The sequence below is a fragment of the Calonectris borealis genome, chromosome 1, assembly GCF_964195595.1.
Source record: "Calonectris borealis chromosome 1, bCalBor7.hap1.2, whole genome shotgun sequence".
NCBI lineage: Eukaryota > Metazoa > Chordata > Aves > Procellariiformes > Procellariidae > Calonectris > Calonectris borealis.
The window spans coordinates 115,882,411-116,026,589 of NC_134312.1; the positions used below are offsets into that span (position 1 = coordinate 115,882,411).

Genomic DNA, 144,179 nt, shown 5'->3' on the forward strand with positions numbered 1-144,179 from the left:
AGTGCCCCATTGGCTATTTTAGGGTCCTTCTTGGATAATTTGTTGAATTGTGAAATCAAATTCTGTCTCACCTCTCTATATGAGTGCAAAAAAGGTCTTCGAAACATCCACTTTTGCTTCTGCACGATAGCATTGCAGACTTGTTTGATTTCCTCAGTTGCCCTGTAGTTAAGATCTCAAAGATCAGTTTGGTACGTGGAGTTAGAGATGGGACGGGCAGGATTTGAGTAAAGATGAAGAATTCTTGGCTTGTAACAGTTCAAAAACTGTCTGGCCTTGAAGATGCAATATGTTTTGCAATCAAAATTAAGGCTGAAAAGCTTTCTTTGGGAAAGTGGAGATAGTTGCCCCCATATACTACTTTTCATAAGTAGACTGAGGTTAACGTTATCTTCCTCTGTTCCCTTGGACTTTCCTTAGTTTATGGGATTAGATTTCTGACCAGGCACCCTCTTTCTTCTCCTTCATCTGCTATTGATCTAATCAACAGCAACAAAAAAGTCACAATTTCTTTCTTGTTTTTGTATCCTAGGGAAAACCCTTAGGAAATCACATATGTTCCTACTTCTCCCCCAGAAGGGGATCACCCTGAGACATTTAGGATTCTCTTTGATTGGAGGAATTAAAGATCAACATTTGTCAGGAATACATGAATATCTGCATCTCTGCTTTGGTGCAGGGGAACAAAGTGACCTCTCAAGACTTCTTCCAGTTCAATTTTCTGGCCTGCCCATATAGCATTGCAATATGTCTAGAAAGAGCAGAAAAGATCCTGCATATATATATATATCCCATTTTTGTGCTCTTTTTTCAATAACACTGGAAAGGTCAGATTTGAAGGCAAAATCCCCATGCAACCTTTAACTACCATGTTGGTGTTGATACATTAATCTGCTATATTTTTTTGAACACACGAAGCAAAAAGCAAAAAGCAGCAGAATAAAAGCTGGTGTACGGCAGTTGCATGAGGAAACTCGGACAGATGTTTCACCAAGAACAGAAATTTGAGCTCTTACACAGCAGAGAGACAAACAGAGTCTTACCATGCAGAAATGCTTCATAGACAGGAAATGTGTATTTCTGTTTGGGATCAGCTGGAGGTACATGGAACCACTGAAGTAGGGATAACAGGCTTGGATCAATAAGCATAAAGCCAAACATGTAGCAAAACAAATGCATACAGATTCTTGTATGCATACGAAGCAAAAGTTTCTCTCCTTTCCACCAGCGCTATACGTTATAATATTTCTTCAGATGGTATAGCTGGGTGTCACTGTGGCAGGCGCTTCAGAATAGATTGTCCCCATCTGCTTTTTCATCTCAGGGACTAAAGCTAACCTCAGAATCCTCACATCTCTTTTTCTAGTTTCAAATGAAAAATAATATTTGACATTAACTATCAAAGTAAGTTGCTACCTACAGAGGCGATGGATTTCTTAAATAAATATAGAAGTCCAGTAATTCATTAAAAAAACCCAAAACACTTTGCTAAGTTGAATACACATTGATCATCTATTAATATTAAGAACAACACATCTAGCTGCTGCTTTGGCTCTGGATCAGCATCATTGTTTATTAACATTTTGAAATAGTACTGTGGAATGGATGATGCTCAAATCTGTATCTGAAAAATCTACCAAAATCTTCCTGCAGAGAACTTCAGAGGTGTGGAAAGCAGAAACAGAAAGGATGCATAGCTACCAGACAAGACTTATGCAGTAAGTTCAACACCTCATTTTACATTTATATGCATTTTGTATAAATCAAAGGTCACATTTTAAGTCTATGTTAAATCATCAAATAGCTCTTTTCAAAATGTCAGCAATTCATTGCACAAATAGTCTGCCAAATAATAGTTAATCAATTGTAAATGGCATGCAGATTCTCATGTAAACTTTGGGGAAATTGTTAACCTCAGCTAAATGTAGATAATATTTTTCACGGAAAGTCACTTCATACACTTGCCTTGGTTGATTTAGACTGGGCAAAGCTCTAATATAAATCGTTTCAGAACTGTGGATTATACTGAAAAGTCATATTTGATTTTATTAGCATAACAGTACTCTTCGTAGCTCTAGCCAATAGTTCCTTGCTGTGTAAAATCAGCCTCTTTACAGATCCATGTCACTGGTTTAGAGAATAAATTGGGTCAAACCTTGTAAAATAAAATATTTGTGTAATTACCATGACCCTGGATTTTTCCCCGTTTTTTTGTAGGATGGAGAATGGCATGTAAGGAGTTGTGTGGGTTCCCTGGTTCTATCAAAATATAGCCCTTGAGCCCGTAGCAAGGCCAGCTCTCCTCTCATTTGCACTGAGATTAGGAGTTTTGTGAACTGTCCCCCTTCTTCCCTTTCTTGTTCTGGCATGTCAGTTCCCTTCTCCTTCGTTTGCCCACGGCCTTGTCTAGGCTGCTTCCTTTTCACTCAACTTTCTTCATACCCCTTTCCCCTCCCATGCAGGCGTAGGATTTTCAATTCCCACTCAGCCCCTTCCCTCCTTTATTTTCTCCTCTATTACTTCTCCTGTGGAAGTTGCGTCTCACTCACCCTCCTTTTAAATGTCTTTGCCTTTTCCTGCAGATCCTCGTTCAGGACTGCAGCTTCTTTGTCGGTAATTTCCCTCTTTCCCTGCGTCTTTTAGGCAGCCTAGGTCACCGCTCCAGGGCTCTTCCACCAGCGTGGCATTTTTGCCTGGCTCCGGGACCAGCCCCACTGGTGGGGGCTTCATGGGGGGCTCTGGAGCTCCTGCCCCCAGCCACACCATCCTGCAGACGCTCTCCCAGGGTGGCCAAAGCAGCAACCCACCCCAGGAAGCAGAAAGAGAGTGGTTTCAGCCTCGGGCTGGGGAGATATGTAAAGGGAAACCGGGCTGCCGGCGGCCACAGGGAAGCGGGACGAAGCTTGGGTGGGAAATACAGTGTTAACCCATCTTTATCCAAGGACCTCATCTCATTTATTTTCCCATTATTCCCTGGATTTTTCTGAGGGACAAAACAGACTTCGGAGTATGCTTGTAGCTCACTTCTAACGGGGAAGACACGTTACTTCCTGGTGCGATGGCAGCGCAGCGTGGCATCCCCTTGCCACGCTCGTTCCCTCTTGCCTGATATTTTCTGCTCAGCCCTGCCGACTCTCCTCACGTCTTCCTTCCCTTTGCAGCTCTGCCCAGTGCTCTGCCTCTCCACTTCTCAATGGCAAGCTTATTTCTGATCACGTTGAGGAAAACTCGCTTGCCCTCCGGTGGGTGTTGGAGTCATAATACCTTTCCAGTCCATTTTTCCTGCCACCCTTGTGCCCTATCGCTGCACTCTGAACCTCTGCTGTGCTTTAGAATTGTCACTTCTTACCTCTAATTTATGGTTATCAGTTAGTCATCAGCAGGAACCACTTATTTCAGCCCATTACTCTGTGATATAAGTAGTCAGGATCAAAGTATTTGCTGATGTACGTTATCCACGCTTTCTAGCACTTGAGATACTGATCATCTCTTCCTGTTGGTTATGGGAGTTTGCAGCCTGCTACAAGCATGCGGTGGGGCCGGGGCTGGCGGTCCCGAGGCAAGCCCTTCCCTTGGGGCCTCTGGGTGCTGGGAGGCACGGTGCCCAGCTGGGGATGTTCAGGTGGCTGTGTTTGAGGTACACGCCTTGCAGAGGGGATCGCTTCACTTCTGCAACGGCAATTTGAGTGGCAGGCATTAGCTAAAGTAGAAGCCCGGGAGGTCGCTGGGTGCAGCGATGCTCCAGCGGGGCTGCATGCCATCTGTTCCAGGCCACCATCGGACAGACAGAAAGTTTGTCTTAGTCGTATGCCAGGCAGTGCTGCCAACTCAGAAAACCTTTAGTATGAGAATGGCGTGTTTAGAGACCATTTGTCTTCCCCAAGGCAGACACACATTGACCAGGGCAACCCTAAGAGAGGTCTGGCCTGTTCAGCTTCAGGCCTTTTACATCCTCTCCAGGCAACCTGCTCCAGTGCCTCTCTGTCATTAATGTCCTTCTTCCTGCTACAGTCTGAATCTGTTCCTTCTTGTCCCTGTGCTGCAGGCAGGGAATAGTATTTCCTCTGGAGGAACCTTTTGTATATTTGAAAATCATCATTTTTCCCCTCAGCCGTTGCCGGAATAAACAACCTCAGTTCTTTCATCTGCCCACAGAGGTGATGCTTTTGGACCTCTGACTGCTGTCACTGCTCTCCTCTAACTTCTACCCCCTTTAATCTCAAAGTAAAGTACAGCACCCAGACCTGGGCACAGTACTCCATCTGGACTCTTGCCGAAGCAGAGCACACTAGTTAGGTGTCAGTGTGTTGCTTGCACATGCACTGCCATATATCCAGCCTTGCATGTTTGTAATTTATAATCCCTTGGTCCTCTTCGGAAGGACTGCTGCACACTCATTTGCTCTCTATCTCGCACGTAGGCAGCTGGTTATTCATACACTAGAGTGGTGCTTTACATTCCTCCCCCCTGAATTGCATCCTACATGTGTCAGAGGAGCTTTCCATTCTGGCAAGATCGCTTTGCCGTATCATCCTGCCCTCCAGACTGTTTGTGGATACTGTAAAGTTGGGATACTCTGCAAACAAGTGTATTGTCTCCCACCATGCAAAGTATTTATGGAAATGGTGAATTGATACTAAAGTACTGAATGTCTGTTTTGACTTTTTGTTCAGTGTGGTACATTTCCAATGAACCAGTTCCTTGGGATTGTAAAGGTGATGCAAACAGTATTGTATTAGACGTATAAACCTTTAGGTGTATGACTGAGTTGGTTCTTCAACAACTAAAAATAATTTGTCCATCAGCTTTTTGCCTGCTGTGCCACTGTGGCATAAAAAAGTGGTTCAGTAATGCCTGTCATCTCGCTAGGATAGTGCTGAAGAATTAAAAATTAATTTCTTGATGTAAGCTTACCATCTTTCTTACAGTCACTGCTTGTCATTGTACAAAATTTTGGATCTGTAATCAGCTATTTCATCTTCAAACTTTTTCATACAACTGCCGAATATGTCCTATCCAGAGAGTCTGCACAATGTAGAAACAATTTATATTTCACTTATCAGACTTAACCGTCCACCTGCCTGAAATCTACTACATTTAAATCCTATGGATGAATTTCAAGTAATTAAAGTTGCTTAACTCTTGATAGAAATTGGTATTGGGTGTGTGTCTGTCCTGCAAAACAGAGTCAAATGCAGAAACAAACAAGTTAAGCTGGTGCCTCTGCATAATGCAGCACAGCGTAGATACATTAGATCAGGAATTGCCTCCAGTTGTGGTGCTAGTGTGTTCTCCAGTGGCACGGGCATCCTTGTCCAGCATCCCCGCTGAACACACTAAGCTTGCCTTAGTGGGTCCATACCTCCACGGGAAAGCCCAAGAGCAAAAGCCCCTCCAGCCTCACTACCTTCTACTCTGTGGTAGGGAAGTCTCCTAAACTGCTGTTATGAATATTTGCTTTCACTATGGCATTTGCTACAGAGGTAGACCACTGTGGGCATGTTTTTCCAGATTCTAATTTTTTTTAAAAATTGTGCATGTGAGGTAGATATATTGGTGATACGCTGGTAACTACCTGCAGAGTTAAAGATGAAAGCAATATAAATAATTAATACATTCCTCCTGTTGAATGTCTCTTACTTAGCATTGGGTCTCATTAAAATCGATAGAAGGAACACAGAACAAAAGGACATATATTTACTGTATTTAGCCCTTAGATAATTAAGTGCCAAATAGGTCATGCTAGTTCAGAGTTGATTTAAAACAATTTTATTCTGATAATGCCAGCTGTCACTAAGTGCTGCTCTCAGGGAGTATCTTCCAGTTTGCTTTTCTTTATAGGTGAGCAAGTCTCGACCCTTAAAATACCAGTGTGCTAGCCCTGGGGTGTACAGCCAAGCTCTGTGCAGGTTCGTGGAGATGTGGGTACTTTGCACATTAAGAACAGAAACTGGAAAAGATAATTTAGCCATCAATAGTTGGACAAGTTTGCTGTCTTTAATTAAACAGTCAGATAAAGCTTTATATCTGACTTTCTATCACTGCACTATCTGAGGGCCTTCTAAAAGGATTGCAGTTATTGAGCTCCAGATACACACTGAAATGAGTAGATGATAACTTAGACATCTAGCGGATAGCAAAGATCACCTTGCAGGGTTCAGTCTCTGACTGGGATAACATTTTTGTATGAAGAAAGGTAGGTAATAATTTGGGAAACATAGAGACAGTGACAGCATGCTGGAAAAGCTTTCCTCAAGCCTCAGAGCATCCCCTAGAGATACTTAGACTAATTTAATCATCACAGAAAGATTATTTAATCATGAACCTGGGTTTTAATTTTTTAAAGATAAGTAATTTTCTATTTATTTTGAAAGGGAAGCAGAAAACAAGTGTGCCTGTAAAGAAAGCTGTCATTTCTGGGGACTTTATGTGGTGACATCTCTTTGGCAAGAGAAGCATCTGTCAAATGCATGTGAAACTTGACCCGTGTGCTTTCTCCGTCCTCTCAAAAGAAGTAGAACCACTTAATTTTGTTGTTTCGGTGGAGATGCAGATTCATGGGTGTGCACAATGTTTGTTAAAAATAAATGGCAGGGTCCTCAACACCTCCGAGTGTGGAATCCTCTGGAAGGATTTGCGGGATGCAGATGTTCTCCCCATCCCTCCGCCCTGGCCCGCCGGGGACTGATACCCAGCTTCCGCCTTCTGAGCAGGCCATTAATCCGACAGGCAATCTGATTGAATGAAAGGGGGTAAATCCCTGTTGGATAACAAAATGCTAGATTAGCAGTTAGGAAACCTTGTGATTAGAGAGATTAACTGCTAAAGACATCATTCTTTCAGATGTAAAGCCTCCATTTTCATTTAGAGCCGGTAGTCCAACTACTGCACTAGCAATTAGGAAACTGTAAACTGCTGACCTGCAGAAGGGTGATTGAAGCTTAAGATAACTTTGGTAGCAGTATTTCTTGCTGTTTGCTTGTTAGGCAACCCATTTTTCTTTCTCTGGACACTTAAGGCCTTGTCTTTTCAAGAGATGCTGTTTTCTTTGAAGAAAAGGGAATTTGGTGCTGGCTACAACATGGAGCAAAAGTCCCTCTCTTCGGCTTTATCATTTCATTAGGTATGGGACAGGAGCTTTTAAGGAAGGATGTGGCTGTAAAGATCAAAAGGTTCCCCACAATTTTCTGAGCTGCCTGCTGGAAATCTACCACTGGATATTAAAGGTTACAATAGTCTCCTCTAGTGGCACTTGCAAAAGCTATAATTTAAAAAAATAGTTGTTGAAATATGATACATGCTTTAATAGGCACCGTTAAATTAGTTGGCTAGTTTAATTCAGTATAGATGTGATATTTGGTTTTTGCTTTGAGATGGCAAGCAGGAGCTTTAGCAAACATACTATAAATATTTTTGCAAACATTTCTGCATCTTCATCCAAGTGCCAGGTAAGAGTTCAGCACTCTACTACTCTAAGCACAGGTGCATAAAACCTGAAAATGTGGTGACTACTAAATGAAAGGGAAATATTAATATTTTGTAGAAACCTGAACTGAAAGCTTTTGGGGATACCTGTGTTTATACCAAGTTCATTTTTTCTACAGAATAAAGACGATTAAAAAAATGAGAACAGGGAATGCAGAACAGGAAAAAAAACTTCATAGAGGATGTATTAAGGATACGTTTAACAGACAGCATTAAATGTGATTTCTCACATTTCTCTCTTTCCAGATACATGATAGGTAAGTAATTAGAATTAAGTTAAATCACACTCAGAGGTGTCATTTTGGGGTAACAAAAAAACCCAAACACAACAACCTTGATTTGAGAAACTGCTTTTGAATATTCTGCTAGGACATAACAGTATCTTTGGGCTTCTAAATTCTTTAAACAGCAGAAACTTTTGCTAGGTAGCCTTCCATGGCTCACTCCCGCTGAAACCAAGACATCTTTTCTCCTACACAGACAGGAAGAGTTAAGGGTTCATCTGGTGTGACTAAAGTACTCCGGACATCACTCAGAGCAGTTTCTCTAGTCAGTATTTTCAGCAGCATGGTGCTGTGTGCATGAGTAAAAGCCTCTGGGGAGAAGTTTCAACTCCATCTGTGGATAATTCATTAAAAATTTTCCACTGTTGCTGCTTGGGAACCAAGGAGCTCATGACCAGCTTGCCAGAGCAAAGCTTTACAAGTCTTTATCATCTCCATTGCCATCCTGCAACAAACAGGAACAAGTCTCCCCATACATGGCTTTTCTCCCTCTAGCTGTGCTAGTTTGCCACATCCCTTCACACGGTTAAAACATCATCCACAGTGCTCTCATCTGGTCCTGCCTCACTGGTTTTTGAGATCAGAATAATTCCGTAGTGTTGTCGTTTCCAGAAAGAGATGGTAGGCAGCTCTAGGATGGAAATCTATATTTTTTCTTAGGATAACCTTAGAAACCACTTGAAAACATCTTAACACTTTTGCAGCAGGGTTGGGTTTTCTCACAGTTTTCAGAAACCATAGAATACTTTTGCTGCAGGAATGTGCTTTTCAGCAGAAAACTAAGCACCAAAACCACAAAAAAACCCAGACGTGGCAGCTTTGCATGCTATTGCTTTGTACAAAACCCAATGCTGGGGGAGGGGAAAAAAAAATCTAGGCCTCTCACAATGTCTCCTTTTCTATAGATTTTATAACTATCAGAGTCTGATGTCAGTTGTGGGCAGAACCCAAAGAAGATAAAATGGGTCAGCTGAGGAGTAATTGGGTTATTTGAACCAATTACTACTCTGAATGATGACTCACCAGGCTGGACCTCATTTGGAAATTGGGGATAGTGCAGACCCAGTAACCTTGTAAGTGTTCCTTACCCTATCCCTCTGCAAAGCTCAGTAGCATCCCAGCTTTTAGCACTTTACCCATCCCTGTAATTCTCCTTGCAGTTTTCAAGGTGAAGAGTCCTCCCTGCTGTAAGCGTTCTGGGGCTATTAATAACAAAATCCCCATTTCTGTAACAGATGCTCAAGTGCACTTGTGGGTGGAGGTGCTACAGAAGCAGGGCTGTCACAGCAGCCTCCCCCACTACATTTGGCTGCCCAGGTGTTGCGTGCCTGCAGCTTCCAGCACCACATTGCTCTAAAATATGGGAAACTGCCACAATCAGACCTACTCTTGTCCCTCTCTGTTGAATTTTGCCCCCCATCCATCAGTCCAGGTTGTGCCCCGAGGATACACAAGCCTGGAGAGAGGCACAGCTGCCCTGGTCTGGCAGAGAAGCAAAGCAAGGAGTAAGACCTCCATGGTGATTCCCAGCAGTGCTTCCCCCATGCCCACAGGCTCAGCCCTTCTCTGGAGTCCCTGGGAGCACCCCTGGGACAGCCGGCACTCAGACGTTTCCCAGGGGGGAACAATATGCACCTCTAGCAACACAAAACCCTGTAGGGTCTGCCTTGTGGTGGGAGTCACGCTGTGCACTGAAGCAGGACGGTTGTAGACTGGGGGAGTCCTTGTGGGCAAGGCCAGCCCTGCCCTCGCTCCTAGGAAGGAAGGTGTTGGGGGATTGCCTGGGGAAGGAAAAGTGGATTGCAGACATATGGCTTCCCCCAAATCCCAAAGGCACAGCAAACTAAGGTGGAAGCGGGGAGCCTGGCAGCTGGCCATGCTTGCCTGGGGGTGAATGTGTTCCCCCTCAGGATGGGGGAACCAGAAAGGACACCAGCAGTCACTTACTTGCCAGCTGCAGTCTGTATAAAGCTGGTTTGCTGATTGCATTTCCCCAAAGTGGGTAAGGTTTCTGGGTGCCATCTCCTTAGAGGGCCTCTATCCTGAGCTGCGCTAAGGGAGGGAGAGCTCCAGGCTTCGTGGGAATCCAGCTCCTGGAAAACGTATCCAAGCTCCCCTTTGCTTTTGAAAACCTTGGCTAAAGATGTGTACTGCATTATGCAAGACAGGTCTGTCCGAAACAAAAAATCTAGCAGCTTCCAAACAGCACCTTACCTGAAGCCACTGGGGAGTTCAGAAGTGTTATGGGCTGCTGCATGCTTTTCTGCATTTCAGAGGGGATGAGCACAGCGTTATCTGGTTCAGGTGTTTCTGTAATTGTAATTCATTCGGATAACCACAGTGTTGGGTGTCTAGCACCTGTGTGCTCCTGCTGGGCTGGCGTCAGTGCTCTCAGCTGTGATAGGAAACATATGGCTGTACTGGCTGGTTCCAGATTTTTTTCTCCTTTTGTAGTCTCTTTGCGATGTATTTGTTGGCCTCTGCAGCATTGAAGGTGCTGTTGCAAGCAGCCTTTAAATGACCCAGGGGCATGATCAGTGTGACATGTTTTATCCATCCTCCCTGAGCAGGATTGCCCACGTGCTCCCGGCGGTGCACGGCTGCCGCAGGCTGTGCTGACAGAGCCTCTCCTACCCAGAGAACCATTTCTCCTCCACCGAGAGGCAAGGGGAGGACCAAGGATATTTAGTCCTTACTGAGGGTATCTGCGGTTTTCATATTATTCAGAGTCAGGCTGGAAATCCAACCTCTCCCCAGACCTCGGCTTGTGGAAGACTGCTCCGTGCCACCGGCTCTGAGCCCACACATGGGCCATACATACACTCCATAAATGAGTTGCTCGAGTGTGGGTCTCATCTCCTGGGCTGTGTGACTGCTATCAAAAGCTAGAAATGCAAGGGAGAGCTTCACGTCTTAACACTGATAGCTGTATAGTTTGCACTAACGATAATGGAGTTTGGATTTGGGGCAGGTGACAAGAGGCGAACAGGAGTGTGGCTCGAGTCAGAATTCATCAGCAAGCAAAAACATATGCATCTTTATAAATCGATGGGGCTAAAATAAAATTGCGGTCGTTTGACAGCTGTAAGTGATGTATCTCTAAATAGTGGCAGTTCTGATCACTGAGAAATCCTGACTCCTGCAAGCTTGACAGAGAGTAATTAAGGGAACAGCTCAGCAGTCAATAAACGCCCCACGGGATTACAGGTTCACAGCAGACCCACGAGCTGCAGTCCTCTGACAAAGGCCCCAAACGGTGGTAAGCTGATCCTCATTTGTTCTGCAGTAGCTTATCAATCATGCTATCAGGCTGGGCCGTGAGCACACAGCTTAAACAGTCGCATATATATTTCCAATATTCCTTCTTTTCCACTGAGCCTGTCTTCCCACTTTCTCAGGAAAGTTAAGGGATGTTAAATAATCCTTACTAAGCCCACAGGCTGGTGGTGGGTAGCTGTATGGGAAAGATCACCTGGCCTAAAACAAGGCCATTTCTGGAATGAAACACATTAAAGCCATTCAACAGCATCCTTCAATATTATATTTCTCTTTTATAAACAATGAGGATGTATGCCTGCTGCTGCCAAGATAGAGATCTAATGAGGATATTGGCTTTCCTAATGGGTAATCTCTAAGCAGGCTTCTCTGCTACTGCATGCTGCCACGCAGGAAAAAAGGCAGAAAAATAATATTTGTTGGGATACAGTGAAAAGGTCACAGTAATCATATCTGCTACTACGTCAATATGTAAGATTGCCCTGTGCTTGTCCCTCCTCCCTCAAGACAAAGTAGCTTTCTTAGTCATGGAGTGAATTTACAAGTAGCATCTGAAGCTAAGGAAAACATTTTTAGTGACACAGCTTGGTTTGCAGGAAGGAAAGTGCTTTAGAAAAGGATTTGGTTTGGCTTTAAACATGTCTAACATACAGAAAATATGAAGGGTATCATGGCTGAGAATATAGCAGACACAGTGGGCCGTACTGCATGGATGTGCGGAGCTGGGACCTGTCCGAGCGGCGTACGAGCAGCCTAGCTGGCAACCTAACCACCTTTGGAGAAGGGTAGAAAAGGTAACAGCTCTGAATCAGGACAGCACCTGGATGAATCCTTAAATACCAGTGGGATTTAAATGCATCCCTCAGCATTTTTCTTACCTACAATTTTAGCTAGCTGAAATATAAAATACTTCGTTGAATCAAGGTGGGAGACACGGTGGTCTTAAGCTCCCAGCAGGTCTGTAGGTGCTCTGAGCTGTGCCCATGGCCAACCCCAGGGGGGGCATGGGGACACCCCGGGAGCCTGGGAAATGGTCCCTGCAGGGCAGCGAGTCACTGCTGGCCTGAGGCGGGAGCAAGCACTGGGAACCAGTGTCCTTTGAACTCCTTCATAGGCTCATTTTAATCCTTTCCATAGTTTCTTAAAAGGAAGCCAATTAGTGTGAGAGCCACAGGCCACCAAAGCCATTGCTGTACTGCTGATTTTTTACATACATACATATATATATATATATATAGTGGCTGACAAAGAAAATCTTGCCTGCGGGGGACAGGTCAGACTGATAGGGTAAACTGTCTCTGGATCATTAAAAATGTCAAGGGAGGAAGCAGAGCAATGGGTTAGGCTAGTGGTCTGTGGCTGCTTGGAGGTTTTAGGGAACCCGCGTTTCATGGGGTAGTTCACATCTCAAATCCACCCAGTCTTTGGGGAAAATTTATATTGGGGGTGCATACTGGGGGGATTTTATAACCAGTTACCAAGTTGCATTCTTGGAGCTGGCAGGGAAGGGCAAAGCCACACATCATGATGTACTGCTTCATGAAATCATAGCGGGTTAGTTACCTCCTTTGCAGCAAGTATAGTTTGTTAAGCTGCCATCTGAGTTTAACACGGAAAATTCCTGATTTGCTGTGACTCTTTCAAGCTACTAAAAAGGAAAAATGGAAATCAAAGAAGAACCAAATGTGCTTTATTTATTGTTTTCCCACTGTCACATATTTCTTCCCAGACAGGAAAGAGAGTTTCATTTTTTTCCCAGCACCTTTTTATAAGTGGTAGACCACTAATACTGATGGGAAAGTTGAAATGTAAAAAGTAACCAAACAAAGTACGGTCTCTTAGTTTCAGGAAAACATTAGTAGATTTTTAAAATATTGAAGTTGGAATTCTTTAACCTCAAGGTCTAAGCCACAGAAGAATGTTCCTTTAAAAAAAAAAAAAAGGTTTGATCATAAATCTTTTATCACTTTGAACTTACTCATTTAAAAATATCTTAGCTGAAGGCTGTGGATGGCAGAGCAATAGAGTTACACAGACTGAAAAATAATAACCTGCTTTTCAATCATGCTATTAGAATGGTGCTGCTGGTCTGAATGGCCTGTTTGTAACCTGATGAAGACAAAATAAATGAAACTACCTTTGGAAGTACGAAAACACCTTTTTATAAGATCCTCTATGAGCTCTCACGGCCAGGGCTGGTTTTCTTAGTTATTGCTTATCAGCCCAACATGTCATTGCAGTATGTAGTAGACTAAACTTCCCAAAAGCAAGTGCTTATTTCAGAGCTTCCTACTGTAGTTGCTTTAAAAGAGACCCTTCTCCTTCCTTTCCCAGAGGCTTACTGTTCTGAACCTCCTGAGAGGAACTCCTGGAGGATAGACATAGTCCACAAGAAATGCTGGAAAACAACAACAATAATTCCTATCTTCAAAGGAAGGAAGGAAAAGAAGAATCCAGGGAGTTTTGGGCTGGCCAGCTTAAATTCAGTTGCCTGGCAAACACTTGCGTGAAATAACTCTTTTGTAAGTAATTGGTAGGAAATGAGCAAGAGTTAATATGACTCTGTCAAAACCAGGTGTTGTTAATCTGATGAATTTCCTTCTTTAACAGCTTAACGGGCCCTGTGGGTGAGGGAAGGGGTCCTTAATAAGCCTTTGATCCTGTCCTACATGACATTTTCATAAACAAGTAGGGCAATAGGCCAAATGATATATACTGTATGTACGGTAGCTGAAAGTGCTATTAACTGTCCTATTAATTCTCAGATCTTCACTGTCAAAACTGGGGGGATCTACAGGGGTTTGTCCACCGTCTGGGTCTCCTTTATGGATAGTTTTTAGTGAGTACATTTGCTAAATTTGCAGGTACCACCAAGCTGGTTTAGGCAACCAGCATGGCTGGGGACAAACTGATCTTGATTAACTGGAGAAACAGTTCAGTGAAAAAAAAACCACCACAAAAATGTGCAATTCCATGTGGCCACGGCCCTAAACTCAGGCCGAAATTATCATTGTCTATCACAGAGGGGTCACCCACCTTACCCAATTCAGGCAAGGAGATCTCCTCACCAGGTGAGTGAGCAGCAGTATGGCCTTCGAGACACAAGAAGACATTTTTTTCTGCCCAACTCACCATGGGTGGAAAAGCAGACCTAGTTTTGGGCATCGTGTTTCGGGAAGGATATGGAGTAATTACAGAGAGCCTTGGGGAAAGCAGTGGTAATGGCGAGAGGTTTAGAAAACTTGACCCCTGTGGAAAGGTTAAATGAATGGAGATGTCTTCTAGTCTATAATAATATCAAAATGTATGAAGCAGGGCTTTTGTAAGCAATATCATTCATTGCAGGTTGACCTTGCCATGCAGCACAGCGTAAAAGCTCACAGGGGGCTGCAGGGAGCGGTGGTGTGAGGTGAAGGTGGAGGAGAGATTTCTCCACTCAAAGGGTTTCACATTTCTTTCTCCTTTTGCAGAGCAAATGGCCATGGATACAAGGCAAAGGTAATCAATGGTAAGCAGTAAGTTCCCTGGGGGAACATAAGAAGGACAATAAAACTCAACACTTCACTGGAGCACCCGGGTAATGAACATCATGACAAGCTGAAGCAAATACTGTTGGTATGACTCGGGCTGGCCCGGCTCCATGTGCTGCGCAGAAAAGCAATCGGTGGCTCCAGTCCTCTGGTTCCATTTTTCCAGCCTTGCCTTAGGATTAGAGGTGGTCATAGTAGTGGCATTGCCCTGGACAGACCAGGTCTATATATATATATATATATATAACCCAGCATGTAGGAAGGCAGGGGTACAGCTGCCAGCCGCTGGGCGCAAGGGGCACCCATCTCCTACACCCACCTTCGTCCCTTGAAGTGTGGATGTGTCTGCATCTCACCTGTTCCTTTTGCAGGCAAACTCAGAGCTAACCAGCTGGCACCAATAAAAGCCCCAGGAACAACAGAATTAATCACAGAGACAACGTATCAATAAATATAAATGTGCTTCACCTCATTGCAATATAAAGGAACAGTTTTTGGGGGGAGGATCTGCTGCTATAATGCATTCTGTTCTTCAGACAGAGGTTTCTTCGCAAAAAAAGACTTAATTCCTCCTTCACTGTTAAAACACACTGCTGGTGCCCCCAGCAGTTGCAAGAAAAGGTTTCAATTCCAGACCATTGGCTGTATTCCTGTCAGATGTTGTTATCTTTGTGGTCAAGATTTGTAATAAATTGAATATTCTTGGCTCTAATTTCTAAGGGATTTTCATTTTGAAGTCAAGAATTGTTTTATTGGTATCAGGAGCTGGAGGATACGGCAGTGTGATGATGTCAGTGTTGCCTTCCCCTGTTCATTGATCATTACTTTTGTGATTTTGGTTTTTCTTTTTGAACATCTACCACCTGGAGCCATGGCATTACCTAATAATCGTGTTTTAAAAGAAATGAAAAAGAGAAAAGATACGGGAAAAAAAGTTTCTTACAGAAAAGAACCTGAAGAGTGTTCCTTACAATATCAGAGGAAGTAAAAATAACCCATTGTTGGATACCTTTGTATTTAAGATATTTTTGTATTGTTTATGAGTTAATTGTCATTGTTTATGAGTTAATTACATGAATTTTTACTTTGGTTGGCTGGGTCCTGGTTTCTAAACAGCTGTGCTCAGCAGAACTGCAATCTTTTCTTCAAAAGGAAAAAAAAGTTCCACTCCGGGATTATTGGAAAAAAGAACCCTGTTTCTTGTTTATTTATTTATTTAGAAAGCACATACAGCGATGCATGGGGAGGGGAAGAGAGATGCAAAACGGGTGAGCATACAAATCCATCTCAAAAGAAATAGTGAGACACTTCCCAGATAATTAGTAGTACATCAGTCTATGTGAGCATTTAAACTGTTGTACCTCTAGATTAAAAAAGAAACCACGGAGAATTTCTGAAGAACAAGGTAAATGTCTATATTTCAGAAATCCCACCACAATCAACTTGTAGGCAGCAATGTTTTTGTTTTGTTTTTTGTTCCTGATATTTCCTGAAAGTGTCTCTCTTGCTCACGCTATGGTTTCTTTCCTCAGTGTCCGCCTCTGGTGACAAGTAAGGATACTTGTGAATGAAGATTTCCCCTTCGTTCTCGACCTTTTCTTTAATTTCTTCTGATGCTTGAGCGAAATTCCAAGCTCCTCCATTATCGCATTGAAAGAAAGACACTGGTGGAAGACGGAAATGGGATTAAACACTTCTCATCGAAGGCAGAGTTCGACCATACCCTTTGCACAAACGGTGGCTTTTACAAGCAAGGACCTGAGCTCTTACTGGCGGGCTCAGAAAGCTTCTCTGCTGAGTTCTGCCAGCTTTAAATAAGCCCCTAAGGTATAATAGGTGAGTCTGTATAAGTCATGTTTTTTGCTTAACTTGGCTTCCACTGAATTTAATTTAACTTCGGCTTAACTAAAGCTGATTATGAATGTTTCTGAAATTCTACACAGATGCATTTGCGATGTTTTGGTGGTTTCATTTCATAAAACTTACCCTTTTTTCAGGAGGTAAATTTCCTTCTGACCTTAAAAGAAAAAAGATCATCTTTTTTAAGTCACATGTACCCTAGCCATGAAAAAATGGGTATACTAGAGAAAACAAAGAACACCATTTTTGAAGATTTCTTTGTGGTTTAGTTATTTTCCCCTCACAAAATGAGCAGACATTTCTAAAATATAGCACAGTTCTCAATGCTCTTCTTTCTTTAGAAAGAATCTTTTTCAAATATTGTGTGTTGAAGAAAGGAGAAAATTACCACAAGAATAATGTAGCTGAATAGTTTAGAAAGAAAGCAGAAATCTTTTTTCTTCTCACCATCACAACATTAACAAAGACATTTTGGGTAAGTGGAAACATCCTTTAAAATCTACAGCTGGAATAATTACATGTAACACAAAAAAAAACTGCAAAGAGGCTTTAAGTGGAAGTATCTAGCAATACAAAAAAAATTGTTCCATGCAAATATATATAAAAAGGTTATTTCTATATAAAATGAAGTGATGGTAGTAGCAGTGTGAAACAAAGCTTTAACCACCTTACCTTCATCAAGTTGAATAAATCCTTCCTACCAAACGCTTTCTAGAACTGCAGAACTGACCAGCTTTAAAACAACTGGTTAAAACTACAGTTCTTGTAAAATGACAGCAACAGCACACAGACACGGTTCTCTGTATCAAATATAAATTCCCTTCTAGAGTGATACCAATGCAAGGTAAGCAGCGTTCAGTTCTTAACCAGTAATAATGCAAAAGTGACCTCAGTTATACAAGGCTAAAAAAAGTAAAACCAGATATATTATCGGAAGAGGGGAAAACCCAAGTTTTCCTAGTAGCCACCTATTCCAGACGAATGTTTCCAAATGCAAAAGAAAGTATGAGGGTAACCTGGATCAAGATTAAATCATTTGTTTAAGATAGCAAAGGAATCCCAGAGAAGTGAATTCCACACACCATGCCTCTTCCTCTCCAGTATAAACCCGCTGTATAACATGTGTAACCCTGATTCCGCAAATAAGCCCAAGACATCAGTGCATCAGCGTGTGTGTGTATTTTAAATGTGTATGATCTTGCGTATGCCATCATGTCCTGCCATCATGTCCTTTCATGGGATGGGCTGCACACAGATTAAGATCCCATATGTTAAACCTATAGTTTAATATGCTCTTTCTTTGAGATGCTTAGTTTTTGCTCATCTAAAATTCTGAAGTATACATAAATGAAACTACTATGAATTCATTCCAGACCCAAAATGTAATAGACGTAGGCCAGGGCAGTGTACTGCTTTTTTTTCAAATTACTGTCTGGTAATAGCCAGGAATTTGCTGGTGCAATTATAATTTAAATATCTCCTTTGACACTGTAATATAGGAATTCCCACGTTACTGGAATTAGTCAAAAGTGTCTGCTGCAGCCCGATGGCCTCTGGAAGCAGCAGGTGAAGTAGGTATCATCCTAATACAGACACTATTTCTATATTGCTTCAGGCTTTTTTAGAGAGCACTACTTATTTCCAAACTAATAATAATGTATGCTTTAATTATCCATGACTTAGCATGGATAATTTCTCTCTATTATCTTAGTTTTAATTGAGCTTTCAAAATCTAGATTACAAAGTGATTCCAGAACTCCATGGCAAATAAGGAAAGGATCATATTAACCATTTGTAGGATTGATCAGGTTTATTTTTATTTTCTTTCCCCTTTGTTCTTACTAACTTATATGTTGCGCGTGTATTTAATAATAGCCATCAGTCTCTGCAATGTGCATACAGAGATGATTTCTGCAGATGAAATAGTACATTTTACTGCCTTGTTAATAGGCTTGTATTTTAATCTTCCAAACTGATTCATATTATTCAGACTATGCAATTATCATAATGTCCTTCAATTTCATGTCAACAAAATAGTCCCATGAAGATCATTTTACATCTGCAGATAGATATTTAAAACATATTGCTGACATCAAGTATGTGAGGTTTTTAATATCTGACTACATGATTTGTGAAGTGCCCAACTGGTTCCACTTCCAACTCTGTTTTGAATTTTAAAATAAATATTATCAGAAAGACTTCAAAATATTCTCAGGAATGGCTTTGATGTTTAGGTGTTCTCTCTAGGAATTACACTTTTGCCTAATTGTTCATGAATAGCAGTTACATCTAAAACCGAATATAAAAGCATTACTGTTCTTGTCGATAATCTTTTCGGTAAACTGATGATGTTTATCCTCCCAGCGAAGTATGGAAGTAGGCCATTCCAAATCTGAAAGGGCTCTGCTTTATCGAGACTCTCTCCTATCCTACCCTGGCAGCGCAAGGCCCCAGTGGGTGGATTACCCACCAGGGAGGTTGAAACACACACGCTCAACACACATGGGAATGGGCTCGGCCATCCTGCAGGGACAGTGGGTTGGGAGAGGGACAGGAGGAGGCTTTACAGCGCTCGCTTCCTGGGTCTTACACCTTGCAGCTCCTGCTCCTGGCTTTATAAAAGCACAAAACCAGTTTTACTTTACGCTTAGTTTCGAGGGGCTTAAACCACCATTGGCACGAGTTTGTCAACCTGAAGCAATGAATTAAATGTAGATTTAAGACCCTGGACTGATCCTTCAAAGATATTCCAATGGTTATGGACATAACTATGACTCTGATCAATTTTGTGCATATTCCTGTCTGAGATCCTACCACCTTTGAGAAAGCCAGTTGGAGGTAGCAGAGCGTTACAAACGTGGGAGACACAGGGCTTTCTCTGCCCCTCTGCCTTCACACAGAGCTTCATTCAGTCTAAAAGAGCAACCTGAGATGATACGTTGAACTTTCAGGGGTTTGGTTACCCATTCAGAAGGACAGTTACACGTGAACTTTCTTTGAGCCCCAGGAAGCATAGCTCAAAACCCTATTTATCTCCAAGCTTCTGCATGCAATCAGGAAACTGAACAGATATCTGAAGACTGGAATTGTCCTGAACTTTTCAAGCAGTAGAAAACTGTGGTACAGAGTGAGTACAAACTCAGCCAGAATGCTGTAGGATTTACAGGAAAATCACGGACAAGAAACACATTCACTGGGGACTCCCAAGATGGCTCTCTGAACAGCACCATGTCTGCAGCATAATTACAGTAGCCTTTAAAAAGGGGATGGTGACATTAAAATTCCATTTAAAAGGGTAATATACTGTTCTTTTAGTCTCATATTCGGATAGCCAGACTGAAAGGGCTTCTTTAAAAAGCTATTTTTTTACACGCTGTTAAGTCCATTTTTGAGGTCTTGCCGAGAATGAGAGCAGAGTAGGCATAGAGCAATACATTTAACAACAGAGTAATAAGTTTAACATTTTGCTTTTAGTCAGCTTGACTTTCTCATTCCAGCAGTGTCAAAATGCTGCAGGACATGGCATGCGAGGCTAAAAGGAAATGTCATCCTTTAAAAACAGAATAGATTTTGCTCTCCTTGTGATGTGAGACTCTTTCTCTTTGCCCTTTGGTCGTTTCAGCAGGCTATAAAAGCTTGGTCATGAAGCTCCCAAATCCTTCCTTACACTCCCATACAGAAAACTGTGCTAAGCTTTAGGATAATTATAGATTCAGAATTTAAAAAATAACATAAAATAAAGTAGAAACAAGACTGAAAAAAAAGAATCTGTAGTCAGACTTCATTGATCTGCTCCTTATGCTGCTGGGCGACCACTGGGGACAAGACTTTTCAATTGCATTTTATTAACACCTTGCAAAAACAAACAAATAACAACAACAACAACAAAAAATCCTGTACGCTGTGTTGGAGAACTGAGAACTATGAAAATGGAAGGATGTGGGCCAGATTTTATTCTGGAAGAACACCTGACCAGCTCGGGCACAGAGTAGAAAGTGCAGAAGTCAGGGTTTTTCTTCTGCAGTGCCCTCATCACTGTGAAGGACCCATAGCTGGGACACTGATATATGTCTTCTGCTGAAAGAAAAGTGATTTGTTTGTGCCTAGTGCACCGAAGGAAAAATATCCAAAATAGTTTCTCCTAGTGAGCAAACTGCTGTTGAGGCACATTAAGAATCTGTTTGAGTATTCTGTCACTGATGGTTAATTGCATGAGGAGATCACTAAATTAAGTCTTTTAAACTGTCAGAGTCTATTGAACAGTTCAAAACAGTATGACAATAATCCATGAATAATTTTAACTCTTCCATACTTATATAAACCATTCCTCAGTTTCCTGTTTACAAGAAAGAAATCAGTAAAACTACTTGCTGGTCTCACAAACCATCTAAATACGAATGGGACTAGTCAGTGAAGGCATAGATGGCCACAGTTGTGTTTGGAGGTGGGGTTATGGCCTGAAAATGGCCAGCTCAAGCTGATCGATGTTCGTTGAAGAGGGGGCAACTCCACAAAAAAGTCTATTTTACAAGAACCTCACTGAGACAGGGGATTTCTTCCTTCTCCCCTTCTCCTTCTCCTTTGTTTCTGAAGAGCTAACGATGTGAAGCTTCAAGACTTTGATCCGAGAGAGATGGCACAATCACACGATACCATGGCAGTACTTGGAGGAAATATCAATTTAGTTGGGGAAAACATTATTGCTGTGCTTGGTCTAGATCCGCGGTGCAGGAGTGTTGTTAATCCACCCTCAGCCTGGTTCTTTGAAATGGTGATCATATTGCCTTCATTCCCTTCATTCTTCTCTTGTCTGGTCCTTTCTCCCTCCTTCCTCCTGCACCTTTGCCTAGTTGGATTGCAGACTCTTTGATGGGGGCAGGAACTGCCACTAAATAAAGGTAGGCACATTGACCCTAGCCAAATCAAACTGGCAATGGCTTGGGACTAGCTCATTCATGGATTCTTTGCTTTCAATGGTAGGTAGCTTCTGTGTGTTAAAGCATATGGCATTTTTTGCAAACACTTATTAATTTGAATATTTTGGGAGTTCCGAGTCAAAACTTCTAGGAAAAACTTCTTTATTGAAAGAGTGGTCAGGCCTTGGAACAGGCTGCCCAGGGAAGTGGTTGAGTCACCATCCCTGGAGGTATTTAAAAGATGTGTAGATGAGGGGCTTAGGGACATGGTGTAGTGGGCAGGTGGTGGTGTGTTGACGGTTGGACTCGATGATCTTAGAGGTCTTTTCCAACCTTAATGATTCTATGATTTTAAATGCAGCAACAGCAAAACAAAAATTAATATAAAATGACATAGGAGTATGCTTATAGCCTTTTAATGCCAAAATAGCTCTGGCTATGCTTCACTGGTACCGTGGTGCCAGAACTGATGAAGCATGTTGTGGCTCACCCATCGCAGGCAGAGTCGTTGACTCTGTGCTGATTGCACAGCAAGGTCCCTGCGCTGACACACACCTGAGAAAGGATCTGGTTTGATTATTGGGCCCTGGATGCAATTGCAAGGCTGCAGCTTAGGAAGGTGCAACGGTGACCATCTGTATTTGTGAACAGAGTATTTTTTTGTGGCCAAATTTCAAAGTATAGCAGTCATAGAAGCTTAGAGCGCTGATAAGCGGAAAAACTTTGAATGTTTTGACACTTCTTCTTGAAGTTTGTTATATCTATGCAGGAGTCCTACCAGGTGCCGTGCATTTCATGGGAGATGCTATGGGCTGTGTCTTCCTCAAGCCTTGCTGTTAACCTGAAGGCACCTGCATTTTCCTGGGTCCACAGAAAACCTTGGAAAAACTGCTTTTACAGGCATCAATTTGTTAGCACTTGGGTGGCATGCCAGCTCTTCACTGCCTCAGCTGCTGGCCTAGCTGTTAAGGAGCAAGTAACGCTTTTTAATAACTCTTTTTGTAGCTAGGTATGAAGGTCCGTTAGGGAAAAGAGGAGCTGCTTTGTAATTCCCACAGGCAAGCCGAAGTCCGTGAGGTTGTCTGTGGGGACAGCTAGACACAGGGAAATGATGACTGTTACTAACAATGTGACTGTTTCCTTGACAGGTATGAAAATGTTTACCCAAAAAGTGACAGAAAATTTCTATATTCTGCATTCATATAAAAAGTGATTAGAAAACTGGTTGAAGTTGCAACCCAGAGGATTTCTTGCGTAGAGCAATGATGGAGATAAACACATTAAGAATTTTCCTTCTCCTCTGAGAATTGAAAGAAACTGAATTTAATTAGTTTTAAGTCTCTTCTACTGGGAAACTGCAAACAAAAGTGCTTTCTTAAATCAGAGATACAGAAGATCTAATTCAGGTCTTTGCTGGTAAGAAGGCTTATTTTATGAAGAACCAAAGCATTCAAGGCCCTATTCAAACAAGTTAAAATGCCGTTTTGAGCAAGACAATTTCTTGCAGCGTCTGGAGCGGAGCATAAACACGTGCATGGATGAGCACTGGCAGAGAAGAATTGGTATAGCCTAGCTACGAGCAGTACATCTTCGTCACAAAAAATACTTAAGCCTACTGCCAGCATAAATAATGCTGACCAAAAATTGTAACGTGAATAGAAGGAAAACACAGGTCACTGTATGCTCTGGCTTTTCTCAGGAGCCAGGTATGAGAGAAACAATTCAAGAGGAGACCAGAGCTTCGCCTCAGCACTTCGGCGATTGAGTGTGAAGGCATCCACTCGAACAAGTTTTCTAATTGCAGTAGAGTCCAGAAATGGCCCCTCAATAAAACAGATCATTAACTTGTTTGATGAGGAGGAACTGCAGTGGGCAAGAAAACATCAAGTAGGTGTGAGGGGTGGGAAATGAATTGGTGAAACTGGTGGTAAGCTGGGGTATAATGAAATACAGATAAAAGGTAATCAGGTTTTGAAAACATGGTGGTTTGCCACGGTTCATGACATCCTATGAGCTGGCATTTCTATACGTTTTGTGTATCTCAAAACATTGTCATATGTTTTTTTGGTGGCAACAACAGATCCAGTCCGTTGTCTCCTGCCCTGTCAATCCCCAGAGTGGCTGAGGACTAGTGGAAATCAAACTATTATCCTTCCAGGGTGTAAAAAGCATCCAGTACCAACCTCCTACACAAAAGTTCCTTGTGCATTTCAATATACAAAGCAATGCCAAGGCTTTACTGTTTGATATAAATTGATGTTCTGATTTTGCCATAAAAGAGTTTTCTACGTTACAGAGCCTTACAATAGTGAACATCATGAATTGCTCAAGCCAAGTCAACGGAGTTATTCTGTGAAAGGTAGGTACTGGGGGTGCCTGAGGGTGCTTTTGTTGAATATGTTCTTAAACGTTAATGGTTACATGGCATAAAATTTAACTGATAGATATGATTTTGTGCTATGATAGTTACTTGGAGGCTTTGGCTAATGAATTTTAAATGGATGAATTAAAATTCATTAAATAGTGACACTGGGAATAAGATATGCCAGCTAAAAATCTCTGACTGCTTATAACAGGGGTTCAGAAAGTTAATGCAGCCCTGCAGGTTATTTTCTGAGGTTTATAAAGAACGGCCTGGCCCACTTGCTGAATGCTTCATCAGAGACCAAGGAAAATAATTCTCCATGCTTTTAGTAATGAGACTGCCATTGGTTTACTCAGGTTTGGTAGGAGATGAAAAGGAGGTAAATAATTTTTCTTACCTGAAAAAGGTGAATTACCCCATGAAATGACAAGTTGACAATTGTACATATAGACTGTGATAATTCTTAAAATCCGCTACAGTCTATTGCACTCACTCTTCACAGTATGTGTAATTATTTTCTGTGATATGCATTTAAACTGCCCAAATTTCCAGGACTTTGACAATTTGCGTTAGATAAGCTTATCTCCTGCTGAAGCAAGAGGCACTTTGAAGTCGTTAACTATGTGTTGGTGAGTACAACCTCTGCTGTTATGTGCACTGTTTAAGTTTAATGCTTTCCATCAGACACACCTTTTTTCTTTCCTGACTATACAGTGTGAATTGAGGGCTGTGTTCGAATCCCTCGCTCCTCTCGGATTAACTTGCCACAGTCTAACTCCGTAGATAGGGTGGTGCCAGAGGTGGAGTTGGACGGATGGGTTTGCTTACACTGTAGTCCGTAAAAGAAACAAAAGGCCTTGCATGCAAGAAAAAAAAAATGGAGAAAATAAATAAATGAAAGAAGTAAAATTAAAAACAAACATGAGAATGAGATTCAAAAGCTATTTAAATCAAAAGAGATTCTATTTATGGAAATCATAGATTGTATTCAACTCATGCTTTGTATTAGCTTAGTGATAATATACACTGTATAGCATTTTCCATCTAAGCTTCTTACTTCACCAGAATAAAAATAAAACAAAGTGGGAGAAATCAGAAAGTAACACTGGAATTGCTGGTATTCTACTTTCTGTAAAATTACTTTTGGAAAACAAGCATGATGTTGCCATATTAACTCACTTAAAGATTTTAATTAAGAGACTACCTATAATAAGCAACACATTGCTGTGAAACAGTAGTACAGTTTCAGAAATGGTATATGTATATATGTATCCCTGAATACTATGTTATTCACCCAACATATTGCTAAGTAAATTAACACTCCTTTGTGACAAAAGCTTTAGGTCTACTTTAATTATGACTTCAGGAATGCATTGCCTTTCCCAGACTCCTGACGAGTTTCCAGGCTATTTTGCACCATATTAGTATTTATACTAAAGATTTTAATTAGCTGCAACTGGTCTCCAAAACATATTTGAATGAAAGATCTCATGAGACATGAATGAAACAAAGATATCGACATATTCTTTATGCATTTTGTGCTAAAACTGTTCTATGGGGTTAAAGTACTAATCAGAAAGCTGCAATATGTGCAAAATACATTCACTCTTTATCTCTGACATTCCAAAACAGGGACACTTTGATTAATATGGCCTGCAAAATTGCTCCACATGAGCTGTGTCTGTTGTTCATAGACAGTGCTATTGCCTTTAATGAGGGCTTGCTCAGGCACACGTGGAGACGTCTGCATGGTCAGGAGCTGCCCTCTCCTGCAGGATGCTGTGAGGACCAAGTCCACCGACATTGGCGTTAGGTGTCATGGACCCAAAATAACACCAAGTGCCACTTGGAAAATGTAGATGCATGGTAGGATTCAGGTCACTTCCTTTCAGCTGTCTGAACAGCAGGCGTGTAGCCTTGGCTTATGGTGATCCCTTACCAGCAGCAAGGAGATACAGGTGATTTATGCTATCCAAAATCAGATGTTGTCCTCTTGAGGGCTTCAACCCTGGCTGTTTGTTTTCACTCAGGCGTCAATTCCTCTCACATCTCAGCACCACTACTGTATGGAGTGTAAACTGCACCTCTGAGACCAAGCTCAAAATGTTCTCCTTCTCCTCCCACTCATCCCTGCTGCCTTCGTTAAGGTTATTTTCTTGACAGTCATTTCTGGCATTTATGTCATCAGCCTTGCAGAATTACACCTCGGATGAAGAGGATGAATTACCCATGGAAAAGCTCCTGCCTTTCCCACCTAAAAGTGCAAAGTGAGCTTAAACAACTCACTTCGAAGTAGGTGCTTTATATCTAGAAACTTGAAGTTAGGTCATATGAAGCCACCTCTTGGTGACTGTGTCAGGGGCCACTGGTCCTGCAGTGCAACGTAGCTCTTGTCCCTACGCTAAGTCCTGTTGAAGTGAAGAGGATCAGGGCAGCTATAGCAGTTGAGCCAAACAGGGCCACATCAGGGTCTAGGACATGGCCAGAACCAAACCAGCACCAGGGAAGGCAGGCAGAGTAAGAGGGTTGACAGACAACTTCAAGAACAGACTGTGAGTTGCTGCTCATGCCTTGTTTCTTTTACAGCGGCTGGTGGTTCGGTAAATGGGTGTTTACGCTCTATTTTAATGATTGATTCTATCTCACAAACTGCTGTAATACTCAAGGCATGATTTATACACAGCATTTCCTTTGTTTTCTCTCTGCCCTTTTAAATGGCTCATTATGCTTCAGTGGAGCTATAACCAGAATTTCTTTGGCTCTATAATCTTACTTTACTGTGGCATCCGTCACCTTTCAGTAGGTCTCCCTGCTTTGAAGTGCATGCTTCAGCACAGTGTGTAAACCCCTGGCTGTGATAAAAATGCTTTCTAGAGCAAGAGAAAAATTACGCTTGGGGATTTGGAAGTACATTCCTGTTGTTACTCAAAGGGCTGATGCTAATGCCACATAAAAAAAAAATCCAGTTGTGTTTTATTCATTTCTAACGTAATTTATACTTGAAGTCTTAAAGATGAAGCAGAAACTGTTTGAGAAACTAATTGCTCTTGTTCTGCACTGCCATACTAAGCAGCACTAATTGGACTGTGGGTGAGGTACTTCCCTGTTCTTATTAATAAATTATTTGTCTTCAGTGCCAGAAACATGTGGTGAGAGTTCAGCAATACAAAATCTGCACTCCAGCAAAGAGACTTATAACCTCCACAGCCACAAACCTCAGCCTCCCAGAAACATAAGCAAGCTGCAAATGGATGACTCACCTGCTCAATATCGCTGTTTTTCCTTGATTTATATATAAATTCACCAATGGCTACAAACACTGAAAGAACAAGCCCTGCAGCGAGCACTATGAAGATGCCCCCAATATTCTCCACCCCAAGAGCGCTGGCTTCTTTGCTGTCCTCCTCGGGGCAGCCGTTGCCTCGCCACCACTTTTCCTTCATCATGTGCAGCTTTCCCTCCTCCTGGAGCTGGAGAATGGCGATGGTGATCTTGTCTCTGTAAGGAGACCCTGCAACGTGAGAACAAGACCCATCAGTGCTGGTTGCAGCAAAGTGAAGGCAGGGAGGGAGCAAGCTGCTGCTATCTGAAGCAAAAGTGCTCCCTTATCACAAGATTGATTATTCCAGCCAGAAAGTCTTGGTTTCTCTTCAGCTGGAAGGGGGAAGAGGACTATCTGTTGGCGTCTGCCCTGGGGACTGGAAAGCAGAAGGCTCCTTTGGTGTGGTGATTTGTCTGAGAATTCATTATAATTTCTAGGGTCTCCTACTGAGGTTTATTTAAGCCTTGGCAGTGGGTTTTCTTGCTAAGTAATTCCTCCATATCATGTTTGAATATTGCTTTGAGCATCCTTTGAGACTTTCCACTTTGCATCTCTTCTATTTACTTCAACATCTGTTTATTTTTCCTACTGCATGTAAAATGAGTAGCTGTCTAAGAAAAACCCACAGTCAGTCAGATACATTCTCTTCTCATTTATACCTGCATAAGCCCACAACTCCACTTCAGCTACCTTACAGCTTATAAGGACACAAGGCGGCCGAGTCTTTTTTCCCGTGACTTGCAACAATATTGGCACTGCAAGCTGAAAATAGCAACAATTCCATACTTTTTATTTGCAGGCCAACAGCTTGCTAAATGATGTGTCTTCAGGCTCAGCAGCATTAATGGGCCTGTACAGTATCTGGCAAATAACAGGGTCACGTTGGGCAGTTCAATCTGTTTAGGTTTGCCTCTCACGCACTCTGCTCTGGCTCTCCATCTTCCAAAATCTCTGCCGCCTGTTAAGTCCCTTCAGCCAACTTGTGCTCTTGCAGAAGCACGAGCCTGAAGCCCTGCTTCTGGAGCAGCGCCTAGTTAAAGGAAATTGCTACCAATTATCTTCTCCCATGTTGCCAGAAGCTGAAGTTATCAACAATAATAGCAGCAATCCTGTTATTAATTATAATAGACAAGTGGAAGTTGGTTTTGTCATTGTGAGAGAGACTTTTCTTTCTGGGGCAAGGATTTTATGATAGCAAACAGGAGAGGGTTACAAGAAAGGCTGTTTGGCTCTAAAGGCATATATATGCCCCCAAATCCTGCCATATTGGACTTCCTACAGTTGGAAGCGTTTAGTGTCTGGGCTGAAATACAGTGTCACCAGTCCTTTGCCCATGTAACTAACTACCATCCAAACTTTCCTCTCCTTTAACACATTAATAAGACTATTTTCTTAAGCTGTAATTTCACCAAAAGTCACATTTTGCTGCAAATTAAAGCAGTTGCAATTCTCAGTCCGATCAAGATAAACAAATTTTTAAGGCAGAATGTGTGCCAAAATTTCAGTGATAGTGTGGTACACATAGACACGGACACTTAAGAAAAATCTCACTAGGCACCACTTTTGTGTCTTAATGCATCTAAATAGCCTTGGAAATTTGGCCTCACAGCTTCAGTTTGCTTTCTTACATTGCCATGCAGGACATTATTAAAACTAATTGTACCATGAATACAACTCCTCCTCTCTGCTTTCCATTTCCTTTAGCCCGCAGCATTGTCTGAGGAGAATCAGTGTGAAAAACATTGCAGTTCTTCATTTGTTGCGCCAACACTCAGCTATTTTTCAGTGTATCTTACTGCCAGCACTAGGACATGCTGTGACCACAGATGCCAAGAGACATGTGTCAGATTATACAAAGCCCATCTGGGAAGCCAGCAATCAGCAGCCACTGCTTGGGGTAGCCAGCTTTGAAAGGAAAATACGCCTGCTGTAAGAATAGATGATTTCTCTGCATGCTATTAAAGAACCAAAAATAAGCACAACAGAAAACAAAACAGAAACACCTTCAAAACTGTCTTTACACAGAGAAGTGAATTATTACCACTGAAAACAGCAGCGCCTCTCAGAAGAAAGAGCAGAATTGTTTCTACCTTAGGAGAGGTTTGTTGCCCTGGTAGCTGGAGTCTGTTAGATTGTAGGGTTCATCTATTTTCCCTTGTCTGAAAGGACATTGCTGTTAGGTAAAGTGAAGCAGCCTGAGTCACAACGCAGGATTTGTGGGGATGTTCATTCTTTCTTGTGATGTTTATGTTGCCAGCAAGATTATCACAATTCATCTTGAGGGTAACAGCTACATCTATATTTCTACACGTGCTTTTAAAGTTTGTCAAGTGCGCCTGGAGTGTTGGATTGGTGATGTTTTATTGGTGAGCACTAAAACCGCACATAAATCCATCTCAACTCCTCTTTGAATATTCAGCATATCATTTATGGCCTCTGAGCTATTAACAACCTACCTTTCAGTCCAAGAAATGCATCTATCTACTTTCTTAGCAGTCTCTCAAGTAATAGCTTTAGTGTTAGAATTACTAGCATCAACACTGGCAGTGATACTGGAATTAATGCCTGTCCTGACATTTGTAATAATGTTGCTTTCTTCAACCGGATTCCCTCCAGGGTGACATTTTGCATAGGTTTTGTTGTAGCCTTTGCTACAGCAGTACTTCCAGAGTGCATTAAGTTCACCACCAACCATTGCTGCAGATTTTTCATTAGTAATGGTCTTTGCCAAAAATCTGATGAAAGCCCTCCTCTCTGTGACCCATCGGCTCTGTAATAAACATAAATGGAGATGTTTGTTGGTATGCCTAAATCCCCTTTATCCTAACTCAGCACAGAGAAGTAGGAAGACAGTCTATATCTGCAGTTTTTTACTTGCAGAAGGTGCTCTGATCAAGTAGTACATTTCCTGGATTCATTGACCTTTCAAAAATTTTCCTTCCTGTTTCTTTGGGAGCCAAATAGTGATGATATTCAGCTCGTTCACTGGAAATTTTGGAGTGCGAGGCATACTTTTGCTGCTGCAATCCCTAGCCATGTGGTTGTGCATTCTCCTGGAGGAACGAATGCAGACCAGTTAAGACTTGCTGAAACTTTGGTGTTAAGGGTCACAGAGAAGTTTTCTTTTTTTTTTCCATGCAGCTTCTGCAATCAATAGCCTTGAATGCTATGAGAAAAATAACAGAGCCTTTGGGGTCCATCTGAATAGTGGAAGGATCTCCACGGCTTATCTTCTCTATGAAATCAATCATTTAAGAATTTAAGATGTCTGATGGCACTGAAGTATTCCACAGTGCTTGGAGATATCTATTCCCCTGAATTTTGCTGGTTTTCCTTAAGAAAAAAATGAAGGCACATTTATCATACAAGAAGAATCCTATAAATATATTTCACAGCTGTATTTCCAATGGATGCACTCTCTCTGAGGGTTACCATCTGTTCCAATTATTCCTTCATTGTTCTTGGTTTAAAGTATGGCAGCTTTATAACTGCAATGAAACTCTTGCCGTACATTTGTCTTTATTGGGGATTTTAGCTTTTGCGTCATTTTCTTCAGGGTGAGAAGAGAAGGCTGTTCTCACATAGCCAGTGGAAAAATATACTTAAAGCGTTATCTAAATGACATTCTGTCTGAGGTACTCAGTAGCATAAAGAATCACAGTTCAAAGTGCAGTGATGTTTCTCCCTTATTTATATCTGGTCTACCAGGAAACTGATGGACCAAATACTTCACCTGTTATATCTGTGTAAACTGATATTGACTTGAATAATTCCCCTGAAGACAATAAAATTGCATAGCTATTAACTGAGCGTGACACAGTAAATACATATGTGAGCAGTACGGAGAAGTATATTATATAGGAAAAAGATCTGGCTGCCCAGTGCCAATTATTCACAAGAACACAGCACAAAAACCTGACACTCTTTCTAATTCTCTACAATTAGCAAATCTTGAAAAGGACACTGGATATGCTAAAAAAGATCTGCTGGAAAGAGTTCACAGAGATTGGGAGTCTTAAGACTGTGCTTAGCTCAAAACACTGAAATCCCTGATGCAGATGCAGAACCTTGCAATTGCTTCTCGCTGTCTTATGTGTTGTTCTGAGGTCATGAAATAGATGAGAAATTAATCTCCTTTCATGCAGCTTTCTTTGGGATGCATACGTGGGACATAACATGTATCCTGCCCGCTTCCATTTTCCCAGAGACATTACCTGATTTCTCAAACTAAACTGAATTTCAGTAGAGCGACTTGCACCTCGAGCAGCACAGAGGATACCCAGTTTGCTACGAATGGGATGCTCCAGAAGGCAAGCAGGTCACTCAACCTCGTTCTGCAGATGTAGCCTGCACTGCTACGGAGTGAGCAGGGCAAGAGTCGTTGTTTTGCCTAAAAGGAGGCTCCTAGCGTCTGTTTCAATGAGAAAGGTTTCTAAAAGACTAGGACATGATTCAAATGGCCGTCTAAACTTCTGAAGGGGCCATTGCTGGGTGTGCTCCACAACGCCTGTGCTGGAAAGCATCTTACCAATAGGGGTTCCCACGCCGTAGCCTTTCGAATCAATGAGCCCCCCGATCTGGGTGAGGTTGCAGTTTCTCTGAGTCACGTACTCTATGCTGGTCGACTCCATTAGCAGCGCATAGTCCGTTGTGAGCACACGCTGGATTCCCTCGTCGTTGTTCTTCACCAGCGCTGTCTGCTGCCTGCTGCTCATGAACGCCCACATCTTCTCATATGTTGATATTTTGGATTTCTAAGGAGGGAAAATGAGGGCACAGAATCACACCAGCACCCAAATTACACTTGTAAAATATTCCTTAGCCTTTTGTTGTGACCGGTGCCAATAGCACATCTTGAATGAAAGAGAATCAGTAGCAGGGTTTTCTTCCCACAGCCTTTCTCTCTTACTGTGCTTTATGCTGAGGAATCTCTTTTTTCACTTCCTTTGCAGTGCCAGGAACTTCATTACTGGCACCACTGTGAAGTCTTCGAAGTTTTTTGGGCTAATGCTGTTACATGGATTATAGCACATAACCCAGCTAAATTAGTGCAGCTGGATACTGTTGCATGCAGAAGCAGTGCTTCTGCCTGTCAGGGCAAACACACTACTCCAAAAGCCTGATGATGAATAAAGTACTGGCTCTTTTGTATTGGTATCACTTGCCTAGAAGTCATGTACTTCAAGGACAAAGCTTGAGAAACAAACCCAAAGCGGCTTCTAAGCAAACTTCTGCTTTCTGCTTTCCATTGCAATCAGACTTAAGGAGTTCATCCTTCTCCCACTGAAGTTAAGGGGGAGTTTGCCAGAAGGAGTGTGTACGTGTCCTGTGTCAATGCCCAGCTGCACAGGGAAGAGGGATGCCAGAAGCCCCAGCCACCTCCGTACAGTGTTGAACATCCCTTCCTCCCGGCTCCTTTCCCCCTGCTGCGGGAGCCCGCGAGGGACCCAGGCGCCCTGCAGGGAAAGGCAGTGCCCGTGCCCCCTTATTCGCACTTCTGCCTTTGCTGGAGGATACGAAAAGCAAAACTGAACCTGCCCAGGGAGGTGCTGGAGCCCTGCTACTCTCAAGATGTGCTACCTACAAACCAAAAAACCTTCAAGCGCCAGCACAGTACTAACATGATTAAACCTCTCTCTTCCTTGTATGCTCTCAAACAACATTGCACACACAATGTCGCTTTTGAATTAAATATCAAGGTAGACCTACAGACAGCTGGACCATTAGAAACTGTCAACAGAAACGAATTTGTCTCAAGATGGCAAAGCCAACCATTGCCAAACTAGTCTGTGCCGCAGCCTAGCATGAGCCAGACACAAACAAAGCAACTTTTTAATGTAAATATGAGTTGAAGGTCCTCCACACACTTACGTTTCCCCAGTTCTGGGACAGTATATCCTCACTTCCTTCATGGGCTCTATCTTTGGTTTATAGCCATCATAGCTGATTTTAGGCTCACTGTCTGGAGACCATATGTGCTTATTAAACACCAGTGTCTGGGGGATTCCTGTGAGAAGTTGTTTTTCTGGTTCTTCGAGCTTTAAATGTTAATATGCTTCACCTATGAATTCAATACCTGTGAATGTCACCTAAATTCCACCTAAGTTTGGTAAGTCACAGATACCACTAAACTTTGAAGATGGTTAAGTGTCTCTTTAGTAGTAGAAACCATTTTTACTGCTCAGTTGGGAATATTTTTTGAAATTGATGATAAGTTTATGCAGTAGATATTGAGTCTGATATTGAATTTACTGGAAGGATGTATTCTTTATTCAGACAAATTTGAAAGAAAGATCTCAGCTTCTTGACTTGCCAACTCCCATTTTTTTCAGGATAGAAAATACGTCAAATTCTGGCCTTTGAATTCTCATTGATTTCAGTGGAAACATGTCTGTACATCAGAAGGTAGGAGCTGGCAAGAATTGCAACATGAGATTAAGATCTATTATCTCAGAGGGGCAAGAAAGCAATGGGAGATTTATAGACGTGTTGGAAACAGAGCGGGACAGCAGTCTGGAGAAATATGTGTATGTCACTATTTGTGGATGTGAAACATCTTGCTTTCAGTTGGACTTTTCCCAATTTTGGACACAGATGGTGAATGTTGCCTGAGATCCTGCTGGTTCACCTGCCCAGAATCCCACCCCCTCATTGGAGCACTCCTTAACTGCCCAGGCCCTGTTTTCTGGGTATTTTCATCTGGTATGTCCAGATCTGGGATCTGTGTACAGGGAGGAGGCTGACTCTGAGGTTCCTTCAAAGTCAGAACTACATTTTTTCCCACAAATGATTTCAATTGCTTTTGTTTTCATTCCCCCCACTACCTGGCTAGAAGGCATAGTCGCTGCAGAAACTTTCTTGAAAATACTGCCTTTTTAGCAATAGTTTTTCTGGGGACACTATTACAACAAGGATACTAGTGTAAAAGGCATTCAAAATTAGTGGAAAAACACAACTGTTAATATATGCATTATAAACAAGACTAAATAAAAAGTGATGCAAGTTTGAATAAATGTAAACAGAGTTTTCAGAAAAGCAGTGGAAGTACCTTGCTTTTCTCGTATGGTTCCCATCGAGCAGGTACACTGTGTAATATCATCTTTCAGGGGCTTCCTGCTGCTACTTTCAGCACAAAGTCCTAAACGAAAGCTCTTCAGAGTTTGCTTCATGCCAGGATCTTTTCCTGCACTTGATGTCTTCAGAAATCCTTTTGCCATGTGTGTCTCTTATAGTCCTGAAAATCAGACTCATCTGGTCTTGGCATCTTGTGTCCTACATGACAGAGGCACTGTCTTGTTCCTCTCTCCTCTGTAGCGAGGAATGCCCCGAGTGTCATGGTTTTGCTTTAAAAAAATGTTGGTCTGAAAGAGGCTGCTGTTTCTCTTGGCATTTCTTGGTTTAAGTACTGAGTGTAGCCCTTAGATAAATCAAATCTTGCAACACAGGAAGTATTTGAAATAATGACCCTTCCTTAGTGCAACCCAGCCCTGCGCTAGACTCCTGCAGGATGTTTTTACTGCTGTTGCACCTGGTCGTGCCGATTCCTCCTTTCCCTTCCCTGCCCCATCACATCAGCACTCCCAGGCGACAGGACTGTCTCTGCGGCACAGGCTGCCCATCGCGAAAAGCACTTTTCACCCCAGCTCAGTTCCTCCAGCTCTCAAATCGCAGGGGCGTGGCTGCCGGGGGTACCCCTGGGCATTGGGGAGCTCCCAGAGTCTGTCACGGCGTGGGGCAGTCCAGGGGAAACTGCCCAGGCCAGGTCAGGGCTTCACAGCTCCCCCGAAAAGAGGCAGAATTATTTCAGGTGTCTTCTCTAGAACCGTTACGGCAAAGGTGCTTTTTCTTAAACTATACCGTAATGCACCTGTAGCGCAGGAACGGGAATAACTGCTGCCCAGAAACCTTTACTCCTGCCTTCTCCTAATTCCCAGGTCTCTCACTGGTGTGTGTGTGTGTATGTGTGCTTATTTAGAGCAAGAATTACATGCAGTACTTTGCAGTCCAAGGGAGGCAAAGTAATGCCCTCACAGAGCACACAGTCTTCCTTTCGCATACATAAGTATCTATCGTATTTATTGCACAGAGACCTATTCCGTGATTATTTTTTTAAGTTTGGGACAGCGTAAAGAAATCCTAATCTTGTGAGGATCTTGAAGGGCTTCTGTAATAAAGGTAATAGCACCTTTTATATAACACTGTGTGTCTCACTGGTTTACAAGTGTCATAAATTGTATTTTTCATGCATCTTTCACTATGTCACCTTCACTCTGCCAGAGAATCCATCTCCATTCTGTACAAAAACTAATGTCCTTTCACTTGTGTTTGTGTACACGTGTATTTCAGGCACAAGTAAGCTAGCATGTATAACATAAATATTTAATCACCTTGTCTGAAACTTTTTTTTTAAAGCTTACATTCTTTTAAGCCTACAAATTTTAACCTCAGGGATTAATGGTGCAAAAAAAATCAGTGTGAAGCTGGAAACAGCTCTAGAAATTTGTTCTGGACTTCTCATGCTGAAATGAAGACGCTATTTCCTCTGAAAAACCATGGAAACAACATGTTTTGAAGATTTCTCTCTGACACTGAATATGACTTCAGAATAGCAATGACAGTGACGAGGCAGCGAAGAGCTCTTAGACCAAGGGAGTTTCCCGGACTCCTTCAGAAGGCAGCACAGGCTGCTTCCTACTGCCGTATATTCCTGATGAGAGTCCAGTACTTGCCTTACGCAGTTTCCAGGAATATCTCCAGATGAGTTTCCCAGCATATCTTAATGGAAATGTCAGCTCATCATTTCAAGAACTGACTATAACGAGGCTCTGGAAAATGTTGTAGTTTGTGCATTTCTTTCAGCATGGAAACATTTCTATTCAGCCACGGGAGAGCTATTAGAAGGGCAGTTCACCCTTGACAGCTCCATCAGGGATAGCCTACCATCAGATCTACTACATGACTGAAACATCCTTGATGAGCATTATTCGTTTTGAGAGATGACCCAAATACTTGAACCACGATCCTTTTTGTCTGTCTGTGTGGAAGCACTTTGCCTCGTGTGGAAGCAGAAGGGTTTGTGGTTAAAGTTCAGGCTGGAGCAGCAGGGGCTTGGGCTCTCAGCACCGGAGGTGAAGCTGCTCACTCCTGCACACACGTGTGGCACGAGTGTTATTTTGCCCCACATGCTGCTTCCCCATGGTGCCTCATCCTCTTCAAAGGCATATTTGACTATCTATAAACACCATCCCTAGATGCTACACTGAAAAGCATGATAGCAGTTCATTCAGTGCTTAACTTCCCTGCTGAGACTACCAATGAAACTGCTAATTAATTCTAATTGTCACAGGATTTTTGTGCATATATCCTATATTTATAGCTTGTTGGCTTTTACGTTGACATTTTATGAGATTAACGCATTTTGTATATAATTAATATTAATAGTGAAAAAAAAAATGCAGTTATCTGCAAAGGAATTAGCCACAGAAAATAATCTTTTACTTACAGATGTGTTCATGTGTGTATGTGGCCCGTATATTAACAGTCTGTGTAATACTGACCACGGACCATTTTAAAAAAAGGGACAAACAACCTTACATTTTGACTGCCTGCAGTATTTTTCCAGTGCAGATGGACCTTCAGAAGTGTTCTTAGCCAAGAAGCCAAGATCCCGCCCTGGGAAACAACCTGGAGTAGGATGTCCCCACGTCCATGCTCTGGTTCCCTTCAGCTTCTCCCATCAAAGGCATGGATTTGCCCCTCACAGCAGTACAGCATCAGATTGTTTCTCCATATGTCTTGAGGAAAAATCTCCCATCTTTTACTTTAATGTTGCTGAAGAATCCTCTATGGATTTGGGCAAATGATGTATTTACCTATTACGATAATCCTTTCAAGTGTTGTGATTCTGCCTCACCATTTATCGCTGGAGGGCCATGAGTCAGTCCGACCATACAGAGCTGGCTGATGCCATCTTACCTTAAAGAAGGTCATTGTGGATCCGTCTCTAACAGCCCCGTACTCTATCTTGGTTTGCTTTGCCAAATCGTCTGCTGAATCGATGGGGGATTCCATCCTCTCCACGGTCAGGAAGGCAGCCAGGTTGGCAGTATAGGATGAGATTATGATTAAGGTGAAAAACCACCATATTCCTCCAACTATTCTAGTAGAAAGAGCTTTGGGCATCAGCTCTGATCCTGTTACAATATCATCAAAAAAATCGTATTAAAATGATGCTGAAAGATGCCTTTCCCGACACCACAGACTGTTTTTAGGCACAGAACGCTTTTATGAGCTGTAGTATGATAAAATGATTTAAACAATAATCTCACAGATGCACAGCTAACATTTATAATGGTAACACACTATGAGGGGGATGTATGCTATGATACATGACAAATGGAATTATCCTTGGGTCTAAGCCCCATTACATCTCTGAGCTAATGCTCATTGTGATATTAACCTTACATCCCCAGCAAGCTATACTAGTATTTTTGTCCGTTTCCTGAATGCCTTTTTGCCAGTATCCTGTAATTAATGTTTTAATCAGAGATCTTTAGCAGAATGCTATTCTGCTTACAAGCTACCTGACAGAAATACCTTGCAAGAGAAACCTGCCTTGTGCATCCTATCGACATACCTAAGCAGAAACAGGGCGATCAATATGGTTCCAGTGAACCGCGTGAACCTGAGCTCAAAACCCAGAACACGTCTTACTACAAATGTGTGGTTTACATTTGAAAATTCAGAGGATGAATGGACTATTCTTTGGATCTACAGGGAAATGCAAAGTTTTGGACAGTGTATTTAACACTCATCATTGCTGAAAAGGTTTTAGCAGATCTGCCTGCATGTCACATCGACAAATATCAAAGTGATCTGCCATTGTCATAAAACTCCACAGAACAGCATGGGTAGGTGTTAAGTGCACTGAAATGGCTTCTAAACAGCTCAGACAAACTGTATTTAAGCCACACAGATACTCATATTTCTAAGCATTCTGATGCAAGTTTTGTGCTGTTTTTTCTAGAGGCGTCCCCACTGAACTTAGCTCATTATGTGGGATTCAAGGATGTGGTTCAGCAAAGCACTTAGACAGCCACTTGAATACTTTTGACTTCAAAGTTAAGCCTTTGCATAATTATTTTGTTGATGAAGGATGGACTTAAGAAAGTACTTAAGTGCCTGTGAATGGAGATCTCGGCACGTAAAGCTTTTGATGTGACAAACATATTTCTATTACTGGAAAAATGTGTTGATATATTATCTCTCCCCAGCTATTTAATGATTTCTGTAAGAAATTTAAACATGCTAAACAGAATATTTTCAGACTTTGCAAAAACTCTGAATGTGACTTTTGGGGCAAAGACCAAAAGGGTAAAAACTTTCCAAACAACCAGCAAACAGATTTAACTTAGCTTTGTAAACATATAGACATGTCTCTTAAAGGTCAAAGCTAAGCATAGCCCAAGGGTTTGAGTAGGTTGACAGAATTGCCAAACTGCGAGAGCAGATGCTGTGCCTGTGCAGCCCTGCGCAGCCCTGGTGCTGCACGGATTTCAAATTAAGCCAGCAGTCTAAAAGCAAAACCTCTCACTTGAAATTTTCAAGTCTAAATGTACCGGTTTCAAGAGCTGTAGCTTTATCTGGGTTTATGTTTGTGATCTTTTGTACTTTCTTGCTTTCCAGATTAGATTTTTTTTTTCAATACAATGAAATCTTTTCCTTTTTTGTATTGTTGCTTTCAGGAAAAGTGTGTGTATTTCTAAGCTGGGGTTGACCTGCAAAAGCTGGCTTCTAGGAGTGCTGAATCAGGTCATCCTGAAGGTATTATTTTTTTTAAGCTTAGACAACTGTACAAATATAATTTCTACACTTGGACCCTGATGCGATACCTAGCTCTGACATATACATCCCGGTAATGCATAATAGCCAGATACCTTGCAGATATCTTAACAAGCAACCATGAAGCCTGCCAGCGCAGCCTTACAGTGGCACAAGAGAGTAGACGGAGAAGCCCCGTGTGCTGAATTTGTGGGGTGAGATGCTAAACCTCCTGTGATTTCCTCTAGCAAAAAGTTGTTTGTGAAAAAGCAGCAGAATACATTCAGGTCAGTTAAGCTCGAGATGCCAGAGTCTATTAATTATGCAGTGAGCTACGGTTTTGCTTTTGTGAGGTGCTGCGCACACTCTGCTCCCAGCTGAACAAAGTGGGCCCAGCATCTCTTCTGATCACGCCCATGATTATTTCAATGTTCACCTTTTCGAGGGCCTTGATTCCAGCGAAAAGCATTAATATACGCTCCATGCTCACTGACTTCGCCCTAAGAGCTGTCCTTAATGGGATAGTCCTGGTGTGACCCATCGCCTGGCTGAACTGGGGCTCTGACGGATAGCTTGCCTTTCTGAAAGTGATAGTTTCTCTGAATGGATTGGATGAAATGTGCCCTGTTTGGATGCCTTCAGAGTATGCATAACACATCTGAGACTTTCAGGGGAAAAACAGGGGAAGTCTAATAAAAACGTGGCTAGCAAGACTCGGGGTCAGAGACAATACTTGCTGAAGTCTCTCTAGTGCCTTTTTATGGCAGACATGACAGCCAATCCTGATCCAGACTTTGCTCACGCTCTGTAGAAAAGAGAAAGTCTGATCATCACATTTTAAAATTTAATAACAAGTGGCTTCCAATCAAGCGTAACAAGCAGCTGCTGCCAACAAGAAAGAGCGTAACGCTAGATGCAGTTTTTCACAACCATTCACATCATGTTCAAACTCTTCACGTTAACGATGATGCACTTACAATCACACGCACCACAAGTTTGTACATGGAAACATTTGTGTTGCCTTACAAATGTTTTTTCTTTCTCTCTTTCTTTCTTTTTTCTTTCTTTCTTTCTTTCTTTCTTTCTTTAGTTTTGTTTTTAGTCTTCTTGAAAATCAAGCAGAGTCTGGTTGGGGCTGACTGTCATGTACCCAAGGTAGTGGTAACGAGCAGACACTGCATCCCACAGTTTGCTGTGGATGATGGTAAACTCCAAAAAAGGCAGTACATTGAAACACAAAATCCTGGGGCACTTTCACACACAGGGCAATCACAGTTATATACACACACCTGCCTGATACTGTAAAACCTCAGCCTGTGTTTTACTGATAAATTGGAAGGAAAACAAAACAAAAAAGCAAAACAGAACAGCTCTTCCTTCATCCAACCTCTTTCAAAGTAATTTCTGTGAGGAAGTTCTATATCCTGTCAACGCATTAGTGCACCAATAAAAGCAAGTGCATCTTAGTACAAGACGATCTTTATTCTCTACCATATCTAGGAAAAAATCCTCCTCGTGTTTTTTTTACTGCTACTCATGTCTGTTAAAGAGGGAAGAATAAACCGTACCTGGATGAATGCAGAGGTGGTTTTATATTCCTTACTTAAATGTTTAGGAATCTAATACCAAGGTACTGCTGGGCTTTCCTCTGGATTGCCTTTTTGGTTGTTGTCGTGGGGTGGGTTTTTTTTGTTCAGCTTTGATTCGACTTGAAATGTTTGTCAGAAAATATTTTCATTCTTTTCAGTGAACCCCAGTTTTGGTGAATAGTGATTTAATTGGAAACCTTAGAACATACACGCCATAAACAAATGTGTTTAGTACACATATCTGTTTGACTTCCCATATGGAGTAAGCTTCACTGCCTTTCCTTGTCAACTGAGTAAAATGTCAGCTGTTTCCAAAATCATCAGCAACAGGGACTTGTGACTGGGTTAAGTTAATGCTTCTAGGGTTGGATGCATTTACAGAAGGATGGGACTCATACCTGCAGAAAAGCCATAAAACAAAAGGTTTGGTTTTGGTTTTAAACAAAGTGTTTGACAAGTGCCAACAAACTTAACAACCCTTCTGAAGAAAGAGCATCTTTTTTTGTTTGGCAGTTAAAGCAGTTTTTCTAGGGTAACTAAGGCTGTTACTGTTTCCGTTGGGATGGAGCCCAACATTTCCCTGTTGCCAAAACTCTTACACCAATAAACTCAATTTCAGCATGAAGCACTTCATATCCCTCTTGCGATTATTTTACATTTCAGCTCCAGAAACTCCCGTGCGGCCCTGTCCGCTTCCCTTTGTCTCAGGTGCTTCCCCTCCTTCCTCCTGCTGCAGCCCTATTCTGGGTTTCACAGGTTCCCCGCCTCTGCCTGCTCCCAGTTGCAGCCGCACGGCCTTTTCTTCCTTTCTTCTACAGCTTAGTTTCTGAGATCGGGTTTTACAGTATATGTTATAGTTACAGAGGGTGGAGTTTACCAGCACAGAAGCCCTTGAGCAGACTGTGGGACGTGTGCGATAACAAGAGTGTAACCGGTGTACCTTGCTGCATGAGAGCTCCAACTCCAAACCAGAAACTATTTAGTAAAGTAAAATTGTTTTCCACCACATCTGAGTCTGGGTTGCACGGGTGGGGGTTATACCATTCATATGGTGTAAACCTGTGGCAGTTAACAGAAACAATCTGTAAACATCAAATAGAGTACACACAACGGCAGCAAACCTGCTGAACAACGCACAAAGTGAGGAGGTTAATGAAGGAAACAAGAACAAGAAAACCTCAGCTGAAAGGCTGTCCGCGGGACGTCTCGCAGCTGCCTCGTGCAAGCTGTGGAGCGGCACTGCAATGCCAGGAGCCGTTTTCACAGTCCCGGATCTGGCGCAGGGCTACTCCCTTACCCCTCCCGCTCTCGGCTTAGAGCCCTCAAGGGTGAAACTGCTGCAACGCCCCACAGCTTCCCTGCCCGCACCGCTGACAGACAGACAGACACTTGCAGGGGCGGGGGGACAACTGGAAGTCACGTAACTGCTCCTTGGTAAAGCGTTTAGAAGACAACGAGGGAGTAGTAGCCCTCTAAAGGCAACCATCGTTAGCTGTCTGTAGTTGAGATGCTGGGTGCTGAAGGTGCTCTCCCCGCGCGAGGCTGCCACAACAGAGGAAAAAAAGGCTGCCGATCGTTTGAAGGAGTTTGGGAGCAATTGCAGTGCCTGAAAGCCATAGGGCCACGTTGCTGGCATTGCGGGGAGAGAATTACGCAGAGGATTGCCTTCAACGGAAGAACTTTGCTCTATTCCCCGCGCACCGTCCTGCAACTGCAAGCCGTGCCCTTTCTGCTCCGCACGACACTTGGCAGAGTTATGTTAAGGACCGTTTCTCCCCAAGGTACCTGGCCTGCTGTTGCTTCCCACTGCTTGCTGCATACTTTCTCATGAAGTTTATGAATATAGCTTTAATTAACAATGTCATGCCAATACATTTTAATTACTGTTTCAACAATATAATTAAGCATTGAATTTATGCACGGTTGCAAGCAGAGTGCCTTGCTTAGCTGAAGTAATGAACTCTGGTAGTAATGAACCCACTAACTGAAAAAGTATGTAGCTTAGGATGCCATTAGCTGCACAATATTAACATTACTAGCAGGAGAGTGTTAAAAATCTTAACAAAAGATGCAGGTTTCAGGTTCAAAGTATAACAGTTCTGCATACACCACTTAAAAGAAAAGCAGTCACCAAGTTATATGTTTCAAATTTGTGCTAGAATAATGGAACCAACTGTTCTGTAGTAACAAAATTGTTCCCAACTCAGTTCGTGCACACGTGGGGAAACACGTCCTTAACAGGAGACCCAGAATTATGTCCTGTACGTTGCCTAAGCTGCCCAACGCTATAGAAGTGAAGAGGTCCCATCCTGAGCATTCACCCACAGGGTCCTAGAGTGTTATCACAGGACAGTAAGAAGATGTACAAATAACTCTGCCTGACCTGACTGGGAAGCCCAAGGTTGGGATCTTGCACCATTTCAGACAACAACCATGTTCAGTAGGTTGGACACAAATGTCTCCATCACCAAAAGAGCAAAAAGGCAGTGGCTAGAAAGTGGCAATGAAATGCTGGCAGCAAAACTCCTTCTGCCAGACTGGAAAGATTTTTATAGCGCTGGGTATATATTTTAATCTGGTACTAGGGTATATATTTCATTTTCACCTTGAAACAAAAGCTGATTCTCTTCTTGTGTTTCTATTGCTGTGCTGAGCTCTAAGAAGAGGCTGGCTTACAATTCTGCTCTATTTCACTGCTCAGGCCTTCTGCTTTCCGGGCCGTTTCCCCCTGGTTTTCTCCCTCTTTGGACCTTCAGTAGTAGCTATGCTGAGGTTTCTGATAAAGATGAGATGCTCAGGGTCTCGTAAGCACCTTTTTATACAGGTTCTGTGTGACTTTATTCACCACTGATGGTTACCTCAGCTACCTATCCCTACCGTCGTTGATATCAACAGCACAGCTGATATGGCATTAGCAGTAAAGGGAAATTTTGGCAGAAAACACCTTGTTCATTCGTTGCCAGCGTACTTAAGAAAAGAGCTTTGTCAGTCTATAACCCTTTGCAGTGATAAATACTTCAGTGTTTGAGTTTAAAAATTAATATAACACTGACAGGGCTACATAAAGCTCAAAGACAAATGAGAAATTATTCAGCTGCTGAAAAGTCTGAAGAAATAACAGGAAGATTATCCCAGTCTATGAAAATTATTCCCAAGTATTTGTCTTCCATGAACTGATGTCAAAATACCGTTAACCATTTAATTTGCTGTGGCAGTGTTAAGAAGTGGATGCTTCCTGAGGTTCTTAAAACAAATCTAACCCATATTTGCTGAAACACTTGGCAAAGCTTACAGAAATCTTGACATATTTGGAGACGTGAACAGGTCTAGATATGGGCTGTAAGAATGGCTTAGCTTCTTGGAGTCAATTAAAATTTATAAAGCCTAAAGTAAATTAAGATGACACGTGAACACAGTTTTGTGTACTTCAGCCTATGTAGTCACGATCTAAATAGGCACTGGTTTTAGGCATCAGTTCAAAAAAAGCATTTATGTCAGAAAAAATTTAAACATTCAGAAAATTATATTAACTGTTTTGCTGAACTAGGGTGTTCTTTTCCTCTTTTCCTAAAATAAGTGGGTTATGAGAATGATATGCAAACTTGATATATTTCTTACAAGTCGTGTTTTGTGCTATGTGTTATGAATGTGTGGGGGTCTATACGTCTAATGACGTTTAAGCCTTTTAGCTAATTTTAGCCACATTTGACAAATAGGTAGAGACCTTAGAGGTTATAATGCTCCTGCAAGTGTTGTGAAACATTGCAGTAGTAGCCCCACTAGGAGAGAAGCTGCAGGATGAGTTCACAGCTTGTTACGTATCAGTTAATCCACATGGGAAAGATCGCCTATAAATCCTTCAGCTGCAGGGAAAGCAAACACACAGACAAACTTCAACTGGCGATCACAATCCACAAATCTGTAGGGAAATCAGGCTTCATTAGTTACGCTGCTCCTGGAACTACTGTTTTTTAAAAAGATTTCAGAAACAAAGCATAACACGGTTACACAGGGCGAACCTATGGATTTACCCAAAGGCTATACTGTAATTTGGAGCAATATTTAACAGCCAAGAGAGAAAAGCAAACAGGTTTCACAGCTGATGTGAGCACTGTGTGTTTCCCTTTGGTTTGCTCCTGGCCGCACATCTGCGTGTAGGCAGCTCTGTGAGCAGACAGAGGACCCTGATGCTTATTTATTCTTACAAATTTGATGCTGTTATTTTAAAAAACAGAAGCACCGAGGATAACTCAGGCTTTGTTTTCCCTTCCGCCTATCTGAGATGGAGAGGACTGTGGGATGTTTTTAGTCTTGGCACACAACTGCAGAAAAGTCAATCTGTCACAGTCGAGCAGTTTTAATATTAGTCATGAATGAGATCATGATTTGCGTACAGTAAGAGTTATTATTTATGGTACAGTGAGCCACTGCAAGAACTTGTGAGAAGTCATGACTAATTGTATACAGCCCCATAGCTGCCAGGGATGGACAGGCTCTTTCTTTTACCTACAGCCAACACTAATAAGTTAACCCATGACCTCTCCTCCTCTAATTCCCTCCTCCTTCTTCACATTCTCAGCAATTTAAAGGAAAAAGCAAACCCTACAAATTTCTGTACTTTGGTACCAGTTCAGAAACATGCAAACAAACAAAGCATTTGCATAGGTCATCCGCCTGGACAGGGTTGTTCAGTGGACCACAGAGAAATGTCCAAGGCCAGTCATTCTCAGCAGAACTGCTCGTGTGAATAAAGGTTTTGCAGGACTCTGTCTTTTGATTAAAGAAAACAGTGAATTGGAGGAAAAGCAGCAAGAGCTTAATTTGACCTGGCTCACACAGACGTGGAAGTCAGGCACAATGTGCTATACTACCAGAATTAATGATTCAGACTACAATTATTTTATGACCTTTGAATGAGGTATATGTATGTATGCATTGGAATACATACATTACTGCTGACTTCCTAAAGTTGAATGTCATCCTTTGCAATAAAAACTGCAGCATTTCTGTTACTTGTGCTGTGATGTGAATGTGTGGACTTCCAATGATACATCACTTCAGTTTATATTTCATAGTATAAATGTTTTCTTGGGCTATTTTCCATATACTTTATTCATGTGGAACATATTGTTGTATATGCAAAACCATATACAGAAGTGGGGAAAGGCTTAATTAGGGATCCTCAGTAAAAAAAACCAAAACATGAATTTCTGTGAAGCACTAATAAAAATATTTGTGTTCTAAATTATAAAAAGGAAAAACATGAAGGATAGGATAAGATCAAATAAACAGAGTTGGAAATGAAATTCCAAGGTCACTATCTGAAGAAAAGAGCAATAACTATGCCAATTTGGAGTCCAGGTTTATTCAGGAGTATAGAAAAAAGTATGCCTCAAATGACCAATTTCCTCTGACAAGTTTGTAAGTTCATTTTCCTTCATGCTTGGTTTGCTCTTGTTCAAAGCCCTAGAGCTACTGACTCCCAGACTGTGGTCCATGGTCTCTGAGGCCATGATAAGTAGCTTGTATCCAGTTTTTGTGGAACCATATCAGCTGTCTAGAGTTTTTAAGGTAAAGTTCAGTGATAACGGTATAGAGTGCTCTGCTGGCCTCTGGAGATGTGACTGTGGTCCACTGGTCCAGAAATTTTGTGGCACACCTGCCTTTGAGAACATCATGAGCTTTGGCCTCATTTGGAACAGCGGTGTGTATGTGCTTATTTCCTGCTGGTTTTGAATAAGGACATCACTGGGACCCTGCCACTGACAGGCAGGGTGCACCTCAGGACAGAGCTGGGAGAGAGCCTTGGGCATACATCACCTTGTAGATTTTCCCCTCAGGTTCCCAGTCACATTATCTTGTATTTTCAAGGGGAAATTAGCTAAGCTAATTAACACCCTTCAGGAAAAATATGTTCACATCCTCTTTCTTACCTTTTAACTGTATGCACTGTTAGTGGAAAAGAGAAGTGCTTACGTGCAAGTAATATAAACTGCTTTTCGACATGTAGTCTGCTGAGGTGGTGTGTACTGACAAAGAAAGGCTGACACATTTCATCGGATATTTCTCTCCATTCAGCCCTTAAGGAAAGTAAAATCTCACCGCATTGCAATATATAAAAGTGATAGCAGTGTTGATGTGAAAATACCAAGAGACTTTCTAGAACGTTATGTTTTAGGACTGGATAAAACCCTTAGGATAGTATTATACTGTATCTACTTTGCAGAGCCCGTGCAACACCTATAGGCAGAGAGAGAGTTAATGTGGATGCATCTAAAACTATGTCTTCGGCTTACCTTGCAATGACAAAGAGGACACAACTGACTCCGAGGCAGGCTAGGAGAACGTACATCCAAATATCAGGAGAAAGAGGGTTTAAAAAGGAGAAAACACCAGGGTTTGTCCCATTGGGCTTTCGGTACAAGATACTGATTCCCAGCGTCATGAAGGGCTTGGAAAAATCAATTACTTTCTCTCTTACATAGGTAATAGTGAGAGGAGCAACAGCCAGATCAGCTTTCTGAAAACACAAATGGGAAAATACTCATTCTTTTTCACGTTCAGCAAATGCATTACTATTCCTTCAATTTTTTCCCCAAAGTATTAAAAACTAAACCAAATTTGACTATAAATCCGAAGTGTGCGACAAAATTTAGCATTGCTGGGTATTGTTTGGTACATGATAAACTGTTTCCTCTTTTTGCAGGCAGAGGGATATTTGTGACTTTCATGTGAGAAGGAGAGGTATGACCAGGGACGTGGGGCTCGGTCCTGTGCAACGGGGCAGACTGGGAGCGAGGACTGCCAGAGCATCTGGGCAGGGACTGCGTCGATAGATCAGAGGCTGCCGCAGGGCAGAGGTGAGCTGGAAGCTCAGCCTTGCCGTGGAGTTTGTAGCCAAGGGGTGGGCAGGACCCGTGCTAGCTCAGTGCCCGCTGCCCCACCGCAGATGGAGGTTCCCCCCAACACCTGCGAACTGTTGGCTCAGACGTGCTGACATGACTTCCTACTCTGACAAATGGTAATAAAGACAGACCAGTGGCTCTAAAAAAATGAAAACTAAAGCAAACATTTCATTTGGGCTGGCTCATATAAAATACCACAGGTGAAAGGAGAATAAAGAGAGAAGGATTCAATCTTACATGATCTATGAGTTCTTTGACCATCCCATTCCACTCTCCTTTGTCATTCTGGGCTCCATATTTACCGTCAGAAACTAGTTTGACCTCATAGATGAAGCCTAAAATATTTGACAGCTCCTTTAGTAAGTCCAGGCAATAACCCTCAAATCTGTCGTTTCCATACAAGGGCTTGTCAGACTTCTTGTACATAACATAGGGATCTTCCTATAGAAAAAGACAGTAGACAGGTAGCAACAGAAATGAAGTTTGCTTCGGATTATATCAGTTTCTCTAAATTATGTTAATATTTTATAAATGCATTGCCGTTAGATGGAAACCAGTAATTTACCGTGTCCATTAAAAGCTGTTCTAGGTGTGTTAACAAATTGACTGAATCAATTAATGATAAGCATAAGGGCCCTAATTTTCAGTGGAACAGACCATTCATAGCTCCCAGGAGGTTTAACTAAAGTAGTGCTTAGCAGCTCCAAAATCAGACCCAAGATCTGTACTCTACATCGTCCCACCCCAAGGGACAGGAAGGGATACTGAAGGAGAGAGAAGCCTAAATTACAGAAAAAGAATCATAAAGGGAACCTAAAATCTTATATTCTGTGAGAAATAAATATTTATTGAAAAAAATCTTCAAATGTACAAAATAGCTGTGAGTTGAGCAGGTATTCACATGAGAAAATGGAGAACAGCATAGGTAGATTGCAAAGTGCCTTGTTGCTTTTCTTTTTAAAGGATTTTGGATAGAAGAAGATCAGGGCAAGCAGGTTTCTGCAGTTTAATGTGACAAAAGACCTCTGGCAATAGAAAAGGAGTGTAAAGGGAGACTTTGAGCTCTTTCCCTCCTCCTGAGGAATTAGGCAGAATAATTGAAAAAAGTGGCATTGCTGGCCAGGGAGAAAGCACGAGGCAGAACAACTCGTGAATACCCAGTTGCATGTTTTCCATTTATCATAGTAAGGACACCCCTCAATCTGTCTATCCACTGTTTCCTACTTTCTTTCAGTCGTCTTCATCTCTTTTTCAGTAAAAAGGAAGGCTGTATAAGCACTGACTACAAAGCTGAGTATTTGGGTGTGTTAATTCTTCTGGGAAGAAAAGTATGCAGGGTTCGCCTCTGAAATATTGAAGTAAGCTAAACAATTTTGGAGGCAGAGGTTCCCGAGAGTCTTTCATTGGCAGTGAGGTATTTTGAATCAAGCTTGCGGATCGATGAATGTGTATGTCAATTCTGAGTCTAAATCAAAAAATTTGCTTGAAAACAGGCTAGTTTAACAAAACATTATTTAGTGTGGCGGAAAACAGCCATGGTGTGCAGGGCGGAGGTGGCAAAGTGGCCGTGGAGAGCCCGGCAACCTACCATCAGCAATGCCTGCATCCTACAGTGCGGCTGCTGGTGTCACCTCTGCCCAGCGAGACTTACCAGAATGGTGGTGACGATAAGCGTCCGGTTAGCCAAGGAATCCGTGATGTTGGTCGATCGGTCCTTGTTGCTGTCCGTCATGTTAAGGCCACTGTATGAGTTCCAAACCCCAATCTGCACAGAAGAGAGTGGGTGAGTGGCTGCCTGGCCGCAGCGAGCCGAAACTTTTCCCTAAATGCTCACCACCCGGGAAGAGTGCACTGGCTCTAGTCACCACAGAAAGAGACACCAGCAGCACGAAATGCTAGAGAAGGGAAACGGCCGTAGGTCTGAGTAAGGCAGCAACATCAAATGGCTGATTTAGAAAGCACAGGGAACACACCGCCCTTTCAAAACCAGGTGGAAATGAATAAGCTCTAAGAGTATAAGGCATGTCAATACAGTGGTATATTAGCCAATTTGCTACAAAAGTGGAACATGTTGACTTTGTTTCCTGCTAAAAAATGTCAAATGTCTATTTTTATGATTTTTTAAAAATTTTTGTAAATGTTAGAGTTGAAACATATGGCAAGACCTCTCTCTTCCAATATAACAGATTAAAAGCTTGAATAAATATGTTGAAGCAGATTGATGGATGCACTGGTCTTTTGCTTCCGCTGTGCCTTCAGCAGGTTTAGCAAAGATTATTCTGTCATTTCTTGACTACTATATATGACAGAGCTAGCAAGGTGATACCATTTCACCCACTGATCAGTATTTGCTCAGTAAATATAAGTGGCCAAAGGCAAATTCCTTTCTAGCCCCAGAGATAGTGAAGAATTGCAGTATTTAATGCCCAATCCAAAGCCTCAAGGGAAAGATCTTCATGATTTCAGTGGATTTGGATCTACGCCTTGTGAGGACAGAAATTATAACCACCTTGATTTATTCAGATAAATATTTACTTAACATAGACGCAGTCTGAAAGCACCTTCAGGTTTTTTTGCCTTTAGATTTACATACACAGCGTGGCTGAGGGCTGATGTGAGAAAACTCCCGGCAAAGGGCTGGCTCGGGCAGTTTGGTTTGCATTGAACATTTGTGGAAAGCACCAGACAGATGGCTTGGGGGTCTGACATCGGCCGTCCACAGAGCCCTTGGCATTGCCACACCGCTCTGCCAGTGTGTTTCGGTTCTACCCGGGAGGGACCCGCTTTCAGATCCTCTCTGCCAGGATTGCCAGCGAAGCTGCCAAGTAAGTCTAAGACAAAATCCGCTGACTTCTCCCGTGTACTGAAGGTCTCTATCTGCCGTCAGATGCTCAGTCATTTCAGACCCAGGCTGGACTCTTTTTCTTTGGTTGTTAACCGAGGCAGAGATGGTGTTGCCTTTGTACCAAACCCAGCAGATTAGTTTGTGCCTGCTGAGTGTGGATTTGGGGTAATAACTGTATAATTTCAAACAAACTTTGTGTTTGTGTCCCTGGGTGCCATTGCTTTCGCCTTTCACAAACTTTTTTTCCAAAGGATGCTTAATGGGGGTGGTCATGCCATTTTTTTTTAAATTATTTTTTCAAGCATTTATCAATCATTCCCTTTGTTTCCAAAACCAGATCAGGTTGGGAAACTGATCTGAAAAGTAACACAAAATAAGATGTTGGATATTATGAATGCCTGTGCCAGGAATACAGTAAATAACTGGTGTCCTTGAATTTGCACCAAGGTGGCTGAGTTAATCAAAAAGCAGTTCTGCTCGTTGTCACCGACTTGATATGCTTTTATCGGCTGGCAGCAGGGAAGAGGAGAACAACTATGAAGAACATGGAGCGACACAGTCAGAGTCCATACAAAATACACCAGGAAACCACTCTACATCTGGGTAAAATAATGACACCGCAGGTCAACCTTGATTAGAGCGATGGAGGAGGTCGGAGGGGCACTGGAAGAATGAGGCCAAGGTAGTACATCACTATGGTGAATCTGGGGGATTTATTGCAGTTTAGTGACAAGTTTGAGAGGTGTCATATGCCCTTCTCAGCAAGCCTGTGCTCTGAACCAATTGTAATTTGGTTTAAATCAATTCAGCATAACACGAAATGCCTAGAGTCAAAAGTGAGATTGGTTCAATAGTGTTCTGCATGTCAGGTAGGATGATCTATTCACAGTAATGAGGGAAATGGGGGCCTTTGTGCCTTAGCCTGATTCACTGAAGATTAAAACAAGGTCATTAAGTATGTGCTTTAGAAGAACACGAAGAGAGTGCTATAGGATGTTTTGCACTGGTTTACCCTGTAGCATTAAAATCCCTCTCAAAACAACACAAAACCAAAACCTTTTTTAACTGTATATGAGGGAGGGGTGGGAAATAATAAGACCTGTGTGAAATATGTACAAAATATAATTCTAAGTGTTATAAGAAATTTTTATCTTGTGACTCTAGAACACTTTAAATGTGGTAAATGCAGTTGTTATCTTCTTCTTACAGCATGGCAACTGTGGGTTGTACTTCCAGTGGGGAGCAGCGCATGGGGCTGGTCTCTGACTCCCACTTCAGTGCCTTATCCACCAGGCAGAGGCACCTCACATTAAAAGAGGGCTGAGATTCTTGGGGTAATTTAGATCTTTTATAAACAAGCTTTGTTCTAATTTCCATGTGTTAGTGAATGACAGCATCCACTTAATTATCTATATTATTTTCTGTAAGGAGCTAATAACACACTTGTCAAGATTTTGAGTCAACAATGCTCGAACATTGGCTGCACAGTACGTATTTTGTGGGAGACAAAAAAACCCACCCCAACCCTGCACGTTAAAGCAGTCCTTGCTGCTGATGCTAATACACATTCGAAATGGTGCAAATTTACCACCCATGTTGAATCTTAGGTGAATCAGGAATGATAACAGCTAAGAAAAGGATTGCTTTTGCTGCAGCCAGGAGCTTCTACTCTAAGAGGAGAAAAGCACAGCTCCCAGGAAATAGAATAATAATTAAAAAAAAAGATTTTGGTGAAAAAGCTGAATTCTGCCAAGATATTTTCACTATTTGGAATTAACAGTGTCTCGACTTGGGACGAAACTTATTCTACTGGAAAAATTCATACTCTCGGATAGACTGTTGTCTCTAAACTGCAATATGAGAGTCACTATCCAAACCCAAAGGTTGAGTCTGAAAACCCAGCCCAAAGGTTTTTTTGCATCACTGTGTACAAACCTTCTTCCACACTTTATATAAATGTTTAGAAACCTCGCCAGCAGCCTTGGTACAGAGAAAAATAAACAGAGTGCTTCATTAAAAATGAAAAGAGAACCAGTCTGGAGAGCTGTGTGGGAGCAATTACATTTAAAGTCTCAATTAACCCATCAGCAATTATCATTCGGAGTCAAGCCAGTGTATGCAGAGCAAGGGACAACGCCGTCTCCAGCCGACATGAGCTGGTGGTGTTACCTGTGTTAGGGATTTTTGGACACCCACAGCAGCCACCTCCTAGGCGGCAGTGGAGGAAGCCCTGTGGTGCCCATCGGGAGTCCACCTTTGCTGGCTGAGGGTTGGGGCAAGGCCATCCCTCCTCCCTCTGGGGCCCACCAAGTCCCCCTCGGTCTCCAGCACGGGCCCCGGCTGGTGGTGGCAGGGTTCGGTTGCCAGCAACAGTGCCGTCCGGCTAGTGTGAAATATGGCCAAAAGCGCCCATGGCTTTGGGCTCCTTCCTATGGTCTCTGCAAGTCAAGGAACTCTCCCTGCCCTACAGCTTTGCATCTTCAGGAGAATTTGTAAGCAGTGAAATAAGGAAAACGAGATCTTTTGACACGGGTTTTTTTTTTCAGAGGCATTCTTCCCTGAGTGTCCTGAAGGAATGTGAATTTTATTTGTCTTTTGTTTGAATGCAGAACCTGTTTCATGCAGAACTTTCTGTTTTCAAACAAAGATGCTATAACTCACTTAGTCCCCTGTAGTCTCACCATTTCAGCACAATTTATGATAAGCAGTTAGGGATGTTAGGGAAAAAGAACCGATCTAATCTCAAAGAATTTTTAACATCTCAACTCTTGTTGAGGTTATTACTCAAATACCTTCTTTACTCTCTCCCTCATGTCATGTTTATTAAAAGCAGTGCATGTAAGATAAGTCTAGGTTTTATCTTTATATATGAATTTACCACACCAAGTTACAGTGGCAAGAACTGAAGATAATGTGCACTTAAAATACTTACTTCCATTCAGATAATTATTGCCAGTCCCAAATTTCTACCCCATACCTCAAAATGCAAAGTATGCATTGTAAAATAATAAAACAATCTTAGTAGCTCTGTTTTAACTTTGACTTAAATAATCTTGAGAGTAGTGATTTGTACCCCAAGCACAGGAGGTTCAAGCTGAGGAGAATGGACTTTTCTACATCCCTGTCAAATTAGCTTTTTGTCATTGTTTTACAAAAGATCTGGTTACCTTCTCTGTTCCTTCCTCCTTGAGGCTAATAATGTCCAGATCAAAATCCTTCCGTAAGCCGTCTGTTTTGTTGAAGGTTATGCGCCCTGTCAAGCCATCCCACCGTGCCTGTGTGAACACAAAAACATTCTTCCCTGTAATGATTAGTAGGAACTACTCTGAAGCCATAACAAATATTGCATTTTAAATTAAGCGTAGCATTGAATCACTTCCAAATTTTTAAACATATGTGGCTTTGTTACTTCGATAAAAAAACCTTTCTTCAGCTTTTTCTTATTTAGTTTCTCTTCAATACATTTTGTATTTTACAATCAGGCACAAGTTTGTGACAGTTTATATATATTGATTTATGTATGTCTAGTACTGTATATAAAAAGATATACTGAAGCGAGAGAAAGAGAGAATAAAATATGTGTTACACATGCCCAAAGACAGGGCAGTTTTGCACTGTGTAAGAATTCACTAAGAAATTTAAAAAGGAGTCTGCTTTGTCCAGGTTTTGGGTCTGAACCGTGGAGTACGACAGTCTAAATCCACCAGCCTCGTTGGAGTGATCCTCTTTACCCCAGCCCAGGACCTTTCAAGTTCTCCATGACGAATGGGTGACAACTGGCAATCGATGCTGAATGGGAGTCCCCAGAAGGTCCTTAATGAAAGAAGGTAGCTAACATCCCAAACCGCCACAGCTTTCTCAACACTTCAGTTGTGCATTTCCTAGTCCCGTGTGAGAGATGCTGCCTCTGCTACTCAGGGCCCAGCAAGCCAGATTTTTCCAGGAAGAGGTAAACAAAAGAAGAGCTTTTGTCATCCTTGCTTGATTTCTTGGACAGGTTGTGGTTAAATGTCGCCCACCAGCATTAGACTCCTAATGTCCTGGACTTTGCTGAATTGTTTCGCTAATCCCTACTCAGTTTGCATCCCCAAGGAAACAGACACAAGTTCCGAAGTAAACAAACGAGGTGTATCATTCCTAATAGGAGCACTGCCACTGCCTGTGATTGGTGGCATTGATGGCACGATGATGATGGCTCTAAAAGCAGGCTTTCAGGAAAAATTCACCCAGTTACAGAGACCTAATAAAAACTTTGTAGTGTAAGGTACACACAAGCCTTACATACGTGTTTGAAGTACGAGTTGCATATGATCGGGTTTGGTCCAGGCAGCATTTTACTGTTCTACCATAATTAAGTGAAATCACATTTTCCTTGTTTTAAACATTAGCATCAGGAGTAAGCTAAAGTGGTGGACTTTGTACATCAGTCTGTATAGCCATGATGGTTCCCTGCGCCGGGGAACGCTTCTTCAGTGCAGCAGGATCAATGTCCAGAACTAACCTCCTCCGCAATTTAAGTTTTCTGTATCTTGTAAGCTTCCCAGCAAGCTCACTTTCTTTTAAATGAGATCTATCTGTCTCTCATATAGCCCCCACTTCGTCCTCAAAGCTGAAGCTTATCTATAAAGGAAAGTATTTGATGGATTTCAAACTTCAGATGATTTTTATAATCTATTTTTGGGAGCTCCCACATTAGATTAAATTCTTCAAAGATACAAGAAAGGCTGATGATAAATGATGGCATAGTTTCTTCATGTGTGTCAGCCACATAATTCTTAAATTACCAGCTTTTCTACAGCGCATTGTTATTTGCTTCATTTAATTTGTTGTAGATGGATGACATAAGGAAAGCTGCATTAAAAATCAGCAGACTTACAGAATGGTGTCTCCCCTTCCTGTTAAATCTAAATTCTAGCTCTGAATCTGCAGGATTTAATCTCAGATGCTGGGGTATTATCACCATGTGTCTCAGACAAATCTGGTGCATCTAGAATTTTGTGGACATGCAGCAGGATTTTGAAGCATGCTTAAGTAAAATAAGAATGGAAAAGCACAAATGCAACAAGCTTGCTATGAGACTTTCCATCTTAATGACACAGGAACGTACGAAAATCTCAGCTGTAAACAGTGAAACACTTGTGGGCTTTTATGCTGATATAATTAAGATAGCAGGAGGGGACACGTATGAATGCATTTCATTATATAATATCTCTTTTCCAGTCTGTCTTTTTATTACTCTGACATGACCCCCATTTCTTATTCATAAAGATGGAACATTTTTTAAAATATGATCTTTAGAGATAAATTCCTCCTCAGAGGGCAATTTGCTTCTGTGAAATGCTCACATTTATTGATTACGTATCAGATGCTCAGCTTCTCTGCTAACATGATATGATTTTGAATAAAGGAACCAATATGTTATTTTTGGAAATGGTATCAGGAGCCTACATCTCCATTCTTGTCAAAAAGACTTATATGGTGAAATGCTAGCTCACTTTTAAAAATAGGCATTGGTGCTTCTACCCCCCCCCCCAAAAAAATGGAAGGAATAAATTTTACAAGCGACGTAGGTGTATGCTTAAATTTCAAGGTAGCAGAGAAGTGCATATAGCCTTTGTCTGATGTAAGCCCTGCTCAGACCATCAAATAATGACCCAAATGTGACTTAAATTATAAACAGGAGTCAGGGAGTGTTTCTCAGCAGAGTTAACTTAACTTAACTTTCAGTTAAGTTTAACTTAAACTTTCAGACTCCAATTGTGAGGCAGATGCTTCAAATACCATTTGAATTCTAAATTTAATTTCTGATTTTGATTTTATTTATTTTATTTATTCTACAAAAACCCAACATTTGGGTTTGAGCATAATTTTATTTCTGACTTCAAGAGAGTTGTGGCACCTGTGTGTGCAGCACATCTAGACAGACAGGTGATGTTTCTTTCCTGATCAGAAACAAAAGTTTTCCTTAAGAAACAAAGGGAGGCATCAGCTAGGAACCTACGGTCCATCGCAGGCCTTCTGAAGTCTGTGATAAAACTTCCAAGCTTTTAATATGATTTGAGTCCTAAAGCACAACCGCCTGCTGCATGAAAAGAAAGTGAAATGTATCATTGCTGCAAAATCATAGCTGCATACCACCACTTCTAGATGCCCGTCAGGTAAATCAAGGATGCGAGTGCCTATAGGCGCCATGTTCAGGCAAACAGAATAGGCAGCAGTCGCTCGGTTCTCAAATGCAATCAATGAACAGAAATGAAGCAGAACTTTCTGAATAGTCAGAAACCGCACAACTGCTTAACACAGCAATGAGATTTCATGTTTTTATACGCAAGATTTATAGCAATTTTAATGTTTCTAGTGACACTCCATGTTAAATATTACAGGATATAATAAAAGTTGAATCGGAACCTAATCATGCAATTCATCAAAAGAAATTGCTTTTTTGCATTCTGTCCTTGCTTTAATATTAGAGGAACTAAGGGCACAATTTGAAACTCTTAGGCAGATAATGTATTTTCGATTTTGTTTGTATAATTTTGAGTAGAGCCTGCAGCTTAATTAAAAAATGTGATTTTCAGTGGCTTCTGTTTGTAATGTCCTTTGCTTGTCTTAGATCTCATTTATGCAAGGTTGCAGGCTGCCTCTGACAACAGAACCGTGAGGAAATGCTATTCTTTCGGGAGTTTGGTTTGCAGCAGTAGGGCAATGCAGTGTTCGCCTGGGTTCAAAATAAGGTCTCACACTCTTCAATACCGTGTTTTATCAGATAATTATTATTCCTATTTCTAAGTTATAAACATTTGATGACTTTCTCCTGTTTATTAAACAAAATGGGGAATTAACCCAATATGTTGGTTTCAACTGGTAATTGAGAAGCAAACCAAACAGGACCTGCAGCTCCTCAGACCCTTTCTTACTAAGCATTGAAAAGGTAGTAGATAGAACAGATTACAGATAATTCTTCAGTCATCTCTGAAGGCTGTCAGGTACCTGACGTGGCAAAAATGTCCAAAGCAACCTAATTAAAACCGGGAAACTTTATATTTTTACTACTTTAAAAAATTGAGATCGTGAGTAAACTACAGACTGAAATCTGGGGTTTAATATTCAAATTACAATATTGGTTTCCATATAAATATATTGATGGAAATTTATAACAACTGGAAAATGAAGCTGACTCAGCTTCTAAGAGCAAACATTCCAGACGCTTGCTATCGATTCACACTACCATCATACGGTCTTTACATCAATTTCCACTGCATCCTCCTGAATCAATTACTATAGCAGCCTTAGTTTCAGCCAAAGCCAATCACCAGTTCAATCACAGAATCAATTAGTTCAGCTGCTACCAGACTTACTAAGGTAAAACAACAGGTACATTTCATATTCTGTTTCTTTTGTCTCCACCACACCTCACTTAAATTTCCAGATTTGTATTAGCAAGATGTAACTAGATCAAGAAGTCACAATGCAACAGTGTATATAATGCATTGACTGAATAAATATTCAGCTTTATAATACAGCCTCAGTGGGATATAGCCAATTTTGTAGATACTGTGTTGTACTACTGTACACAAAAGTGTCAACCTTTCTCAAACAAATGGATTGCGTTATTATATATTTGTTTTTTCTTACTCAACATAAGTTTATCCAAATATTTTAGTTAAACATTTGTCTGCCTATGGCATATTTTCTCTTTCTGAATCCAGTGTTGCAGTGACAGATACTGAATAGTTGTGTTTCAGATTAGAAAACTTTAAATTTTTCAAGGTCCCTTTTGAAGTCTCCAAAGTGCCCTGGAAATACAAAAATGCAAAGGAATAATCTTATTTTAACTTTTTAAGCTATTATGTTTCATAATGTTTCATAATGTGCAGACATTTCCACTCTTCTATTAATTTTCCACTTATTCCAATAACTTCTGGAAAAAAAGGTTTTCTGAACCTGTTTTTTAGACCTCCATTTGTAATTTAATCAAGCGATCTCTTTAGAGTTTCAAACTCAAGCTTTAACCTTTTATTGTTCCCACTGTTCAAAAAATAAGACTCCCCATTTTGAACGCATGTCCAGAGCTAATGTTAGAAGAAAACATCTGAGACACGAATACGCACTCTCAAATGCAAATAAAACTGTGACTATATCACTTACAAAATATGTGTACATATTGAATCTGCTTTAAATGGTATAAGAAGAAACTGTCATAACTCTTAATAAATTTTTAAAATATGTAGACAAAAGGAGTTGATAAAAGTTCTGGGTGAAAAGCCAAGAAGAAAAGCTATTTTAGCACATTGTTGTGGCAGAAGATGAACTGTTCTGTTGTTCAGCTCCAAAACCCTGCACAACACCAGGTTCAAGCCTGAGATTGTACAAGATATTCAGACGCTTTGCATCTGCCACTGAAACCTGCATTATTGTGTAATATGAAAGTATCGTAAACTGACGATAAACCACATCTTATGTGAAGACTATTCTTGGATATAAGTGCAATGCTAAATGACAGTCGTCTTCATTCAAAAGCCTTACAAATGGGCACACAAAAAGAACCCCTGCTGCAATTGACTTGAGAAATTCCCGAAGTAGTCAATGGGCCATATTTAGCTATTTATTTTGTAAAACAGTCTCTGTACTTTTTATTTCTCTCTTTTTTTTTTTTTCTTTCTCTTGCTGTTTATGTGTAACTTGAACGTTTTGAAACCTTATCCTTAAGGCATGCAATCAGCAGAGTTTTTCTACAGGTTTAATGGGAGCTTGGAACAGAAATTAGTTAGCTGGACTCTTCAGTATGGGAGAAGTACATTCAGAACCTAGAGTGAAGTCTAATTGAAGATAAGAATATTTTCCTGTGTACTCAGTTTTGTCAATGGGATTATCTTGACCTTTGGTAGGTTGCTTTCCCAAGCATGTTAAAGGTAACCTACAAAGGCAAGTAATTGGACTGATTTTCTTTTTTTCTTTTTTGTTTATGATGGATATATAGGCCAAGTATATTTGTATTTTTAATTCTTGGTGTTATGATCTGTTTACTTATTATCAGAAGTTACTAGGCAAAACTGAACATCAGTTTTTGATTTAATGTACATTTTTAATTAACCACAGTTGTGAAGTAAAAGGTATTAACTTACATCACCATCATGGTGTTGTTTTTCTTTCTTTTTTTAGTGATAATGAAACAATAGAAAAAAATTATTGGCAATCATCTGACCTGGAGTTCAGGAAGCATTAGTATTCAACTCCCCAAATTATATTTGCATATTTACCATTGCACAGTGGCAGAGACATGCTAACATCATAGTCTTTTTAGACCTATATATCCTCTAAAGGAATGTATTATATGTTTGGACTGAGATTAGGAAATTCATTCTGCTTCTGTGCTGGTCTACCAAAATGAGCAACTTGCAAGGAAACCAGTCTTGATCTGAAGAGAGACTTCACATCATAATTTCCTTTAGCCACCACCTTACTAGAACATTTTACTTCAGCTAAACATTAACAACCTAGAGTGAATGACAGCAAAGCAACCTCTGCAAGTGCTAGTGTCTCCATCCCACTTCAGGTACGGCATCCTTCAGCTTTTAAGAAAAGGTGGCAGATGAGTACATATGGGGATCTCAAATGGCATATCAGGTGTACCAGAGTGACAGACCTGTTCTGTTTAGTCAGCATTACTTGCTTATAAAGAAGGTGAACATCTACTTTAGTTTTAAACTGATAATCCAAAATTTCTGATGAGGGCTGTGGTGCTAATGGACATCCAAATGCAATCCAAATGCAGAGGTGGGCAATGATGTCTCCTTCATTGGGTCTTAGACTTATTAACAGAGCAGAACTCTGATGGTTACAGAATTATTGACAATGATTAATTCACATATACAGAGGACATCGATTATGGTGTTTGATGGCAAAGGACAAGACAGTGAGTGAGCTCTTTTTCTCATTATTTATTTTTTTCCCCACTCCAAATGTTTCCTTCTTGACTACAAAATCAGATACCTGAAAAATTTATAAAACATAGGCATACCTAAACCTACTGTGGCCACATGCTCAGAATACCACAGATCACTTTTCTACAACAAAATCTTCCAACATTGTAAATAACAATACCACTATATACTAACCAAAATGGTAATGACCAAGGAAAAATTTACTTTAGTTTTCCTTTGGTTTTCTTTCCTTTTGGAAGATAAAGCTCCTGCTTTATTAGAATTGCAGAGACAGTTGATAGATTTAAGTGCTAGTGATACTGCTTCTAGTTACAGTGGAAATCATAATGTGCTCTGAGCCACACGTCAACTTATCAGTTCTTACAATTAATCCTCTTATTAAAAGAGATCCTCAAGGATTATGGAATATAGTGAGTTAGTGTATGACTTTTCCATTGTCCTGGTCCAAATCTAGCAAAACAGGTGTAATAAAAAGAATTTCAACATTCGCCATTACAGCGTTTTATCTACCCCACTGAAAATCATGATGCTTCATAGTCTCTTTACTCAGAAGAGGTCCAGAACTGGAACAGTCCCGGGCTTTTACTAAGCAGCACTGGAATGGAAAAGAGGAGGTGTGGGGGAGGCTTATTCTTAGGAAGGGGTTTAGGCAGCTGTTGTAAGACTGAGCACACACCTGCCTTGAAACAAGAGAGAGAAATAGTGGGTAAATAGAGAAGGGGGATTTCTTAGGAAAGTCACAGGCTGTTCCATGAGCCACTGAAGAACACTCATTTCCAGAGCAGTGGTTGAACTTAATGACGTTCCAGGGTAGTCATATAAAAGGTTTTTGGTGTGACAAATGAACCCTGAATACTTGAGGATGACGGCTTAGGTGGATTCACTTCAGAGCATATGTTTGAAAAGCCTTTGAGTTCCTTTAAAGCTTACACCTACCAGATTGCTTTATATCAATACCAGAGATGAGGGAGTGGGTGTGGAGAATCAGAAGGGAAGGTCAAACTTTGCCAGTTGTTCTTCCTAGTAAAAGCAGAGTCTATCTTACCATGCATGAACATGACTGTCACTGAAGTGTCTGGGTGGGATTACTGTTGACTACAAACTTGGAATTACACTACTGTGTTAATGGGAATTGGGATCCCATTGTAACAGATACTGCTTGTATAGGCGAGACAATATGTAGAGAAATCCTGTTCCACACAGCTAACAGACTAAATGCACTAACTAGATGAAAGCAGTCATCCATCTTTTACAGAGGGGAATCACAGCATTTCCAGCTACAAGATGACTTCACCTGGATTTTAGGTCCTGCTGCTTTTGTTTTAGAGTGATGTGGTAGCTACAAGCATGGATGGTGAACAGCCTGATCATGTCAGCATGTTGGAAGTGCCTACCGAGCAATGACCAGTTTTGCCTTATCAGAAAACCACAGCACAGGTTTTGGAGCTGTCCTGAAGTGATTTGCTCATGGTTGCACAGAGCCTGTGGCAGAGCCAGGAGCCAAAGCCAAAGCTCAGGTATTCTCACCCATCATCTTGAGTGGGAAATGTCCTCCCCAACTGAGCTGTTGTCCTCTTACAGTGACATTGACCCATTGAACAACAGGGATGACAAAGAGCCTGTGGGGGCTTCATGTGGTGCAAAGCACTGTGTCATTTCCACCTGAGATAATGGGACCCAAGTGCTGGCAAATCTGTGAATGAGTGAGTAGGAGGTTGTGTGGTTGAGGAACAGATTGTTTCAATGAGAGTTCACCACTCCAAAACCTAAATCATCTGCATTTAACAGTTATCTTGTAAGCTCTTTGGAGCAAAGACTGTGCACAGTGAATGGCTCAATGGTGATGTGACTAGAGCTCCTGGGAGCTTTTCCAGTACAAATAAGTATCATCCAGTTTAGGCCATGCAGTAACACTTACATCGAAATACCAGTGTAGGGTAAATTATGAGCACTTTTAGTAGGCCAGGACATGTAAAATATGTTCTGAAAAAAGGTTTTGTGTAGCAAATATCAAAATATCCTCCATATATTCAGATAAAATCACTTTATAGTAATACTCACTCTTCTTTTTTTTAACAAATGTACTTTCCAGGTAATATTTAAGAAAGTAAAAACGGAATGGAAGAAAATATTTATAATCTTTTTGTCAGATTTCTTGTTTTGATTTTAGATATCACAGTATCAGAACTTTGCAGATAATTTTTTATCAATTCAAGATGTTTTTATTCCTAGTATGCAAGTTCTAGGACCATTATTTTACAATCTGTGCATAGATCATTCCATGGATTAAGTGACTTTCCACTTGAAATTAGATTTCAGAATAGGAAGCTCCTATTGGCATTAACCTCAGCCATACATTATCTTCTTGGAAAGCTGACCTTTATTTCCTAATAAATCATCATAGGATGCAAGTCTAGCACCTAGCATCTTTTAACTCTTTTAATTAAGAGTTGCCAGTTCAAAGTAACAGACAGTAATAGGCTTATATCAGAAATGCATCCATTACTTCATGGACAAGAAGTAAGTTTTTAAAAAGTAAAACAAAGTAAAATGTTTGTTTTAATGAGTGCATCAAATCCTAATATTAAACTATCTGATGAGAGAAGCCCTACCAAAGTACATAACTGCTTTTCTTTGAATTAACTAAATATTGCAGCATCAGAGCCCAGAGAATAACTGCAGCCAGTATCTATAGATGCTATAATTGACTCCACAGTAAAGCACAATGACAAAGATGCAGCAGAAGAGATGCTATTTTATGTTTTGGAACTGAAATATTGTCATCTTTCCCCAGTCACGTGCATAGAGATTTCTGTGCAACAGAAAGATTGGGTGACTGACACACAGATCCTTCCTCAGACAGCAGGGGAGATGGTGGGTTCTTGGGTCTTCTGACATCCAGAGTCTTGTACTGCTCACTTCTTTTTTTCCACTCTAGATTTTTAGTCCCGTGAAAATACTCTTACATGTTGACCTTGATAGTAATAAAAGACCATGAAAAAAAAGAACTGTTCTGTTCTCTTACAAGATGTTTTGTGCTCCTTTGTTTGGAGATGCTGCCAATTTTAATAAAAAAAAAATGATTAATATTTCCCCAGATTACCTTCCCTTCTCTCTTATTTTAAATTCGTACTTTTCCTGTAATGAAAAATCTTCAGTTCCTTCTTCTTCCAATGATGTTCTATGTTTGGTTTAGATTTAGTTAGTTATTATCAAGAATCCCCTGAAAATTACATCCTTGATTTGCTACCAGTTAATCAAGACTTTGTGCATTCCTGTCCCGTTCTCAAAACATTAGTCAGCTCATCAAATTTGGACAAAATCAATCTGGATGTGGTCGTGCCATTGTCAATTCATTAGTTCTGTCTTCTGTTCCCCGCACCTGAGCTTCCCAGGAAATTTAGCAGTCCTGAGGATGGTTGCTTGCTTCCTCTGTGCCAAGAGAAAAACAAACTGGCAGCATCTCACCCGCACCAGTTGATCAGAATGAGAGAGTAGGAACTTACCATCCACCTAAAGCCCCGGGTAAACACCAAACAGTTCAGAGATTTAAAGGATATAAACTGTTAAATGTTTTTGTGCTGAAAAAAATCTAGGAGCTGCAAAACAGCACTAAAAATGTGAGAAAGCAGAGAAACCTACTACTTTCTTATTGTAGATCAACCAGGTCTAGAATAAGTGTGTATATAGCAGATACCTCAGGACAGACAGGAGTTTCTAAATCATTTGCACACTCTCAGCACAGGTGAGATAGACATGCAGCTGGTTTTGGAGGCAAGTATGGGCTAGCAAATGACTAACACACTGAATCATCTTCACTCAGAAGAATTATTACAAGTAAGTTGAACCAGAGGCTTGAAAGATATACAGTCCTGGTAGTCCCTGTATGACCAAGTCCACCCATCTTGTTGCTTTCTATGGTCATTAGTCTACATGAAGAAGTGGTTCAGCTCAGAGGATTGTCAAGACTTTTTTTCCTGTGGTGCAGGTCTTCCCAGCTCTTTTTGTGGTGACTGCAAATTATAACGCCTCCCCTTTCCCCGTCTTCCTAATTATGCTGATGGAGAGGCCTCTTTCTCTACACAGCAGAGCTATCATTTGCTTAAATGCCTTGAATTTGGAAGAAAATATTCCAGGAATTACATTCTTCTGTATATAGGATAAGGGTTTGGTTTTTTTTCTTTCTTTTCTTCTTGTAAAGAAGAAACATGAAATAAAAACATTTATAGCCAATGTAACGAGAACACAGAGTACCATACTCTGAATTATCATCATGATTTCGAAAAGCAGGCAAAATAACAACTTAAGATAATAAAGATTGCCTTGTTGCATAATTTCATTTCTTGATGCTGAGTCAGTCGCTGTCCTCTTGTACAGGGAAGGACTGGATACATCTTTTTTTTTAATTAATTTTACTCTTGAAGCAGAGTGTCATCCACAGACCAGTCACACAGTGCTAGATGCTTTAAAAACTGTAGAATGTATTCAACATTTACAGTACGTTTCCTCTATAAAAATAAGCTAAATTAAATCCTTTAAATTTTAATTTTAAATCTTTAACAATGAAAAATGATGTGAGAATTTAAGCAGACTTCTTCAGGGACTTCATTTTACTAATCCTTGTCTTTGGTGCAGGCTGGAGACATTCTATGAGGCATACCAGTTACTACTTGTAGAAACGAGAATCAGCTAGCAGAGAGCTGGAAAACCTTTATAAATTCTAAGGAAAGAGTTTCTTGAGCTTGAAGGCATTTGAAGGAGGTTGACTTTCCAGTCTAACTGGGACATCTTCACTCAGAAGAATTATTACAATTAAGTAATAATTGAGACAGAGGCTTGAAAGTTTTACAGACATGGTAGTGCCTGAATGACCAAGTCCACTTCCACTTATCTTGTTGCTTTCTGTGGTCATCACATTAACCTACACAAAGAATTGGTTCAGCTCAGAGGATTCTTGAGAGCTTTTAATGTCACACCACAAAAGGAAGGCTGTATTCAACTACTCGATGCAGAATCTAGATGGATTGCTCTCAGTCCTGGTCTCTACTAGCTAGAAGTGCTTGAAACGTATCTTGTCAAAAACACAACATAAACTGAAATGTAGATGAAAATGCTTCAAATTTCTTTTAATCATTGAGATTTGTGCGTGTGATTCTGTTTGAGGGGATTAAATAAAGTCACTCAAGATAAAGTCTGCATCTCTATCTTCTGAAATACTTCTCTATGCAGTCGCTCTTTTAACTGTACTGGATTTGAGTGAGGGGAGCTCACATTGGTTTAGATGATAATTGAATAACAGACAATCATTATTTTGGGGCTTATCTCATGTTTAAAGGAGACATGACCAGGGAATGTGATCATTCAATTATAGACACCTGTTTCACGTTGACACACATTTTACTTTTAGGAAAGGTGGAATCATCCTTTCTCTCCCTATTCCCTCTCTGAAGAGAGACAACGACCTTCTTTTTCTTTCTGGGCACGGGTAAGATGCACTCCCTGCAAATGCTTCCGTAAGGGCTAAAAGATTAAAATATCATTTAGATATGAATGACATTAGGATACTGAGAGACAAAAGCTTCTGACAAGGATTTACTTTTCATTAAAAAGATCTTAATGAGCTATTGTAGAAGAGTCTTGATCCCAGACAGTGTATTTTATGTAATATTCTCCTTCGTGGGAGCTAGCTGATGACTTCTCTGACCTCAAAGCCGTCCTCAGGGCTGGGGGGCTTTGGTCAGGCTTGTTTTTCTCTGCAAATTTCCAGATGTTTCCTACAATCAGCAGCATTAGCTCATGAGATCTTTAGAGCATAGAAGATTACTCTTTTTGTTGCTGTAATTGATTATTTTGTATCCTCAAGACATTTTTGCTAGTGCTTTTCTCCTATAGTCTTGCTGGTAGCACTTCAAGTCTTGTCATTAAGAAAAACAGGCCGTGGATCTGCTACTGCTGTTACCTGGTACACTTACCTGAAGTCCTAAGGTCGAGAGAGGCATATTCTCACATTAAACTAGCCATCTTTTGTTTTCATGTACTCTGAAAATTCTGAAACTGACTCCAGTGCACAGGTGCTCAGATCAGCATGAATCAAAAGGCCATATTTTGCCCTAGGATGTCCACTTTCCAGTTGCTTTCAGGAAGAAGCTAACTCGTGTGTACCTGAGGACCAGATATGACCTGAACCTTGACTTCTCAACAGGACAGTGACAAGCTGAAAAAAATTAATTTGCCATCTGCCGACTGAAGAGAGAAGCAGCCTATGAGCTGCTATACAAGTCAGAGGCTTTCCACCTTAACCTCTGCTCATGTCCAGGCAGGTTCTGAGGTTCTTTCTATTACCATCAGCCTGGAATTTTATAGCATTGGCCCATAAAGCAAATGAGATGACTGCAGTTCTTATCACCACTAAAATAAAATGCAAAAACCCACCATGGAGCCATTGAAGTACTTGCTAATCTCTAGCACCTGCAGGTCTCATTGCAGGCAACCTCTTTGTCCGAAAGTTGTTTATTAGACTGCAGTACAGAATATTTGTCTTCAGACCAGTCTGTAAAATGTTTTACAGACTGTCAGTACCATATCACAAAACAGTAAAATTAAATTGTATTTATGTGGGCCCAAACTATCATTCTGCCTGCTTGACTTTTTTTCTCCATACCTATTCACTTGTTTCCTAATTTATAAAGTTCATCTACCCTTATTGAGCAAACCAGATCCTAACATGAACTAGGGAGGTCCAAATGTATTTGCTATTTAGTTTCCAACACCTGTTATAGCCTTTACGGGAAATGTAATACTGTCTTATTAAACCTTATTCTCTACTTTTAACAACCACTTTTTTTGGCTACAACAGAAACAGGAAGATAAGACTCTTGGAGTGTTTAAATCAGTGTTTTACTGACCATGAAAGGCACTATCTGGGAAACGATCAGTAATTAGCTCACATATCTCACTCCATGCAAGAGAAGCTAGCTGTACATGATAAATGTGAACTGTATAACTGTTTAAGCTTTGAATTGGATCTGCTGAGATACTTGGTCAAAGTACTTGTTCTGGCTTAGGATTCAGGACCCTTATGCTATATACTTAACATCACCCAAAATAAGCAGGTCACCATTGTAGAATTATGCAGGTGCATTCACTGATACAAAGTCTTTTGCTAACGTTCAATTTCATTATAATTATTCTTGAAATGCACCAGAAATTATATGAGTAGCAACGCTACCTCATTTAGTTTGAGGTTGAGAAGTAGAAGAGCAAAGGTTCCCACTTAGATCAAATCAGAAGGGGGGGAGAAGTTCATCTTTATTACAGATGTTTCTGAGACAATTTTCTCCTGTCTTTTACTGTCCCTTGCTACAGTCTTCCCACCTCTGCCCCAGTGGGGGAGCTGGATGCAGCATGGCTGATGTCAGAGTGAGAGAAATAATCTTTACCAGTGCTGCTTCCCTGACTCCTCTGGGTGTTCCCATGATTGTGTTGCAGTGAGGAAAGTGTCTCAAAGCTTCCTTAATTCTTAAGTCAGGTCCCTGAGTACTGGGGTAACTCTTGTCCTTTCTTTATACTTTCAAAGAGAGAAGCTTACAAGGAAACTTTAAAATTCATAAAACACCCTGTGTGGAGAGTACTGTTTCAGTAACTTTCAGTGCTTTCTGTGTAGGTGAATCACCATGTCATATATTGCCTATGGCAATTCTAAAAAATTTACTTTGAAAGGTTTGGAGAAGGTGATGACAGCTCTTCCACACGTTCTGTAATCACCACATGTCTTGTCTTTCAGTTTGCTCCTACTATATTTCTGGATTCAGGTGTATGACCTGATGTGCTGCCACCACTTACCTGGTACCTCAGCCTACAAGTCCTGTTCCACCTACACAAGTGCTAATGAATGTGGCTTTGATAGGAATCGCACTGCCATGGACAAGAACTGGGGGAAAAGATTAAGTATTTATAGGACACTCTACATAATTTCCAATTTTCATTTCTACACTCTTTCCTAAGGCAAAAGTTTCCATTTGAAATTCATAATAAAAAGTGAATTTTTGGAAGAGTGAAGGCATTTCAGCTAAAACGTGTGGTTTTTAGAACATCTCGGGATCAAGCTCGCTCAGTGATGGATTCTTATGAGATAGTGCATGACTTCATGAAGCAATTTACTTCTTTAGAAATACTGGCTGCAATATTTTCTGGATATTGATTACTCATCAAACAATCTGCAGAACAATTGGAATTAAGTGGTGAAACAAAGACAGAGCTACAGACTTACTTTTCTTTCAGTTTCTAGAATGGCTGTCATTAGTCATCTCATATTTTTAGAAATTATAAACATCCATAATAAACATTAACCGAGCAAAAATCTGGGAAGTCTTATGGTGTGTTAGTCTGAGATTTTATTACACCTAGGATTTAGCAGTTTCTTTTTTTGAAAGACCAGATAAAGTCTCCACCAGATTGCAAGCCACAGCTTTTTGTCTGTAAATCAACGTTTCTCTGCTAGGAAGGTGAGGAAGAATTGGATATCCGAATGCCAGAAACCAGAGCATAGCATGTGAAAAAGAGCAGGGAGCAACAACACAAACCAGTGCGGTAAAGAAAGGAAGGATTACGCTGACCACAAGCAGATGGTCTACACTTGCCTCTTTTATCAGATTCATAAATCTGGGTCCAAAACGCCACGGCTTGTGTCTGTGGCACTGCAGGGAGCTGACAGTCATTTGGGAGGCACGCTGGGAGGCCACTGCTACCATGTAAACAGCATCGTACATCAGAGCTGCTTCAGTCTGCATGGAAAAACAGAAAGGCTTTATTTAATGTACATCTTTGTGCCCGGTCCTTGCTTTTCTCTACTGAGAACCATTTCCCTGGGCTGCCGTTATGGAAAAGGGCACTACTGGGCTCTCCGTGAAAACCTGAGGTGTAACAAAATCCATTTTTTTGTAGCTTATATTAATTTCAGAGTATTTTCAGGTGAGCGTTGGGAAGAAAACTACACTGGGCAGCTACAGGAAGAGAGAGGTCGGTGCGTCCAGCGCAGGAAAGAGTGCATGGGTAGCTCTGTGGCATGGAGAGGAGTTTCAAGAAGCCTCAGGTGATACAGCAGCCCAGGTCCCATTCTCCAGGCGTGTCTTAGGGCCAAGCACTTTGCAGTACTCAGTCTTCTATAGTTGCCTATTTGCCAAAGACTCTCAGCACCTCCAGATGTGTCATTCAAAAGCACCATGCAGGTGCTCAAGCCAGTCTCTGCCCAGCCTGCAGGTTTGCGTGTCATGGAGGCATGGCATGGGGGCGTGTGGGAGGGCTGCCCGCGTGGGGTCCGTACTAGCTCCCCATCTCTGCTCTTCTCACGGCACTTGTGGGATTGCTTTCTTCCCCATGAGGTAGGCAGGCCCTCCTTTCTAGGGAAATCAATCCCACTGAGGACCTGGCAGGTATCCCACTGGACAGGTATCCACTGTCTCTAAGGTCTACTGCCCTCAAGGATCTTGGCTTTTGGCACAAATGTATGAAATGACCCCACTGAGATTTGTCTAGGGCTGTTCCCCTGCCACACCTCCCATGCTGTCTTAGAGAGAGGTGAACTGTCCTTTTGAGGTGTGTTTTTCGGTGATTAAGTTGGACTTATACATCTAACTTCTACTTGTCTAAGACAGGGCAGATAGCCCTTAGATATTTAAATATTACTAAAATTACTGGATGCTGTTTGTGCATCTGTGTTTCTTTTGACAATGGGTTTATTGGTTTAAAAGCATGCCCAGTAAGCCTCAAACTGATATCGCACACCCTGTCACTCTTTGTCACTAGGAAGTTTTAGAAAAATCTCACCTTCACCTGCATTGTGCTTCAGTGCTTTCATGTGTGAGGTGGGAATGGCCATGTTTCGCTTAATGAACAGGGATGCTGTAAAAATGAAGTGCTTACCTTTCTTGTAAAGCTACTGAATAATTAAGCAGGGACCTTAAAAAAACCAGTACTGACTCTGCAGATGAGAAACTGGACTCATTTATATGAACTGCAAAGTTAATCCATTTTTTATGCCTTTCCCATGCAATTCCTTTGGGAAATTAATAGATTTGACTCCTTGCTTGTTTCATTTACCTAAGTAAATTACAACAGCATCAGTCTTATCAGCATTGGAGGTTTTTGTGATCTGAATTTATCAACTAATCTTAATATACTGCAGATGAGGAATCGCTTTTGATACGCTAGTCAGGATCTGCCCAAAACAATGCTCCCACAATCAGAGCAAATTGAAAACATTATAAATGGTGAGGCAAGCAGGAGGAGACAATAACAGCTATTCTCAGTGTCAAGTGTCTTAAAACAGATAGTTGTTCCAAGCGGACGGGGAGGTTAAAGGTCTGATCCAAAATCCCTCAAAATCTATGGAAAGATTCCCATCAATGTCAATGGACTTCAGATTGATTTTTACATTAAGACCGGGGACATGTCCATTCAGGGTTGAATTTTACTCTTGTTCACTGCAGTCCCAGTCTGCCTGTGTCCCGGGTCTAGAGACTCTGGAGATACTTGGTGAAAATGCTTCCATGCACCTCACATTGCACTCCTATCTGAGACCACCAATGCTTTTACTTGATAACATGGTGCATCCCGCAGTGTTTGCACGTTGGCAGCATTGCCAGACTTGGCTGTTTGAATCTCGTGCTTGTGTAACTTGTTACTCATCCATCCTGCTGTGCAGCAACTGGGAGGTTATATTACCTCCCTTAGCCTTTTATTTCTCCCCTCACTGTTGTTCTGGTTTAGGGCTTGGGGTTGCATGGAGGAACAAAAGGTCACCTCATTTTCTGAAGCAAACTGCCTTATATTAATGTCTGTACTTATGCATAAGAAGAAAGGGACTAAGAGATAGTCCTGGAACTTGTTTTTCTGATTTTCATATTCTATTTAAATTATTGCAAAGAAAACCAAAGATCTCATTAGAACAACTATGCTTCTGCGTGCAGTTTGGGCATAAAGTGGGGCATGAACTCAAAACTGTCTTGGTCATGCCCTGCTGACCTCCCACAAGCTGACATCAGGGCAAAAAATATAGCATGAACCAGAAGGGAGAAATCCCAAGTTAACAATAGGACATGTAATCCTGATCTTCTCATACTGCGCAGCTTGTCATAGTCTTATTGTCTAATGAAATATAGCAGTATTGCAGCTGTCCATCAAACTGAATAAGCAGAACTTGCTATGAATATTTAAATGATCAGAGCCAACTAGGAAGATGCTTTCCTTGGTGCTCATGCTGTTTCAGAGCCTCAAGGACACTAAGAGATTACAGAGATGCAAAGGAGAGGATAAGAGTCAGAGACACAGAGGAGAGCATAAGAGTCTAGTAAGAACTACGTTTTTCGTAGTTTTACAGTTGGGTGAATGCAGGGGAATAGCTACATGTGAATAGCTCCCCTTGCAGGTCTGGTGTATTCACATCAGAAGTTCCCAGGGACAGCTTTCTCCCCTGCTTTGCGTATGAGTGAGCACAATGGCACTGCCCAAACAAGCAATATTTTTTTGAAATGCTAGAGATAGCACACACAATGCATTTCTCTTTGGGATGTTAGGATGTTTCAAAGTTTTCCCTGCAATCATCTGCAATAAAGTCTATTTCATATCACTTCAGACTCTACTCAGTACATAAGATATATTATCTTATATTGCAAAAAGATGGCAACCCTTCACCCCGCAAAACTGAGTGGAGTCACGCTGTCCATGTAATTGTTCCTATTCTTTCCTTTACTTCTTGGCGGAATGATTGGGAGGAAATCCAAATTTCCTGGCTTGATGATACCTTTCATTTATCTTTAAATTATATCTTAAAAGCCAGAGTTGCTGTAGATGATGGAAATGAAGAGAAAGGGCACTTTTCCAATTTAAAAATGCTATTACCTGTCCACATGTACAATATCTTTCCCTGCAGGTTATAAATCGTATACCTCCTCTGAAAGTTTTTATCTCCTGTTACGTTCTTCACTCCATCCAGAGCATTATTAGAGAAATGAGGCAGCAGTATACACATTTGACAACAATAAGATCAATAGTGTTAGCTGGTCGGCACCGTGATGGAGAATTGTCACTCATCTCTAGAGCTGCCTGGCAATGGTTTGTCACACAGATGAGTACAACATTGGTTCACAGGGCAAATGCACTTTTGGGTAGAAGCAGGTTTTACCTGTCTGTTTTGGGGATGCTGCTTCAGCATTTGCATTGCGAAATAAAGCAGTAACGGGATCGCTTCACATCCGCTAGAAAGCATTGCGAAGCGCCCTGTAGATGCCCCTGCATCACTGTGTGGTTCACTTACCGTCATCATGCCATCGAGCAGGCCAGTCTCTGGTTTTGGTGGCGCCTGTAGACGCTCCATTGACCATTTCTCAATGACCGACGAAACTTGTGGGTTCTCGATGTTGAGCAGGCGAAACCCTGTCATATTTACTCCGCTGTATCTGTAGGGTTCCAGGTCTAATGCAAATAGATCCTAAATCACCGTTAAGAAAACAAACAAAACCAGATGTAGTATTTTTAATGCAAAATAAGTTTTTTAAGGAAGGTACAATTAGGCCAAAACAGTGTTTGATTTTCAATCCAAAGCTCAAGTGCTGTTTTTTTTCCCTGTGAACACTCTGCTTGCCCTAGCCTAGTCATGACCGCTTCAGCTATAAATCTGAATAAACAAAGCTGTGTGAAATTTATGACAAACCACATATCTGCTTTGTTGGAATGTAAAAATCAGTTCCCCACAGCAACACTACTTTGCAACCAACCTGCAGAGTGGTATCTAATTTTAATTTATAGCGGTCCTCTAACAGTGTTGCAGCTCTGACAAACCAACATGAGGAATTAGCCAGCCAATGTCAAGCTTATTTCTCAACTTGGGGAAGGAAAATTCCAAGAGATGTCGAAAGCGATACTCTTTTACTACTTATGAATCCCATTTTTCTCCTGCCTTGTCTCCTTCAGGTGACTTGCTGCCAGTATGTCTAATGGACGTGTCAGGCCAGTGCACAGTAAGTCCATGCACTTCAGTGCTAGGCATTTACAGGGCAGGAAAATAATGGATATTCTAAGTGATATAATTGTGTGGCACACTCCACAGCTGTATTTATCAGGCAGTGGAAATATGATAACTGCTTTTCAAAGCCTGAAGGCTGTTTTTCAAAACAACATTTTGCTGATCCCGGCAGGCCAGCAAAATGACAAATGTGTTGGTCATGGTTTAATACCACAGTAACCATCAAAATGTCAACATTTACAACACCGCAACACTGAGATACCACCAGCACCGCTTACTGCTCTATACAATCTCATGCATATTGTTGATGGTGGTTACCATTTTATGTTAGATTCACTGCTATTGTATAAAACTGTAAGTTCCACAGTAAACCCTAAATTTTCATATTTTCCTTCACATTAAAATGGGCTCAAAGAGAACTATTTCAAGCTACTATTTCAAGCTACTACTTCAAGTTCCAAACAGTTAGATAGTCTTTTCTGACTAACGAATTGACTACTGGATTCAAAATGATTTTTCACTTCCACATAAAATTTTATATGGAAAGGAAATAAAGAATAAGCTGATGTACATGAGCAGATATCGTCCAGCTCTTTAGGATTGTTCTAGCAATATGAGTCCTTTGCTGTCTTTCTAGTTTACAATGCAAACGGACTTAAGCATGGATTGAGTTGTATTTATATATAGCATATAAGTCAAAATACAGGATAAATGTGCTGAAATAAGTATTTATAGATTTGTACCATAAAAGAAAATTTAGGGTTTTTCTTTTACTATAGGATTTCCCAAGTGATTTTATACATATATGATTTTGTGTTTTTATAACTAAATTAAACATTTTAGTGACGAACCACACCACCCGTGGTGCTTGCCCTCAGCTCCACTGCAAAGCCATTAATTCATTATTTTGTTTTATTCTGTTCCACTTGTACCAATGGCTCCTCCTTAAACACAATACTGTAATTAATTTTCATTGTATTAAAGTGTTAGCACAGATTATTAAAGATGCACAGATTATTAAAGCACAGATGTATTAAAGTGTTAGCACAGATACTGCAAAACAGCTTCCTTACAGAATTGTGACTCCTGATATTACTAAGGAGTGTTAGTACTCATTCTCCAGGGGTTTCCTTGAATAATGGAAACAAAGATCTCCCAGAAAAAGTGTAAATTTTTAGTTGTCTTTTCTGCAACAGAGAAAATTCACCCCCAAATCCTTAGCATTTCTTACCAGTGTTGTAAAAAAGTAGTGGTAGTATTCAGTCATCATTCCCATGGAGAGAATCTGTTGAAAGAGGTTGAAAGGTGAATGTACTTTACACTGGATGCTTTCAGTGTACTGCACTGTCTTTTGAAAAGCATGGGTTAATCTGGAACAATACGTTACAGGTTATGAAAACTTGATTACAATAAAACCTACATTTTTCTCCAGGAGCAAAAAATATCATATTGTGTTTAAATTATGTTTTTATCACCTCTGCTCAGGAAAGAGATTAAAGATTGCAAAACTTCTAGGGGAAGAAAAATGACTAGCGATAACGAGTAGCTGATTTTTTAAAAGTGAAATTCTTTAGTCTGCAGTTTAGAAGTGTTACAAAGGAATTTACTGGCAGACAATGGAATTTGTAGGGAAAAGTGCTTAGGTGCTTTTTTTTTAAGTTCTGCATTACCATGTGAGAACAAGACACTCGGTGAGTGCTCACTGAAGTAAACCAGAAAAACAAAAAGAAAAAAGCTTCTATAAATGCCTTTTGTTCCACCTGGGGAATGCAGGTCCGCAGGAGGTTGTCAAAACAACCGGTATGAAAGGATTTCTGGTCTGGTTTAATTTTCCAGAGTCAGACCTTTTGAAGGTCTGCAAGGTAAGGATGGCATTTAAAGGCATACTGACTGGCCACCTCGGGCGGAAGAGGATGAAGTTTTTCTTCCCAGCCCCCACGTTGCAGGAAACTTCAAGAGGGATGTGTTTTGCTCCCTCAGCCCCTCTCCAAAAATCACTGGCAATGCTTACCTAAAACATCCCTGATGGTGCATAACAGGATGCTCTACAGTTTCAGACCAGCATCACCTACGTTTGTTGTTGCCTCCACACACACTGTTACCATGATGCAAGCATTTTGCCCTCTCTGGGATTGTGTGAAAAGGAGGAGGAATTATGAGCTAGGAAACTACTGAAGAATTCATTATCATGACAGTAACGCAGACAAAGGTTAAATGTTATTCAGTCTTGATCACAGTAACGTAAGCATCTGCTATTAATAGCATTTTAGGACACTTTTAGCAGGGCCTGAATAGCTGTTTGAAAGACAGGGGAGGATAGCGTGATTTGACTTGCCAAAATTCTCTTTCATGGCAAAAGCCTCTGAAAATCAGTTACGTGATTGTGTATGGCAATTCCTCACATAAAAAAAGGAAAGAACCTAAACTTTCTAAGCTGCAGTAGATAATAAAAACAGCTCAATGTTAATCACAAACAACCAATCCATTTTCAGTCATTAAAAATCAAGCCAGAAGGCAAGTACTTTATTGAAATGCTCCACTGAATTTACATGTCAAAATTGCCTTTTTTTTTCTTATTTTAACAATCGTCTTCTATTCCATTTCTTAGAGTTATTTTATTACCTGTAGAAATGAGCAATCTAGCAATCCTGGAGAGTGATGGTCCTTCCCTATTTATGCACAGAAAATTATATATGGTAGCACCAATGGAAACTTTTGCATGCTGTGTTTCCCAGCTGACGTGGCTGGGCTCAGTTCTGCTCCCTGGAGCCTTTGGATTTCTGTGTCTAAGGTCCCTGCTATGGGAAGGAGGTGCCAGTCAGGATTTTTATGGTGCAGGTCTCTTTTGAGCTGAAACTGTATTGAAATAACCCAATTGCTTCGTATGGGGCACAGACCAGCTGCTAGGTTATACAAACGTGGTTTGAGCCCAGGTAATCCTCTGTATGCCTAAATTTGGTCCTCTACAGGAATTCTGCAGTTAGTCCATGGTGTTACATTAGTATGAAAGCGAGTTCATACTAGCAAGTGTAAACAGGGGGATACAAATACCCAGATTTAAATTATTGATTCATTACAGTTTTAATTCTAGCTTGAGATAGAATAACTGGCATCAAGTCATTGCACTACTGTCATCAGAAGATATAAACTGCAATCTGCCTGCGTAGAAATAGTAAGACAATGGAGAACCAGGACAATGCTAAGCCATATAATGCCTTAAAATACAACTTTACATTAACTAGACAGATATGTTAGCTAGAATGATTATCAACTGTGTAGCCTGGATGTTTGGGAAGCATTACCTAGCTTGTGCTGCTGCAGCTACACTGCTACCGGGTAACCAGCTAGTTAATCCAAGGTAGCCCAGTTATTGCTTTCCTCACAAATCCAAGGGTAGTAGCCTGAGAGGAGTGTTTGCCTCCTGCACACATTTTTGATTAAAACTTTTTATGAGAGTATTGATTCCCAAGTAACGCACTATAAACAGAGCTGGCAGGACACACACATACTTGTGAATAATAATGATTGCAAAAGTCATGCTAGAGGATTGTCTTTGAAAAAAAAACAGAACCAAAATCCCTGAAAACCAAAGGCAATTGCATGTAAAAAACAAGGTTCAGCCAGCAACGTTATCTGCCATAACCAAGACACAGGTTCACAATGGCAATTGCTGGAAGGGTGCCATGGATTTGCCAAGGACCCTGCACCCAAGGGCTCCATGAGAGATGCTTGCTGAAATTCTTCCAAAGAAAGTATTGCAGCAGCCCAGGAAAGCTTAATCAACGTGTCACTTTTGTATTTTCTATATTAACGATGACTCAATTAAGATATGAAGATACAGACAGCTGGAAGGGAGCTTGTAAGTGGCACGCACACATTAATAATGTCCTGGTCTGGTTAAAGAATAAGAATTGATGTTGGATCTGTCCCAGGCTGGGCCCTGGTCTGCCACTGAGCTCTGCCCTCTCACTTAGCATTGGTCACAAGAACAGCCTTAACTGGTTGTCCTCCCCTCTAACAGTCAGTAAGGATGATAATTAGTTAAGTTATATAGCACTAAGACATCACTGTGACATGTGAGTTAGATCTGTAGATTGACCTAAATACAGTGCTTTTTATTCATGGATCGAAAAGACTTTGTAGTAATTATTTATTTATGTTTTAGGGTAACATGGTCGCTAAGTAAAATTCCCAGTGAATGACAATTTAATGACAGTACCAAATGCCCACTCTGATGGATGGTATTAGGAAAACAGGAGATGAAGACAAGTTAAAGCAACAGCAAGAGGAATGCTGAGTATCATGCTGGAGACCCCAAAGCATTAATGACTCCCAAGACTTAATGACTTGGATACTCCTCTTAGTATAAATGGGAGAGTTGCAAGGACTCATCTTCTGCTGTGTGTTTGCAACACAGCAGATACAGGGAAAGCAGCTTCTAGGAACTGAGCAAGACAATAATAAAAGCATGTTAAGAGCAAAGACTCCTTTTGGGTTGGAACACCTCTGAAGTACCTTGCAAAGCAGCTGCACAGACTCTTCCCACAGAGCAAGTGTCCTCCCCACTAGAGAAAATGAGCACAGCAGCCCAGAAGAGAGAGGAGAAGGCAACAAGATTGGTGTATGTATATATAGCTGCCCATAAGAAACTAGAATGAGATTTCATTACACATTCCTATTTAAACAACTTTGCATGTAATTATTAAAATAATTATGCAGCTGATATAAATGTTGTATTTAAATAATAACAGCTTTTACTTATTGTGGAACTTAGATGAATGTAAACTAGTGAAACCAGGCTAAAATATTCTCATTTCTCCTTGTAGATCTTCTACCCATTCTACCCTGTATAAAATCTGTTCTTCAGCCACACTCAGGTATGGTTGGATTATCTTGGCAAATATGATAAAGAGAGTTCCATCTCTAATTATCCATTTCAGATTAGAAGTTTTGGCCTTGTCTTTCACAGACCTATACTTTTAGCTGTGGGTCATGAACTGCAATGTGAATCTGAAAAAGTATCAGTGGTCAAATCATATATGGCAAGCTGACAGGAACTGTATAAAAATATTCTCTCTTATGTCTGTAAATCTCTTTGGGTGCCCTGTTCCTGGCTTGCATCATATCCCAGCTCCCACCTGCATTTGTTCATCTTGTAAAAAAATCACCGCCTCATTTAGAGCTGGTGTCAGTCTTCCTTCAAGGGGGGAAGAAACCAGAATTACGGGGAAGCATAGTAGCGGGAATTGCATCAAATACTTTGCTTGCTTTCACTTTGCATTTTCCTCACTCATGCTATTATTTAATTTCATTACCATTAAATGAATGCATTTCATTATCCAATTAATTAGTACCACCACTGTTTTCTAAGATCAGCAAGATACACCATAATGAATAAAAGCCCCTCTTGCCTCCTTGCCTCTCAAGTGTTCAATATAAAAAGGTTTATATTATGCTTACAGTGCTTCCCTGGACTCTACGTAGACAGCTTTACTTGGACATGACTTAACTCACTGGAAATCTGCATCCCACTCAGTCACAGCAGCGGTCCAGCTGGAGTGGTGTAGAGTTTCTCCAACATGGACGTGAGCCATGTCAAGAAACAAGATATATTCTGTAAATACTTCCCTAATGTTGGAGTCCAGCTGGAAGCAAGGGCCATAGCAATAGGGGAGGACAAATGTGTTGGCTCCTTCTGCTTCCTGAAGAGATCCCAGGGAGCTAGGGCATTACTTTTCAAACTCCAACATGGACATAATCTCACAGGACCAAGACTGAACGCACTCTTTCAGTTTGAAAGTCTACTTGCATTTGCACCACCCGGTGAATCTTCCAAGGAAGCAAAGAACAACTACCTGTGCAAGATGGCACTGCACTGACTTTATGTAACTAGTTTAGCTTTCATCTAGACAGCACAGCTAACAAGAACAGAGAAGCAGAGGTCTCAGCATAGTGCAGCTATGATGTTACACAGCAAGGATCCCAAAAGACTGTACTCTGATTTATAGCCCGTGCTGCTGTATCTTTGAATCTCAGAACAAAGCTTCCAAGACAGTGGCCACATTTACTTCTATAGAGACCCACATTTAGATTTGGGAACTGAAGCGCACTGCCGAATTTCAGGATGAATTACCCCTGCCACACCATTTCTGTGCCCATGGTCTTTACTGATGCTTAACCCATGCATGCCCTAGGGACCAACGTTCTCACCATCTGATGCCATTCAGCAGTAACCAGGTGGCCAGAAGAGGATATCCCCCCATCAAGAACTCCTTTATAAAATCAATGAGAGGAGAATCAGTGAGGTGATTATGCCTCTGCTTCCCAGTCCTGGGGCTGGGGGGCATCTTGGGGGATCTGCTGCTGGTATTTCTCCAGCGGTAGTGAGAACAGAGCTAATCCTGCCTTTTCTTAGCAGAGAGTGGGCTTCAGTCTACCTGTCAAGTTACTAGAAGAAGCATACTCAGGAACTGAAGTTTTATACTCTCACATTTATTAGTGTACCTGGAATGTATACTATGGTGACACGTAGTTTTCATACTTCTGTAGGAACTGAATTAATTATTTTGCTTTTTGTCTGTCACATAGAGAAAGTGAGCATAGAAGTCTTTATAAAATGCTCTGTGAGTGTCCTAAACCTGATTAATTATACAGTACATTTAATAAAATTTATTTTAGACGTATGGAGGAAGGAATAGATTATTTAAGGCTAGAAGCAACATAATTTGTGAGAGACAAATTTGGCTAGCAGTAAAATCTATGTCAACTATCGGTGTGTTAGAAGAATAAATTGAAGGTTAACCATAACAACTTAACCTCTTTAACTAAGTTCCTCATATAAAAAGGCAATACCAGACTAAATCCAGTATGTGCAGGATATATTGGAAGATTCATGCATAAAACAGATTGCAATTTGCAATAACTAGATTTAACTGACTTGTGGGATTGCTTACCAAGTCTAGACAAATCTCTGTCCACAAAATATTTCAGGTCAATGTGGTAACCACCAGATTTTTCCTTAGAAAGTGTTTCCAACTTCCTTGTGTAAGGGACTCAGTCCTCCTGGTCTTTGGCAAGTTTGGAGGGTGCCTTATTATCTCACACTCTTTCAGGGATATCTATTTTTAGACTTGGAAAGGAGAGAGACGCTAGGCATCTCCAGAGCAGAGCAGAGCAGGACAGGCAATGCTGAAGTCAAACAGGGAGGTTCCTACAGAGCTTAAGCAGACCCTAAGCGGGACTTTGGAGATCACAATTTTACCCTAAGAAGCCACAGCTGCACTTGGTTCCTGCTTTTGGCATATAATTCTCTACTAGATCTCGCTCTTTGTCAGATGATGCCATCCTCCAAGGGAGGTTTAGACTGGACATTAGGAGAAATTTCTTACTGAAAGAGTGGTCAGGCCTTGGAACAGGCTGCCCAGGGAAGTGGTTGAGTCACCATCCCTGGAAGTATTTAAAAGACGTGTAGATGAGGCGCTTAGGGACATGGTGTAGTGGGCATGGTGGTGTTGGGTTGACGGTTGGACTCGATGATCTTAGAGGTCTTTTCCAACCTTAATGATTCTATGATTCTATGATTCTATGATTTGTTCAGTCTTCATGAGCTTAAAGCTCCAGCAGCCAAGATTTTCAAGTCGACTATGGGAGTGACAGACCAGCTGCAACTTTTTCCATCAGCTCTGCTGGTGTGGTATGTCCTGTTTGAAAATTCTGCTGGTATAATCTCCTGGTTCAAGTAATTTTGGAATATCCTGATCCCTGTGGAACGGGTCACTTTGGTCAGGAGAGCTGCTGGTTTGGGTAGTTACCTGGTACAGGTATGCCGTGGTTTAACCTGGCAGACAGCCAAATACCACGCAGCCGCTCACTCACTCCCCCCACTCCCAGCGGGACGGGGAGAGAATCGGAAGGGTAAGAGTGAGAAAAACTCGTGGGTTGAGATAAAGACAGTTTAATAGAACAGGGAAAAAAAGGGAAAATAATAATGATAATGATAAAATATACAAAATGAGTGATGCACAATGCAATTGCTCACCACCCGCGCTGACCGATAACCAAGTAGCGATCGCTACTTCCTGGATCACGCCTATCCTTCATATACTGAGCATGACGTCACACGGTATGGAATACCCCATTAGCCAGCTGGGCTGGCTGTCCTGATTATGTTCCCTCCCACCTTGTGTACCTAGCTCAGTCAGTAGGCACGGGAGCTGTCCTTGGACTAGGAGGGCACTTAGCAACAACTGAAAACATCTCTGTGTTATCAACATTCTCCTCATACTAAATCCAAAACACAGCACTAGGAAGAAATTTAACCCTATCCCAGCCAAAACCAGGACAAGGTAACAGAGCTGGGAAACTCCCTTAGCCTCCGTGTGCCGGTCGCATGAGGTTACCAACCCTCGTGAGGGAATATGGAGAGAAAATTCAAAGTGACTTTTGGAAAAGGCAGCAATTAATAATCACAATTTCCTCTTGCTCTTTCCAGATCTGGGTGAGAAGAGGGCCAGCCTCATTAAGCTGGTCGGGGACTGTGAAAGCCTGCAGCACATCAGAGAGAAGGGGAAACGTGTGAGTTTAGGGAATAGGTTATTCAGCTGAGTGCAGGCTTTGTATTTTGTTTAAATTAGGTTATTGATTTGCCTGTTCTTGTTGTGCACAAGGAAGAAGTGTGGCTCAATGGTATTTTAGTTGAAGCTATAAATAAGCAAAGGATAGTCTCATTTAAGAGAAGAAATCTGGTTTTTGTGCTGTTTTGTAAACAAAAGTTTGAAGAGGGCAAGTAAAGAGGTCACCTCCCCTGTTCCCACAGCCTGGTAAAGCGGCTGGGTCAGGTAGCTCCACGCTCCCAAACACAGCTCCGTATGCCGACACTTTCAGGATGTAATTCTGATGTGCTAATCCTTTTGCTCCCAGAAAGAGCTTTTGGGCATCCCTTGGCCTCCCTTACTGGGAAACAAGCCGTGCCACAGCTGGTGCCCCCAGAGCACTGGCGCAAGCGGCCCCTGCTTGCAGAGCCATTGCTGCTGCTGCCAACCCCGGTAGCACGGGCACCGCTGGAAGAAGGGCAGCAGCTTTTCTGCCCTGCCTGTGCCTTCAGCTGGGAGGCAGGCTGGCAGCAGAAATACTGCTGGCGGTATGCCTTGCTGCCCCCCCGCAGGGAAACGTGGCCGAAGCAGGTGAGAGGTGGCCTTTTGCCTTTTTCCCAGCATTGGCAAGGCTTGAAGGAGGTAAGGGATGCTGCCCGCCTGTGTTGGGGGATTGTCCACAGGAGATGGAGCGGATCCTGGTGCAGAGAGGGCACCTTTGGGTTTGGAGGGGGGGGACATGCAGACCCTTGTGCAAAACTTTTGGGGGGAAACCTGCGCAGGCTTGGAGGGTGAACAGGACACAAGAACCGAGCATAAGCAATGGTGGGTATGTCCCTGTTGCATTTTTAATCTGTAAAATACCCTCCGCAACTCAACCCACTACAAATCTCCACTTCCTTTATTTATTTTCTCCTGCATGGGCTACTAAATGTCTACTACATTATTGTAAATACAGCAGACAAGAAATTGTTGCTTTGGGGACAGATTTAGGTGACTGCTGGCTCTGATTCCTACTCATATTAGAAATCTTATATAATTTAACAATGATATGTATTTTTCTTGTAATATCTGTTGGATCGTTTACAAAGTAAAAAATATTCTCTACTAATATTGCAGAGTTTTCTTAAAATAATTTGTATAGTATTCTCTTTAATATCTTGTTTTCATTCAGCGTAAAATTATGTAGGGGTTTGTGTATGCAGTGATGAGAATATGTCCCATGGTACTTCATGTAGCTAACCTACAATCAGGTGAGTCCCACATGAATTCAGAGCCCTCCACACCTTCACATTTCACAGCTGCCTTTGACAGTGAGAAGCTTCAACACCTGAGTTACTGCTGCCAGCATCTAGATTCAGCCACAGAACTATCTCATATAAAAGACATTTTCCCTTTCTTTCTAGCCTATATTTATGTTGCTTCCTTTCCCTCAGCTCTGACCCACAGGTGTACTTCTTTCATTTTCCATTTTCTCCCACACTGCCATTCACCATCCTTCCCTGAGTTCTTAAGGCATTGGAGAGCATTATCTGTATCTGCAGCCTGTCAGTGGTCTCCCTGATCCATTTCCCACACAAACTGTTCTGCCACTTTGCCCTGTCTTAGTGCATCTTTTAGCACTTCCTCTTCTTCTTTTGACACTAAGGTTATTTTTTTTTTTTTTTTCATACTCAGCCTGGTATATTTGAAGCTTTGTGCCTCCTGCAGTGTGCCAGACATTTGTACTTTCTTCTTGCAGATCCTTGAAAATATGTGTTGGCAGTTTAACTCTTCCCCCACAAATCTCATTTTGGAGCAGCTTGTTCCTGTTGTCATGTTTTAATGCTTTTGGACAGCCCTACAGGGAGCAGAATGAGGGGACAGCAGCTCTCCTGTCCACCCCCCTTCCCAATTAATGCTGCTAGCTACAGTGTGCTCCCCATCACGTGAGAGAGCAGCTGCATGATCACGCACCCTCCCCTTGCTCTTCCCTCACATTCCCAACATCATGCCTGCATCTGGTCCTGCTGTAGCTTAAATACATGACTTGCACCGAGAAAATCCTAAAATTTAGTACAGGCCAACTTTCCTGACAGCAGTAAATTTAACTCTACCAGCTCATGGGAACTTGTGTGCTGCTCTCAGTGCATCTGATTTAGGACACTATCCTGCAAGTCTGTATTCACAGGACCAAGATCCTCCAGTCTGGAGAGGATGGTTTCAGGCTCCGCAGACTAATGCAACCAGTAAGCTGTGTTACTTACTTTGATACAGAATGGTACTCTGCATAACTTAAATATTTCAGCAAAACATTCTGGGATGGAAGCATAGGTTTTAACCTTTATGGGACAGCCCATATCTGTGTATTTAGATCGGTGGAATCTCTCTGGTGATCTTCTGGGATCAGTGTTTCCCATCAAACTGACTGACAGTAAAAACAACAACCCCTTATACCTACAATTGCAGCAAAAAGTGAAATGACATTCACAATGTATTACTTGCTTGGAATTATGGTCTATAGGTCAATGAATTGCAGAAGTCAGTGCTTTAGACTTTGATTGTCCAGAAATATATAGCAAGTGACAACAGTAAATTCTAATTTACACCACTCTCTGTGTGCCCCTGGTAACATCCCAGCCCATTATCATCAGGCTTTGTGGTGTTTGTCCTTGCCTTGTGTGGCTCTCCAACTCTCACACTTAGGTCAGGGCTATGTCAACCCTTGCACAATAGCATCTCTTCCTGTTTTAAAGTATACGTTTTTCTTCTGACACTGTCTCCATTCCATCTTCTTGCTGTACCAGAGTTTAAAATGTGATGAGGTAGTGCCAGCAGACCAAACCTCGCTTTGTTACAGGGATGTGAATGAAGAGTTACGCTCTTGTCTGCAGTGGATTAATGCCCTGCTGTTACTGTAGTCAGCGCTGAGCCTGATGTGCAGCCTCTGTGGAGGCAATAGCTCAATGAGAGCCGCTTCCTAAGCACTCCAAAATGGGCTCTTTTGTTTTTTGTGGGGAAGACATAAGAACTCTATTGATTAAAGCAGGACAAGCTAAAATAAATGCAACAATCTTCCTAGTCAAGCAGAACCTGAAGTATTAAAAAGAAATGCATATTTCCTTCTACGGAATATCTATGGGCTTCTCTTCAGACATCAATACTGCTGCTGGTCCTTATGGCTCTGTGAAACCCTGAAGTCTTGTGGAGTGCTCAGATGCTGCTGCACGTTTTGTAACAACTTCTGTCCCTGGTACTAACAAGCCTATGGCCTAATTGGTAAATGCATTCAGCTTTAGTGTTTCCCAGAAAATGAAAACCAGAGAGGCTGACAACTTTCGGGATACAAAATTAATGTCGTGCTTTTTCACACCCCTCCCCTTACCTGCTTAAGGATTTCTGCTGCCGTCTCATGTGAGCAATCAAATATCACGTAGAACTCCTTGCCCTTCTTCATCTCCTTGAGTAAAGGCCTGGCATCTTTATTCCCAGAGGGCAGCTGGCGGATTTTGATTTTAATATTGTATCTAGAAGGGGCTTTGATGAGCTCTTGCAGGCGAATTAGACCTGAAAAATGATATGCAATCATACCACTAACCATTCTGTGCAATGGGTATTTATTGTCACTTAAAGAGGGTCTTTCATCAGTCCAAACATATTTCACATACCCAAAAGGTAGTTGTTAGCTTCATATTTTCCAGCCTCCTAACTAATATTGTTATAGTTTTCCTTTTCGTGGTTATACTTGGCTTCAACATTTAAATATTCTGAAATGTATTTTTAATTGGTTGACTATAGGATATGTTTGTATTGAAGTTATATTGATACAGTTTATTGCAAAAAGGATATAATGCTTCTTTAGCAGCGAATTATTATTTCAACATTAAACAACAAGAACATAGAATTGAAGAAACCTCCTTACTAACTTTCCTGACTAATGTCAAGCATGAGCAGATGAGGGGAGATAGAGGGAGAAAAATGTTCAATGGCCAACACTTCTGTTGTGGCTCACTAAGCCAGTTGTTAGCCTGAGTGGCACTTACCAATAATTATTATTAATAGGCATCCATATGGCTCTCATTGTCCTCATTTCAGCATACATTGCAATACCCCAGAGGAGGAGCCTTAAATTTTTCTTATCATCAGTTCAGAGAAAAAAAGCCTGAAGGCATAGTGACTGGTGTAAGGTCACTCAGCAAGTCTGAGGTCTTATAAAGAACTGAAATATTTTGAGGTCCAGCTCTACGTCTGTAAACACAAGAACATGATTTCTAAGACTATATCTTCAGCTGGCACAGATTTACACGGCTTATTTGAAGTCAGTGGAGCTCAACCAGTTGAAGATTTGTCCAAGTATTTAAACACAGTGCAATTCTACTGGCTAATTCAGCACTCCTATGTAATTTGTACTGCCTCCAAAACCTAAGTAAGATAGTTAAGAGTTCTCTGAGGTGTGTGATTACAGTCTCTTTCTCATTATCCATGAATGTAATTTACCCACAAAAAGCTCGTGATCTCCTGCTGAGTGAAAGTAAAAGGCTGTCTTAAAGATATGCATAAAGAGAGAGAGAATACAGACGAGAAGCACTTCTTGAACAAAAATCAAACGAATTATAAATATGAAAAAACTCATTGCTCTCTTGACAGGAGTGGGTATATATTTGTCTTGTGCGTGAATGTCCTTGGTTGAATGTCCAATGGTACATATAAGGCAAGAAGAAGCATCCCTATTTCTTCTGAGGTTAGTGAGTGATTGCTCTGTTGAGGACTGTTGGCTTTCACTCAAGTACTGGCAATGTGTTCTGAAAAAACTAATCTTTCCCTCCGCCTGCAATGCTGGGTCTGTTCTTTGCAGGTTTTCAAGTATCAACAATCAATATAGAATATTAAGCATTATGAGTATTCAAATGTAAATTACTGCACGCGCTGTGAGATCGGAGCCTGGCTGGAAGCCAGCCTGTATAAATATGAAACAATTTGAGCTCATTATTATGAGAATGGGGCACATGCTCCCAACACTGACTAACAAGTAGGGGAGTTTATGTAATCTGGCTGTAAAGCTGTAGCTTGGTTGTACCATGTACTCAAGTGTTCAGCCCTTGACTGCTGTGTCTTTGCCTCTATAATGAATGGCGACCCTAAGAGGGGAAACAGATTTGGGAGGAAGAGTGCAGCATGCAGGGAATCTTGCATCTTATCCACAGCCTCAGAGTGAGTGCTGCTGTTTCTCTTCCCAGCAACAGAAAGTACTTAAGTGCAAGTGTGGTGAAAAGCAGGAGAAAAGGATTTACCCACCCACCTCCATCTCCTTTTGGGGGGAAGGAAATGCTGTGTGCCTTAAAATACCTACTTCAGTCACATGAGACTTGGATCTTGCACTTCCCATCACTTCTTACTGCCACATGAAGTGAAGGTAAAGCCTACCTACAGTGTATTGAAGAAATTAAAGCAGCAGTGAAAAGAACTGCAGTTATTTTTCTGGAGGACCAGGCAAAAGCCTGACTGCCAGCATAATTAATAGCACAGGGAACTAACTATCAGTGCTCTCCTTCCTTTTCCTCCTGCTCAACAAATCCAAACCCTTGGACATGATACCACCAAGTCTTATGTGGGACAAATCTTAACTGTGAAGTGCTTAGTCAACTCCTGGAGGGAGTGGGGAAGGCCTGGGCAAGTGCAGTGCTTAGGGCAGTCACTTTTCTCTGGCTTGGTGAGATCATCTGGAGCTCAGCCTGCAACAGGCAGGAGGCATGACGGACTGCCCATGAGGTTGGGAAGGAAGTAGCGGCCAAGCTGGGAAGGGTCAAAAGTTACATATCCTGGGCATCGGCCCCATCTCTGCAAAGTGGGCGATGTGACCTGAACAGCGACGCAGGACTGCGCTGGAGCAGGAACTTGGGTAGGAAAGATGTTGTGGAGTCCGGCCAGGTAGAAGCTGTGGTGGCTGAGCGTGAACTCTGAAGGGCTGGAGAGAGTGTTAGCCAGTACTATTGAGAGGAAAGGTTCCATGTAGGGCTTCGAAACAAAATCTATAAGGATGGAAACCAGACTTGTTTCACTAACTTTCTTGGCCTACTGTCTGTATTCTGCTGCCTTTTACCCAGACGTCTAAACACTTTCCCCTTTTCCTTCGGAAACAGGGTTGGGAATTTTCTGTATTGTTGAGGAATTATCTTGTGGTCTCTGACCTTGATGGATGCAGTAATCTTCAACTAGCAGTTTGATGAAGAGAAATGGTTTGCACTTGAGTAAAATGTTAAAATATGTGAAAGTCTTTGAATATTTCACATCATTTTGTGATGTCTAGAACTACTGCAAGTTCTGTGTGACATATTTATGAGTTCAAACATGCCTAACATAAACACAATGTTCCAACAGGCAAATAATCATACACATTGGCAGTAAGTGTGGTAGTATGTGTCGGTAAAAAGTGTTCACCTCCCCATTTCCCTTTTTTTCTTTTTTAATTAAAAAAATGTATATGTAATTCAGCCAGACTTAAAATTGAAGAAATACTTTTACTGCTTTGGGAGAAGGTACTCCTTTTTATTAGAAAAATGTGTTAGCAAAGTTAGATGTCTCTTGTAACCTCAAGTTCAAAAAAAGCAAATTCAGTAAGAACTCAAATTCTGCCCTGTGCAAACTAATTGAACTCATATGACGAAAAGATTTGGTTCCCCTGAGCCTTAAACAAATGCTGAGAGAGCAGGCTAACAAGTGGGAAAAGTCAGGGATTCTTACAGAAGATGAGGAATTTGATGTAGTTGCCCTTCTCAGCACCTGTTATATTAAAATTATAGAACTCAGGGAAGATAGACCAAAAGCAGAATCAAATCTGCGCTGAAGGCAGTGCTATTTCTTTTGTTTGAATTGTTGACAACTGAGACAAACTTATGTGTCTGTTACAGATCAATGTGCCAAATAACGATGTGCAAAAGTGGGATATTGGAAGGGATCTATCACAAACCACTAAATTAAACTGAAGATAAACCATAATTTATGGTACCTAAGTTTAGGAAATGCATGCTCCATGTATCATGCAGTCTATTGCAAGGCTTCGTTAGATCATCTTTAAACTTCAGGAGACAATTCTTTGCCTTACACTTGATATAAACTAACTCTTTTTTAACACCTTTATGAAAAATAAAGAGGAATTAATAATCAGAATGAAGGCTGATTATGGCCTGAGGACTCTGAACATAACATGGATCATGCTTAATATGGAAAAAAGCAGCACAGTCTTAACCTGAAAAATAAATAAATTTGCTTAGGAGTCTTGTTTTTCCCTAGCATTGGAAAGCTGTACACATTAATGAGTGGGATGAGAATTTCAGAAAGAGAAAACTGTGAGGTGTTTAAATAAATATTTAGTCTATTACCAGAAACCATTAATTTACTATCAAGAAAGATGACTTTGGCTGAAAGTCCATCTTTCAATGGCACAGTAAGAACAGCAATTTGAAATAAAAATCAGCTGTAGTGTGCTTTATTTTTCTTATTTATATTGAAGTCTAAGAGACAAGAGGGTAAAAATCTGATCAACTCAGGAAACATGAAGAAATCTTGCAAATGTATTTTAGGAACAAAATACAAGCTTTATAACTGCTGTAGGTCCCTTTGGAGGAGACAGTAAAGTTGTTTAACATGGTGCATTTGGTACCATTTAACATGATATTTGATAAGAAGCAGGATGAGTAAGTACTTCCTATTCCAAATGTAATTTTTAGCACTATGGGTTGCAGGTTTTCTAGACCTGCTTATATAAAATTTGCTTGTCATTGACAGTCCTATAGAGTCCACTCAGTAGATTACTAACACTCAACAACTAATGTGGTAAATATTGGAACCTTGAATAAATTCTAGAAGATTGGAAAAACTTCTAGAAACTTATTGCTTCATCAATATCAGAAAGGGTATGAGAGATAACATAGAACAGCTTATCACAGTGTAAACACTGGACAAGCTAAGAGTAAAGCTGATATGGTGGTAAAACAATGAAGAATGAAAACTTGGGACTATAATTAAGAGAGATGTTAAGCTGTCAAGGGAAGATAGCTCTGTATCACACCAAGTGCCTTTGTTTGGTGTTACAAGTTCTATTGACATGGGTAGCGTCCTAGATGTAGCCCCCGGGAGGTGTTCATCTTCATATATCATACAACCTGCTCATGAAAAATGTGGGACTATAAAATCATCATTTGCCAGATCTCAAAAAGCAGATGTCAATGAGAAAGCTTTATTAAACAGCGGAGGTCAGTGAAGGCTGGTGCTCAGCCGTTCAGACATTTGTAGGGTTCTTATCTCTGCATGCACTTCCAAGACTGGAAAAAAGTTATGGCTGAAAAACATTTGGATGACAAAAACTGGCAGAATGGTAAATAATGTTTGAGATAAGGAGTGTAGCCACAAGTGATCTGGATCATTTGGAAACATGAGCTCACTCAGATGAATTGTTTTTTTTAACATTGCTTAGTCCAGGCTCGTAACTGCATTTCTGTTGACGGATGTGTCCATGCAGCAGTGAAAACCATAACTACAGCAGGTGGGCAACTACAGCTTGGTAAACTGGCACAGTATGTGGCTGCTGTGCTGGAGCTGGACATGATGGCATGTGGGCTTGGAGCAGTGCTGTAGCGTGAATGATGAAAGCAGGATTTTTCACACTTTAACTTCAAAATAGACCCTTAACCTGGACTAGGGCTAATTTCAACCTGAATAATCTGGATATGGATCATTGGAAGTTCACTGTTACACCTATGAGTTCATTGTTTCGTTAGGAATGAAGCTGCTCTTCACATACAATTAGTCTCTAAGAAAAAAATAGGTTAATATGTTTTTTCTTCTTGTGGTGTTATAATGTCAAACATGAGAGATGAGAAATTAAAAGAGCTTGAGCAAAATGGCATCACTCTAACCCAAAATCCAAAGACTATTTATATTGATCAAAGTTGACCTGTTTACTTTCCTGACTCCAAGTTAATAAGATGATTGATGATTAATTTACTTTGTAAATATCTCTGCAAATGAAGTCTCTTTATTAGCAGTTATTTTTGTAACTGAACACGTACACAGCACTTAGTGTTTTGGAATGCTAATTTGATAATAGGGTAGGCTGAAAAAGACTCTACTTGTTTATCCATGAGTATATTTTGGCATACAGTGCTAGGAGTCCAACAGAAATCCTGCTGAGCTAGACCATCGTCATGGAAATGCAAGAAGACTGCTGCAGTAAGCGCAGCCTGACTTGTTCTTTCTCGTCTACCTCCAGCCCTCTGGTGTACTCTCTGAGTCCAAGGGGAGCAGAACGTTGGCACTGAGACCTGCCTCTTGGATCCAGGAGGAAACATGCTCCTTTTGTGCTGTCAACAGTGCAGAAATATATACAACGTTTTTAGCTTTAAATTGAGTTTTGGGGGTTTTTAGCAGAATTCTGTCTTTCAGACATGTTTTTACAATGTGATCTTAAAAGGCATGATTTTTTTCTTGCATACTCCCTTTAAAGGCTTAGGCAGATGCCTGAGCTCGTGGCTCATCCCGATGAGTTTGTTTTATGCCATTATCAAAGAATCAATTTAAACTTTACCTGCACATCTGTAGAGCTCTAGAAGGTGCTGTATTTCTGTGGGCAATGGGAAGAGAAAGGGGAATGCAAGTCTCAGAGCGGGGTCGACAGCGAAGTGCTAAATTTGCACCAATGACTGCAATGACAACAGGATTTTTCAGAAATGCATATGGTTCAGCTACACCTTTACCATACAAAGATAGTGTTGAAGGATGGTGGTGAGAGTTTACAGTGGAACAACTGTCAGTGTAAGTCTTATTTAGTTGGCTCTGTTTTCTTCATCTCTACAGATATGTGTCTCCAAGAAAATCTTTTTTGCTGCTTAGAATGTGCCCTGACCTGTAACTTTGTGCCTGCAAAAAACAACCGGTTGGCAGGCCTTGCTTAGTGTTTCCTGTGTTTTGACGGGAGAGCTATAGACCTCTCTGAGCTTTTAATGGTTTGTTTACGGGCAAACCTTTTCTTGTGAAGTCAAATTATGGATCCTTAATCCATGACTGAGTCTACACTGTAGGAGAGATTATGTTCTCTGCAGTCATGCTTGGAATAAATTTTGGTGTGTAATCCTGCCGGGCAGGACTCCTTCTGAGGGCAGTTTAGGTACACGGTTCTCTCAATGACCAGAGCAGCTAATATGTTTCTCAGAAACAGTATCTTCCCACTCCAGTGACAGAAATGATGCTGCCTGAAATATTTTGGCTGTTGGTACCATATATGGTATCAGCTACAGGGATAGATATGTGAAGTCTAGATATATAAAGACATGCAACAGTGGCTTGGACTTCCTTATAACATGGACACTCTTCCACAGTCTCTGTGTATTGAAAAATAAAGAGTATCTCATAAGCCTTTAAATCACTTGTTCCTAGGAATGAGTTTATTATTACCTTTTTTCCTTGTTGTTCTGTGAATGAAAAGGGGCATGTTACGGGTATTTATTATCCGTGGTGTGTTGCTGGACAGCTATGACAACTGTGTGGCCCAGGGGGAGGAATTATCTTCTCTAAGTTAAGAGTCCCAGGCTGGAAATATTTACACAAATTGCAACCTTCAGATTCAGCCTTCGGTACCCAGCTGACAAGTGAGTTGACTGTTTCTGAGACAGTTTCAAGGAACAAGGTAGTCTCTACGTTAAACATGCTGCAGCTTGAACTTCTGGGTTGGAGATGCGTCCCTTTTAAGATCAACCCCTCACCAGCCTCACACTAGAATATTTATCAGTTTGAAGCTGTGTTATTGATTCCACAAATAGGAAGCAAAACATGATTGAGTATTCAGAACCGAGGAGCTACCTCCTGGTGACTTCTTAAGGTCTGATGAAGCAAACAGCTTTCCAAAAGCCACAGCAGGAGAAGGATAGCTGCACCTTACAAGATGTTTTTCTTCTATATTCTGGGGAAAATTGCTGTAGGTATGCCAAACTGAACTATCACAGGCACCCTCTCTCACAGAATTTATTCATATGAGTACATTAATAGAAGCGCATGACCTACAGTGCACCAGTACTACTTACCTGTGCTGTCTTCATATACTACTGTTACTATTTTCCAGTTGTAGTATAGTACAAGATCCAAAACCGCTCTGCTGATGGCTGCATAGTCTGGATAGAGGTTGATATAAAACGCATCTTTGTTATCCACTGTAGGGTGCTTCCATCGGGTCTGAATATGTGGGACTTCAAGTGCATTGCAAATGGACTGCACTGCACTGACGGAGGAGCTGTGGGAAGGTCCGAACAGAGCAGCTACACCAAGAGCGAGCTGGTCGCATGCTGAGGGGAAGAGGAAAGGAGTGGAAGAAGCTGTTAGTTGGCAAAAGCAAGTAACTTGCATGACGTTTACTGAGATCATTTATTCCCCATCCATCCCCATCATTTCAAAGTGAGAATGGGTAACCATGTTCTCCCAAACCCATTGCGAGATTTGCAAATGGTTCCTGAAAATGGCTTTACTGATTAGCATTATATCCTAGAACCTGCTTGCTACAAATAAAAACCAGAACAACTTCTCTGCTCATTACCTTCAGATCACATTGATTCCTAAATTGCCTTTCTCAAAATGGCATTATCCTGGGGAAACCAGGAGCTTTCTGGCTACGGGCTTGCCAAAGGGATGTCACGTGAATTAAGTTTCATGGCAGGGTGTCGAGAAATATGTTCATGGAGTCACAACAGACACTATATGGATTCCCTCTGTGACTGGCAGGCTTCTACCAATGTGAGTTGCTTTAATTTCAGGCTACTGAAGGAATATAAACAGCAAAGGACACTGTCATTCATGGCAGTCCATAATCAGTGTTTGCAAAACAGGCAGTAAAGCCTAAAGCCCTCAGTAACGACACAGGGAAATAAAGAACCAACACACACTGACATTTTAATACCTTTCCAAATTAGTCAAATGCTAATATCAACAAAGGTTTCTTTCTCCTTGTGCCTGTATCTCAGCCAAAAGAATCTCTCCTGTAGGTGTCTTTTCATTTTTCTTTGCCTCCCATGTCTTTTCAGGCTAACAGACAGAAGATGAAGTAATAATAATTATATTTTTCCATTAGTAAAATTTACTGCAAATGTTTCTAATAGGGTTTATTAATTGGGACAAAGCCCTGCCCTGAGTTGCAATGCTGTACTCTTTTAAGGTAGTTCTTTGTGGGAAATTCAGAAATTACTGTGATTGGGTGAAATACTAAGTACACAAATATCCACAATGAGCTGAAATTTTTTAAAGTAATATTTAGCTCTCTGATAGTAATAGAATATGTCAGAAAATCAATTGTTTTCTGTTTTCAGTCTACAAATGAGTGGTTTAGGCAGCGTAAAATGCACAGACTTTCAAGGTTTAATTCAGAAGCCTTCCTAAAGGATCACAGGTTTTAATGTGCAAATTGCATAAATAATATCAATAATTCATGATGAGAAGAAATTACTACTGTCTGCATGGATTCCTTGCATGTAGATTTACAAAAATATTTATAATGAACGCCTTCCTGCAGATTAAATGGAAAAGGTACTTTCACAATCGTCACAGAAGAGATTCTCACTCTACAGGGAATCTAAAATCCTGTCTCAGTCTGGATTATAGGGAGTTATATAAACCCAGCATGTTTGATTTTTGATAGCATATAGTTCCAGCATATATCTGATACTTTAATGCAATAAACACAATTTAAAACTATTTTCAATGTTCTTTGAAAGCGTTCTCCTTTTTTCCAATCTTTAGTAAGAAAATAAAGTACCACGAGGAGAATTTAGTAACTTAGATGTTTGAAAGATGACAGCTCACCAGCTTTCTAGCATGATTCGTGATGTGAAGCATGTTCGTTTTCCAGCCTTCATTTGCCTTATAGCAGACATCTTTTGCCTTATAGCAAGCATATCTTGTACCATTTACAGTGACAGATGTTATAGTGAACTGCAAAGCACATTTGCAAAGTCTTAGTGACTTATGGGTCTTTCTCCAGACTTGTTTGTGTGAGAATGTGTGCACACCACATAATTCCAGGAACTACATTGCTGTATATAAAATTTTATCAAACTTCAAGGTTGCCTCCTAGAGGGGAAGGAATACACGGTGCCTCAGGAGAGTTGTGACTTTTTTCCCCTTTCTGTTTTGGTCTGCAAGTAAATTGGATGCAAGTAAATTGGACCATAATTTTCCCTCTGAGAAAAATGAAAGAATAGGCAAAAAAAATCCAAACTTGTCCAATTCTTATAGTTGTTTATAACAAAGAAATTTACTTCCGTCCCTAAGGCACTGAAGCATTAATATTTCAGGACAGGGACACTACTGGTCTCTGTTCTTTAAAGTACAATAGAATTAATTTGTTATGAATAATGGATATCTGTGTGTGTGTGCTAATTATGGGTTGTGACATCCCGCTGTGCTCCCTGTTAGTCTGTGATCATTTTCTGCAGAATTCCAGGTGGCAAATCTATTTTTTGGAAAGAAAAATGGGTTGGACTTGTCACCTTCCATCTGGGGCTCCTAGCATGCAGACAGGATGTAGGTGTTTTATCAGAAACTAGATGACAAGTCCAAGTCCAGCCTGATTCTTAGTTCAAATAACTTTGAAAGATGAATTTTACGTTACTGTCCATATACACACGTTACTATCGGAGCAAAAAAGGAGACCAGGTTGGGGAAAGGTAGTATAGAACATGTATGTTACTGACACAGTAATTGAGATAATTACCTCTTCTCGAGGCTTCAAAACTATCAAAAAGGTTAATTCTCTGGATGTCATAGGTTAATGTGGTATTAGGCATCAGTGTTCTGTTTCTATTAATGTTGGTGACTGCAAACTTGAAAGCCAATTCTTCAATATTAACAGGTTCATTTTCCACAGTTTCAAATATCCCTCCTGTTGAAACAGAGATAAATGAGAAGTATTATTCACCTCTTCATCACTGTACATTAAGAGAGAAAAATAAATTATGAGCAATAATAATCTGAGTGTTCATAAAGGAAAACAGTTAAAATCACTGTTAAAAGCACTACAGCAAAAGCATATTGGATCATTAGTTTTTATCTACAATGTCACTGTAGGTTAACTCAATATTATGAATGTTGCTTAGACAAACACCTGTGAAAGATGATGCATGTTTATTATTCAGGCTTTTCAAAGTAAAATTTGTAAGTGCTTGAGAAAACTTCTACCGAGTTCCCTAACTAATGAAAGTAGTGATATTCATAGGTCTTGTTCCCCCTGCTCCAATCTAATCTATGTTTGGAGATGAAACTTGGATGTGCTGGAGATGTTTTCTGAAGTGTTTCTGCAAATCTGCACATCTTGGCAGTACAAGATCCACATTCAGAAGTGACTTAGGAGCTTGAGTCGACATGGACTGAAAGTTTCCACTTGAGGTCTGTGTCTTAGTAGGGCTTTGGTTTTTTATAAACCTTAGGCAACGTTGTTGGTCATTTCTCAGTTTGCTCAGGAACAGGTGAATATTTTTGCTTTTTCAAACCTCATTGCTGAATGAACTGAACTTGTTGATATAGAACATAGCCAAACCACACACTGCTCCCACAGAAGATTTCACCTCTGTGCCAAAGTGTTGAGTGATGTCTCCAATAGTGTAGTGTCTACCAGTACTGGCATGACACTGGTTTAAAAGCCTCCTTGTAAGGACCGTGCTGGATCTAGCATAACCGCTCTCAACTTCCTATCATTCCTCTAGACTCTTCTTCCAACATCTGTTTTGAACTATTTGAACCAAGAGGTGTCCCAACCCATTCAGTGCAATTGCAGCTGGGCAACTGCTCTTTGAGTGCTGTTCAACTTGTTCAACTTTCTACCTTTCAAACTGAAATTTTATATACTTCTTGCTCCTTTTTAAAACAAATGAGGTGAGTCTGAGCTTTTCTTTAACCTGGAAGCAAGTTTTCCAAAAGAGGACTCGTAAATAACCAATCTGAGTTTTGGAAGCATGATGAACTTCTTTGGCATATATTCTGAGATGGGGAAGGTGGCTGTGTTTCAAGCCAACAGGCTGTCCCACTTATACTTGGATGTCTACTCCCTCTAGCCTCTAGAGACTTTATTATGCCAACAACACATTCAGACTGTCTAGGAGCACTGGGATTTGATGAATGCATAACAAACACAGCTAATTTGAAAAAAAATAGCTCCTTTAAACAGCAATCTCCAGCTTCAGTACTTGATTTTGCAAGTATAATTTAGTCATTTAGTGCAAGTCACTAGAGAATACTTTGGATTTCTCAGTTACATATTTTCGCATTTCCCCATGTGAAATTTAAGCCCTAGATATCATTTTATATTTTCTGAGCATCAGAATGTATTCAGCTAATGCACTGCAATCTCTTGCAATTTTGATGTCACCAATGTAGGAATAGTGCAGTCATTAGCTGACAATCAGGAAATGGAAACACAGTGGAATTAAAACCTGTTTTGAATTTTAACTCAGCAATGAAAACACTGGAGGCTATCAAACCCAAGTTGGCAATGTAATCTCTAGCTACTCTTGGATATGCAGCATTATATTATCTCTTGAACTCATATATTACAATACCTTAACGTGACTTAAGCAATTTGCCAACTTAAGCAATTTTCTTCTTCGCTATATGTATTTCTCATTTACTATATGCATGTATTAGAACCTTAAAGTCTTTCTGTTGTTTTTTTTTTTTTTCTCTCACTCATAAAACATACAAGTGATTACAAGAGACTGTGACATACAGAAATAGCTGGAAAAAGTTTAAGTGCTGGTTTTGGAATGAAATGTAAAACCTCACGTGGAATGCTAAGAGTCAGCAGGATTTTCCAGATTTGCAAACTATAGGATCACCAGAAGGAAAAAAATCTAAAGCCTGTTCTTTCAGATCCTATAATTCCTCATCCCAATGATGATACAAGAAGTTTACTACTTTTCTGGTTAAAAAAAAATTGCTTTCCTCCTTTCAGCTGAGGAAGACAAGTATTTTCAGTTAGCTATAGTGCCAGCTTGGTCTTGGGCCGGCAAGATACAACTGTTGCGTTTTGCTTGAACCCCTACTAGAATTAGCAGAACATTGTTTCAAAAGGCAAGGTGGATGTCACTGAGTATAATGGATAGCCTGAGATAACTATTTAATAAGACAGGCTGACCACCATCTCTGCCCACTTCCAATAGGATGAGTCTCTTATCATTTGATCTTGGCAAAAAATCTTCTCCATCTTGGAAACAATCGTTGTGCTGTGCCTTTATTACTTTCTACTTTTTTTTTTTTTAATTAAAACAGCTTCATTCAAGCACCCTTGAGGTAATCTTCATACCTATACATACACAAGCACTTTCTCATTCTAAGACTAGAACTTTTTCCAGACCTCTAATCAGTTGCCTATTTAATGGAGATTAATTTTAATTGATGTATGTCCATGAACTATTTATACTCCATTAGCAGAATTTTGCAGAATTTTTTCTCAATCCCCTTTAAAAAAGAGTAGAAGCTCACTGGGCAGAGGGAAGGAGTGGAGGGAAAGGAGGAGTGATGGAAGGAGTGAAAGTTTTGCATGCATGCGTTTCCTAAGCAAACTAATCAAAACTGCATATGCAGTATCACATACACTTCAAATGTATTCAGATAGGTCTCAGCTGCATAATCAATATGTTGGTACCTTTTCAACATATTTTCCAGGTTCCTTTTGTACACGTTAACGCAGCAGTAAAGCACTTACAGAGAACTTTGGTTACATGATTTAATTTGCTGGTGAGATACTCTGGATAGGTCTGAGTAAGAACAGGACAGATAGTCAAGAGTTCCATAATTTTACACAGGAAATTTCATTCAGCCGAGCTGGAAGTGCTGAATAGGGTGCCATTTAAAGTCTCTGAAAGCTAGTGCTCCCCCTCCCCGCTACGATAGGGACGTTCTGAGACCACAAAAGTAGTTCTTCCAGGTCAGTAAATGTTTACTTGACTGAATGTTCTCCTGATTAAACCCTAAAGTAAGCACAGAGTGGTGCCCTGCTGCCCATGAACAAAGTCCATGAGATAGTTTATGGAGGAAATTGTTGCTTACTGTAAGTGAAGTTTGGGATAGTTGCCTTGTGAAAAGCTTGAACTGCTACCTATTTGAGCTTGATTTTTCTGTTGGGACCTATGTGTGTAAAAAAGAGTTGAATCAGTCTATAAATTTGCATCACAAATGAGCCAGCAGATAAAATCTGGCTGTTCCGTGCTGTAGTGTTTTCATCCATGTATCCTTAATGAAATCTAGCAATTTAGTAACTAGTTTTTCTTCTCCTGTGTTCTGCTGATGACTAACAGTCAAGCTTAGAATTTATTGTAAGGTCCAGGTTAAAAGAGAAATAGCAGAGTAAGTGACAGGTTTGATGAAGAACTGGTTTGTCAAGTGATTCATTTAAATAAAGTAATTACTGTACAACATTTTAAAAATGAATTAAGCACAGGATTCTACAAGGGAAGGAAAAAATATCGATGTTGACTCAAGATATAAACGATGCTCCAGAAATGAGGCTATTATTGCTAAGCCTGAAAACAAGCACTGGCTTTCAAGGTAGGCTCCTGGTAGCACATACGTGGGACAAAGCTTAAATTTTTGAGTCCTCCCTTTCATCTCCCTCCCTTCCTCCCAAATTACTCAGCCATACAGCGAATCCGTCGCAGCAGCTTCAGCCGACTAAAGGCTGCTTAGTCTTGGTCAGTGGCAGACCTGACCTTTCTTCTGCACAGGCGCTATGTCTGCCCCCATGATGAGTGGGATTGTCCACCTGAGTCAGCAGGAAGCTGCCTACCCGAACCCAGGTGAGTGCCAGGGCTATAGGGGTTGCTCTGCTTCACGTGGATGGCAACACCTCCCAGAGGCTGTCTCACCCGGTACAGCTGAGGAGCAATGCCAGACAAAGGTTACCTGATCCTATTGCATGCAGGGAGTAACTCTCCTCACAGCTGCATGTGAGGACATGAGTAGGAGAACCCAGCATTCATGTTCACTTAACCAATAATCCTGCTTCAGCACACGTGTGCGAGGAAACCTTTCACTTTCAGCATTTACTTTATAAAGTGATGTCTGTGAGGTTGAAGGAAAAAAGCTGTATCTGCCCCTACTTTGAATTTAGCTCTGGAAAGTAAGAGGAAAATGACTGCTTAGCTAATGTTGCTCTGACAGAAATGAGGGCTGAGCCACATGAGTGACTGCTCTTCGGAGAGGAGCGAGGGATGCGAGTCAAACTGACAAATATGACAAAGCATCAGCCCCGTGCATCCTCTGAAGATTAAAAAAATCGACAGCAAGTAAAATGTCAAAAATATAAAAGCACACCTCAGTAGGCACACCTGAAAAAGCAACTCCAGTCCTTCTGAGTGAGCAAATGTTTCCATTTAAAGGGGTCATCATGGACTGAGAGAGTTTTAGAAAAGGTCATGGCTGAATCAATTTCCATACCTCTCAATGGGTCTCACTGTTTCGCTTTTCGCAGAGCGCAAAAGCTAGTTATGGGAAAAATTCTCTATCCCTGTTTTAAAACCAGTCATAAACAGCAACAGATAAAAATTGTTGACCTTTCTGATGGCAGTTATCAACCTGTCTTCCTGGGCTTCTTTGGTCAGGATTCCTCAATGCAAAAATCTCACTAATGTATTTCAATCCCAATACAGCAGATGTAGTATATTTTTTTAGATGCATATACATCGAATTGCCTGAGTAGCCTTGAAGGAATTTCTGTGATTTCAGTCAGTGGTATCACTTTGATGCTTTCAAAGTAAAATGTTAACTTTTCAAAATACTTTTTAAAAGTATATCCTGCTTGCAAAGAGATTTTCCTTACCTACTCCATAGCAAACATAAGAACAGCGTCTTACTGCATTGGGTTTTTTTTTTGCTATTTGTTACTCTCTATTAAAATAATACAGAAAGCCAGATGAAATGGAGGTAGACTTAAAGCGAAAGACAGTACTAATAGCCTGCAAAACAGAGGTGTGAAAATGCCATGCTTTTCTAGGGTGGTCTATATTTCCTTCTGACACCTAGAGGAGACTGAAAGAGAAAAAATGTGTTCTGCTCTTAAGCCAACCTGAGATCCAGTGGTCACCATAGACATGCCAAAAAAGCAGTTGTTTCTCAAATGTAGATCTTGCTCTGGGACATTCTTGTGTTCATTAGCTTGGTGGATAAATACCATATTTCCCAGTTAAATTTGTTAAAAGTCTCTCCAGCTCAGTGAGGCAGCTGTATGAGGCTCTCCAGCAGTGAGGCTGTGTGAGGCAGCTGTATGGCAGCTCGTGTCCATGCTTACACACTGGACCAGCAGTCAACCTTCCTCTCATGCTGGGATTCCATTGTGTATCAGCTATTGAACTGTCCTCCAGACATTTTTTAATAATATACTTTATTACTAACATAATTCTCTACTTTTTGACCAATGGAAAATGCTGGCAGTGTCGGGAAGTTATTTGCTTGTATTGTTAAAATAGAGAAAAGTGTTGCTGAATACTAGATACAGGGACTAGATTCAAGGACCATAAGTCAAGCCACCAGATACAATGAGATTTGAAAGATATATCGCTGGGATTTTTATCTGCCGCCAGATTTTCGTCTCCCAGCATACCATCTCTTTCCTACAGCCAGCAGTACCAGCAACCTAAAGACAATAAATCACCTATTCATGTATGCATATGACTCCAGGAGTACTAACACCAAGTATTTTGATATTCTGACAGAAATTAAAGTGAGAAACAGGAGGTGTTAAAAAACCTGAAAGCCGTATGTTGTTTACATTCTTATTCAGGTTCTACACTTCTAAAGAATACTGTTTGAAAACAAACATGCTGACCATGCACTAAAAAACATTTGAAATATTAAAACGTACAAACTAAGAAGAACGGTAGAAGAAAAATATAGTTAAGATTAACAACTAAGATCTTCCCTGTAAAGACACAGGTATTTTTCCCTTTACTAGAGAAAAAGGGGACTTTCTATGGTTTACAGCCCTTCCCAGTTAAGGATAAAACCCTATTTCTGCATGGTTGATGTCCAGGTTTCGTTTCCTCACTCAAAGGATATGCTAGTTTCATAGTCTGAGCATAAGACATGCACCTTCTCATCCTCCTGGGAAGGTGTTTGTTGCACAGGATGACACATTGAATAAGCGATGTGGAAGCATGGGGCCTGCTGGATGTCATTGCTCCATCCCTGAAACTTTGAGCCACCAAAGGCTTTCAAAGGCAATCCAGTGCCACGACATGCAGGTGATTTGCTAGCAGGATTTCCAGAAACATCTGTACGTTTATCTTCTGGAGGGATTTATTCTCTGAGAAGCCTCTCTGCCTTTCCACAGCACCATCTGAACACCAGGAGGTCCGTGAGACCTCATTAAAACCCACCTGTCAGTCACTGAAGAGAAATGAGAGTTAAAATCCTAATGACTGTGCAGCTATGTGCCACTGGTTTCCCGAAAGAGAAGCTGTTGCTGATGCCAAGTTAAAGTAGGAGATTCATAAAGCCAAATTAGCATGCAGTTTGCCCTTGCTCTCTGTCGATACAGATATGGACTCACACCGCTCTGCTGCCAGGATGGCTATGGACCCACACGCGTTTCTGAAGCTCAGTGGGGCCGACAGAGTGGTAGGGGTAGACCTGCTGATTCGAAAAGGAATAGGGCGGAGCAAAACAGTGCTTATGAAGAGTTTTTTCTCCAGATAACGTCCACTTACAGAGTTAAAGAGCTTGCTACTTGGAGTGAAAGCACTTGCTACTGGAAACCCCCTCCAAGCATTTTTTCCCATCCTTGCCTCTTACCGGAGGACATATTCCCCTGTGCCACCAAGCGTCTGACTGAGAGCCAGTGCAAGTGCACTCATTACAGAGCTAAGTCTGGGCTTTCATCTTACAGGAAAAGAATAATCAAATGAGTTAGTACTTAGAGGCTTACTTTTAGCAGACAGTTTAACAGTATCTTTCTTTTTAAAGTTAGCTCACTGACTGTGTAAGATTAGTCCAGAAATTGGTTATTACCTCTAATTTATACATGACCTATAAACTACTCTGTCACGTGTGTTTGTGTATTAAAAAAAAAAGTTTCTCAGGAAGAATCATTAATGATCACAATCCAGTAACAAACAGTAATTGCATTTTACATTTACAAATCCAGACTGGGTTTACTCTCCTAGGTTTTCATGGAATTAGATGCATGGGGTTTGCCTTTGGCTCACAGAATGCAAACTGAACACATTAGCATTCTTTGCACGGGTGAATTTAGCCTTGCAACAGGGACCTCTGAGTTAGGCAGCTATTATCATCCTCATTTTACAGACAGTGAAACTGAGAGCTTGAGCAACTTTCCTACCATCACTCCCTCTTCAATCTGTTCAAAAGCTGTTTTGGAAACCTTCCATATGTTGTGCCCTGTTTCAGCCTATTCCCGCCCTTTTTCAAGCCCCTGTCCTCATCTGGCATTCACCGTCTTTGCATTCACCCAGCCTGGTTCCTGTCCAGCATGCCTTTGGTTTCATTCCTCATTGCTATACCCTCCCAAATGTTACTGCCATTTAATTGCCTATGCCAAATCCTGGGTCTGGACCATTTTCCCTCTGTAACTCGTCATCCGTCTGTGGGATCCTCCTTTTAGGATGCACTTCAAACAAAACTCAAAGCCCATACCCTTGCCCTTTCTACACGTTATCCTCATTGTTTTCAGCCATCCTAATCTAAAATAAAAGAAGAGACGGTGGGCACAGAAAGGCAAATATCTCGCTCTGGTGCTCACCTGGATTTCCCACCTCCCTTATCCCCATCTCTGCGTTTATTTGCTCTGCTGTCTCTGTAGATTGCAAGCTTCTCCAGACTACAAGAAATTTGCAACCAAACAGAATAATTTGGAGCAGAGCTGGCCTTGGGTGGTTGGGGTGATGGTTACATTTTCCTTTCCATGACTGCGTGGTAGGACTGGGAAGCTGAAACCTGGGACGGGTTCATGACTGACAAAGAAAGAGGAAAATGGTGCAACCCAAGTGTCGATTTCAGCAAATGTGAGGATTGTTTTTTTAAGAAGATTACGTTTGTTTATAGAAAGGTCACTGACTATTTGACAAATGGAGTATCTCCTAGGTTCAAAACTGCACATCTGAAATCCCCCTCTGGGCATGTGTTTCGGACGTGATTGTATTCCAGTCACTTTTGTGAAGATTTTCCTCTCAGCTTTCACAAGAGGTGAGGTACGGTTTGTCAGGCTTTGCAGTCTGATTCAAAATTTGCTTGATTTAGACTGAACTCTCACAGGGACTCAGCCTTTCTGTTATTTTCATGCAACATGGTTAGTGCTTAATTACACAGTGATGAAACTGGTAGAAATCACATTTCGGTTTCAGCCCTCGTGCAGACAGGTGTGAGGTCTGCGACTGCCGAAGAGCTGCAACCCTTTATACTAGGTCTGAATACATAACTCACAGCAAACAAGACCTAGTTAAAGATTGAGACGAAGAGCACAAAAGAGGGAAAAGATCTTAAATAGAAAATGTTAAAGCATTTCTCTATCTGAAACATTCTCTATGAGAGACATATCTGCACTCTAGCAAGGTACTGCGTTCAGCGATGCTTTTATCCTTTGGAAAGCAGAGGGATAAAAATATGTATATATCTATGTATATATATAAAATTTTGAGCTTATTAAGATACAAAGATCTGCCTTTTCCAGTGGGATTTATTTCAGTTCAGTTTGTGAGTTCAGAGATATTTCCCAAAGGCTCAATCGGCATGATTTATGTTATAGAATTTCTAAGTAATGAACTTTTTCTTTTTTTAACAGGGAAAAAAATGGTTGACCTGATTTAGGTATCTCTTGCAATACAGCAGCAGTACTAGCCAGAAACTAAAGGATCATTTTAGAGGTGCAAACTCTCTATTTGATAGAAATTTAAAAAAAAACTATTGTCTTGCTGCCTTTATTTTATTGTTTTCACTCGATGCAGAGGCTAGTCAGGAGGTACTGAACATGCAGGGTAATACGTATGTTATTTATATTGTTTGCTGTTCTTCCCCCCACATAACCATACCTACTTGGGCAAACTAGCTATCCAGGCATTGCAGCATTAATTTCAAACAAGACAAAAACAGGAGAGGGAGAAAATTAGTTCTAATTACCTAGTTACACATGCAACATTGGGTCCCATCAGATTCTATTTCTGGCCATGCAGCAAGGAGGAGGGCATAAGAATTGTTTCCCTTCTCTTCTTGGAGCTAGAATTAGGCAGATAAGCCTTGCAGAGACCAGGATTAGATTTTGTATGGGATGTTTTCCCCAGGGCACTGGCTAAAGCAGCATACACAGAGTTTCGACACCCCTCTTTCCCTTTGCCTACGCGTATGATCTGGCCCACTTTGCAGAGCATGGCTTGTATGCTGTTCTTTGGAAAAGTACGTAGCAGATCAAGCCTCCACCTTCAACAGAACCACGTTTTAATCAGGACGTGTGGTACGAACGGACCTTCTCTCTTCAGAGCTGCCCGCTAACCCGCTGACACAGGGCAGCGCTGCCGTGAGATGCACTCCCTGCAGCCCTCGCCCCGCGCAGCTCCTATGCCAAGTGCTTCAGGCGAACGTTTGGGCTCAGTGTGAGCCCTGCCAAAATACTCGTAAGGATAGTTAAGAGTATAAAGTAATAAAGCCATTCTTTTAGTTAATGAGATGATCTTGGTGAGTGTGTTTCTTAACGATGCATTGGCTGCAGCTATGTGGCTGGATCCACGCATAGCCCCGTGCCTTTTGCTGTAATCCTCCTGCTTCGTAACTTGTGTGGCAAAAGCACTCCAGGACTCTGCAGAAACAGTGGTTTCGTTCCCTTTTATTATGGCTCCCAGCATTAAAGTAACAGGCTTTTAAACTTCCCTCCCCATCATTTTGTTCAGAAGAAATAAGACTTTACTGAAGGAGGTAAATGTTTCTACTGACTTCAGTAGGTTTTGATCAAATTCTGTCATGGTTAAGCATTTCTCCCACCACACTGTAACAACTTAAATAGTCCCACTGGAAGAGAAACTTACTTATTTTTTGGTGTCTTTTTAAAACTTTCAGAGCGTTACTTCACAGGTATGTTTTTCATATGTCTGAGTCAGAGGATTTCCCTCTGAGACATCCAGACATCCTGACATATTAACAGTCCACGTGCTGGACTACAAGGTGCTTCTGAAAATGGAAAGGGATGGAAAGGCAACACAAAAGTAGAGAGGAAGGAACAATCACAGAAAAACCCCAATGTTTATATTAAGGAATAAAGGAAGGGAAAAGAATTTCACAGAAATAAAAAGTAGATGAGGAGAATGGAAAGAAAGCTGGTTGAATGAAGACTGAAAGACTGATGGCATTGAGCTGCGGAACTTGCTGGAAGTTTTATTTACTGATTTTGTTTGGTTCCATCTCAAAAGTATTAGATTGCTTAAAAAATATAGTAAGATTTGTTGCAGATACAAAGTAATTGTACCTTACATTTGAGGAAACTTTGAACCAAACAGAGCAATAGAGGCTCTATCTAAAAGAATTACAAGGAAAATTGAATTCAGAGGGGTTTTGCCACCTGCTTTTATGTAGGCACCTGGTTAAAACAGGAGGTATATCTGTGCAAAAAGTGCTTTACCACCTTCCTTTGCAGCGATTACAAGATATTACACTTTCCGAAAGTAGCAATCAATACAGTGTGTGCAGTCATTTTACTTTTTTTTCTGCACTATGACAGCAGATGACCCATAGATTCATTTGACTGAAGTCCTGAAAAGGTTACTCTAGCTGGAGAGCAGTCCTGAGGTGTGAAAATATAGCCTTGCTATAAAGCAATTGTGAGTTTGCATATGCAATGAAACTACTTCAGGATTAGCCATTTTTCTCAAGCTGTTAGAAATAGAGAGACATTTCAAAATCCTAGACTATACTTTGAAATGTGCATTAGTCAGTAAACAGCATTTTTAGGCATAAACTCCAGGGTTATATCTTTAAAAATTATCTACTTTTTATTTTCATGAGTGCCTATTAAGCATTATTATCTATAAGATGCTTAGGAACATAAGGTCTTTATTAAAGCTGAAGAAATCTGAGCTTATCCTGAAAAAGCATGGATAAACTCAGATCACAGACTACCCAAAAGTACCTCCTTTGCAGAAAGGAGATGGTGGTGGAGGGAGGTTAAAGTTGGTAGGAGGGACATTTTACACTCTAATTTTAGTCAATCGCTCTTTTCTTTCTGAAATCCAGCTGTTATAATTCCCCTAAAGGCAGTGCTACCTATCGATCCAGAAATGATTGACATGGGGGATGCCAAGAAGCCCACAGCTAGCAAGCTACAGCAGAGATCTTCATTTGTAAATTACTATGGACGCTTTGCATTTTTGAGCATGCAAAAAATAGTATCTTAATCAAGAGTTTAAACATTAAGGATACAAAGATTACATTAGCTTTTGCTGTCACACACTGTGCATGAAGTAGCAGTGAATTTTTACTTTGCTTTCCTTCTAATACACTACAACTCTTTATGGTAGACACTTCTGAGTCTGAAGTTGGTCCTCTCACTCTGGAGGAAAGGCTTAAAATAATTCGACTAAAATGGAGAGGACTTTACCTGTTACAGTCACCACCCCTTCCTTCTCCCATGGTGGCTGGAGCTCCCCCAGGGCTCTTCACTAACCCTGCCGAGGTCTCGACTCATGGCTGGAGCCTCTGGCCCCACTGCTACAGGCAGTAAGTGCAGTCAGCAGGGTAGGACCAGCCAGAAAACAAGAAACCTGCTTCAGTTCTGGCGTTTTCATTCCTTCTTATTGGAGGGGAAAATGAGACCTCTCGTACCATTTTTTTGTCTGTTATGGCAATATGAGAGCCTTGTGTAGCACAGGGCAGCCAATAAACCAGGGGTTAAGACAGCGGCCTGAAATATATACCCCCTCTCTCCAGCCTCACGGGGAAATGCCAGTCTATACCCCAAAAAACTTTGTCAACAAAATGGTGCTAGTATGGATCTGTTTCTGTGAAAAGCATAATAAAAAATTTCCTGATCAATTTGAGGCCAGGACATGCGTGGTCTTCCAATGCCTGTGCATGAGGCAACATGTCCTGCACTCTTAACACCGAGCAACTGAATCAGAAATCTTCCTGATTCAGCTTCAAAAGTACACCACAGGCAACACTTGGGAACTGCTTGGCACCTTCCTCTGTTGTGCACACCTCTAACCCTGGGAGACGCAGGTCCCCAGCAGAGCACGGAGGAAGGGATCAGTGTCGGGAAGCTGTTATTCCCTGCCCCTCCTCCCCCAGCACCGTCTCTCACTTGCACCTTCTCACCGTGCAGCCCCAGCCTTGCTGCCTTTTTTTTCCTCAGGTCTATTCAGCTTCATTTAGATGCAAACTGGGTTTGGCCCAACAGCCATTTAAATAGGGCTGTTACTGAAATAGACCATCAAGCCAGCTGTGCTTCAGTCCTCATCAGACTGAAATGATGGCATTTCTTGTAACATCTCAGCAAAGGGGAGCATCAGCTATGTTTTATAGCTGTTAGATAAAGGTAGGTGCTCAGAACCCAGAAGACGTGCATTAATAAAACATAGCCAGCTTGACATATTGCCTGCTGAGCTTGTCTTGGCTTACAGGGAACTATGTAACATGTCTATTAGGAAAAGATTATTCTGTGGAAGAAGTCTTTGAGCTCCTCTGACAAAAAAAGCTAAGGACCGGCACCCCTCATAGCCCCTCTGTGAATAGTGTATGTTCATTCTGCAGGTAACCTACTGGAAGATTTTCCCAAGCCTCTTTTACTGCTCTTGTGCACAGCTGAGCCTGTTGCAATGTGACAGAAAGACTTGCAGACTTCTAGAAAGAGTGACAAAATATGGGTAAGAGTCCCACAAGCCACCCAGATCATGTCAGGTATGTAATTAAGAAAGTATAAACCTGAAGTTTAAACACAGAAACTTAAAAAAGACATAAATGATTGAATCGATTTTCATTAAAATAAATAACACCTCCCCCCCTTAATCTTTTATTGGTATAGAGGAAGGATATAAAACCAAATGTTACCAGGTTCCTCACTGGATCTGTTGTTTTGATTCTCCTGAAACTCCAAGCACACCATTGCGATGGGGTACTTCACTGACAGCCTCCCCTCCCCACCCACCCCACCCCCGTTTGTGAGATGCAAGGAAATCAGCAGATTTTGCTCAGGATTTACCTATTATTCTTTAAACTTTATAGAAATATATTTTCTTCCATCCTGCTGAATTATTCTGTCCCTCTCTTACTAGCATTAACGTAGTTTCATCCTTAAATCCTCAAGTATCAAAAAGGAACACATAGAAAATGAGCTGACATTTTTCTAAACAGGGTATTATTTATATTGCAGCCTCAGCATAGCAGGTGCTATGAAAGAAAAATACCAGGATACATTTTCAGTCTTAGAAAGTATAATGTCTAAGTAGGCTCATCTAGGATTATGCATTTAAGGGTGGAGGTTGCAGATGTTGCAACCGATCCACTCTTACAAGAAATGTTTAATCAGCACCTGCACTTTGAATTGCCATATTTCTTTGTAATAATGATGGTTGACTCTTGAAAAGACACTTAGTTGAGGTGCCTGCAATTTAAAGCTTTCTTGGTAATGATCAATCTGGAACATTTCTATTCCTCAACCTACTGAGGGCCATTTGTGTCTGAAAAATATCTTATTCACATCTACATTTGCAAATGTTAAAGTAACAAGTGTAAACAGAATGCATCTGCACCTAACCACAACTTTACATGAAGTGTTAAATCATGCAACTTCAATAGAAATTTGGAATGGGAACACAAACAACTATAGGAACACTGTTTTCTCATGATGATTTTCCCTTCCTCCCTCCCAAAAGAACATACATTCTTCAAAAACCCATATTCTAGCAAGACTGATTTGAAAATACTTAGAAAGCGCAAAGAAAACCGAGACTTCCCCGCTGTGTTAAACCATCTGATGGAGAAGCATATGGTGTTGAAATTCCTATGCATATTGGGGTCTAAGTTAAAGGGGATGTAAGACCCTTAATTCCAGAAATTCTTGCTTTGGGGGAACTTCTGAGGTTGTATCATCACTTTTCTTAATGCTGAATATCCCTAAAAGTTCTTTGGAACCAAACTTTTCATTCATACGTGAATCTGAGGACTTGAGAGGCTCCTACTCAAATCACTCACAAAACCTGAAAAAGTGGTGTCTTTTAGGTAAGCCACTTCATGCTGTGTAGGCAAATTTCAGGATACCTGAGCCAGCAATGTTATAACCAGATAAAACCCAAACATGAAATGTTTAACATTCGTTAAACCTGGTGCGTACATTGAAATGTCTTTCACCAGCAATCATACTCAGATTGAGGCATTCGAGTGCTCGGACTTACTACCCAATTCTCAGGGATGAATTCAGTTTAAAAGCCTATAGTAGCTACATCTATTTATCTTCTTTGTTTCTTCTCCAGAATGTTTTTTCAGATAGCACTTTTTTCTGCGTTCCAAGAGCTACATGCAACAGATGTGATTTGTCTGAATGGGTCCTGTGAAATACTTGTAAAATTCTTAAAAACAAATAAAACCCCTCAAATGTGCATACATCCCTGCTTATCAGCAAGTGTTATGGTAGCATGACTGTACACAATGATCCTTGGATTTTTACTGCAAAGCCTAGGTAGTCTGTTCTAGCATTAGAAAAGATTGCAGTAGCAGTGATTTGGCCGAAACAACATGAAGATGTGCAAAGTGCACTGGCCATTATCTGTTTTCTGAGCAAAGGTGTCATATGTATGCAAATTTTATGTGCTTGAAAAGATTTGCTTGTTATGTGCAATGAGGATGTTAGCAGTTGTGCACGCTTGCACAATGCATGCTTAAAATTGTGCTGCACTGAAAATATACTTTTAGATTTTAGATCTCTCTGGTTGTTTCATCCAACATTCTGTCTCTGCAGGACTATTTTTCTCCTTTTTTTATTTTTTTTTCATGATCTAGCCTTACCTGCTATAGGCAATCAATGTGACTGAAGCCCAAGTCTTTCCACTGACTTCTCTAAGTCATGGACCAAGCACAAATTTTGCAAGAAAAATTCTTATAGGATGTGGTACAGCATTAGATACTCCATCTCCTCATGGCTAAACACTCAAACAGCTTCAGTGGGAACAGCTTCATCAAGAATTATTAACACTAGTTAGAGATGTTAGTTATTATAGATGTTACACTTATTTCTTACATTATAGTTATACTTAGTTGTAATTATCATAGTTATTGATAGGAAAGTTAGATATGTACTTCTTTTTTTAAAAAAGGGTAGGAAAATTTGGTTGTGGAAAATTTTACAAATGGGTTAAAACTGTGGCATAATATTAAATGAATAAGAAAAGAATAAAAGAAAGGAAAAGTCAATTCTCTGAAAAACTGGATATATCTTTGGGCTCCAGGAAGTGAATATCTGAGTTACTAAATCATTCCTCAAGTTTTTAAAATATAAAAGCTGAGGCTACTATGTATAGCTATTATGTGGGGGGTTTTTTAGCCTCATAGCTTCATTGTCAGAAATTTCGATCAAAAGTCCATAAAATAACCTTGCCATGAAGAGGAAACTGTAATTACTTATAATTAGTACGGTGCGTAAAGTATGGCTTGAAACCCATTACATAGCCATAATTTCAATGTGTTACCATCAATCAGGAGAGAAAAAATTAAGTTTCAAAATAAAATTAAAACTTCAGCTCAGGAGAGACAAGATTTATTTTCCTTGCTCGGTGACTCACTTTTCCTTTCTGCGTGTAAAACTTCCTATACATTGTGTTACTTTGAATTTCCTTGACATTTTCTACATGTGAACGGGCTTACATTTTTTGGAAGCTATATATAAGTCTGTTTCAAAGTGACACCAAGGCTAGTCTTCCCCTGAAAATCAAACAGAGCTTGATTTGAGCTCCTTATGTTGACACATTTGAAAACCTCGGGGTGGATTACCGTAACAAGAGGATGGAGATAGTTTCGGGTTGCTGAAGCTGTTGCGTTTTGCGGCTGTTGAAACTGGAGAAACAGACCTGCCTGTGCGACTTCACCAGTTCTTGTTAAGAATGAACTGCAGCTCTGAAAGAAATATTGGACTACAGTTTACAGATGCCCAATGTCACTTAAGAAGGTCTTCTGAGGGGAATGCGGCAGAACTCGAGGAAAGTAGGGTATAAAACAGGGGCTGACTAAAGGGGCTTCTGAAGTGGGGCATCCTTGTCCTGCAGAATATCATATAAACTCTTCAGATTCAGGCAGGCTTTTGTAGGAAGAAACAGACTATTTCTCTCAGAGCATGTGATTCTTGTCCCCCTGATGTGAATGCAACATTTTCCCCTTTATTCAACAAAATTAGTATTTAACCCCATATGCACATTCTTTAATATTATCACATTGGTTTCGGTAACTGAAGAAATAAGCTATTACAGCGAAGCCCTCCTATTTAAACACTTGCTGAGTGGTGTAGATGTGGCAAAGTGGCTGCTCGGGTTTACTGTGTTGACACATCCTTTCTCTCCTTTATGTTTTGCTTAGTTATTTTGTGCCTACAAAATGCTGGTGCCTGCTGGGCATGGCTCTGATCTCAGTATCACTGAAGTTTCTCAGGCTACCTCTAGTCACCGTCCCAGATGACTTATTTCCAACATACACTAACGATAACAAGTGAGCCGGGCTTGTTGGTTATTGCGTTAAAAGGTGCACTCGGTGCAGGGAGCACAGCGATTGTAGAGATGTCTCTAGTTATTATTTTCTCTAAGATGCAAATCTGGAACGTCACCAATGCGCGTGCCACCTGGGGATGGACAAGCCTCCAAAGACCTGGGTGCCCATAGATTAGCAAAAGTTTCTAATGACATGAGTCACATAGACAGAGAAAGGGTTGGGGTTTTTTCCCAAGGACTTGACAGGGTGCTGCATGATTTTAAAAAACAGAGACACCTTTAAAGAGTGTGAGCCAGAACGCTACTCCTTGACAGGTTGTCATTTATTTAAATCAACCCTGAGTGCCTTTCTGAAAGACGTGCTACAGTCACGTAGAAGTTAATGGGCTCAGTTTTGAAGTGAGGGGATGAAATTCTGCTGCTTGTTTATGACGGAAGATAGGTGTGGATCCTCTAATGATCCTGCCTGGCCTGAAACTTTATGAAATTCCAAAGGCAGCAATAAAACATACCTGAGATCTCGAACAAGAGGGGGGATGGTCCTATGTGGCAGAAAAGCTTTCTTTCGCAGTTATATACGTCACAACAAACTGGGTAACAGAATTATGTGCACGTGTGGTTTTTGCTTGGTGACAAAACAAGCATTGCTTCTATGTATGTTTTCTGTGAGATACTGAACATTGAAAAATGATCAAATTAACAACCGCAATACATTTTCTATGTAAATTAAATGCTGTGTAGATGACACTTCTAGTGATTATAGCTCTCTACGTGACATATGTTTAATGATTTAGATTGGCTCCTGTTGAGAGGGATTTAATTTAAGGCACTTATGGCATTGGGCTCAAATTATTTGCAAGAGTTGATTGTAGCTTATGTTTTACCCTGCAGCTTGTGTTCAGCTAAGGATCATCCGCTGAGTACATTTCATTCATCTTTTGCAGGATCTAAACTATGGGCTTTTGCCACAGTTTTCTCTCTCCATAAGTATTGTTTAACCAGTTTCCAGCACAATCAGCCATTGTTGTAAAATCAGATGCGAGAACAAAATTGCTGAATTCTTGTATCTGATTTTTTACTTATTTAAGTGTTAGGTCTGCAGTTTCCTTTGGCAACAGGTTTTGGATGTCTAGTTCCAACTAAAATTAGCAAGAACTGGTCATCCAGCCCTTAAGAAGATTTTAAAGTCTCCACTTTTCTGTCTATCATCTGTGTCATTGATCATCAAAGAACTGCTGATTGTAGGAACCTGTGGATTCAGAAGTGTCAAATCTGGCAGTAACTTAAACTTAATCTGAGGTATGCAGCTACCACTAACCTTCCCTGTGCATTGTGATATTATCTCCCCATGTTGATAAACTCCACTAAGCAGTGTTTTGCAGCCATACGCTCTCCATAAAACATCTGCAGGTGCACATGCACATCTCCTGCTGGAATGACATGGGAGTTGAGTGCATAGCTTTCACTGAAGTTGTTTGAGTGTGAAAGTGTGATTTTGATCCAAAATGTAAAGGTCTTCCATTAACTTTTTTAGCCTTTGGATTGGCCCCTCAGCACTCACTGGTCTGGCCCTTATTAACAGTAATGATTGTTAAATCCAGAGGGAGGGTGGGGAATAGAGAGTGCAGATAGGAGTAAATAATCAAAATGAATGTGTAATTTCCCTGTAGCACAATGCCAGCTGGCTTGGAAAAGACTGAGGGCAACTGAAGCAATGGTTATTTCATTATTGTTTGAAAACTGGATGACTGATGACGCTCTTCAGATTTGTCAGGTAGTTGGCTATTCTATTCTGGTTTCTAGGAGCTCTGTGAAGGAGTGGGTTACTCTTCCAGGGCTCTATTAGTACAAGCTCTCCAAATGCCCAAAGGGGAGTGCATGTTAGTTCCCCTTAATTCTTTGAGGGAAAAAGTCCAGCTGTTGGCTGCTTGTATTCAAAGAAGCTGGTAGTGCTTGTGGTAGGGTGATGGCATTGGGGGACAGTGCAATGCTGAAACTCAGACTGTGTAGCCTTGACCAAATAATGACCACGAAGCTTGGAGAGCTTTGCACCTTGTTTGTGCCAATGACCCTTTTTCTTATAAAACCCAGCCCGCCCAGAGAAGACTTGCACTCCTTGCTAACCTAGAAACATTCTGAAAACATTCTTTTTCCTCAGGGGGAAGCGAGCCAGCTTAAGCCCTGTGCGTGATATAAACCCTCTACAGGTAGTGTGGAGGACTGGCACTAGCCCGCTGCAGAGAACTGCAATTCCCCTCACCAAAGCCATCGCTGCAATCTGAGTCCATGTACTAATGAACGCTCCGACTCAGAACTAGGATGTCCCCTCTGCTGACTTGAAGCTAATTATACATGTCTTCTGGGTATACTACATTTCTTGCAGGCGGTGCAGGTATGTGGGGCTAAAGCAGATGTAAAATATAGGTTGAAAGCTCTGTGAAACCCTAACAGAAAGCCTGTGATTTACAAGAGTATTAAATAGAAATTAGCTAAATTACTTTGAAAGGAGACCGAACACTAAGCATTTTTAAGAAAAAGAGTTAGAGTAGTTTGCACACATTGTATGTGAAATTTCACGCTTTTCAGTGTGTGGATATCTTGCAAACCTTCATTTTGATTTTTCTCTGCTCCCTAATGATTGTTACATTTCCCTTTCACAAAATATGGAGCATTTCCTGGGACACACTTTTGATTTCATATTCACTGTGGCAAATTGAAATATTAAATTGTTTCAGACAGTTAAACTACAGCCTATAGTTTTATGGTGTTAACTATCAATTAAAAGAAATGCAAGTTATTATATTATGGCACCTCCTGGACAGTCGCTGGCGGAAGCGTTCCTTCTGAGGAGTTTGGAGGCACCTCTTTAGGTGATGCTCTGCTCAGTCCTGGTCCTGGAAAAGTAACTTGTAATTCTAGAGATAGCCACTGACTTTCAATGTGCATCAAGAAAAGGGGAGTCTCAGGAAATAATACCAGAAATTGGTATAACTGAAGTGTCAATTGCATATAATAGGGAGTGTATAATAAATTACTTAAATAAAAATAAAAGATATCTTTCTCATTAAAATAAATAAAGATATCTTTCTCAGATCATTTTGCTGAATACATAAACCATAATCACACTAATCTTCAGAACATTATTAAAAGTTTATGCAAATCAGAAATGCTGGATGCAAAATCCAGCTCCATAAAATTGACTAAACCCCAAACATAGATAAGAGATTTGGGGTGGGAAGTGGGTATGAAAACCTGAATCTTCCTGTTCCCGTTCATACTGGAGTTCTGACTTTTGATTTGCCTAGAAGAGGAATTCAGCTACATCAGCATACATGTGGAATGAAAAGAAGATATAAAGCCATGGTTATAACTCTTCTTTTACAAAAATTAATTTTTTAATAATTTCTCCTCTTCAGGTTGTTTGCTGTATGAAGGATGCAATGCACAAAATTGCCATGTCAGGAATTCAGTTGCATTGCTTGTTCTTTCAGGCAGCACATGCATTGTCCATAATCATGGGATATTCTACTTTTTAATCTCTGCCTTCATATCCTGCCAAAAATAATACCAGTTGATCTTGACAGGATTTCGACATGCGGTTTTAGTGTGCCAAGAAATGGTTTCTTAAATTTGTCCTTCATGAACTCTGACAGATGGTTTTTCTCTATTGTGGCTAAATTTTTGCTGTATACATTATTTTGTGAGCAGAGGTAGACTGAAGGTTTGAATTCCAGAAAAGGCAGTAAAAATGTATTATTAGGCATTTAGAATTCATTTCTATTCAATAAAGCTTCAGCAGTAAGCTGAATAAGCTTATTAATATAAGAAATTGATGTTGGTCCTTGCTACAGTTCATTCAATGTGTGAGAATTTGCAAAAATGAAAAGCAGGAGAAAATAGAAGAAAATTAAAAAGAAAAAGGTCATCAAAAATCTTCTGACTGAGAAATTCCTGTTTCCTTAATATTTGGTTTATTTTTTCAAGTGTTATCTGGTTAGCTTATTGGAGCATAATTTGGATCTTTTCAAAGGTGCATATATCTTTAAATTCTTCTTCTGTGGTAACTAAACACTTTTTAAATAGCAAATGAGCCCAGATGGCCTGTATTCAAGAAGTCTGGGGGGAAAAAACAGCAGAAAAGCAAACTAGCTGAGCTGCTAACAAAATATGCAGTTTCTCATTAGTGTAGGAATCATTACCAGAGGACTCAGAGGTAGCAAACGTTGTACCAGTTTTTGGAAAAAGGTGTTTGGGACTTAAGTTGAGAATTACTAGCAAATTCATTACCTGGAAAATCGATTGAAATGATAAATTACAATATGGAATTTATAAAATGGTTGATGAAAATAACCTGAGTTATACATATTTGATGGTTAATTCAAAAATTAAACTAATTACATTAACTCTTGCTATTCAGAAAGAGCACCTCAAAAATACTGTGAATACTTCCTTGAAAATATTGGTGCAGCATGCAACAAAAGTCAAAAAAGCAAGTAGTTTTCAGAGTTTTAGAGAAGCAATACAGACCAGAACGGCAACACTCTTATAACAGGGCACAAATTCACGCCATGGCCCCTATCTTTTTAGATCAAGAAAAACGATGACAGATCCCTCTGGCTGCCATGGTATCTAAAGCCCAACTTTGTGCGTCGTTACAGAGAGCAACCCCGTTTTGACAAGGAGCAGCAGAGGCCAGCCCTGCAGCCTGCTTGGCACCACGTGCTGCCCTTCTGCAGGACGCCCGCTCCAGCTGCCTGGGGCAGAGCCAGGACAAGAGCAGCGGCACTTCTGCTCCTTCGCGGGGACACTCGCGTCCCTTAGCAGGGAGTTTTGCAGCCTCGTATTTCAGGACACCAGCTCCAAGCTAACAGCTTTCCCATCGTTCATATGCAGAAGACACACAAAGCGCCTAGTCCTACTGTGCTTGCCGGTGCATGCGCCTTGCCAGAGGTGTATGGCGTGCTCGGCCCCCATGCTGCAAACCCGGCTCTTGTCAGCAAGAAATCATAGAATCATAGAATCACAGAACGGTTTGGGTTGGAAAGGACCTTAAAGGTCATCTAGTTCCAACCCCCCTGCCATGGGCAGGGACACCTTCTACTTAGATCAGGTTGCTCAAAGCCTCATCCAACCTGGCCTTGAACACTTCCAGGGATGGGGCACACACAACTTCTCTGGGCAACCTGTTCCAGTGCCTCACCACCCTCACAGTAAAGAATTTCTTCCTAATATCTAACCTAAAACTACCCTCTTTCAGTTTAAGACCATTACCTTTTTTCCTATCACTACACTGCGTGACAAAAAGTCCCTCCCCATCTTTCTTGTAGGCCCCCTTCAGGTCTCCCCGAAGCCTTCTCTTCTCTAGGTTAAACAACCCCAACTCTCTCAGCCTGTCCTCATAGGGGAGGTGCTCCAGCCCCCTGATAATCTTTGTGGCCCTCCTCTAGACCCACTTGAGCAGGTTCATGTCTTTCTTATGCTGGGGGCCCCAGAGCTGAAGGCAGTACTCCAGGTGGGGTCTCACCAGAGCGGAGTAGAGGGGGAGAATCACCTCCCCTGGCCACGTTTCTTTTGATGAAACCCAGAATACGGTTGGCTTTCTGGGCTCCAAGCGCACATTGCCAGCTCATATTCAGTTTTTCATCCACCAATATCCCCAAATGAAAGTTTCTCCTTATTTGGTGGAGAGTCCCTCCACACGCTTGTGGAACAGACCTGGAAATTGATAACAAACCCTCGCTTGGCTTTGAAAATCTGGGTCTTACTATGTTATTCTGCCCCATATCCCTGCCGCTGGAGGAAGATGAGAGTGTGGGGAACCAGGGAAGCGCACGTGGCTGCGCTTGGCATGACACCGGCTCCAGTTCTGTACCATGTGTCAGCCTCAGGGGGCTGCGGTAACTTCTGCCAGCTGGTGACAGCCGGGAGCAGGTTGTCTGCCAGCTGTGGATGTGCTGCAGCTGCACGTCCTACTGCCATGCCTTCCGCCAAAGGCAGCAGGAAAGGGAAAAAAGGAAAAAAAAGGAAAAAAGGAAAAGAGGAAGAGGAAGAGGAAGAGGAAGAGGAAGAGGAAGAGGGGAAAAGAAAACAAAAAGGCAAAAAGGGTGGTGAAAGGGTTTATGATGAAGGTGGTGAAACACTGGAACAGGTTGCCCAGAGAGGTGGTAGATGCCCCATCCCTGGAAGCATTCAAGGTCAGGTTGGATGGGGCTCTGAGCAACCTGATCTAGTTGAAGATGTCCCTGCCCATTGGCAGGGGGGTTGGACTAGATGACCTTTAAAGGTTCCTTCCAGCCCAATCTATTCTATGATTCTATGAAAAGGAAAAGGAAAAGGAAAAGGAAAAGGAAAAGGAAGAGGAAGAGGAAAAAGGAAAAAAGGAAAAAAAAAGGAAAAAGGAAAAAGGAAAAAAGGAAAAAAGAAAATTAAAAAAAAGGCAAAGGGAAAAGGGAAAAGGAAGAGTGCTGCAACTCACTGCATTAGCTATAGGCCAGCTGGGCTCCCAGCTGAGACACTTGGATGGGTTTCCTCTAGAGCAATGAGCAAGGAGGAGGCAGCATATCAGGGGACAAGGACAAAGCTGCACGATCCCTCTTTCCCATTTTTGGGTGTAAATGGATGACACTTGAGCTGCCTAAGAGCTCTTCTCATTACTGCAAATGCCTCCTCTTGAAAGCTGTGTGTGGAGTCCACACGTTTAATCATGTCCATCTCATCAGGATGTGAGAAAACCTATTTCTCCTTGCCTAATGTGGCAAATGCTTTATTTCAGCAGTGATCCCTTTTAACAATTCCGTGTGAACCCTATGAATGAACAGTTTCCTTGTTTAAGGCATTTTCTGGCAATCACAAAAAATTAGAAATTAATCTCTTTCTCTGAAAGCCCCATGTAATGTTTGTAAACGTTTTAGTGTGGAGGTTGTGCACTTTTTCCAAAAACATGTAAAAATTAATTTCATTATCGTTTTATCTTGGAAGGAATCTTGCCGTATGCCCTACATAAAGCCAAATGAATTTAGGAAATGCTGACATGAACTTTACCTAAATTTCTCTATGACATTCATCAAATTCAAAATTAAAAATCATTTTTTTGCACAAAAGCAATGCAAACACAAGTTAATTCTTTTTTTCTCTGAAAATGGAGAGATGTGACAACTATCTGAAAAACGGTAGGATATTCTTCTCGTGTTATCAAATTTAATTCTCAGTAAGACAAGACAAAAGACATATTTATAAATTACTTGCAGAATAAGCCTGAATCACACTTTACACAGCAGTCCTGGTTGCAGTCCTGGCTTGTGGAGTTTTTGTTATTGACATCCAAATGAGTAAAAATTTAATACGTGGTTTCTGAAGAAATGTTTTCTTTGTCTCTCATTATGCTAAGACTTGTATGTCTAAACTTATTCACATGACTGCTCCTACTGAGCTCAATGGGACTAAAGTTAAAACTAAGCCAGTGCATACTTCTTTACATGGTAGGTGTTACAGAGCTAAAATATTCTCATCTTGGTAGAAGAGATTTTATGCAGATGGATGCACAGCGTGGGTCTCCAAACGTTGGAAGTTATATGTGCGTGTAAAATCAGCCACTTTTTTTCTAGATAGATGAAGGACAGTTTTCTCACTTTTTTCAGGTCTATGCCTGAGAAAATCTTTATAAAGGGCTATTACAAGAGCCTGACGGGGCTCCCAGTTCAATGGAAATAACAATCTACCTTAAAAACTGAGTGCTCAGAAAGCTAGACCTAACCACAGTCTCACTGCAGGAGATGATACTTTGCAGAGCACTGACTGTAGACTTGAGATTAGGACAGAGATTGATAAAGAAAACAATTACTTCGTTCTAAATAGAAAAAGAGAACCAGAAAGAGACAAGAAGAGGTTTGGCGTTACTGTACTGTAGGTATCTCAAATAAAGACAATAACTGAGCAAGAAGGGTTGCAAATACATCTGAAAACATGGTGATAGGTTTGACTTGAGACAGTCCTCTTTGACGTACATGTGAAATTCAATTTACTCTCTACACTTTGCCTAGTCTCACTTTTGGGTCACTGCTGTCCGGCAGAAAATACACAGAGGCTGGACATTTGCTCAGTTGTTTTTTTCCTTGTTTAAATTACAGCAAAGCTTTTAGTATTACAAACAATTTTTTTTTTTATTTTTGACTGTGCATGTTCTCTTGATGCCTCAATGATCAAAGGGCCCTTTTACAAAAAAAGGAACTCATTTCACGAAAGAAGGCAGCTGCTTTGACAGAAATTTACAGTCACCATTAAAATCTTTAAAAAGCAAACCCAAGTAGAGCACTAAGGAAGTAGGTTTACATCAAGGTAAACCATAGGGGGCTTTTAAGAGGTATGGCACCTTTCTGTGGATTTGCTGCGTTTCTTGCTGTGACTGCAGAGTAACACCGCTGGGAGTGCAGGCAGGGGCTCAGTCTCCTTGAGGGTCTCATATTTTCCATATGCATAATTTAACATTACAGTAGCATTATGGTTACTTGCCAAAAAAGGATTTTTCAGGTTTCCCACCTTTTGAATATTGCTGATGCAGATTCACAGCAAAGAGGAAAATGACATGGAGAAATTACTGGTTTGTCTTTTTATTTAAAACACAGCATGGCCTGGGTTTGCTTTGATGTCCTGTTAGTAAGACTGTTTTCTCCCCTTAGCACATTAAATTATATTATCAGTACTAGAAAAAAACCCAAACCACAACAAAACAAAGAGAGAAAGTGCAGATAGATCTGGATGAACTCCATTTTATGGAGGTATGAGACTGAGAAACACAGTAAAGGCCTGCTTCCTTAGCTCTGTTAGATTTTTGCTCTGTTTGCTGTTCTGCAGGGTGGCCAGGAGCTGGGCAGCATACCAGCTCCGGCTTTCTGGCTCCCGGCCGCAGCACACACACGCCAGCATGCATACCGGCTCGGCAGCACCCTACCGACATAGCTCTGCCGCACCCGGTCCCAGAGCCCGGCTTCGTGGCATTAGCACAGGCTTTGTGTGCTGAACTGTACTGCACCGTGGGGCACAAATATGTCTTTATGTGATGATCCAAAGTCATGCAGGTGGATTTCCCTGACCCCTTGTTTTGAGTTTTTAATTAAAATGCCTTTCCCACCCTCCTTTTCTCACCCCTGGTGCTTCCCCCTCCCAGCGCATGCACATCTGCTCGGCTCAGAGGGTGGCACCCTGCATGGCGTGCTCTTCCTAAGCAGAGCTGGTTACTCGTGTTCAGGCTTCCTACCCAAATAGTGAAGAAAGGTCACTCAATGGCCTGGAAAAGTAACTTAATGGCATTTCCGGCAGAAGCCTTCCTCTGTGCCTGATTTCCCACTCCTCAAACAGTCTTAAGAGCTAGAGAGATCATTGCAGTTGGAAATGCCCCTGGGAGCTTCCCCTGCAAATACTGCATGGCAGGAGTGAGCAAAACACAGGAAGGTTCTGCCAGCTCACCACGGGGCAATGGCCACCATGCGCCCTGGGGCTCTTCAACCTCCTTCCCGGGGGGCTGGAGCCCCCTTTGCAGGACACAAGCCTACAGCTGGGGAAGCAGGCGGCAGGGTATCGCCTGCTCCTGCTGCACCCACGGACTGTCTCCTTTCCAGAGAGACTTGTAAAGCTTCCTGTCTGCTGGCAGCGTAAGGGTCTCAAAAGCTCCTCAGCCAGTGTGGTGAAAATGGGCTGTGTCTTGGAGGGCAGGGGAGTGTCCTGGTTTCGGCTGGGATAGGGTTAAATTTCTTCCTAGTGCTGTGTTTTGGATTTAATATGAGGAGAATGTTGATAACACAGAGATGTTTTCAGTTGTTGCTAAGTGCCCTCCTAGTCCAAGGACAGCTCCCGTGCCTACTGACTGAGCTAGGTACACAAGATGGGAGGGAACATAATCAGGACAGCCAGCCCAGCTGGCTAATGGGGTATTCCGTACCATGTGATGTCATGCTCAGTATATGAAGGGTAGGCGTGATCCAGGAAGTAGCGATCGCTACTTGGTTATTGGTCAGCGCGGGTGGTGAGCAATTGCATTGTGCATCACTCATTTTGTATATTCTATCATTATTTATTATCATTATTTTCCCTTTTCTGTTCTATTAAACTGTCTTTATCTCAACCCACGAGTTTTTCCTCACTCTTACCCTTCCGATTCTCTCCCCGTCCCACTGGGGGGGCGGGGGGAGTGAGTGAGCGGCTGCGTGGTATTTGGCTGCCTGCCAGGTTAAACCACAACAGTCCTTTTTTGGCGCCCAACGTGGGGCTCGAAGGGTTGAGATAACCATAGATCTGACCAAAGTGTGTTAAGGCAAAATTGTTATAAGCATCCATTATATTGATTGGTCACAATGTTGATGTATTGGCTGTCAAAGTTGTGGGGCTGGCTCTCAATGTTGGGTCATGTAATACCTTGCTTGCAGTATATGTTCCCTTTTGTGCTGTTTATCATTATTCGGAACTGGGCCAAGATTATAATTTTGTTGCTGTTTTATGAGGTGATAAAATCATTGGTCGTAAGTCTAATCTGGTATCTGTACTCGGCACTGCCGTCATTTCTGTACCTCGGGAACCACCTCTTAGAAATTATTGGTAATTGCACATGTTTCTCCTCGGAGAATGAATTTAAGGGGGAGACGGGATGGGACACTCTCTCCCACTTGTTCATCTTCCCTTCCATATCGTCAGAAACTCCTTTTTCTTCTATCCTCTTCACAAAGATGTCCACAATATTCCCTGAGAATTTTGAATATCCTTGGGATGTTCAAACAAGCATGTTCATATTGCTACTATGTCTCCTGAATGTGGTTCAGGCCTTGTTTAGGGTTAAACAACTATTCAGGAATACTGTCCAGAGATCAACCCTCAGGAACAAGAAAAGAGGGAGGGCAAGCAGCGGTGCCTCATCGGGGCGGGCAGAGCGGCGAGTCTCGGGGGCGGCTACAGACACGGTGGCTACTCAAAACCCCATGACAGGCACTGCAGCTACTCCAACCCCCACAACAACCCCTGTGGCTACTCAAACCCCGGCAACAGTCACCGTAGCTTCTCCAACCCCTGCAACAGGCACTGCAGCCACTCAAACTCCGGCAACAGTCACTACAGTTACTCCAACCCCCATGACAAGCACTGCAACTACTCAAACCCCAGCAACAGGCACTACAGCTGAACCAGAGGACCAACCCTTGCTGGTATCCGTTGCCCCTGTACAGAAGAGGAAATCTTGGAAGCGGAGATCAGGTCGTTTAGAAAGGGATGATGAAAGACCAGGGCCATCACGAGGAGAGGAGGAGGAAGAGGAAGAACTCATAAACAAGACGGAAACCACCCGATCGCTATCCCTGAGTGAGCTGCGAGATATGCAGAAAGATTTCAGCCATCATCCAGGCGATCATATTGTTACCTGGCTGCTCCGATGCTGGGATAATGGGGCCAGTAGCCTGGAATTAGAGGGGAAAGAAGCCAAACAGCTGGGATGCCTTGCTACGGAAGGAGGCATTGACAAAGTGATTGGAAAAGGGACACAGGTCCTCAGCCTCTGGAGGCGACTGCTGTCGGGTGTGAAGGAAAGGTATCCCTTCAAGGAAGATGTTATATATCGCTTAGGCAAATGGACCACTATGGAGAGAGGTATCCAGTACCTGAGAGAACTAGGCGTGCTGGAGGTGGTTTATAGTGACCTGGACAACAACCAAACGCCCAAAGATCCAGATGACGTCCAGTGCACGCGACCCATGTGGCGGAAGTTGGTACGGAGCGCACCAGCATCGTATGCCAGTTCGTTGGCAGTACTATCCTGGGCAGAGGAAGAAGCACCAACGGTGGATGTCTTAGTTAGCAGACTTCGGGATTTTGAAGAAACTATCTCCTCCTCCCTTGTCTCGGCTGTGGAGAAGCTGTCCCGGAAGGTCCAGCAACTCGAAGAGGGTATGTCCTATTCCCCACCTGTACGGACCAGTATCTCAGCCATTAGGAGTCAGCGTTTTTCTCCTCAAGAGAGAGGATATCGAAAGTACACACCACGCGGCACCCTGTGGTTTTACCTGTGTGACCACGGAGAGGACATGAGGCAGTGGGATGGAAAACCTACCTTGACCCTAGAGGCACGTGTACGTGAGTTGCAAGGAAAAACAATGACACAAGGGGGTTCTCCCAGGAAAAATGCTGCTCCAGTTTTCAGGAAAAACCTGTCTCACGACGGTCCAGTTTCCAGTGAACAGTTCCCCAGACAGAGTAGAAGGGCTGATCTTACTTTGGATTGTAATGAAGGAATTCTTGACTCACGTTTGCAAGAAGTGAGAAGCGGATACTATGACCAGAATTAGAGGGGCCCTGCCTCTGGCCAGGTGGAGGAAAGGGACAACCGGGTTTACTGGACTGTGTGGATTCGATGGCCTGGCACATCAGACCCACGGGAGTATAAGGCTCTCGTAGACACCGGTGCACAGTGCACCCTGATGCCATCAGGCTATAAAGGGGCAGAACCCATTTGTATTTCTGGAGTGACAGGGGGATCCCAAGAGTTAACTGTATTGGAGGCCGAAGTGAGCCTGACCGGGAATGAGTGGCAGAAGCACCCCATTGTGACTGGCCCAGAGGCTCCGTGCATCCTTGGCATAGACTATCTCAGGAGAGGGTATTTCAAGGACCCAAAAGGGTACCGGTGGGCTTTTGGTATAGCTGCCCTGGAGACAGAGGAAATTAAACAGCTGTCCACCTTGCCCGGTCTCTCAGAGGACCCTTCTGTTGTGGGGTTGTTGAGGGTTGAAGAACAACAGGTACCAATCGCTACCACAACAGTGCACCGGCGACAATATCGCACCAACCGAGATTCCCTGATCCCTATCCATGAGCTGATTCGTCGACTGGAGAGCCAAGGAGTGATCAGCAAGACTCGCTCACCCTTCAACAGTCCCATATGGCCAGTGTGAAAGTCTAATGGAGAGTGGAGACTAACAGTAGACTACCGTGGCCTGAACGAAGTCACGCCACCACTGAGTGCTGCCGTGCCGGACATGCTAGAACTTCAATACGAACTGGAGTCAAAGGCAGCCAAGTGGTACACCACAATTGACATTGCTAATGCCTTCTTCTCCATCCCTTTGGCAGCAGAGTGCAGGCCACAGTTTGCTTTCACTTGGAGGGGCGTCCAGTACACCTGGAACCAACTGCCCCAGGGGTGGAAACACAGCCCTACCATTTGCCATGGACTGATCCACACCGCACTGGAACAGGGTGAGGCTCCAGAACACCTGCAATACATTGATGATATTATCGTATGGGGCAACACAGCAGAAGAAGTTTTTGAGAAAGGGGAGAGAATAGTCCAAATCCTTCTGAAGGCCGGTTTTGCCATAAAACAAAGTAAGGTCAAGGGACCTGCACAGGAGATCCAGTTTTTAGGAATAAAATGGCGAGATGGACGTCGTCAGATCCCAATGGATGTGATCAACAAAATAACAGCCATGTCCCCACCAACTAGCAAAAGGGAAACACAAGCTTTCTTAGGCGTTGTGGGCTTTTGGAGAATGCATATTCCAGATTACAGCCTGATTGTAAGCCCCCTCTATCAAGTGACTCGGAAGAAGAACGACTTCAGATGGGGCCGTGAGCAACAACAAGCCTTTGAACAAATTAAACAGGAGATAGTTCATGCAGTAGCCCTTGGGCCAGTCCGGGCAGGACAAGATGTGAGGAATGTGCTCTACACCGCAGCCGGGGAGAATGGCCCTACCTGGAGCCTCTGGCAGAAAGCACCAGGGGAGACTCGAGGTCGACCTTAGGGTTCTGGAGTTGGGGATACAGAGGATCCGAGGCCCGCTACACTCCAACTGAGAACGAGATATTGGCAGCATATGAAGGGATTCGAGCTGCTTCGGAAGTGGTTGGTACTGAAGCACAGCTCCTCCTGGCACCCCGACTGCCGGTGCTGGGCTGGGTATTCAAAGGGAGCGTCCCCTCTACACATCATGCAACTGATGCTACGTGGAGTAAGTTGGTCGCACTGATCACACAACGAGTCCGAATAGGAAACCCCAGTCGCTCTGGAATTTTGGAGGTGATCACAAACTGGCCAGAAGGCAAAGATTTTGGAATATCCCCAGAGGAGGAGGTGACACGTGCTGAAGAGGCCCCACTGTATAACAAACTACCAGAAAATGAGAAGCAGTATGCCCTGTTCACTGATGGGTCCTGTCGCCTTGTGGGAAAGCATTGGAGGTGGAAAGCTGCTGTATGGAGTCCTATACGCCAAGTTGCAGAAACTGCTGAAGGAGAAGGTGAATCGAGCCAGTTTGCAGAGGTGAAAGCCATCCAGCTGGCCTTGGACATTGCTGAACGAGAAAAATGGCCAGTACTTTATCTCTATACTGACTCATGGATGGTGGCAAATGCCCTGTGGGGGTGGCTGCAGCAGTGGAAGCAGAACAACTGGCAGCGCAGAGGTAAACCCACCTGGGCTGCCGCATTGTGGCAAGATATTGCTGCCCGGGTAGAGAACCTGACTGTAAAAGTACGTCACGTAGATGCTCACGTACCCAAGAGTCGGGCCACTGAAGAACATCAAAACAACCAGCAGGTGGACCAGGCTGCTAAGATCGAAGTGGCTCAGGTGGATCTGGACTGGCAACATAAGGGTGAATTATTTATAGCTCGGTGGGCCCATGATGCCTCAGGCCATCAAGGAAGAGATGCAACATATAGATGGGCTCATGATCGAGGGGTGGACTTAACCATGGACACTATTGCACAGGTTATCCATGAATGTGAAACGTGCGCTGCAATCAAACAAGCCAAGCAAGTAAGGCCTCTTTGGTATGGGGGACGATGGTTGAAATACAAGTATGGGGAGGTTTGGCAGATTGATTATATCACACTCCCACAAACCCGACACGGCAAGCGCTATGTGCTCACCATGGTGGAAGCAACCACCGGCTGGCTAGAAACATACCCTGTGCCCCATGCCACTGCCCGGAACACCATCCTGGGCCTTGAAAAGCAAGTCCTATGGCGACATGGCACCCCAGAAAGAATTGAGTCAGACAATGGGACTCATTTCCGAAACACCCTCATAGACACCTGGGCCAAAGAGCATGGCATTGAGTGGGTCTATCACATCCCCTACCATGCACCAGCCTCTGGGAAAATCAAACGATACAACGGGCTGCTAAAGACAACACTGAGGGCAATGGGTGGTGGGACATTCAAGCATTGGGATACACATTTAGCAAAAGCCACCTGGTTAGTCAACACTAGGGGGTCTGTTAATCGAGCTGGCCCTGCCCAATCAAGACTCTTACGTACTGTAGATGGAGATAAAGTCCCTGTCGTGCACATAAGAAATATGCTGGGGAAGACAGTCTGGGTTACTCCTGCCTCTGGCAAGGGAAAACCCATCCGTGGGATTGCTTTTGCTCAAGGACCTGGGTGCACTTGGTGGGTGATGCGAAAGGATGGGCAAGTCCAATGTGTACCTCAAGGGGATTTGATTTTGGGTAAAAATAGCCAATGAACTGAATTTTATGATGTCAATTGTTATATGATATTGTATATCATTATTTCTATGGTTGCTATCAATGGTATAGCAGTGAAAATCACCCAGATTAATGAAGAATGAACTAACTCCGATGAAACCGAGCAAAGTGCAACGATGATAGAACTGAACGAGTGCAGCAGTACTGAAATGAGAACTGGCTTCAGGATGCAACAGCCCAACACCACACACCATCCTTCTGGCCCTGAAAGACTGTTATGACAGATGGACCCCAAAGTTGTGGACTAAAAGAACTCAATGGACATTTGTATATATTTATGTATATATATGTATGTATATGTATTATATGTATATATGTATGTATATGTATTATATATGTGTATATATATATAAAAGATAGTGATGATTAATTGAAATGTATCGAAAAATGTGAGACCTAAGCATAACGTAAATGGTATGGAATAAGGGGTGGATACTGTCCTAGTTTCGGCTGGGATAGGGTTAAATTTCTTCCTAGTGTTGTGTTTTGGATTTAGTATGAGGAGAATGTTGATAACACAGAGATGTTTTCAGTTGTTGCTAAGTGCCCTCCTAGTCCAAGGACAGCTCCCGTGCCTGCTGACTGAGCTAGGTACAAGATGGGAGGGAACATAATCAGGACAGCCAGCCCAGCTGGCTAATGGGTATTCCATACCATGTGACGTCATGCTCAGTATATGAACGGTAGGCGTGATCCAGGAAGTAGCGATCGCTACTTGGTTATCGGTCAGCGCGGGTGGTGAGCAATTGCATTGTGCATCACTCATTTTGTATATTCTATCATTATTTATTATCATTATTTTCCCTTTTCTGTTCTATTAAACTGTTTTTATCTCAACCCACGAGTTTTTCTCACTCTTACCCTTCCGATTCTCTCCCCGTCCCACTGGGGGGGCGGGGGGAGTGAGTGAGCGGCTGCGTGGTATTTGGCTGCCTGCCAGGTTAAACCACAACAGTAGCACAATTGGGGTTTAAAAGGGTGCAGAAAAACCTTTACAAATTGAAATACAACTCCATGCAATTTACGACAATTTAAAACAAACAAACAAACAAACAAAACTAATCTCTTGGTGGTGGAGCAACTGCAGGCTGCTCACAGATGTAAAAAAGGGAGAAACCAGTCTGTGGGGCTGACCACCAAACCATGACCATCTTGCTGATAGATCGTGCTGCATCCATTTTTCCTGCCTCTTCATCTGGTTTTGCTGCTGCTAGTGTCGCGTGAAAGCTTTCAGAAATGCGCAGGGGACAGAATACCGCAAGCGTTAGCATCGGGTGAAGGATGAAGAAGCACAGTCGTCCTCGGCCCTTACTCAGGGAGAGCTCTGCTGGTGCCGCTTTAACCCCCTGTCTGCCCAGCACATAATGCAATACATGCTGTAGCAAGGTACAGTAAATAGGCGTGAGCCATATGCCCTGTCGGTATAAATTCACACAGCCGTGCCGGTTCCACCAGCATACCATTTGCCGTTATATCCTTCGCACACGCCACATGAAACCAAGACTTTTTAGCTTCTCTCTGAGGACAAGAAGACTCGAACAAGCCCTCTGTCCATCTGTCAGTCATTTCCATCTATCCTGACAAGTCCACAGCAGCTTTCTCAAAGGTAATTCCTCTCCTGTGAATTTTGTCAGGAGCAGCTGGCAGGGAGAGAAGAGCAGCAGCCCCGCAGCCCCACAGGGCCAGGCAGGACAGGCAGGGCAGGCAGGGCCAGGCAAGGCCAGGCAGGGTCAGGCAGGGCAGGCAGGGCAGGCAGGGCAGGCAGGGCCAGGCAAGGCCAGGCAGGGCCAGGCAGGGCAGGCAGGGCAGGTGGGGCAAGCAGGGCCAGGCAAGGCCAGGCAGGGCCAGGCAGGGCCAGGCAGGGCAGGCAGGGCCAGGCAGGGCCAGGCAGGGGCAGGTGGAGCCAGGCGGGGCAGGCAGGGCAGGCAGGGCAGGCAGACATGAGCGCCAGGAGCATGGGCAGGCAGAGCTGGCAGGCCAGGTGCTGCCTGCCCTGGCTGAGGATGGCCACCCATCTCCTGGTCCGGCCTGGCCCAGGCCGCTGGGGAGCCCTGCCGGAGCAGAGGATATTGAAGTGGGGAGCGAGGGAAAGGAGGGCTTTGAGAGAAATCTGCTGCGTGTCTGTAGATAACCAGGTTTCATTAGATAACCGAGTTTCAGAAACCTGCAGAAACCCACAGATAGCCAGGTTTCTGCTCACGGGACAACGCCTGGGAGGACATCTACGAAAAGCACTTAGGGGTTCAGCACTGTGCCTGGGTGATGCTTTTTGCTCCTGTGGGCTGATGGCAAAGCTTGGCTAGCAGCTCTGCGGTTCCATCCAAATTGATAAACACATTTTTGGTGTTTTTCTCTTTTAAGGACCATTTTCTGCTGGTTTTCTTAATAACTCTTTGACATCACTGTTTTAATAAAATTATCTCACGTTCTGAAACATTTGGATAATGAACTGAGTAATAGAGCTGTCAGCTCTCTGCTCCTCAGCTGACCAGCTGTCACACCAAGGACTGTCTTTTGCAATTGGTAGATGTTGGTTTTGATGTTTAATTCCCTTATTTCATCAAAAGACTTTCTTTTAAAAGAGTATTTGAATCATGCATGTGTTGGAGATGGTTTCTTGTATCTAAATCATCTGCTAGAAGCAACCGGGATTTCTTGATTAAAGATTTTTTTTAAAGAAAGAAAGTCTTTCTTCATGTGGGGATTTTTGTTATGAAAGTGATTCCTTTGCATTATTCAGATCTGGTGATAATTAATTGCAAAATTTCCACATCCAGAATAATGCACCTTGTGCAAAATTTCCCTGGTACTGAAATGGCTTAGAGACATAGTGCACCACATGCCGAGGTCCCCTGGCCCCTTCCTGCAAGGATCTGTGGGTGGGATGAGGGCAGCAGGAGGCCTTTCGTGTTTAGCAGATTTTAATAGGTAGTAGTGGTTGATTGCCACTGCTGTCCTATGATAACTGTCTTAGAATATTTATTCCACAAAAGGGCTAAAATCATTCCAAGTTTATAGATGAGAGGTGGGAGAAGGACTTTTTTTAAAAAATCACAGAAAAAGGCCTTAGACAATACTGTAGGAGAAGTTAACAGCATGTGGGAATCTGGCAAGTCTTCAACAGGCTTTGCTAAGGTAGACACAAAGTTTGATATTTTTATTTGCTTCTTATTTTTAACATTAAAAGTCACTCTCAAGCTCCAGTAAGTATAGGGACATGCAGAAGGACAAGCTCTGCTCTACAGGAGGACATTTACAGCAGCGAACTGAAGAGTTTCATGAAAATAGAACCATTTTTGTGAAAACCTGTAGGTATGATTATGAGGATTATATTGAAGTTAAAACTTGCTGCAAAGCAGCAGTCAGAAATTCTCCGAAGAAGATTGTTTTTGCATTCTCCTCCAGCAAACTGGGCAGAAAAGGAGAGAAAAATCAGTCTCGCTTATGAGGAGCAGACCTACATTTCAGACTCTGCTATAAATTTAAAACCGTGTATTCTTAAGTGTTCCAGGATTTGCTAGTTGCTTATTCAACATCCAGCAGCATGTTTAAGAGAAGCATTTGAAACAAAGAGGAAATCAGTCGGTCAAGGCTTTGCATTCTTCCTACCTGGGATGATGGGATCCAATCTGAATAATCCTCATGCAAAAAGATGGCGAGTCCTGCCACAGTCCTGCTGGGACCCTGCACCAGCTCCTCAGCCTGTGTGGATGAGGTTCCACAAGGTTTGGGGCAGGTGGATGAAGGCCCAGCTCGTATCTGGTGGACCTAAGTGGCCCAGTGCCTAGCTGTCCTGTGGTGGCAGTGGGGACGCTATGGCCACAGCTACCACTCTTGCCTGTGGGCTAGTACTGTGCATCTGCGAGAGAGGCTTCCAACCTCTGCCCTTGGCGGTTTTCAAGACCTGCCTGGAGAAAGCCCTGAGCAGTCTGGTCTGATCCCAGAGCTGGCCCTGCTTTGGGCAGGAGGTTGGACTGGAGAGCTCCTGAGGTCCCTTCCAGCCTGAATTATCCTGTTGCCCTATGAACAGCTGGATAGCTTTTCTGAGACAGAAGCCAGCCAGCACAGTTTGGGAAAGTGGCGTTTAGCTGAAATAATGCAGATGATGTTCCCTTCCAGTGTATTGCACAGGCTCTTCTCCCATTTTTGCATGCGTACACATCCTTCTGCACTGCTTTGGTGGTTCAGAGCAAATACAGGGCTGGTTTGATTGATCTCTTAATATGAGAACATTTATACCAAACTTTGGCTGGTCTGTGCTGTGAATCGGGCTCTGCACTTCCCTGCAGTATCCAGCATCTCCTACCCATGACTGGTAGCAAGGAATAAACAGAAAGAGCAGAACAGTTTCTGCAGATTAGTTACTTGCAAATGTATTCTTTGAGGATCTCTCTCAATGCACAGTTCAGTTCTGAAAATGGAATATGTATTTTACATTTTTTATTTATTCCATCTTTTTCTTTTGCATTGTGGCTAGTTTTTGATTTTCACGAAGGCTGGTATGCCCATTTATAATATCAGGTAGGATGTAGGAAAGTGGGCAGAACTGCAGTGACTCATTTCCATTTACAGATTCAAATACTGACCTCCATATTTGTCTGTTCCAGCCATTTGCATCGCATTTTTGGAGAAAAGTTGTGAGCTTTGCATCTAAGTGGATGTTTCCACCTTCACGGTATGAGGAAGAAAAAATCTTTGGATTTCCTAGAACCTGCCTATGACAGGTGACTACAGAGGGTAGAATTACCTGGCAGATAATTCACTATAACACCTTCTGGAAGAGTAGCTGATACTTGCCTCTAGCATATTATCTTTTCTCAGGAGACCCTTTTTTTTGTTGTTCTGCAGAGTCATACAGGTTACAGAAAATTGTGTCAAACAGCATAACATACAAGACTTAACAGTTGCCTCTGTTTCAGGACAGCTAACAACAAAAATGTAGCAAACCAAGATGGACAGTGCTGCCTTGTAGTGCCAAGCCCTTTAACCACTACACTGTAAAGTACTTAACTGCAAGTAGCTCATGGTCTAGGCTAGTGGATATTCTCACTATTTGACCAAATGCTGCTTTTCAGCTCGTGACTGGTGATCAGGAGCCATATGAGCCCTTGCCCTGGGTGTGCTGAAGTGATCTGTGCTTTGATGCTGGTTTGAGCACCAGCACACTGATGCCTCCCTGCCCTCCTCCCTGAGCATGGGGAGGAGGGCAGGGAGGCATTAACTTCCTGGGAGTGGGGAAAGTAACCTGCTAGACTAGACAGCAAATGAAAAGGTTATGAGTATTTGGGGTGAGTTGTAGGCACTGTTCTGACTTGGAGGAGAGAAAGCAAGCTGCTCTGTATGTGGAATTAGAGTCGCTGGGTTTTGTTTATGTAAGATGAGGGTCGCGGCTGCTGAGATACAGATCGACTGTGCGTGCAACTGCATGCATAAGGCAGGCTTGCCTTGCTGTGCCATGCAATGGTGAGATAAAAATCATGCTGTTGCTAAACTAAGCTTTTATAGCAACAAACTGTCCTGGATCAGCTCCGATGGTGCATCTGTATACTGCAGACAGCCTGCCCGAGCTCAGACTCATTGTACGTGTTCAAGAAGCCTTCCAAGGTCTTATCCTCCTATCCTACACAAAACTATTCACAGTTAGTTCATGTCTATTCACGGCTAATTCCCCATTATGTATTTAAAGCATTGCCAGTACACACTAGTTTGTGTTCCACTGAAGGGCCTACGCTTGCACAAAAATATTGATGACTGAAACTCATTATAATTAAAGTCCTTAAAATTGCTGGGTAGCTGTCTGTCCTGGTACTGTGTGCATATGTACAGAATTTTCTCTGTTATTAATAAGCCACTGTATCTGAAATCCCACCATATATGACTGACTGACAAGAGTAATGGTGAAACTGAAGCTGTATGTGCTCTCAAGGGAATCGTTTTAGGCACAAAGCAGGAACTAACCTTCAATAATGTTTATGCATGTCATCCATTATTACAATAGTTAAATGCTATGGATATCCAGTGCCAAAGAAAAGCAGGCTTAGGGGACTCGGTGTGGCTTTGATACAAATAGGAAAAAGCCCCTTTGCCTCTTTAGTGTTGAAATTGCTTTTACACCCTGACTAAGTTGGCCCATATTAACCAATATGCCAGATGGAAATAGGAAATGCCTTAGATTTTATGATGCTTTACAACTTGCAAATTACCCAAACCCATTTGCTATAAATTATTCAAGATATTAAGGCCCCAATTTTCAGAATGAGCACCCAATTCTGTGCCTGCAAATAATTACAGGTACAATTTATAGCAAAGAGATGCAAGGGCATTTTTTGATATGTAGACCTCTGCCTACCTGATTATCCCACAAAAAGATGGCTATGTGCTATAAAATGTTCCCAGAGCAATCTGTCTCTGGCAAATTGCTTCCATGATATTGGAGCCTGAGTTGAAGTTCTCTCTAAAAACCCAAAGTTAGAAAGTAATTATACGATTACTGTATATCTTTGCGGAACACAGCTTTAAAAATCTTAAAAATCTTTCTTTAAATATGTGCTTTATTGTTATCATCATTTCACGGGGTCTGCTGCACTGGCAAACTTATGGTCCATCACCTAAAAATGTCAGTGTGATGCCTTTGGTACACATAAGGAAGATAGATGTTCATTGATGTTGTTATAAAAACTGCTTTCATGTTCCAGCATTTGGATTTATGAAGCATAGTGTATATGTTTTTTTTTTTTTTTTAAAGTAGTAGACTTACAAAAAGTAAATAGGGCTAGTAAAAAAAAAAAAAAAAAGGAATTATGTTAAAGGAGGCAAAGCATCAGGGATTTTATAAGGCTTAATTTCCACTCTTCTGCATGGGCTTGAGACAGCTTACATCTAAATATCATGAGTATTAGGGAGAAGAGGTTATTTAGATTAATTCCAAATTTCTGCTTATACTCAGGCATTGCTAAAGCAGTGTGCCCTCTGGAAGCAGTGGGCATGTGGGTGTGAGCAGCTGAACTGAGGTGTTGCAGTCAAACTTTGGTGTGTTGTGGAACAGTTGATGAACTAATAAAGCTGAGAGTTTTATATATAAAAGTCTGAAAATAATTTTTACTATCTATTACTATCTTAGTGTGCTATCTCTCCCTTCAGCTGCTTAGAAAAAGTGTGTGGTTTCTTGGTCTTTGTTCCAGAAGCCCATGGCTGCAATTGTGAGTTCTGGTCAGATTTCTAACGATTTTTGTGAGGAAATTTTTCCATCTAAAACTGGAAGTTAAATATCTTCTGCAAGAAAGAGTGCCTAATTCTACCCTGGTAGCCACGCACACACCTCGGCAGCACAAAGCCTGTGAACCTGGCATATTCCTCTGAAATGCCATCTAAAACCAGTCTTACTGAAAAGTGTTCCTCTGTGCCAGTGAAAAAACATCAGTTTGACAGAGATTTTAATGGATGATAGCAGGCGGGGAAAGTCAGGGGCTGAAAAACACTTAGCGTGTCCAGTGGCCTGGAGAGTCTCATTCACTGGGAGAGTTAGGCTCCAGCGTCTTAGGCAGATGGAGCAGGGACTCCAGCCTGCGTCTTCCCCCCACCTCAGTAAATACTCCTACTGATGCCAGTTTTGTCATAAATTTTCACAAGGAAAGATTTTGTCAAGAACGTCTGACACAGAACATTTATCACTGCCCCCAAAGTTATGACCGTCTGGCAATTCAAGAAATGATAAGGTTCAGATTCCTTGGTCATGATTCATTGGACCAGGGCTATTCCCAGTTCTTCTACTCATTGATATGTCCTTTGTGTTGGTTGGTTTTGGCAGTAGGTAAAGAATATTTCACAGCAGGCTGTATTTGTAACCTTAGATGATGACAGGTAAGTGCTTAGGGCAACCAGACCTCCCACCCTATCTTATGGGCCAAACACGTTTGGTGCCTGCAGCTGTGACTGTGTTGCTCACCTAGAAATGCCCATGTCTTCTTTCTGCATAGAAGGAGAGACAGTCTGCACCTCCTTCAAAGCAGCAGTGTTTAATATGCAGGGAATATTCAGGAAAATGAAATATGGAACTAATGTTTTTTTCCCCTGCACTATGGAGCCACCGTGTAGCTGGAAAAATGACCAGGGCAATTTGTCAGGGCTGTTAATTCTCTTGGAGAAAAATGAAAGGTGATTTTTAAAAATGTAAATTATTACATTCTTAATCATTCAGGTGAGTAAGTATGCAGACAGTGAGTTACTAAGGTAGCAAGAGGATGCTTCCTAAGAAACAGTGCAGAGCAGAGATACTCTCTACACTAAGTGATGAGCATTCATTCAACTGTGGAAAAAGGTTCTCTGGTCAAGATCACCTTGTATTTTTTGGCAGATCCCTTTTACTGACATCTGCAAATGACTTATAATGACCAGGACCCAGCTTTATGGACTAATCAACTTATGAAAATAAGAATTTTATTTCCTACTGAGATTCCATTCTGAAACTTGGCCCGTCTTTGCTCTCAAATCAGGCGACTTTTTGTTCTTCCAGAGAAGGTTGCAGCTACCATGAAATTTAATGCAAATATCATGGTACTGATGAGGAGATTGTAATATACATACACAAAAGCTTGCATAATGGCACATAACATAAATATACCATGCATTTTCTAGGACAAGTTATCATAGGGCAGGATTGAGTAGATGGATTCTAATTGTAATCTCCGTTTGAAATATTGGAGTGGGAATTTGCTAAGATTTTTCACCATCTCTTCCATTTGGTACATACAGACAGGAGAAACTTCTGGGAAACAGTTCTGAAATCAATAAAAAATGTGTGAAATAAGTAGGAATTCCATCCAGAAAGGAGAGAGAATTAATGTTTTATTCAAACTTTAAAAAAATCATTCTAAACCACAGGCTAAACTTTCTTCAAAGTTAAGGTTCCAGAAAGCTCGCACTGACCGAGGACATAAATGGAAAGGATGTATGAAAATGTGCAAATATGGTGAAGGTTACATTCATTCTGCAATATTGCCTACTCTTGTGAGCAAGATAATAATGTGCCACTGTGGTCCAGAAGCACTGTTGCCATCTCTTGAAAAGATGAAGAAAATCTGACTTCAGTAGGAGATGATTGACAGATAATGTCTTTAGGCTTTTTTGATGGCTACGAACTCTGTCTCTCTGTCGCTAATGAAGGTAAAAACTGACAGCCCCACAGAGGTGATATGGTCATACAAGCTTCTGTCGAGGGGGAAAGCGACTCTCATCCCAGAGTGTCCCAAAGTCAGGATGTTAAATAGAAATTAATTCTCTCCTTTTAGCTATTCTGAATTTAGGCTGTGCAGAAGATGAGAAAAAGAAAGGAGTTCTGTTAGGTGTATGTGAACCCTTGCTTTGAAATTAAATTCATGTAGGATCTAATTTTGTACACTTTCACCCAAACCTCCCCCAAAGGCAGGCTGAGTTCTGAGTGCCCAAAGAAAGCAGGATCTGCCTCTTGGTACTGTAATGAGATGAAGCACCATAACAAGCAGCATGTCTTGAAATCTGACAGTTATTGACAACAAAAGCCATAAAGCACTTAAGAGGAGCAATACTGGGATAACCCATCAAGCAGCATGTGGCAATCTCACAGAGGCAACTCATAGAATCATAAAATCATTAAGATTAGAAAAGACCCCTAAGATCGAGTCCAACCGTCAACCCAACACCACCACGCCCACAAAACCATGTCCCTAAGCACCTCATCTACACGTCTTTTAAATACTTCCAGGGATGGTGACTCAACCACTTCCCTGGGCAGCCTGTTCCACGGCTTGACCACTCTTTCAGTAAAGAAATTTTTCCTAATGTCCAATCTAAACCTCCCTTGGTGCAACTTGAGGCCATTTCCTCTTGTCCTATCGCTAGTTACTTGGCAGAAGAGACCAACACCCATCTCACTACAGCCTCCTTCCAGCTAGTTGTAGAGCACAATAAGGTCTCCCCTGAGCCTCCTCTCCTCCAGGCTAAACAGTCCCAATTCCCTCAGCCGCTCCTCATAAGACTTGTTCTCCAGACCCTTCACCAGCTTCATTGCCCTTCATGAATGGTTGCACTTAGTCACGTCCCGTTGGCCTGTGTAGTGGCAGGATACTCCATCCTATTTCTAAAGGTGATGAGGGTAAATCTGTATGAGATTGCCTTTGGAAGTAGTGGGAGAAAAGGGTATAGGACATACTCCTTAATTCCCCCAGAAGCAGGTGTGATTATAGCTTCAGAAGACAAAGTGAGGCCGAGGCAGTAGCCTGCCACATTTCCCTTGCAAAAAATTGTAGCCACGCTTTTCTTGTGTGGTGTCTCTGACATGTCCTTCTGACTGCAGTTCCCATAATTTGAGCTCATTTCAGTCTAACTGCCCATCAGGGTGGCCTCGTCAGCCTGGCTCCTGCACCAGACCTTCAGGCAAAGGGCACTGCAAGACTTGGAGCAGGGGGAAGAGGGAAGATGCAGCCAGCTAAAGGAACTTTTGCTTCCTCCAGTTTAGCTCTGCCGACATTTGGAGACAGGACAATGTCTTGCTGGCATCCTCAGCTGCAAATAGGGAAATTGCAGAGGTATTTATTAGCTGGCGTCCTGGTGGATGGACCTTGTGACAATGGGCAAGAAGAAGCTGAAGTGGCTGATGAAGAAGTTTTCAGTGGTAAGACCTGCCATCTCACCTCTCAATTTCCTAAGCCTACGCAGAGTACGTGGCAGTGTAGTATTATCCTTTGCAAGGGAAGAAGGAGTTAGGCATCGCGTAGGCCAACAGGGAATGTGTAAGTCCATGAGCCCAGATGGGTTGCGTCTGAGGGTGCTAGGCAAGTTGGGCAATGCTATTGCAAGGCCTCTTTCTGTCATCCATAAATGTCATGGTGATTGGGAAGGTTTCCAGGATGAGAAGGTGGCAAATGTCATACCCATCTCCAAGAAGGTCAAGAAAAGATCTGAGTAACTACAAGCTGGTCAGCCTCACCTTAGCCCCTGGGACGGTTATGGAGCAAATCTGTCTGGAAGCCATTCCTAGCCATGTGAGGGACAAGAAGGTGGTTGGGAACAGCCAAAAATAAACTCCTTCCTCTCTCCCCCCAGCACTGACCCTGCTGGAGTCAATACACGGCAAAACAGTTGGTTGGAAGTATTGGGGAATGACATCCTTCAGGTTTATAGGTGAAGACTTCCACATTTTTACTCTGTCAGGTTGTGTCTATGGCCATAATATCCTTGTGGCAGGCATATGTCTTTCTGCAATGAGGCTGCTGCTCTATTTTCTGCATAGCCTTAGCATGCTGAGTGGAGGTGCTAGCTTTCTGCTGTGAAGTAGGGAAGGGGTAAAGCTTTTAACAGCGGGTTTTATTCCTGTGACTTCAGTTTTTCCCTGCAAAGGTCATAAAAGCGTCTATAAAATATTTTATTTTTGCAAATATCCTAAAGCTGTCACATAATCATTGCCTGCTTTTTACTCCCTGACAGGGCAGCTGTTGTAGTTATGGGAAAAGTCCATGAAGAAAACTGTGGAATATTAACAAACAGTAAAATTCTAGTAACAAAAATTGAAGGAAATTGAAGCTTTTTTTGTTGTTGTTCTAGCCATAGTGAAGACTCTGTGTTATATAATTACAGTGAAACTGAGTAATACTGTTTTACATCAATGCCTAAATGCACAATAGTAATGACATTCTGCTGAGCACTTTCCACTATAACTGGTTATGCTGGTTATTTTTTCATAAACATTGCTCTTAGTCCCTTTCATCAGAGAGAGGATCCCATGCTAAAACCAAGCAAACTAACAGTGTCCTAGTTAGTTTTTTTTTAGTCTGATACCCTCTTCCATTTTCCAGACATTCTTCAAACACAGTCATCCCTGTCCCAAGGAGGCAGCAATCCAGTACACCACAAGACTGTCAGTAGAGTACCAGTATAAATGACAAAATGATAAAATTTTTCCCCTAAATCACTTTAACCCTTCATTAATATTTACTGAAACATATCAGCAGTGACAAGCGCAATGTGCAAGAGGGAGCAAGCTTTGCGTGGAGGGCTCTCCACACCTGAACATGGACATGTCCTAAAATCATGGAAAGACCATTTCAGGCAGAGCTGGGAGGACAGTTGAAATATAAGAGGGAAAAGTTTCATACGCTCTTACAGTGTGTAAGGCTGACACCAAGTTTGTGTAAGCCACCTGAGCAGAATGAAATTCTGTGTCAGTCCAGGGACTATACCTCACAGTATAACTGGTCATACTAACATCTCCTCATCCTGAGCATAAGTGATAGAGGCTCATGCTTTTATAGAGAGAGGGATCAAATTAGTGCTAGTATACTTGACTGCATATTCTGCAATTACTGGTCCATGTCCTGCTTTCATAGACAGAAGGAGAAAGTAAGAAAGATGTCCTGTAGCCTATAGACAAATGTTGGAATGAATTGCTCCATCTGCCTTTACTGGGTAGTGCTCGTAATGAATCAAAGCACACTTCCTTCAGTTTACTCATGTAATGTACATGGAAAAAAGTTTGCCTCATAAGTCTGAGGTAGATTCACATGTTAAAGTTTCACGTATGACTTGCAGTGTTATGAAGAGAAAGAAAAGACAAAAGTTCAGTGCTGGAATCTTGGAAAAGTTTGTGGATGCCACATCTTGAAATCAACAGTTGTGTCAACTTGTGCATGGACCAAAATGTGCTGTTTAAGGCTACTGTGCTAGTTGTATTTAATGGGAGTTGTCTCTTCTACAAGAGACAGATCAGGATTTTCTCTGTGTGTGTCTGCTTCCAGGCAGTAGATAATCTTGTCTGTGTAAGCCTCGAGGAGGTCAGAAGCTGATTTAACAGCCTTATCTTTCTGGAAAAGAAACCTTATTCCCAAAGGTATAATATAACTGCTCACGTAGGTAATGAGCTATTGAACCTTTCTTGAGAAATCATGAGTGTGATCCTGCCTCGCTTTGCAAGAGCTGAAAATGGTTTCCAGCTACTGGCAGCCATAAAATCAGTTGAGTCCTAGCTGCAGCTTCCACATGATATATCATGAGATATTACTATTCATTAGGTAGTGAGCTTTTATGGGTCTCAGGCTGTCTCTTGGGCATGATTAAGCAGCGACAATATTCCTCTCCCACGCTGTGTGTCCCCTGAGGTAGCTGTTTTCCCTCTCTGGTTCTCCTTGCATAGCCCTCTTTCCAGTTAAGCATCTTCAGAATGAAGTCCTCCTCCAGAAGGAGGCAGGAGGAAGGAGGAAGCCAAGTGCTTGCAGGAATTTAGTAGCTGTCTTTAAGCAATGTCACAGGCACCTCTCCCCTGCCTTTAACAACACCAGTATTGGTGAAGCTGAATGTAGGTTCTTCTCAGACCTCTCTTCCTCTGATCTGCTTCTCGCTCTCCTTTGGGCTTCCTTCCATCCCGACACTTCTTTTTCAGTATCTACCAAAATAATATCTGAATCTGTGGTTTTTAGTTTTTTTCCTTTCCCTTGGTGTTCTCATTCCTTTCTGCCAGTGTCATGGTCCCTGTTTTCATGACAAGGCATTTTGTTTCCTTCTGTGCAACAGTTTGTTTCTCATCCCTACTTTTATTCATTCTCCATGAGGAGTATTCTCACTTCTGTTCTTTTACACTGCGCCAGTATTTACTTTCCTTGCTAATATTTTCCTTCCTAAATCACTTTATTCCCTTTTTCAGCCCACCCCAATCAATATTAATCAGCACTTTGAGTCTTATATTTTATTTTTTATTCTTGCATAAAACTGGATTTTCTTTACTAAAAAGCCCATTTTCCCCAAAGGTGCTAATAACTGCCATGATCTTTCTTCTCAAACCCTTATTCAGCTACTTTGCTCCTCGTCTTGATTTCTAACTCACGTCATCCTTCCACTATCATCCTTTCCCTCTCACTTTTTATTCCGCTTTCATCTCCTCCCCTTCACTTTTCCCCATGAACTACTTTTTCCCTTAAGTTTCAGCCATGCAACCAGTCTTATATTTTCTAACTAACTTGGTCCCTGTTGCAGTCCCACCTCTTTCCTCCTCCTTTTTCATGAGAACCCATTAATTTGTTCTCCTGTGCTGGCTCTTTCTTTCCTGGTATAGTTAGGTTTTGACACGGATGAAGAGATCCTTATGACAGTATCCAAAAGCAGTAGATGCTTGAGATTGGATTATAGTCTAGAGATGAGAGATTTGATCTTTATTAGCATTTATCTCATCTTTCAGACCTTTCCTCCTGTATCTTTTATGACCTCCCCTCTAGATGGCCTCTGCACAGACAGCTGAAAATTGACTGCTTCAAATTAAGATAAACAAGTATTTCTGGAAATTCTGAATTCTCTGGGAAACACTGATTCAAAACAGGGAAGTTATTTGTCCAAGACACTGTGCCCACTCCCCTCATCACGCAATTTTCAGTGCCTAAGCAAGCCCTGCGCCTTGCTGCTCGTTCCCACTTGCAGACTGCCCTGTGCCCAGCACAGCTGGGTGTGCAGCCACATAGTGAGTCAGATAAGGGAACAGATCCAGCTGAAAAAACTGTTTTTTCAAACTGAGATACTTTTGGACAAATCAGTTCCCCATCTGGTTCGGCACGGAGCCACACAAACAACTGTGCTGGAGCAACAAAGGGCTAGCCTGGGGACAGGAGCAGTGTCTGTGGGTGAAGAGGGCACGCTGTGGTTCAGACTGGCTTCAGCAATACCTACCAGCACGTGTGAAACCACAGCCCAACACAGACAACAAAACTGCAATAATCAGTTGTTTTGTTCCCTACATCCATCAGTAATTGTCTCCCACTTACGGAGAAGCTTGTTTGATTTTGCTAGGTGACAAGGAAGCAAATGCACTGATTTGGTCTCAGATTAAAACTAAATGACTGCTGCCTGATAAAGAAATCTCTTAGGTCAACTAGAAGGCACCTGGGATAGGAATTGCAGCATGGAGAGCATTGCAGCTAAATATCTGCTCCCATTACAGTATTCTTTCGGATGCTGGACTAACATAGTTTGGTATGAGCTGGTCATCAGAAGCTAAATGACTACATCTCTATCAATGCTGCCCTCAACCACTGGTTTTCATGCTTAATTGCCTCAGGCTTTCATATGAAGATGTAAAGATTATGTAAAAGGAATTCTGTGTCAAAACTGAGAGATTACAAAGATAATACAGGTTTCTTTGCTATCACCAATACATTGGCTTTTTTTTAGAAATGTTTACTAATAATAACTTTAAAATTACTGCAGCACCACTATTCCCATGCCACGCTTACAGATATGTCGGTAGTTTTAGATCTTGTTTCTAGGGGCTTGTGTTAGATCTTGAAAATACAACCACAACTGGAATCAGATGGCATTCTTATTTGATATTATGTTAAAAATCAACTACAGATATATATTCTAGCCTGAAAATAGATTTGTAACCTTTAAGGAGAGCAAAGACAGTCTATGACAATCTAGTCTGGGACTGTGAATAAACAAACTGTCAGATTTCAGGGGGGCATAATTTCAGCTGTCGATGTAGACTGCTAGTTTCTAATTTAGCCATAACTTAGTCAATATCAGACATAATTCCCTTGCTTAAAAAGTTATTAAAATTTTAATAAAACCAAGGAGATGCTAGGACAAAAGTGTATTAAGATGGCATAAAAGTTGTGCATACATATCATTAATTTAAAGACAGACTAGATGCTAATTAGAATGACTTAATTGAATATTTCCAAATACGAACGTTTTTAGATTCATTTGGAATGCGTTTTCTATTCGGAATAGAGTAGTTTTCAAATGCTTAGTACCAATGGAAGTCTGAACCCCTGTAAAGTTGTTACTATATGTTACTGACATATAAATGTTAGGGGTACATATATATGGGTTGTTCTTCTATGTTACATAATTCTTGGTTTTGTATGTTACTGGTACTGATACATGAGATCTGCATTAGATCGCAGCTTAGTGTAGCTTTCTCTGGTGAGTGTGTGCAATGTAATCTATACACTTTCAGTAACTGATACAGAGTGAGCTCAAGTGGACAAGCTTCTGTAGAAGCCAAGTGCCTAGTGTTTAAGTTACTTATCAAAATTAAGATCAAAGAAAATTTTTCAGCCTTGCTGAGTTCGGGTTTACGTGTTTGGGGTTTGGTTTGGGGGGGGTGAGGTTTGTGGGGTGGTTTTGCTTTCTTTTCTTTCTCCATCTATCAAAGCAGAAAATTATTATGAGTTATGGTTTCTATCTGCTTTCT

The 144,179-nt window shown here is 41.6% G+C and overlaps 1 protein-coding gene and 1 long non-coding RNA gene across 2 annotated transcripts; one reads left to right on the plus strand and one right to left on the minus strand.

Moving 5' to 3' along the window:
* The first annotated feature begins 11,648 nt into the window (after nt 1-11,648).
* LOC142091672 (uncharacterized) lies at nt 11,649-15,963 on the plus strand. The gene is made up of 3 exons (XR_012676872.1): nt 11,649-11,839; nt 13,380-13,567; nt 14,516-15,963. It is a non-coding gene; the product is annotated as an uncharacterized LOC142091672 (long non-coding RNA).
* On the minus strand, nt 15,756-95,555 carry GRIK1 (glutamate ionotropic receptor kainate type subunit 1). Its single transcript, XM_075171033.1, has 15 exons — nt 95,483-95,555; nt 92,808-93,065; nt 85,118-85,299; nt 74,394-74,447; nt 72,455-72,628; nt 68,781-68,924; nt 53,365-53,472; nt 49,004-49,117; nt 47,590-47,793; nt 46,744-46,967; nt 41,388-41,506; nt 37,014-37,231; nt 31,567-31,792; nt 26,977-27,227; nt 15,756-16,239 (listed from the first exon to the last, which is right to left on the minus strand). The coding sequence occupies exons 1-15, from the start codon at nt 95,553-95,555 to the stop codon at nt 16,084-16,086; spliced, it is 2,505 nt and encodes an 834-aa protein (XP_075027134.1). The 3' UTR covers nt 15,756-16,083.
* Between the last annotated feature and the right edge of the window lie 48,624 nt (nt 95,556-144,179).

Excerpts from the sequence above, each read along its gene's own strand:
- GRIK1 (XM_075171033.1), bottom strand. The coding sequence starts at position 95,555 with ATGCCTAATACCACATTAACCTATGACATCCAGAGAATTAACCTTTTT. Across the intron at positions 68,925-72,454 it reads TGCTCGATGGCATGATGACG|ACTGAAGCAGCTCTGATGTA; the intron begins GTAAGTGAACCA and ends TTTTCCATGCAG. Across the intron at positions 37,232-41,387 it reads TGGAGCTCTCATGCAGCAAG|GATCAGAGCTGATGCCCAAA; the intron begins GTACACCGGTTA and ends ATATTGTAACAG.